This window comes from Camarhynchus parvulus, chromosome 8 (genome assembly GCF_901933205.1).
Source record: "Camarhynchus parvulus chromosome 8, STF_HiC, whole genome shotgun sequence".
Classification (NCBI taxonomy): Eukaryota; Metazoa; Chordata; class Aves; order Passeriformes; family Thraupidae; genus Camarhynchus; species Camarhynchus parvulus.
Window position 1 is genome coordinate 1 of NC_044578.1, and position 113,761 is coordinate 113,761.

Consider the following 113,761-nt stretch of genomic DNA (forward strand, 5'->3'; position numbering starts at 1 on the left):
GGATGGTACTAGAGGTGTGAGGGGGGTTATATATATATATATATGTATATATATAAACTTGGGAGAAGGAATAGATGTTTTTAAGGCTGGTTCTTGATCCTTTGAGGTGTTAGGAAATGTACAGCTTTACAGCCCTCTTCCACCTGAGGCACTCTTTTACTGCAGAACTACAAGAATGATATAATGACACACCCTTAAGAATAGAAAAAGCTCAGCCGTTCACCTGACTGCTGTGACTTAAGGCACTCTCTCCAGCCAAACTGGACTTTGGGCTGCTTTGCTGTACTCAAGATAAAGCCTTTGCTTCTGAAGTGCTAAAAAAGGCACTAAAAAGTGCAAAAAGGCACTTTTGTTACTGTGTCTGAACTTGGTTCAAAAGCTGCTCATGGCTAGAATAGTCTTTACTGTTATCAAATTAATTCCCAATATTGTAGCCTAAGGCAATATTTTCTATTCAGTGAGTTTGGGCCAAATCTTGGGTGGCTATCTCTGCTCAGTGAAGTACAGGTGAAACAACTTTAGGCCTTACTTAAACATAAGTATAGAGATTATCAGAAGACTTCCTCCCCTTCCCAATTACCTTTTACTGTATATTACAAGTGGAATATCATTCAGCTAGGATGTGTGGAATGTAAATTAAGAGGTAATTTTAGCACTTCTATGAAGACAAAGAGGATTTCACCCTTCACAGAACAAGTATTTTCCACAGCTAATTTTATTTCCAACTACACCAAAATCAAGTGTTGACAATAAGTGTCTTAAAAGCTACAAAATCAGGATTTCAACCCAGCAAGAGATTTAGCATCAACTCTATGTTCGATTACAAGTCACCATCCAACAGGGACCTTCTCTAGAATGTTTAATGTTAGCAAGTTTCACTCTACATACTCAAGATGTGCTGTATCTCAGGTATCAGTGGAATTTTGTCTAAGGGACTCATCAATAAATGAAGACATTTGTATATTTAAAAGAACCATAATTATGGTATTACTGGTATCAATTACTGTGAGAAGAAGCAGCTGTTTCTCAGTATAGAAAAGTGATGGCAAATGTGAACAGGAATAATTAAATATGTAAGTGTGGTATTAAGTGCAGGCCTCAGGTAGGATTTTATTGGTTTGTTTGGTTTGGGGTTTTTTTTTGTTTGTTTTTTTACAGTGCTTAGCATGATCCACCATCAAAAGAGGCCTGTATGAAGACCAGTACTAGCATGGTTGATATTACAGGAATAGAAAAGTTAAGCGTTCACACAGTCAAGCTCTGATTTGAAAATTATATTAAAAATAAAAAAAGCCAAGGTCCATACATTTAGATACAGAATTGAAATGTTTCTACACATCTTAGAATACAACAAAACAACATGTTACACTCAGATTAAGAGAACCAGCCTGTTCTGAAACAATTTATAAAGTTGTCACTTTATGAATAGCCACAGCAAAGCTATTGCTTTACTTCCATAATGTAAACACATCTGAAAGAAGAATATGCTGACAGTTTCACAGATGAGATTATAAATCAGTAAAACCAAAAAGCAATTGGTTGTACAAAGCTTTTGTCTTTTACAAGGCTTAGCTCACAAGCTCAGGCTGTACGTTTATTCTTCGAAGGACGTCTTCTGGCATACAAAAGACAGGATTGACAGCCTTAATTTGTTCTTCTCCTAATAAAGATAGTCCAGCAATACCAAATAAGGTGTGAAATGGATCCACCTGGAAGAAAAAAGAAAGCTTGTGTCTGTTTCCAAAAGTCAACTGGTTTTTCACTTGTATGGAATGAAATTTTCATTTGCCAGCAAGAGAACAGAAAATCTCCATGGCTTCTCTGGGGAAGACAGTACAACTGAATAAATTTTCATTTGTGCTAACATGTGTTGACAGGCAAGAAATTTCCATAGCAGGCATTCACAGTACTATGATTTACTCAGGCATGCTTGTCAATTATCTGCTGCTAAGACGATTTTCAACTCCAAGTTAGACAGAAAGCACTCACATTTGTCTATTAGCATGCAATATCACAGGGTGGTAGAAGCAAAGATAATTAACATTTTAAAAGTAAACTGGATCATCTACAGGTACTACTTCCACAAATTCCCCATTTGTTCTTCAGAAACATCATAATGCTCTTTATTGGCCTCCAAATACAGAGCTGAGGTGTAAAACCTTGAGAGGGAAGCAGCAACCTATTTTGCTAGAAAACCTCCCAGAAGTATAAATAAAAGCAATCCCCCCAAACCTCTACTCCTAAACCACAGGACCACCACTCCCTCTCCCCCCTACAAAACAAACAAATGAAAAAACAACCCAAACACAAAATACCCTAAAACAACAAGGTCTGTTAGGACTGAGTTTCTACAAGAATCAAGCAAAAACCTGGGAGCCAACATTTCTACAGGAGTAGAAATTTCTACACTTCAGCAATCAAAGTCAGGTAAAAATAATATTAAATGACTGCTAATGTAACATAGAAAAGCTGTCCCAAAGGTGCCCTCCTTAGTTATAGAGAAAAGGCTCTTCAGAGATGCTCTTCCAAGAAGATACAAATATTTCATTATTCAAAGATAGAAAAGCATTTAGACTTCAAATTCTGGGCTTTTCTTCAAGAATTCTGAAAACAAAAAAAGTCTTCCTGTAAGCTCTTTAGAAATACAAAACTCTTCCTATTTTAAGAAGACAAAAACACTTTCCAAATGACAGGTCGGAGTTAACAGATTTCTCCCCCAACTGGGAATAAAGTAGCTGCTTGCAAAAAAATAAAAAGTTACTTTATTTTTTAATGCATTTGTGGAGAAGGGAGCAGACATGGACAGCTGCAATAAAAACAGCCAATACCTTTCCAGACCATTAACAAATAAGCCAAGTGTTCAAAAGGAATGAAGTCTCACAATACTTTTTATTTTATCTGTCCAGCACTCTTGAAAGATAAAAACTTTATTTGCCATTTCACTGGGACAGTATCAGTTACTTCCACTTGAAACGAAAGAGAACAGACTGGCTAAACTGTAACTGCTTTCTCAACAAGCAAAAAATCGATAGCACCAGCCTCTTGATGTTATCACAAAAGCTTCTTCCTCCCTCAGCTAGACAAATGTCAGATACAAGATTTATTCAGTGGCTGGGCTAGCAAATAATGAAAGTTAGTGTATAGGGATTGCTAATGAAAACTCTTGATTTAATGAGATCAGACAAAACCACCAAGAGAGTTGAAGACTATTTAACCTACACCAAACTTTAGCTTGCAGACCATTTCACAAAACAAAATAATAAACCCAAAGAACCCACACATGCACAGGAAAACCCACCACCAAACAGAGCGTTTTTACACACATCTTCCAAATGGTCTTGTGAGAAATGGTTTGTGTTGTGTGTGTTGTGGGGGACCAAACCAGATTTTGTAAGGAATGGCAACTGACTTCACTGGGGGATATGTGTGCGTTATAAAGAATGCGCTCCCCGAGTACACCTTCAATGGCAATTCTACACTATTCTTCCTTCAGAGTAAACTGCAGCCTCTGCAAAACCCACCTAGACCATGAGTTGAGTTACACTCAAACAAAAATTTATATTTCCAGTTGAAATTTTCATGTGTATTTTATTTAGAAAAAACAACACTTACCATATCTCCTGGTCTGTCAGCAAATCCTCCAGACTCCTCATCCTGGCACGCCAAAATAAAGCAGCGCAGTTTCTCTCTGTCAATCCACTGTATCCTGCCAATCATCTTCAAAGAAGCTAGCACCCACCATGAATAACATACATCAGGTAACTGGCAAGCAGAGAGGCAGATAAAACATTTGCCTGGGTTTTAAACATAATGTTGCAAACTTTACTGGTAATTCTGCACATTATCAGGTGTGCTATCATAATACTCTCACAGAGACACAACACTTAAGATTGTCTTTGGAGTAAAAGAATTTCTTGACAGAGTCTCTTTTCAACAGACTTCTGTTTTCAGGAAAGGAAACTATCTTTTTCAAACTTCTTCAAGAAACAAGACCACAAGAATGTGATTTTTAAAGACTTCACCTTCTGTGAGAGAGGCTGAAAAACCACAGCACTTCTTTGAAGAGGAAATACAGAGAAGTTCATGTCAACTATTTGTATTTTCGAGGCAAGGGGGGAAGCAGGGGAATCTGTTGGTTGATTATCTATTTGCCAGAGATTATTCTAGGTTACACAAATCGCTAGTGTCATGTGGAACACTATGACACTCAGGATTTACATCCAGTAGAACAGCAATTTTTATACAAATCCTATAGAAAGATCATTCCCCAAGTCAGAAAATATTAGAGACCCAGTTTAACAGGATAATAGTTCAAGTGGTCAGCAAGACATCCTTCAGCATGTGTGCTTTGCTATACTGAGGACTGAAATGAAGCATAGCTAAGGACTGCATAACAGGTGTTAGTAACAAAAGAAAGAATCAGGATGAAGGCCTGACTTCTTCGAAAAGTTTACTAAATGTTTTATAGAAGTCATAACATTTTGCAGTAGTTCAGCTTCAGAAAAAGCAATCTCTATTGTGGTTTGAACAAAGAAAAGAAGCCCCGAAATACCTTCTCTGGTCGTCCATTGAGACCTCCAGAAGGTAACTGACGTTCACAAAGCCACCAACCCAGCAAGTCAACATTTACTTGATGCAACTGGTCCGTTATAGCCAGAAATCCTGTGCAACAATAGATCTAAAATTACAGACATAAATTTTTTGTGTATTTAATAACTAAATATAGTTTAGCAGACTAAATGCAGGAAGATCTCAAAGCAACAATACAGTCATATAAACAATGCAAAATAAGCTCACACACATTTCAACTTTTAGATTCAAAGACTTTTCCTTTAGAAAACCATGTTATTGTTATAGTTCCTTTTGTAAAAAGGTACCAGTAGCACAATTTGTAATATTTCACTAATATAAGACAGTAACGCAAGGTTTGGAACATAATCGTAGGAGATCTGAGCGAGCCATATAATTTTATTTTAAAAACACAGACTCTCAAGCCAGAGTAGTCAAACCGACTTCTGCAGGCTGGATATGGCCTTTATAAAAATTTTGCATCCAGTCTATGGCTTGTTCCTGTATCTGCCTTTTACCCTAACACTTGCAAACGGCAAACAAAAGACCAAATGAACTCCCTAACAGAAACAGGCTAACTCAGATCATTAACTATCTTGGCAATATTTTCCCTATGTGTTCAGTCATGCTTACTTTCAAAGTGTCATGTAATATATCTGCATTAGTTAATCCCCTTTTAATTTTATTAATCCCCTAAATAAATTAGTTAATAGAATTAATTGATAAAATTAATTGTATTAATTTTAATTTAATCCCCTTTTAATAATAATTTTAAAATTAATAGCTTTTTCCTTGGAGATACATTTATGATGCAACAGCATACTTTGGTCACATTTTATGCAGTCAATAAGAAAGCAGCAAAGCACAAAAAGCCAAGAATCATGGAATCATTAAGGCTGGAAAAGGCCTCTAAAATCATCAAGTCCAACCTTTAACTGAATACCACCAAATAACACTACACTATATCAGGAAGTGCCACATCTACTCATTTTTGAACGCTTCCAGAGATGGAGACTCCACCACTTTCCTAGGGAGTCTGCTCCAATGCTTAACCACTCCTTCAGTGAAGAAATTCTTCCTAATATGCAACCTGAATCTCCTGCAGTGCAACTTGAGGTCATTTTCCCTTGTCCTGTAACTAAATGACTGTGAGAAAAGGCTGACCCCCACCTTGCCACAACATCTTTTCAGGTAGTTTCTCCTGAACCTTCTTTTCTCAGGACTAAACACTCCAGTACCCTCAGCTGCTCCTCACAGGCCTTATGTTCCAGACCCTTCTCCAGCTCTATTACCCTTCTCTAGACATGCTCCAGCACCATAATGTCCTTTTGGAAGTGATGGGCTCAAAACTGCCTACAGGATTGGAGGCGCCCCAGCAGTGCCGCCACAAGGGACACCAACAGCCCTGGTCCAGTGACCACACTGTGGCTGGTTCAGGTGCCAACGGCCTTCTTGCCCACCTGCGCACACCTGGACTGATATACAGCTAGCTCCTGTCGACCAGCACCCCTACGTCCTTTCCTGCTGGGCAGCCTTCCAGCCACTCTTGCCCAAACCTGGAGCATTCCACAGGGCTGTTGTAACACAAGCGCAGGACCCGGCACTTGGCCTTGTTGGACATCACACAGTTGGCCTTGGCCCATGGATCCAGGCTGTGCAGAGCCTTCTGCCCATGAATCAAAACTCCCACACAAACTGGTCCTTCCTGTGACTTACTGAGGATGCACTTGATTCCTTTGTCCAGACCACATGATGAGGATATCAAAAAGGACTGGCCCCAAAACTGAGCCCTGGAGAATCCCATTTGTGACCCTTCACTAACTGGATTTAACATCATTCCCCACTACTCTCTGGGTCTGGCCATGCAGCCAAGACTGCACCCTGTCCAAGCCATGGGCTGCAGCCTCTCCAGAATTCTGTGGGAAAGCATGTCAAAAGCTTTACTCAAGTCTGGGTAGACATCCACTGCCTTTCTCTCACCTACTAGGCAGGTCACCCGCTTATAAAAGGAGATCAGGTTTGGCAATATTCCCAGAAAAATACTGAACTTTCATGGAGATGAAAGAGAGAGCTTTTTAAGGAGTATGTGAATAAGCACAATAGATCTAATCCTCACAGAAAATGCCAGCTGCAAACAGAGTGGGTTCAGCTATGGAACTGACTTCCTCAAACACTAGAACATGGTCCAGCCATTTAGACTATATGGGCAATGCTACCGTACATTAAAACTATAAGGTAATGACACGTAACAGATTTAACTTTTTTCCTGATTTTAAACTAAGAAGGGGCAGGAAACCCAACACTTGTCAACAAAATGCCTTTAATATTTTCATGTGATGAGGTGAATCCTAGCTATGGCATTACTCACCCTAATTATGCAAAATTAACAGGTAACTGCAACAGCATTAAAAGTTGATTTTTTTCACATATTCGGGTTAAGTGCACTAAACTTTTCCATGAAAAGAAAAAAAATAGGAAAGGTAAATTTAAATTTAAAATTATTTCCATTATGTAAATTTCCTGTTGAAAGAAGTTACTTAGATTGTCTTCCTTGTGAGATCCCTTAATTTTTTCTAATTATACTACTGCATTTTCTTCTCAAGTACGTTTTATTGAGCTATTTTCAGAATTCTCTGTCACCAGTAACAGTGCGTAACACTAGTGATTCTAGCTGAGAAATATGCCCATTACTAAGTTAGGTATGTAATCTAAAAACTGACTTTCCTTAAAAAATTAAGTAATTCTTGACAGGATTCATGTCTGGTTTTTATTTGGGTTCATTGGCTGATAAATCTCAAACAGACTATACAATTAACGTTTATGTCTCATTATGACTTCTGTCAGAAACAAGTGATAAATCTTGTTCACCGTCTCCATTGATACCCATTTCAAATTCTCTAAAAATCCTCATGCTAGCAATTTCAAAATCACTATGTGAAGATTCAAATACAGTCCTAAAAGCTGTTCTATTACTGTCTTTTTTCCTACCTAAACTCTCAACTCACCTTCCCAGATTAGGTTACTTATCTGTTCATTTATTTTAACTAAGATATGAGAATCAGGCATTTGGGAAACAAGAGGTACATCCATTGTCATCACTGATACATGCTGCAAAGAAACATTTACAGGCAGTATGTGATGCTTGCTAATTTAAAGTATTTCCATATGAAGAGAAACTCACCTGTCCTGCATGTGATTCGGAACCTGGTCTACAACCAAATCCTCCATCGAAGTTCATACAGGACAAAACGAATTCAACTGCTTTTCCCACATCAATAGCATCCAGCTTTCCCTGCAAGTCAGAAAATAATTAATGCATTTGATATCCTATCAAGCTGATCTTCTGCAGAAACTTCAGCAGTACCAAAGAGCAGTACCAACTGATTCTCTACTTATGCAAGTGGTGGTTTAGGACTTACCAGAAGTGCAAGAGTTGCTGCAGCACAGAAAGAGAACCTTGTATCTATTTCTCCTATAATGTGTGGGATAAGGAATGAAATCAATTATTTTTTCAACATACATTTAAATCACTACTGAAAATACAGAACAAAATGCTAAAATCCTAGGTTCTACATCAAAAAACAAAAATCAGCTAAAAAAAATCCCCCCATACAATTTAATTTTCCAGCTTACCAATTATCTCCCCAGTAATTTAGAAAATATACATTACCATTTAAGTGATCTGTATGTTTTACTGCGCATAAAAGTCAACAACTCATTTAGAGCTGGACAGCTATATATCCAAATCAATTCAGCTAGGGGTAATTTACAAACAACTGTTTAATTTTAGAGCTTTCTGTAGTGCTCTATAGATAGTTGCAGAGCAATGGAAATAATGCAAAAATAATCGGACAGCTCTTGCTTTGCCTTAAATCCAGCCGGAAGTAGAAGCCATTTCTTGTTTTAGGGGAAATCTAATTAAAGTTACAAGGCTTCTTTTGCATATTTGTACCTGGAAGAAAAACCGAAGCTCCTACACCTATATCAGAATGATTGCTTGTCAAGTCCAATATAACTCTTTTAGCACAAATTCTAGTCAATTGATACGTGAAGTCACAATTTAAAATTTAACTGAGCTGCAAACATTCCATTTCTTGGTCAAACTTTTACAAGACTTCATTCACAAGCTGAAACACAAAAACCAAATATCTGCTGCTCCATCCTACATCAGGGATCACACTCCCTCAGCTGCGCCTCTCGGAATACTTCAACAAAAAGGACGCAGCAAACTATGAACCAATTTAGCACACAGCATACTGTCTACCTTTACAGTAGCATACATATACTGCTAACATCTCAGTTGCTGAATTTTACCTGAACAAGAATGATATGCAGTAGATTTTCTTACTACTTCAGTAGAAGTAGTAGGTCTTCCGTGGTGATAAATACCTTGAGAGTGACTAAATATTTATGCTACAGCTTAAAAATGCTGTATTTGTTCATAAAGAATTTATATGCAGAAACAAAATCAGTATTAAGAGAAGTTAATGAGTACAAACCTAGTTTTTCTCACTCCCACAAAGTGAAAAATCCTTTCATATTTGACATGGATATAGTTCATTACTAACTACCATCAAATAGCAAGTATAAAACATTCCTTTATGAAAGAGCGTATCTAGTATTTCAAAGTACTGTTAAGTTAAAAATGCCCGAAAGTTTTCTTCATCAAGACACTTTATTCTTAATACAAGAATGGAACTGAAGTTGAGAATATTTATGAAAGGAATGAAACATAATTCTGTCCTTCACAAACTCTTCTTTTTCATGACTCAGATAATAAGTGTTCCCATATAATACATATGCAAAAAGACCATCCAAGGAAATTTAAGTTTACAGACTTACACAAGTCAACCTAGACACTACATTTAAAAGATCTAAAAATTACCCCATTCGTCTCCAGCAAACGATCCATCTTCTTTCTGCAAGCTCTGTATATATTCAACAATTTTATTTACATCAACTACATGGAGACTATCATATAAAATAAGAATCTGGGAGGGGAAAAAAAGGACACAGTAATAATCAAAGACGAGCAAAAATTTTAAAAATTTATTTCTTAACAAAAAAAAATCATGGATTTATAAAAGACATTATTTAATTAACTCTGAATACTATTTGGTAAGGTTTATTAAACGTTTTTCCCACTTTAGTAGTTAATCTCTGCACTGTAGATTATCTTTGTCTAAAACCTTTAGGACATTCTCAAAGGGAGATACAAACAATTCCCACTGAACTCTATCATGCTTTGTTACGTTCCAGTGTTGAGGTCTCCTTTCAAAATCACAACCAGGTTTATTTATTTTATGTTAGCAATATGTAGAACAGATATTTGATTATGGTCAATATTGTAATGGGACAATGACACCTTAGATGTACCAATTTGTAGTTTTGCACTGTGACTACTTGGATATGTGTATGTGAAGTTACTAACTCCACTTACAGTGCAAACTTATCAACAATAACTTGTTTCAAATTATTAGATTTTTATTTAAATTAAAATTTTAAATGTAACAAATAGAACCAAAATGCAATAATTTAAGTATGAACAATATGATTATACATCAACTGTACAGTGAATATATTCTGGAAGAAAAATGAAGGTTATAGTAGGGAATACAATTTTCCAAACCAATTTCCAATTTCCACCACCGATTTAAACCAGCAAATCTGTATGACACAATATCACCTGAAAACAACAGTACTGTTCCTGAGCCCTATCTGACTTCATGTTTTTACTCATACCTTGCAAATCAGTAAAGACAGTAAATAAGAATTTATTATACAGCACAAAATGGAAAAAAACCCAGCTGAAACAAAGCAATATTATAGTACCAATCTGAAAAACACTGGACACTATGACTTTAAATCTAGTTAGCTGGAATCTTTCAATTGTTAGATAAAATTGAAGTCAAATAAAATATAAGTCTTATGGAAAATTCTAAAAAAAAGAACCTACAACTCCAACAGAAAATATGTAATCACAACATGCACCCTAATTGCAAACCTGAACAAATTACTATTAAGTGAGATCACAACAACATAAGATGTGACCCTTTAAACATCCTGGATACGTAGACAGCACTAAACGGTGTTTGTTCACTAAGACCATGCATACTCATTAAGATACGCTGGTTACATTTACCACAAAAACTTTACATCAGCATTTGTGAACACTTTTCCAGTTTGGACAGCTACAGCTCAGTTTAGTTAACATGAAAATATCTCCTACTAACATCAAGTACATATCTAAGAACTAACATATCTAATAGGTAAGGTAACAACCTCAAATTGTACCCCCCTTATACTGAATTGGAATTTGTGAAAGGAGCTGGATTGGACAGTTTGGAAAAGTTCAGACATCACAGCCTGGAAAAACTTTAGTGTCCTGGTTCTCACAGTGTATTCAGAGTAATTCTAGTGCTAAAGTGGTAATAATGATCAACCTTAGAGCATCCTGTCCTACCTAAGGGGTTCAAAACCAATATCTTAAATCCAGCATAGTTTCTGCCTAGAAAAGAATGCCATTTTGGTTTTTTTTTGTAATGCCATTAAAATACTTCATCCATAAGACTGAATGAGAGACACATCCTTCAAGCAATCAAGCTAATTGTTCAGAAGTGTTTGAGCCTTTTCAGTACTTTTTCACAAAATGGTTTGCATCAGCAGAGCAAACAAAAACAAAAAACAAAACAAAGGCATGAGCAATAGTGAGAAAACAAGTCTATAAGGGAGATAGCTGCAGTGAAAAAATAAGATTGAGAGTTACTTCTTATCAGGGGGAGCATATGCACCAAATAAATTAAATGTTCAAGACACTAGTACAATTTTTAAATTACACACCCCCAAAAAACTCATATAAAAATAAAAAAATTTGCTCTTGTTCTGGTCATACTTATCTGTCACCTCAACGTACACTAAGAAGAATTTACAAAATCAAAAATTATCTATAAATTGCTCCAGTAAAACCTGTAGCTAAGGAGTATTCCAAGATAACTTACTAAACTGGCAACAATGCAGTAACCATTGATTGACCATTAAAACATTCCCAAATATGTCAATTTTTAGACAGTAATACATCTAAATCCTACAGTTTTGTCCACTAGATTGTTTTCTTATTAAGATACCGAAATCATTTTTGTCATGGGCCTCCAACAGTAACTGGTTCATAAATCTGCAATCATCAAAATCTTAATCACAAACATTTTTTTTGTAAAATTACCCTCCTACATTTACCTGGACAGCACTGAGGGTATACAGAAGATGAGGATCATGACCTATGCTGGCACTTATTCCACCACACTCATGTTGACACGATTTGATGAATGACAGAATTTCTTCTTTGTTCATTCGATGCAGCTGCCCCATGAGATCCATTGCTGTCAGTCCCCAGTATACACCACTCATCCTCAAATACTCCGACATACAGTATTCCTAAACAGTGCATTATTTTAGTTCTTGATCAGATAAGCACACCATCAACGTACGGTAATGAAAATACGTTAGTTAACTTTCACAAATAGCTTCTAGTTAGTCAACCATTTTCCAACCGCAACTACACATCAGCCACTCACAGATACTCTGTACATCATGCACATGTATATACACATACATACGGGAAAATGCACATGTAGATACCAACATGTACTACACTCTCTCCCCCCCCACCTGTATTTTTCTAGTTCAAACTGTCAAGCTCAATGTCAAATTAGCCACAAATAGTTGCGCACCAGTTCACTTCAGATCACTTATTATCGCGACATTCAAAGAAGCCCTCAAATTGCCACCCCAACTAGTCTCAAAAAATAACAACCCTTTTTCCAAGTGCCAAAACTCTCACAATTTAAAGTCGCACTAGGGAGTGAAATTTCATATTGAATTCTCTTACACTGATTACATCACCTGCACTACATAAACTTTTTCACATGCACTACTATTGAAAGCAACAGTGCTTGGCATGCTCTTGTGAACAGTAAAGGAAACCGCAACTTTTCTTCACGTACGCAGTTATTGACAATTTTTACCTGCTGGAAGTGGAATCCCATTGTTGTGGACTACATCCAACCACTTATGACTGTAAAATTGACGCATGTTGTCCCATCAAAACAGTAACATGCAAATACAACTACTTGTGCATTCTAGTGAATGAAGAAGCTAGTAGCTTGTTTCTCAGGTCTCAGAGCAATTATAGAGCTAAAATGATAATCTTCAAATTTAAAGTCAGATAATACATGCCAAAACTCATCACAGACCTAGATAGAGACCACCTAGCAAGGCCACCTTTATTTTATACTTTGTATTGCAGGATAAAAAACAATTAGCTTTTTAACATGCATCTAACCCTCAGCTCTGAGCCAATAAATAAAGGTTATTACTGTTAACAAAACCACAGCTGTACTGTAACAAACTGATACCTACATAATCATCTTTCTTTGTTCCATATGAAGCTATATAGTCCGCATGTTTTTCTGAAAGTAATGTGCTTGGGGCATCGGGTTTTATTATAACATCCTTTTGCGGTGTCCCCTGTAAAAAACACCAGTAAGTCAGTTGCAATGTCAGGTCAAAACGTTTTAGCAACTTGGTATAAAATAGCTAACACCGGTGACTGTGACTCTGGGAAAAAACATCTCTCTAGCTATTTTGAGCCTAGGTCAGGTTGCGCATCTCACGCCATCACAGTTCAGCCTGGCTAAACCCTTCTCCAGGAAAGGCTACGAACCGAACCTTGCAATAAAGCTAAGAAATAACACCAACTCGCCAAGAATAGCCTGAAATGCGAGACGCAGGAGCCCTTCCCCGAGCCCAGCCGCGCCGCCCCGCGCCCCCACGGCCCCGGCCCAGCCCGCGTGCTCCCGCGTGCCCCGGGAAAGGCGAGCGCCACTCCCGTTTCCCCGAGCGGACCCAGTGCGATTCGCGTCTCTCCAAGGCCGATACAGCCGCGCGCTGGAAAACAAAGCGTTCCCGCAGGCCAGACGACCGCAACACCGACCCCCCTACCCACCATATTCTCCGCACGCACAGGAAGAGGCGAAGAGGCAAAGCGGAAGGCGGAGGCCGGCGGGGCCTCGCTGCGCCCGCCCGGCCTCGCTCGGGCCCCGCCCGCTGGTGGCTGCGCAGAACCGAGCGGCGCTGCGCACCGCGGCTCCGCGGGACTGCGCTGTGCCCTTCAGGCGCCCGGCGGCGGCTATGGTCTTCTGGTTTAGCGCAGATTAAGTCTAGTCTGAAACAGCTAGTTTAAAGTACACTAACTCCAGCTGTGCACTTTCTTGCATCGCATCAAATAAGACAGCGTTTAGAAATAACTTCGGTTTCCTTCCTCAGCTCTATGAAAAAGCAAATCCAAGAATTTAGTCGCAGATAAAATGGGTAAAGATAACTGTCCTTTTGCTCAAAACCGTCTTTCTTGCTTCCTAATTAAAACTGCCTTGGGTGATTCTGTTTATGATTACCAACTCTTGATTCCCCCTGAACTATACCAGGCAGGAACATCAAAGAACTTGTAGAATGTATAATGTTGCATAGGACAGTCAAAAATAAGGTCTTACATATGTCAAATACTTACCAAAGATGTTGCATGATGACTCTTCCTGGAGGAAAGTCATTAATTTATAGAGACTAAATGCTTTCTTTAAAGAACTAATTTTCCAGCTAGCTTACCCAAGAAATAAGGATTGCAGAGCTTATACCTGATGATAGTACCATCCAGTAAATTCAGATGAGACATGAAAGATACCAGACACAGGCAAGGACATTTTGGAGTGAAATTGGAAATTACTTAATAGATTAATTGAGGTTTGAAGATACCTCTTGAAATCATGGAGCACAACCCACCTACACCAAGTAGGCTTAGCTAGAGCAGGTTATTCGACTCACTACCTGTTGAGTTTTGAGTGTCAAATGGAGACTCCACCACCTCTGCCAGCATATGACATCCCTCACAGTAAAAAAATAAGTTTTGTTCCAGTGGAATGTCATGTATTTTAATTTGTCCCCATTGCTTCTTGTCTTGTTAATGGGTACTATGAGGCTGGCTCCCTCCTCTTCATTACATCCTATCAAGTATTAATGCACATAGATAGAACTACCCGAGCTTTCTCTTGTCCAGGCTAAAAAGTTAGCCTCTTCTCACATGACAGATGCTTCAGGTCCTTAATATTTTTGTGGCCATGTGCTAGACTCCCTCCTTTAAGTCCCCATCTTATACAAGGGAGCCTAGAACTGGGTGCAGTATAGCCTCACATACCCCGTAATTTGTCTAAGAACTCCAGGGAATGTCTATTCTGCCAGCATTGCCAAGAAAGTCTATCCAAGATTAAAAAAAAAAATCTCCTAATTTCTTCTTCTTGGCTGTTCTTGCTGCAAGCATAGTTAAGTATATGCATTGATGGAAAGGAATAATAGGTTTATATATACAAGAAAGACATTAAGTTATTAGATAGCATCCTAAGGAGGGCAGTGAAGATGGTGAATGGCCTTGTGGGGAAGCTGCATGAGGAGCAGCAGAGGTCACTTGGTCTGTTCAACCTGAAGAAGAGTTGGAGGGGAGATTAATCACTGTCTACAACTTCCTTGTGAGGGGAAGAGGGACAGACACTGATCTCATCTCTCTGGTGCTCAGTAACAGAACCTGAAGGAATGGTTGGAGCTGAGTCAGGAGGTTTAGGTTTGGTATTATGGGAAGGTTTTTCCCCCAGAGGATGGTCAGGCACTGAACAGGATCACCAGGGCAGTGGTCCCAGCTCCAAGGCTGCGAGAACTCAAGCAGCATTTGGACTATGCTTTTGGGCACAGAGTGGGATTTTTGTGCAGGTCCAGGAGCTGGATTTGATGGTCCTTGCAGGTCCCTCCCAACACTGCATACTCTCTGATTCTGTGTTTAAATATATGGGATTTAAAATAAAAAACATATTGTAAGTCATTGTTAAGGGAAAGCTACACATTCTCACTTGAAGTGATTCATCCTCACTTAATATGTACATGCTTCAGAGTGTAAAGGTCAGAATCTGACTAGTATATAAATCCCTAGCACAGACACACGCAGACAATAGCAATGCAGGCTTTCCTGCTGCTCAACTGGAATGGCTGTTCAGCTGCTTGGGGCAAGAGCATAGAGAAACTGAAATACAGCTATTAATGTACTTCAGAAATAGTATTTTGGGTTAGTTGTCCAGTGAAAGTGATATGACAAGCAAAATTAATACAAACCAACCACACTTCTTTTAAAAATATTTTATTGAAATGCAGCATTGACTGTCAAAAATTACACTCTGATTATCTTATTTTATACTGAGAACAGAATCAGTGCTTAATAATGAATGGAATAAAAATCTTATGAAGGAATTTTATCTCTTTTTAATTCTATTGAGAAACACACTAAAATCTTCTTCCATAAGAACACAGAACACTACAGCAGCACCAGACGCACTTTATACATTTCTCTAGGCCTTAAATTTGCCAACATGTTCACGAGCTATGATCATCCTTTGAATCTGAGCAGTTCCCTCATAAATCTGAAAAGAAGAATTGCAATAATGTTACTGGGTGATTTTTAAAAAGGTTTTAACAGGTATACATTTGTAAACCTCCATGGCACTAATACAGTGTGGATTAGGATGTGCAGGAAGACAGAAGAGAACAAAGGAAATTCCAGTGTGCCGGAGTAATTACAGTGGGCTAAATTAAATGTAAATCATACAAGATACTGAGAAAGTCTTGTTCTCTCAGGTGCTCCTATCTAAAGCCAGTAGGGCTCTCGTAAAAATAGGTGACAACATTCTTCTTATTTAAGGAAGAAAATACATTATTTAGATTTTTCGAAGTAGGATCTGAAATCATGGGTAGAAGGGAAGAGATGACTTGTCCTTAAGTGTTTTCTTTAACTAGCCTTTCAAGGTCTGTGGTCTTTGATCCATTTATTTCCATTGCTTCTTGTTAACTAGTACTCTCTCCCACACAGTTTTGTTTGTGGTTTTCTTTATTCTTACATTTTCTTCTAGAAACAGCCTGCATCATCCCTCTCTTCTGTTTATTTGCTGGCAGCAAAGTCAAAAATAGACAAAAAAGCACCTATGAAGTTTTAATGCCAAAGGAGGACATATGCTCCACAGGCATACTGCAATGTAATGCAAGGGCTGAGGCAACATAGTCTAGAGATTTTACTGTTTCAGCTCCCAGTTCTGCCAGAACTTGGTTTGGCAAAATGCTGGAAATCATGCAAATTCACTTCTAGGAATAACCTTTCCAGGAACCTTAAAGAGCATTTTAAAAATAAGAATGCTATCACCTGTGTTCACATTAGTGTTCTGGTTCAGAACAAGCTGTTGATTCCCAAGGTGAACTCTCTGCTGCTGCTTACCCTGTGTTGATCCAGTCCACAGAACAGACTGTGTTTTGTGAGCACTAGGTGCCTTCTGAAACCAACTGAAATAGAAGCTCTGCTTTCTCTCTATACTAAACATTCACCAATCCCTAGAAAAGCCATAATGGTACAAGCCTACACCTGGACCCTAACAGCTGGATGCCTGTCAGGGACATACATTCCAAGGGACGTAACAGGCTTGCTGTGAACTCAGCCTGCTCAAACTGCTCAGAGTGTAGCTGTCAGAGTCTCAGCAGCTGTTCCTGCAGTCTACCAAACTGCTCCTATTGCACTAAATTTGCACTTGCTGATGAACACAGCCATGGAAATCAATCAAAGATACCACAACTCACAATCTCATTAAGTAATTACAGGAAAGATTTTGGTTTGTAAGCTGATGGAAATAGTTTCAAGACTCTCTGACAATTAAAGAAAGGAAGTTTTCCAAATTTAAGAGTTTCCAAACCTAAGAGTTTCTACCAAAGTAGCCAAGATTTCTAGCCGGACAAAACTAGGGCACAGTAAGGACATGTAAAAATGTTATCAGTAAACACAATAAAAGGATTGTGTAATACCAAAAAAAGATCAAACATATGAAAGATAATTTGAATAATCAAGTTCTTCTGCATGCAATGTATGGCCAAAAGTATATATCATCTGGAATTGAGCAGTAACACAGCAAAGCACAGCGAAGTGTAAGATATAATCAAGAGACATGGACAAAATCATTGCAAGACAAAACCCTTCCCTGAATTCTTTTGAGGATGAAATGGAACTGACAGTCATCAAAAATTTAATACTAAATCTGATTAATTACAAAAACAAGCCTACTTAGCCATGCATTTGGATCACTGTAATTAAAAACTACGTAATAATGGAATTTTGTCAAATCAATCTCAATCAATCTCAGTTTCAACCCTTGCACCATCATTCTCTAAAAAAACATGCAATTTGACAGGAAAAAAATCCCAATCATAAATTTCAATTAGTCATTCATTTCCTCACTCACACAAGTGAAGCTAGTTATAGGGACCTTTAGATACCAACATAGCAGTTGTCTTTCCTTAAACGGAGAAAAATAAATTCTTGGCTAGTGGCAATATTAGTTTGCATTTTGAAGTCAGCTGTAAGACAAATATTAACTGCCTAGAATCTTGGACTGACAGCTGTTATAGCTAACAATCATTAGAGGTCATGGTCTATGTGCATTTCTTGAAATCATCTACTTTGGTATGTTTTATCTAGTCACGATTAGTGTCAGTGTTAGATGTCAATGAAGATTACTGGTTTTGCTGAATGAAATTAAAATATTCTTGCTGAATTAAGAACTGCAGCATAGTGTATGCCAAAATACTAGTTACAACATCACATAGAATAATTTCTTGACAGTAACACTGTAGTAAAAAACCTGGGGATTACAGTGAACTATGGGCTAAATATGAGTACAAAATGGTCTTGTTAAAAAAGTGGATAATCACTCTAGTTTGTGTCACACTTCTGTTGATACAACACATGCAAGCTAATCATTTTACATGTCATGGTACCAGCTAGAATAGGGTTAATAGTTTTTCTAGTAGCTGGTCCAGTGCTGTGTTTTGTGAAAATAGTGTTGGTAACACATTCATGTTTCAGTTCTTGCTCTGTAGTGATTACTGCAAATCCAGGACTTTCCGTTTCCTGTGATCTGCCAGTGAGGAGGTGCACAAAAAGCTGGAAGGGAGCATGGCCAGGAGTGCTGACCTGGAATGGCCAAAGGGGCATTTCATGCCATAGAGAGTCACACCCAGTACATAAATGTAGGGGGAGTTGACCAGGAGGGTGCTGATTGCTGTGGGTGGATGGGGTGGGCATTGGTCACCAGGTGGTGAACAACTTTATTGTGCATCACTTGTTCTTCCTGGGTTCTATTCCTATCTGCCTCTCTCTTTTATTATAATAAGTTACTTTATTTCAATTATTAAACATATTATTATTAAATTTATTTCAATTATTCTCAGTGCATGAGATTTACCTTTTTTTTTCAAATTCTCCCCACCATCCCTCAGGAGCAGGGAGGAAGAAGGGAGTGTGCAGCTTCCTTGTGTGGCAACTTTGTTGCCAGCTGGGTTTAAACTACAACACCATGATACTCAATACTGTTGATACATCAGCCCCAGCATTCTACACAGCTTATAATACCAAAGTTTCAAATGGAAAGCTTAATGGAAAAGTAAAACAAAAACCCTAACCAAACAAAAACACCTCTTCCCTCATAAGTCGTTGGGGTAAGAAATTGCTTCAGTGTTCAGGCTAAGAAGACAGCTGAACTATAAAAAGACATCAGTTCAGGATACAGACAGATGGTCAGAAGTTTTGCATCTCTGGAGATTTTCAAGAATGGTATGATATGTAAACCACTTCTACTTACAGAATCCCAAAGCAAGCATTGGTATTTTGATCAAGATTTTTTCCCTAAGAGTTCAAAGACTTCAAAATTGACAATCCAAGAATTGCAACGAGTTACCACATTAGGGAGGAAAAAAACCCAAAACCCACACAATATAATCTATTTCTCTTAAGCAGTTTCAGTTTTCATCAAGTGCAATGACTTTAGTAGGAAGTAATTTCCTGATTTGAATCATTGTTTCTTTAAATGGAAGGAATACTGCTTTAATTCTCAAATTATTTCTTTAATATGTGCACATCATGATTTGAAGTAAGTAGCCATTACTTTATTCTGTATAAAATCTATGCATTATCACTTTCTCTTTTACTTACCTGGTAGATTTTAGCATCTCTCATTAGTTTTTCTACAGGATATTCAGTATTAAATCCATTTCCTCCAAAAATCTGTACTGCATCTGTAGCTACTTGGTTTGCAATGTCACCAGCAAATGCCTTTGCAATGGAAGCATAGTAGGTATTCCTGCGACCGGCATCAACTTCCCATGCAGCTCTCTGGTAAGCCATCCTAGCGAGTTCAACTTTCATTGCCATTTCAGCAAGCAAGAAAGACACTGCTTGGTGCTATGATGAAATAAACTAGGTTAATATTGCCTGCTTAAAATTCTATGACATGCAGGAAAGATAAAATCTTCTTAATGCAGTGATCTTTCTCAAAAACTCAGTAAGTTGTACGAGAGAAGTTATACAGAACATGCATCACGCTCTCATATAGGTATGTTGAATTATACTCTTAAGTTTTCGTTTTCCAAATCCATTTAGTCATAGGGATTAAATACCAATGAAACAACAGTTGAAGTTGTTCTTTCCTATTTGTTGGTATTTATCTTGTTTATTCATTCATATTTTTTCAGAACTGGTAAGCAGCATGATGGGCAATGTATTCTATTGGTATTCTAATGTATTCTAATACTATATATCTTGTTCCACATACCTCAGATGTTTTCTTCTTTCCTGAAAATCCCTCTTTATTAATGCTGAAGAACTTAAGTATGCCCAGTTGGTATGTAAGTTCTGAGCTTTGGGGCAGAGTTTTCTTTCTGCTTTTCCTACTATCATTGATAAATTACCAAAAACTCTTGAAGTTACCACATAGCTAAGTTTACTTATAGTGCAACCTATATACTTGGAAACCACAAAATGGCTGAGGTATAATATAAAAACTAAGGAAATATAAATATTAAGGAATAACCTTGAAAAATCAGTAGTAATACATCTAGTGTGAAAACATAAGCTTTTATTGCATTTTCTGCCCCCACACTTACTTCAACAATTGGTTTCCCAAAGGTTTTTCTCTCCAAAGCGTATCTAGTAGCTTCATCAAGGGCTCTTTTTGCTAATCCAACAGCACCAGCTGCTACCTAAATTTAATACAGGCCAGAATAAAAAATCAGAAATTCCTGCTATATTTTATAACCTATTTCTTTCCTGATACTTACGGGTGGTCTGGTCTTATCAAAAGCTCCCATTGCGATTTTAAAGCCAGCTCCTTCAGCTATCAATACATTTTCTTTTGGGACTCTCACATCTTCAAAGACAATGCCTCTTGTATCTGAGCAGCGCTGACCCATATTCATTTCCTGAAGTGGGAAATTTACAGATGTGCTACTAATTTGGATTATTCAAAGGTACATTATGTTTTCTTTTTTTTTGTTGACTCAAAGCATAGTTTTTCTTCCCCAAAACACCTAATCTAAAAATTACCACATGCAAGACAAATACTAGTTTTGTATTTGCAGACCAGCATGCCCTTAACTTGTCTAAGCTGGGCAGCTTACTTTCTCCTTATATGAAATTAGTTCTGTCACTGTAATCAGTGTTCTTGTGTTCTTCTAGCTCAACAATCTTTTAGATGCAAGTGGAAAAAGGAAAGGATCTAATATGCAGGAAGTACAAGTATATGACAAGTGAATAAATAAATGAGCTTTTCAAGTTTTCAGATTTCTTGACTAATGTTCCACATTCAGTTTTACCTACTATTAAAACCAGTAATTTTTGTAAAGAGAGAAGTAGCACCAGTATCTCTAAGGCCTCTTCTTTGACCAGCACTAGCTAAAATTAAAATTCACTAGGTATGTGTTTGCAGTCAAAATTGTCCAGCTCGCTTATTTTTTCAACTCTTCAATTTTTTCAACTACTTCTCATTTATTGGCACTTGCCAATATAGTCATTCTCAAAGACTCTTTGCAGAAGTTCAAAGTAGTCATCTTACTTTAGACCATTCTGAATAATTCCTTTTCTGAATTAATGCATAGTTCCTCTATGTTTTGAAAATTGAAAGATAAGCATACATAAGCATATAAGCATACATAAGTACATAAGCATATGAGACTGTTCAGTTGTGTAACAGTCTCTTTTCTTTAGTGGTACATTTGTTTTATTGTTGGTTTAGAACTGAACAACAGTTCCTGGCTTGTCGAACAAGAAATACAGTCTTCACCTTTCTTCCAATTTGTATCCCTGGGCTATCTGCTTCCACAATGAATCCAGTAAAGGCTTTGCTTGCAGGAGCTTTTGGATCTGGATTTGTACGTGCTAGCAAAAAATACCTAGTGTAAAACAAAGTAGATGGATGCAGTTTATCTTCACAATTAACAAGATATATTTATCGAGCACTTTAAACATTTTTATGTGCATTTCTACCATATAATAAATTTTGTCTGTGAGTTAATAGCCTTTCTTTCTTGCCCATCCTGAAAATAAAATAAGAGGGAGCAAGAGAGTAGAAGTTTTAAAGATTCAATATTTCATAAAGTTACTCAGATCAGCACACAAATATTCCCTACCTTTTCACGTATTGCAAGTCTTTATGATATTAACAGCTTCCCATATAGTACAAAAGAAACCTATTCATAGCATGTACAAAAAAATTAATGCTTAGAACATAATTTCTTAGATGTAAAAGTTATAATCTGATTTCAAAGATCTTGATTTTATTTTTCTAAGTGTAAGTTGTAAATAAGTATTTATCTTAAAAATTAAACAGCTGTAAATCACTTCTATGGTATTCAGTAAGGTCAAAAGAAATCTGATAGATTGTCTTTAGTGAGTCTGCCTGCAACAAGAAAATAACTAGAAAATTCCATTTTTAGGTAAATGTATAAAGTTTCTTCCACTTGAATTCAGGGAAATTTCTCTGTTGTGAATCAGCATGATATAAGACATGATTTAAGAGGTTTACACTGTAAAAGCACACTCCAGACAACACAAGCCATATCTGCAATCTTTGACAGATGGAAAATGTTTTCTTTTCAGAAAATAAAAAGTAACACTACGATCTAACAGCATTTCTAGCTTCACTAGGAGTCAGAGGTGTTTCTAGTAGAATCACATTTAATTTTGATAGCTGAAAGATTCAAGAGGCTATTATTGAGTGTGGAGTCATAATGTCATCACTCATCTTTCTTTTTAGGCTTTGCATAGCAGTCAAGACTGCATTTGTATATGCTATCCTGATAGCTATCCTCATAAACTGGGCAGAGATTAAAATGTAGTCTGCTGAAACACAGAGAACATTCAGATTTGTGTCTGAAGGATAGGTTTTTTAAGGATTGGTCTTTAAAGAATTTAACTGAGGTTGGAGGGGTGGGGTAAAGACACGGCATAGAACTATGACACCAGTTAACATACCAGTTTGCTTTCCCCCCATTTGTGATCCACATCTTCTGACCATTAATAACATATTCATCTCCTTTCTTCTCAGCCTTTGTTTTTATACCAGCCACATCAGAGCCTGCTCCAGGCTCTGTTACACAGTAAGCCTAAAAGAAATTAAGATGCAAATTCTTGTGGAATAAAAGTTCTATCTTTAGTCCACTACAAATTCATGCAGATTATGTGCATCAAACTAACTGTTGAAGGTTTAAGTGAACTGCATGGTAATATCCAAACACCAAATAAGCAAAACTCCCCAGTAAAACCCCAAAACAACCCTACACATGGCCCCCTCCCCCCTGCAAACAGCTGGCTGTGTAAGGGTTAATTTTCTTTATAAATCCATAATAATACATAAAATTGGCTTTTAAACAAACAGAAACATTCTGTAATCCTTAAATTACTACTTCCAGGATTCAAAAATTCTGATGTGAAAGCTGAGGATCTTTAAAGTCTGAAAACAGGAGCACTGAGTCGTTCAGTTTAGGAGGCTTAGTTGTAAATTTATATACATTGCACACGAATCTTTACTTCTTTCTACGTAACAAGTACTATTTATGTGATATTTGAGATCACAAATCGAGTGTTATTCCCATCCAAGTTGAGGGTCTCCTTACATAAATCTTGTATTTTTCTTAAACATCTACAACCCTTCTTGAAAGGGAAAAAAACCCTATTATTTTTGGTAAGTGATTTACTATGAGGATAATTTAATATCTTCTGTTTACTTACTGGATGTATCTCATTAGGTATTCACTACCTTTCAGTAAATGTCACTGTTTACATATAAATCAAACAGAGCTAAGTTGTGAGTACATATAAGTGTTCAGGGGAAAAAAATCGCAAAAAAAGGAATTTAAAAAAAAGGAGTAATACAATTAATGTGGTTTAGAAACATTCTGCAGTATAGCACTTATACTTACACACATCAATGGTTCTTCTGTCATTCTTCCTAAGTATTTTTTCTGCTGATGCTCATTTCCCGCAATGATAACTGGCATTTGCTGAAAAAAAAAATATTTAGACCATTAATCCGGCTCTTTCAAGGGCAGAGATTATAGTTTAAGGGAGGTAAGAAAAAACAGAACTTACCCCTAGGGAGTTTGCTTCAATGGCGGTTTGAACCCCTGTACATCCGTAAGCTAACTCTTCTGTAATAAGGCATGCTTCAAAACTGCCAAGGCCAAGGCCACCTATGGTTAAAGTATTTAAGTTATTACTCAAGGGGATTTAAATTATAATGTATTCATATTAATGATTTACACAACATACTTATGGAAGTGTATTATTCCATATACATTTGATTGTGTACTGTGTTTGGTTAGGCATTCTCACACAAGCTTTTAAAATAAATCTCCATCAGAAGAGTAACAGGCGATTTGAAAATTACATGTCATGTATCCAGAGTTATTGTTTGATTAATGTGGGACAACTTGCACAAAGTGGCAAGAATGTACCACTCACATTTTTTTACTACTGTACATTCAAGAATTAAGAGTTCCTAGGAAGCAGAGAAAGGGCCCCTGAGCCAAAAGCATTTGGGAACAAAAAAGTGCCCATATTACTAGACAACCAACACAGTAATCTGTTTCTGACAAAAGCCAACACTATGGGAAGCTGGCCAACACTACATACAAGTACAATAACAACTACCTCAAAAATATTTTCCTGAACTTTCAGGTGACTTCCTCGGTCAAAGAAATAATTCTCTTTGGTATCTTTGTTATGCCAACCCCTGACAGACATCTGTTATATGAATTTATCCAGTGTCTTTTTGAATCTATGTCAAATTTTAGCACCTATATCCTACAGGGGCAATAAGTTGCAAATTAACTCCACACTGCATGCAGAACCATCTCCTTTTACTTGTTTTTAATCTAGCATCTGCTGACATAATTTGATGCCTTCTAGTTATATTGAAAAGGACACTGAACCATCAATCCCTTTTCACACTCTCCCATGACACTAACATTTTAGTAATTTCTCCTATAGAGTTTACATCTCACACAGAAGACAAAACTTCTATATTCATTGTCATCCTTTTAGAAACCTTCTCCATTTACCTAATACTCTCTTGAGATGGAAGGATCTGACTATATAATGAGTTAAAGAAGCAAGTGCAATTTGCACTCAGGAGGCAGCATAATTATGCCTTCTTCTTTTTAATTCGTTCCCTTAAGAGTCCCTCTTGACCTTAGATTTTACAGTTTTGACCACTTCTGAGCACTATGCTCATGTGCACAGGATCCAAACATGTCTTCTGAGAGGCAGTATCGAGTGCACAACATACCTTTCCTCTGTGAAGTTCAGATTGAGTCTTTCCCTTCACATGTGCATCACTTTTTCTTTTTGGAATCACATTGCCATTTTAACTCTCATTCTCTTCTGTGAACTTTTCCTGCAGCTGTCTGAACCAGATCATCTTTTCTATGCCAAATAACTAAGTATTATCAGCAAACTCTATCACCTTTGCATTTATGCCCTTCTCTGTTTATTTATAGACATCCCAAATAGCACAAGACCTAGCAAGGCTGTGCTGCTAATTTTGCCAGTATGAAACCTGATGATCTTTAAAACTTATTTTGGAAGTTCAAGCATTCTCTATCCCCTGCTCACACATTTATTAGCTACTTCAGAGAACTTCAATGATTTTATGAGGCATGAGTTCCTTTCACTAACACCCTTCTCTAGCATATCATGTTTGTCTGTGTCACTCATACATCTTATGAGTCAGGACTCTGCTGTTCTGCACTTAATCTAAACTGAAAAACTGTCCTTCTGGAATAAACTCTTAAATTGCTCCAGCCTGTGTCAGAGACTAGAGCAAAACATGACCTTCTAATTTCTCTGCCTAATCAGCTGACACTGCACCAGGGGAACATTAAGCAGCTGTAATCACGGTAGAAAAATCTGGTCATAAATTACTAAACCATAATCTGCCTAATTTGTCTCCTGATTACACCCACACCTAGTAATACACTTGTATGTGTCAACCTGCCTACTGATTAAATTTAGATTATTCAAGTATGCAACTATTAATGCGACAGTACAGAATCCATAATTACACATAGGAATCTCATCTAATGTCTTTTTGTTGTTTCATTTTACAGATAAAAAAAATGTTTACTTACCACAGCTTTCTGGTATGTGTGAATTCATAAGACCAAGCTCCCAAGCTCGCTTTATAAGTGGAACAGGATACTGAAACAGACATGGTAAAATCACCTTCCAATTCATCACAACCAAAACTTTAAATTTTATGCAGGTTAAGATAAAAGTCTGTTTTTCCCCAATTTTTCCCTTACACTATGGTAGAATTTACCTCTCCAGTTTTGTCATATTGCGCAGCAACAGGAATAATTTCCTCCACAGCAAATTTACGAGCAGTAGCTTGAAACTCTTTCTGTTCATCAGTAAGTTCTATTTTAAAAAAGAGAAAAAGATCATAAATCCTCTGCTGTCTTTTATTTTGCCAATTGTCAAGACTATGATAAAAAAGGAAACACGAGCATCCTTCCAGGATAACCCAAGCCACCACTATTTGGGGCTCTCCAGGAAGCAAAAATGTTAAGGTTCCTCTTCTTCCTGGGAGAAATCTTCTATTGTTCTCTGATCAACCCCTACATGCAATTACTTATGTCTGATGAAATTATCCACAAAATATTGAAAATGAAGCAGAGAGGACTGTGTAACATAAAATGTATTACCAAAAGAAATAAGAAGAATGCTGTGCTAATTAAAAGCATTAAAATACAGAGGTTGCCCAAAGATCCTGACTCTTCAATTTCAAACATCTAGCTCCGATCCTCTAAATTTGCTTGTATATATATATTATATATAATATGCCAAGATGAAGATAAATTTCTTTTTTTACATTTCTTGGTAACCAAGTTCAACTATGACTACATTTAGGTAGCGTAACATTGAAAAGTGCAATATGAGGTAAGTATTCAAAGCTAAAACACTCTGGCAATAAAAAAAAAACTTATCATAGACATGAGTTAAAAAAAGAAGAAAATCTTAAGAACACTACAAACATATCTGCCTTGCCTCAGTTAAGGATAAAGTTACTTTGTTTTTCAAACTATTTTTTTTACTATAAATATATTTAGAATAAACACCTTCATTTTAAAATCATGGTGAACTACAATACAGGATATGCTTTCTTTTTAACTCTGCAATTTGCCCGTTATTGTTACATTTCTTTCAAAAATGGTACTACTTACCAAAGCTAAAGCCAGCTCCAGGTTTGCCTACATGAAGGTTTTGAGCAGGTTTACTAGAATAGGACCTCCATCCATGCCCTGTGATGGTTTGAAGCATTTGCTAGAGAGAAAAGAACATGAGGTGTAAGATCTTTACAGCTCAAGCCTCCTAAAGCTACTAACCTATCTGTAGCCCAACTTTAGACTCCCTCTCTAGAAACTGTGTCACATCAAGTAAAATACAATTACTATAGTGATAAAAGAATTACTGGCTACATTGTGTTTTCCTCCTGTGGCAAGCAGCACTTACATTAACTGACACCTCTAGCAAGAATCTCAGGCTTTAACAGGACGAAGGATGAATGAACTGCTGCATGCACTTTTAAGCATTGTGCAATTGAGTATTTAAAAATTATTAAGTATAATTTAAATTTATGTTCACAGAGACACAACAATATATATTTCTTTCATTTATACACACACTCATCAAACTTCATTTTCTAGTGAATATCCTATTACTCAATGCTTACCTACATTCAGATTTAGCAAGGTTTTAAAGACAACCTACCTATTAGCCATTATATCAGAATATTTTTGATAATATCCTACACTAATCTCTGCTTTCTTTTAATAAGCTGCTGCCACTGACACTTGGTGATTATTATTGTCCTCCAACAGCAGAGAGAGCTGACTATCTGAAGTTTATTTCTCCTCCTAATACTTACCACAAATTCATTCTTTTTCATTGTAAATACTTTCTCTGCTTTTTCAAGTTTAGAGCCCCAAATATTGTTGCTATGGGTATTTTCATAATGTCTTAATACTGTGCAAAAACATGTCTGAATTTGTTTTAAGAGGACGGTTTACTCTCTTCAAGAGCTATGAATCTCTGAAATGTTTGAAAATTAGTGAAAAATATGAAATTGGATAATTTTTTAGGATGACCCAAATCAATATTGCAAAACCAAATCTGCCTGAACACTAAGGAAAGGCTTCTTCTTGATTTTCTTCTGTGAAAATGTAGACTTCTTTTTTTTAATTGTGATCAGAGCAGTCACTTACTTTCTAGCATTAAAAAAAAATAATTATTGATAGTAACGCAAAAAATATCACAGAAATTTTACTGGGAACTCTAGAAGACAAGGATATTGCAGAAAGTTACACAGCTGGGGAGGCAACAAGTACCTTCAAAAAATTTATAGTAGATAAACTGGGCTCTTAATAATAATGCTATATGATAGATGGTTATAACACAGCACAAGAAGCATGATGAATACTGCCAATAATAGGTATCAATACAGTGAAAAAAGTATTTCCAGAGGATACTGAAAACATCTATAAAGTTCAAAGGTGAAGAAATACAGAAGGAACACTTCTAGGCAGGGAAGAAGGAGAGGCTATGACATATTTGCATACTGTGCTGGTAATGTCAATTTATTAATAATTCAGGACTGCATTTTGCTGTAGGTAATATATGATTAATTTCAAGTTTTTAGAAACAATAGACATTGCAAAAGAGTATCTTGCTAAGTTTTCTGTTACTGCTACCTCTCATATTAAAAGCCAAAACAATACCACAAAAATCTAGATAGATCTTGATTCTTCAGAATTATTTATGCCTTATTTTATCTGGAAAAAAGACAAGATGAGGTTGAAAAAAAGTCAGATGATTGAATTTTTTTTTCTTTTCTTTTTTTAAGGAGCAGCTCTTTATAGACTAATGCATAGCTTTGCCACCAAAAGGTTTTGCCTACACTTGGAAAAGTGGATTCAAACTAATGCTGAAAGTGAGAGCCTATATGAAAGAAGCTGTAAAATTTAAACCAGTGAAATTATGTCTATTGTGGTATAGTATGCAAGGTAACACTGGTAACACTGAAGATTACTCTGGAAAAACTCAACAATACCCTCACAAAGAAATATGGACAGATGGGACTGATACCTGGAAGCTGCATGACTGATCAGATGACAAAGGATGAGAGTTTGCTACATGTAAAAATTTGGATGACCATCTGTCTGCTTGTCAACTTTCCTGCTGCTTAACTCTGAAGAACAGTTGGATTCAGTGACAAACTACTGCTAGTGATGTTCAGATACAACTCCTACTGCATTTCCTTGCACTACTGTATGAACTCTGTCACAATTACAAATACGATCATCAGTGTAGCGAGACTAACACTGGAAGAATGTGCTGCCAGGAAAAGGGTATGACAAGGCTACTCACAAAAGTGATGCAATCTCTTCATTACCTTGATGACAAAAGAACTATAGAACCTGTTTGAAAAGATGCACATCACAGAAAACAGTGGGACAACAATAAGCTAAGGGTCGCTAACCTTGATTCTGCCTCATGTATCCCAGGGCAAAAAGGAAAAGAATTATCAAGAGCAGTTTGTTGCGGGGGTAACGTGTCAGGAGGCTGAACTTGAAATAATAATTTCTTCCCTATGGGCTTCCTTTGCCTAAAGCATTACTTTTGAGCCACAATATACCAACTTCAGATGGAGACTTCCTCCCTCAATGACTTCCCTCACTCTCACAGCAACACTTAGGACCTGCAGCCAAGCTGCATCAATTTGGGGCAAACTAACACTGCTACTAGGAGGCTTAGTGAAGGGCCTTTTAAGTAATTCAGACTCATGAACACCTCTGGAAATGGGGAATCCAGAAAAAGGCATGTGCAATGCTAAATGAGTTTTGAATAGTTTTAATTTTCTAGTTTGAAGCTGTGAGGTTATTGGTGGTTCAATACAGTAGAAAGTTTGTACTTTAGAAAAACAACTATTATATTTCACACGTATTTTTTAAAAATTAACATGTGTAGTACAGCTACGTATGCTAAAGGAAATGCATTGGATAAAATACCCTGAACTCTAATCCCGGTGTTTTGAAGCCGTCTCCACAGTTAAATGGAGAGGTGCCAGACACACTTGGCACGACGCGGCTCTTGCCACATGAGGAACCCCAGGGCTGTGCAGTATCGCCACTGAAGAACATCAAATGGCAATACCCATTCGAACCGTGAGGATTACGGCCATAAACTCGGGTAATACTGTGAGGCAGGAAAAGCAGCACGGCGGGTGGATCCCAGCCCCGCCAGCTCTCCCCACTGGGGCAGCCCCTACGCCTGCAGCCGTCCCGACAGTCACGGCGGCCGGAACGCGAGCTGGCCCTGCCTCTTCCGCCCTTCGCCCTCTGCGACCCCACCGCCCTTCCCCGCCGCCCGGGCTCCCCTGGCCGCTAGCACCGGCAGCGCCTCGGTTCGGTCCGGTGCGGTCTGCTCTGGTCCGTCCCGTCCCGTCCCGTGCCTCTCCCTGGGTCTTGTGTCCCCCGAGCGTCCACCCGCCCTGGCCGCTCACCCGCGTCGCCCTCAGCGCAGCCATCTCGGCGGGAGAGCCCGGCAGCTTCGGCGGGTGGTGCTCGGGCGGCCGGGGCGGTGCCACGCGGGCCCGCCCGTTGCCACGAGGCGCTGGGGAAGCCCTGGACTCGACCGCCCGCCCTCGCCTTGCTCTGCTCCAGCGAGGAGAGCCTCCGGCGCGTTCCTGTCCCTCCGCTCGCTCGTGGGAGGAGCGCCGTGCCCCGTGACCGACCCGGCCCGGCCCGTTGGCCCGAGCACGGGCAATGTCTGTGCCCCGGGTTGGGCTGCTTCGCTGCCTGTTTGCTGAGTGTCCTAGGCTGGTTCCAATCGCCTACATCATTCACCTGTTAGCAGAAAAGCCCGTATAAGCAGTTTTACTGTAATTTGTGCCTCAGGGAATCATGAACTCATGTTTCGGAGGTGTGCCAGGAACTGGAGAGTGACTGGGCCTGGCGCACGGGAGTTTTAACTATCAACTGTGTTGATAGTTACATAAAATGTGCTTCTAAATGCTCTTAATTCCAGTTGTATTTTAAAGGAAAAGCAATGCTTTTGGAAATTATCTGTAGTGAATAAAATATATGGTCTTGAATAGTACTGTTTCACTGTTTCACAGCAGTGTTACTTAGGGGTTTATTAAAACAAGGATACCAAGAAAAATGGCAGCCATTGATTTCTCTGTGAATTCCTTATTTGGTGTGAAATTTCAACAAAATTAACAAAATAAAGTATTTTTCTGGAAGCTGGATTTTTAATAACATTTTCTTTTGCATAATAATATAAAATAGTATGCAACAAATATTTATTGCTTGCATCTTTACATGAATCAAATCATGTAATGAGACTGGTGCTGAGAATAAACAGCTCAAGACACATTCCTAGCAAGCCCGTCCTGTTTGTGTCTGTATATAAATTGCCAGGGTACAAACAAATATTTTTGTGTCATTGTTGCTTGTTTTGTTTCTGACAGTTGACAATATTGATTTTGTGGTTAATACAAAAGAAACAGTTTGATTGAAAACTAGCCGTATAAAAGTTATTTACAGACATATTTATCAGTTGTCTGAAAGGAGATGATTGTAATTTTTTATAGACTTCATACTTTTGTGATTTCAGGTGATTACCTAAGGGAGGCAAGTGGACAGCTTTGATTCAGTGTACAGGCTACTGCTTTTTCACTCTAATATCAGGAGATTCTTTTTCCCCCTGTAATTAAGGGCAATGGAGTAAAAGACATAAGCATAATTTAAAACTCTGTGTTGTTTAAGTATTTTTGAAGATTCTATATTTTCCTGTTTCAAGTACACCATACCTTTGGAATGTAAAGCTGCAGTGGGGCTTTAAAATACCAGCACTCAAAGTCTGCATTTTGTGTTCCATTTTATGTAGGGTTCTCTTCCATAGATTTCATTACCGAGCAGTCCATTTTCCACCTATATATTATTTAACTATTTGTGTGGTTTGTGTGTACAAAATACCTTTGTATTCTTCAGTTTATTTCTCATCGCAACACTATGTTGTGATCGTATATAAGGAAATATGCTAATCTCATTTGAAAGCTTTGAAGTTTTAATTTTTGAATTCTGGCTTGGATTATACTGTGCATATTCTAAGATGGCACACATCAAAATCTAAAGATGCATAGATGGGTTCAGAGTATGTATAAAAAGCTGATGTTGTATGTAATACATCCTGTCATATGTAACAAGAAACTTCACCTGACTGATCATGATTAAACACCTGTAAGAATGCTATATACTAAACATAGTTGCTAGCTGCAGGAAGTGCTTCAAATCCTACAGTGATCAGAAATGAAACATTATTTCTAGATCCTTTTGAGATTTAGAGATTTTTGAGGTGCTTTAGGATCCATAGACCTTCAGAAGTGAATAAGGTCTTTTTTGAGGTGAAGAGACAGCTTTGAATGGGGTTGAGGACATCCCTAAGGCAGGGAGATTGAATACGTCAGTACACTGAGGGAATGTTGACATCAGGAAGTAATGCAAAACACTGCTATTTGGTTTATGCAGTGAAATCTTTTATTCAAGACCTTAAGAACATTTTGGAGTGTTTTTAATTCCAGCTTGACTGAGTGTTCCCTAGTAAAGGGTTGGAACACTTTGGGTGCACTCCTAGACCATGTCTTTGAGTAAATTTCATCCAAAAATCAGTCCATGTGCTTTGAGATCTCTCTGTGAATCAAGTAAGACACCGTAAGTAGGGGCAATTTGGAAACTCCATTCAAAACTACACTCCTCACCTGATCTGAACTGCTCATGTAGACAGAGACTGAGAAGGTTGTTGTCTGAAACTGTCAAATTGAAGAAATTAAGTCAGGAATACACAATAACATTTGATGTTGTCCTGGTTTGCCTTACAGTAGAAGCATCTTTGCATGTGAAATTTGCTACTTGCTTCTGAAGACAGATGTCCTGGAAGCAAGCTTCTGCAGTAAAAAGCTGCTAACCATCTGTGATCTCCTGCAGGGTTGCAGACGTTAAAGAAAAGAAATTGTTCCAGAAAAAGGAAGGAAAGAGTGCATAGAGCCAAGACAAAGGTATTCCAGGACATTTCCACTAAATGATAGGAACAAGTAGGTTTAGGTTCTAAAACCAGATGCTCACTATGCAGCTTTCACTGATAAAGCTATACCCTTGCTTACCTTCCTTCTCTCCTTCAAATTGTTTTTTTTGCTACCTCTCTTCACATCTCCTTGGGTAAACAAATGAATTCTTTTGGCAATATGTTGTCAACATAGTTTTCCCAAGGCCAATCTGGAGGAGAAAATTCAAGACCCAGATGGTCCATTTCTACTAAGTGCTTGGGATTAGAGGGGTATGAAGGATGGCAAGGTTATTGTCAAAGCCTGAACTAGTAGAACTTTGAGATTCAAACTTATTTACATAAGGAGTGAGAATAGATAAAAATTTCCACAAGATGTAGTTAGGTTTTTTTGCCTGTCTCTCTGAAGCAGGAAATACAGCATCTGCCTTTCATTTTTCAAATGCTTAATACTGTGTCATATTTCTTAATTAATATTCCTCTGATAACTTTTACTGCAGTAAGAATTATATACTGCCCAGTATGTTGCTTTATTAACCTAGAATGCTCTCTTATATATTAACCAGCAGAATGCATGATGTTTATTGCTGAAATGCATAACTTAGCATTTCAGTAAGTAAATGTAAACACAGTGTTTACAGTAAACACAGTAAGATTATTACATTATAAACTACTGCTCATTGTCATGGTTTAGCAATGGTATTCCCCAATATATTGCTGATTGCTGAGAGTCTTCAAACTATGCTCGCTCATTCATTCTTCCCCTCCTCCTGTGGCAGGCTGAAAAGAAGAATATAGCATCTGTTTCTTGGAAGGGTATTCAGGGCAATAAATCCAATGATAAAACATGGAGGGAGACACATTCTTACAGGAGCAAGCTAAATTGATTATGTGTACAAGATTTGACGCTGCTTATTCATAATCTGAGTTTGTGCAGTCAGTTAATAACCTGATCTCTGAATTCCATTTCTGCAAATTACATATTTTTCCATGCTCCTCCACTAAACATATAAAAGTATAAATTGTATAATGTAATGTTAGATATAGGGTTGCTTTGTAATGTTGTAGTTTAGGAATGGTACTCCCTGATTTAGAGCTCCCTCTGTGACTCTTCATATCACTCTCACTCCCACTATGGCAGGCTGGAGAGGAGAACTGGAGACACATGAGGTCATGAGTTAAGACCAATTTACTGGAAACAGCAATGAGATAAGAAAAAATACCAGTAACTGTAACAATAATAATAAAACTATGCAAAAGAGACAGAGGGCTTCATATGCAAAATGCTCATTAATCCTAACTACTCCAGCCAGAAGCAGCCCCGTCCTCCCACCCCAACAATGGTGAGGTGGTAAAGAATAACCTCTGGGTCCTGGCCATGTGCCTCCTGGCCACTGCAAAAATTAACCTGGTCCTGACCAGAACCAGGATGCTTATCCCTTAAAGTTAGCAACTGTATTCTAGGCTGAAGTGTTATTTTTTATTAATTAGTAATTATTACTAATTAGTAATAATTAAGTGTTAGTAATTACTAATTACTAATTTTAAGTGTTTTACCAGTTTGGAGTTTTAAATTGTTAACAACAAAGAGGATTTTACCATTTGTTAATGAACTTTTGTTTTAGAAATGGAAAGCAAATGAAATTTTCTGCAGTGATTTATATATTAAGAGTTAATGAAGTTACTACACAAAACAAACATAGTAAAATTTTGCTTGTAGATCCTGAATTCATGATCTCTAAAGCAGAATAATTTTTGATGTAGTGCAATGTAACAAGCATGGCAACTTCTTCTTCATAGAATTATGACCTGTTTTGCTTTTCTTTGATCCCTGATACAATAGTAACTTAAAACATCTTAAACCAAACATTTTTTTCTAAATTTCTGTTGCAAGCTCTTGTGATTATTTTAGTTTGTCTTGAGTTGTCTTGGGATTTAGTTGAGGAGCTCAGGGTGGGTGGTTAGGGTTTTTTCCCTAGATTTTTCGTGGTTTTTAAAACAATAAATTTATTGGGGAAAAATAAAATAAAGGAAAGCATTTCTGTGGAAAACTCTGAATGATCTAAAATCAAGATAATGTGATACTTGAATTGAAATATTTTGAAGTATATTTTAGATTGTTTTATTTCTGGGTATCACAAACAGTGCTTAATGTCAAATTTTCAATCTCATTTAATAACAAAGTCATAGCTGCTCTAAGTCTTGAAAGTTTTTTATTTAACTACTATTTGTAAACACACCAAATGTTTTTCCTTAATGTCATCAAACCACACTGGGTTACACTTATGTGACTATCAAACATGAACCATAAGTAAAGAGAAGGGACAGATGTACAGAGCTTGAGAAAAAATAAAAACCAATCAGTGGCATCCTGTAATAATTTTGCTCTCTATTGACTTTCCGAAGAAAAAGAAAGTCAGTAGAAACCTGAGAAGATCATTTTTGAACCATGCCTTAATGTAAAAATCACCTGTCCTAATTTTTTTTTAAAGTATGGTGAGACTTTTTCAGGACTAACTGCTTTAAGAAACAAGTGCTTAGTTAGACAAGCATGGCTTTTGCTCGCATGAAATATGAAAACTAGTTGATCATTAAAAAAGAGAGGTAGGCCTAGCCATGTGTAAAGGAAGTAACTAGGAGATTTTTGCACTAAATGTGCTGTAGCTGGCACTTTAGTAGCCTAAAAATCTTTAAGATACATTGCTTGGTACATTTCTCCTTGTAGAATCAGATATTAATAAAAGTCCAGTTGTAGTGAACATACTTCTCGCAAATGAATTTAACACTTACTTGTAGGTTAGAACCCAGAACAGTGAAGTTACAGCTCTGCCAGCCCAAGCTGACTAAAGGTGAGGTACCACATAAGCGCCACTGTGACACTATGGTGGGTGGGATTTTAATAAACATTTATATTGTAAAACTCCATTTGTGGCTCTGCAAGACTATACGAATGCTAATATTTAATAGTATACAAGAACCTAACAATGTAAATGTGTACTGATACAATGTAGACACTAATTTTATGGTAAGACATGTATACTTATTTTCAGTAAGTGCAGCAAATGACAAAACACTAAGCAAAACATGCCTTAAATCACAAGAGTTCAGTTTCTATAACAGCTGACAGAACTTATGCCTGCGTAATAAAGACAGAATTCAATAATGATTATAGCTGTTGCTTGTTGTTGAATTGTATAAGGTAGAGTTTAGAAACACTAGCTGAGGTATAGCCCTATTCAGGCACATGCAGTGCAAAACAAAAGAATGGGAGACATCTTGGGTTGGAGATTCTGGAAGAAGAATACTGGGATTGAGAATACGAGCACAAGAAGGTGGCAATTGAGATTTTCATCTGACATTCATGTGACAAACAATGAGGCTCTTTACAACATGAATAGCTGAAGCTCATTTTCCCATGGAAGTAACAAGACTTGTACTAGGTCAGACCAGAGATCCATTTGACATAATATCCAGTTTATGGCAGTGCAACAAAGAATAGTCAGGAAATGGTTCCAGGTCATTTACCAATAACGTAGTGACTTTATAAATTTTTTTTCTAAATTTTTTCTACCCTCCAAAAATTTTTTAATTTATAAGTTTCCTGAGCTGGAGGTGATGCCTTTGTGTTTAATAATGCTTCATAGATGTCTCTTCCATTAACTTCACTGGTTGCTTTTTGAATGTGTTGGGAACCACAGCTTAGTTTCTACAGTATGAAGAACTACTTCAGGTTGCTTCTTTTTAATCAGACATCTGATAATTTCATTTGTGGTCCCTACTAGTTGAATTCAAATGGGCAGATTGAAACATAACATCTCTGAGGCAATCATCTTCTTTGGGTTTAAGATTTGATTTTAAAAAAGTGTTGATATCCAAATAGCAATTTCTTTTCCAAGCTGAATAATCATCTTTGAGTACTTTCTGCAATGTCTTAGCTTTGTGTCAAAGAATCAGAATCATAAAGTCACTCGTGTCCTTGCAAAAAGATAAGAGTATAACTTCTATGGTTTTTTTGTGTGATTTTCTGTTACCCTTTTTTTAATTTCCTCTGAACACCAAAGTGAAAATTTTTGTGTATTATCTATGATAACAGGATGTGGGATGTAATGGTCAACTCAAAGCTCATCTTTGTATGTACTTATTCCTCTGCACCCCTTGTCTGTGCCATTTTACATTTAATTTTCCTGAGCTTCTCTGAAATTCTTTCAGCCCCATAACTATTGGCACCAAATTTTCCATCTTCAGTATTCCTCTCCTTTTTAAAATCTTTGATAAGTATCTGGAACAAGAGTCCCAACATACAAGCCTTTGAGAATCTATGGGTGACCCCGCCAATTAAAAAACATTTTCATAGGGTTATGTGGAAGGCAAATGTGTGCTTCTTTAAGGATATCTGGTCATGAACCTTTTCAGTGCAGAAATGGAGGAAGCCATAAACAAGAACATGAAAGACCTGACTGACAAATGGTAAGGGAGTCAGGGATGACACACAAATCAGTCGTACTAACTGCTGAGGAATGTTTTTTTCAGTACGATTATCTGATGAAAGGTCTTGTCAAGTGAGATAACAAGAAAAGGTGGAAAGCCATAAACAAAATATGGAGACACACACTTGACTGTCAAAGATAACAGTGATAAAGACAAGAAACAAACTGTGTCTCAATAACCTGCAGGCAAACTGGGACTTTGCACCTGATAAGATGCAAATGTGAGGGTCCATAATGTTGGAAATGGACCTGTGAAGCTATTCAAACTAATGAAGGAATGTGCAGGGGAAGTACATTTGGAGGAACAGAGGAGAAAATAAAGAATGGACCATTAAATGGACCAGTCAATGTTAAAAAGGGCAGTAGGTACACTTGTCTGACTGAGCCCAATCTCACTCTCCCATGTGTATGTGTGTTGTAAGGATAAAGTGGCAACTACTGAGCATCATCTATGAGTGGATTTGGTACCAAGGTTACATTTGGGAATGTAAAGTGCCCACTGGTGCTGCTGGTGTTGGGGAGGTCTCATTATCTGCTACTGGAGTGGTTGGAGGTCTTAGCTGCCAGCTGCTGAGGTGGGCACAGTGAGTGCGTGTCCTGAAAATCTTCTACTGGGAGGGGCTGCTGTTGGTGAGGTGAGTGAGGGGTTCAGCATCAGTAGCTGGAGCGTGACCACATGTCACAGCTTGTGTGTGTGGTGCTGGATGCTGAGGGTGCCATTATCTTCTCCATAGTGGGTGTGCGTTTCTCATTTCCTGGCAAACTTCAAGCTGGACTTGCCAATGAGTAGGAGACATCAGGTCATCAGACAGGCAGGGTTCCATTCTGTCATCCATGGCAGCCTGTGAGTGTGGAGTTCCTGTGGGCTATGTGAGTGCAATATGTTTGCAGCAAGCATGAAGCTGAACCAGCCTGGAAATAGGCACTCCTGAGGCAGGTAAGGAGGCTGGGATCTGGCCAGGAGTACTGGGTGAATGTGCTTGGGCATGTCCTTGGGCATCCAGGGAGTCTTGTGCGTGCCTGCACTAGTGACCTTTTGTCTCTGCCAGCCCAGGAGGAGGAGAGGACATGGCTGCCTGTGCTCTATGCTGGAGCTGAGGGTGAGTCCTGCATGTAGGTGCTGTTGAAGACTGTGCACAACAAACAGGAAGGCAGCAGCAGCCACGTCACTCTGCCTGGCAGGGACCCTGCATCCCCAGGCACCGGCAGGGGCTCCAATGGCAGGGCAGGACAGGAAGGGTCCTGGTGCTGCAAGGAATGATAGACCATTCTAACACCCTTTAACAATTTTCAGCCACAAAATAATTTTTCCCTCTATGGTAGCTTATTTTATTTAAAACTTTTATCATGAGGAGCCTTGTGGAATGTTTTCAGAAATCCAAATAACTTGAAAATCAGGTGTATGCCCTCATTTTCACGTCTTCTGGCTCCTTGGGAAGTCTTCAGTAGTTCTCTGAGCCTTGACTTCTCTTTACAAAAATTATACTTTTCCAATATATCACAAAAATCTGTCTGCATTAAATCTGTCTGCATTATTGTAGTTTTCAGTATTTGCAACATTCAGAGGCAAGGTCAGCAGTTTTATGGATTTTCATCGGAAGTATTTTCAAAAAATTGTGAAAATGCTTATCACCTTCAAGTCTATATGTGCATAGAAGACTTAAGGAAAATATCCTATTAACTCTACATATTCTTTTCCTCCTCTTGGCCTTTAGACAAAAGATTCTTTTTGGCATCCTTTTTTGCAATTAATGGTCAAACTCTTTTTTGGCCTGCCTTACTGTTCTTTCACACTTAACACGCCAAATTTTGTGATCCTTTATAATTTACTCACTTGAACACAATTGTTCCCTATTTTGGTAGGTTATAGGAATATAGGTATATTACTCCTTGTTTGTAGCTACTGCCCTTTTCTTTCTATCTAGTCCTGGTGACTTCCTTCTGCCATATCTCAGGCCCTTCAGAGAAACATGAATATACAAAGATGATCTGCTCTGTCTCAATGTGGTCTCCTTACATAGCCTTCTATCTATCTGAATAGCTGTCTAGTATTTGTTAGCACTATTCTAACATTTTGAATGCTTTTTAGCAAGTTTTCTCTTTTATTTTAGAGTATTTTTATGTTGTTCCTTGGTTCTGGTAGTCAGAACCAAGTAAAAAGTTACTTCTACTGGAGGATATAAATACTATATTATATAAACTGTATAGTATAGACACAATATAGATATTGTATAAGCTCTGTATTTTATATATATATATATATATATGTGATACTTATGTATCTTAGATATTTATTTGTAGAACAGACTATACTACCTGTATTACCTATGTTTTTTGTTGTTGAGATTCCAATATTCATTCTGGAAGGTAGGCTGTTGTTGTGGTTTGACCCTGGCCCAATGCCAGGCACCCTATAGATACATTCCCCTGCACAAGGGGTACAGAAGAACACTGAAGAATAACTGAAGCTTCCTCAAGCATGCTACTTAAGCTCTGATGAGCAAATCCAGTCATGCCTTGCTACCTTTAGGTTGCCATGCCTCATCAGAATGAGCCAGAAGACATTAATACACTTCCTTCCTTCTTACAAAGCTGTCCTACGCCGCATTTCTCATGTTTGATTCAGTCTTTGACACAAGAAGATCTTTCTTCTGCAGGTGAGATTGTCTGAATTGTTTTCCTAGTCAACATCACTGAGATTAAATAAGAAATTCTTCTTAGCAAAGTACATCAACCCTTTTCCACATCAGGCATTTACTTGAGGTATATTTCCTGGAACACAAACAGGCATCTCGGGTAGCTAGGCTAGGTAAGTGGCTTAGTGGTTAGGGAGACAAGGTTAAGAAGGAGCTCTCATTAAATTCGTAGACTATGAGCAGTGCACAGAATCATAGACCTCTGCCCAAGTTTATGATCATAAATCAGAATCATAAACCTCTGTCCACTCTGATAAAGTGGAATGAAAGGAAGGAAGCAAGTACTCATTTGAAAATATAATACTTAAAAGTATAAATTCTAACAATTCTATTGGGGGGAGGAGGAGTGATTCCCCCCAGTCTTTCCACTACTACTAGACTAAACTACATCAAACAAAACTACATACGTGAAATTCGGTAATTATTGGATTGATTGGCCTGAACTGAGACCGCTAGGAGGATGTATAAGGTTGTAAATATGCCTGATTTTCTTGAAACTAGCCAAGGCAGCTACCTCTACAAGACCTGATGATGCACACACCATGTATGTAAGAGGCACGTACCCTCACTAATGCAGATGATTGGTTTACATTTCCATACAAGCAGACCAACAACTTCCATGATCTGTGGACATTAATTTACTCATCAATAAATGATCCATATGCTTTTGAGGTCTTAAGCCAATTTTTGGAAGGATACCTTTATTTGCAAGCCTTGGAAAGTAACTTTTCCTCCAAAGCTCATGTCTGAAAATACAAGTAATAGCTGATAGGTGCACTTCTGTCATTTCAAAATGTTTTGTCTTATAAAATACTCTGTTGTCTTGGACTTAGTGACAACAGATAGTAACATCATGACATCTGCATATAGTGGCCTTTTGCTGTAGTGATGATTTGTGCTGTTACGACTGTAAAAGAATCTCAGCAATTGGACTAATTGCTCCTAAGTGGCCTTTGTCCCATTCAGATAAAACACATGGAGGAGGATGGCAACCGCAGGAGAGTTTATGACCAGAAATGCGTATTTCTCAGTATTGAGGGTGTTTTTTGACTGAATCATGAAAATACCCCAACCCAGGACCAAGACACTTCCCCCGTCGGGGACAGACGGACGGCTGTCGGTGAGCACGTAAGAACGCTTCACCCTTCTCCAGCCCCGGGAGCTCGTGCCGGCTGCTAGGCAGGAGACTGCTGCCCGAGGGCGGCCCGGCCGGCCCGGCGCTCAGCACGGGCCGCACGGACAGCTCCGCCAAGGGAGGCACTTCCCGGCGGGGCCCGAGTGACTCGCGGGCGGCGAGCGACTCCAGGGCCGGCCGGCCGCTTCCCACCAGCGGCAACACCTCCGGGCTCTGCGCAGGGCACGGGCACAGATACCCGGCTGCGGTCAGCAGTGGTTGGTGCGGGAGGATGGAAGCCGCCCTGCCAGGTACGGCTCGCCGGGTCCGGCCTCGCTCGCTCTCCCCAGATGCCGAAGTTGACGCTGGGCCCACGCGAAGTCGGCGACGCGCGACCCGTCCCGGCACCCCTCGCCGGCCCTCAGGGCGGCCGCTCCGCCCGCACCCCCCCCCTCGCGACCCGGGCACCGGCACCGCCCCCGCGGGTCGGCGCAGGCGTCGCCGCGAAGCCGGCGGGACGGGAGGGTGGGCGTGGGGTGCGGGTGGTGCTGCGGCCGGCCGCGGCTGAGCGGAGCGGGAGGCTGCCCGGCCGCCGCCGCCTCTCATGCCTTCGCGGCAACAAAGAACGCGCTGAGCAGCGGGGGAAGGCGCCGGGCCCCTGGCTGTGCCCCGGCAGTGCCGGCGTGGAGGGCATCGAGAGACGATGGCGAAGAAGGGCGAAGCCTCCGCACATCTCTACGGTGAGCGCGGGGCACGGCGGGGCGAGCGCCGGTGCTGGGGCGGGGGCGGTCGGCGCCTGTACTGCCCTCCGGCCTGTTTACAGCGTAGATCCGCCCGGCCGAACAGCGGCGGCCAGAGGCAGACGGAGTTTGTGCCCCTTGGCGAATGTGGGGGCGCGGTGGCCGCGGGGTCCCCCGTGTTGGCGGTAGACCCCGGGACGCCGGAGCGCCTGGCTCGGCCTGGAGCAAAGCAGGACGATCGGTTCAGGGAAAGAGCCGGTGGGCGCAGAGATGGGGGCGGGCAGACCTGGAGCTTCCGCCGCCGCCCTCGCCGCGGGAGCAGGTGCGTTGTGGCCGCTTTGTCCGCGTTCTGGGGCAGAGAGGGGCCGGGCGGCAGGTGCACACGCCGGGCCGGGCCGAGCTGAGCCGACTCGAGTGTGGGATGCCTGAAGCGTTGTGCGGGGCCGGGGGCCGTGAGGTGCCCGGAGCGGTGTGCGGGGGCGGAGCCCGTTGAGCGGTGCTACCTGTGGGCTGCCGGTGTTCGCGGCGCGTGCAGCGGGAGCTTCCCGCTGGTCCTGCAGACCGGCGCCGCGGGAAGGTCACCGCGGGCAGAGCTGGGTGTTTGGGCTCTGCTTTAATTGCTCCTTGGAAGGCCATGTATTTGCGATGAGGGGCACGGGGTTTGCAAAGCTGCTTAGTTTGTTTGAAGGTGTTGCTACAAAGCTGATTTCCTCTTCCAATGTGCGTGATATTTCCGTGGCAAAACAAACGTGCAGAATGAGCAAACCCCCTTAGGACTGGTCTGCTGCTCCAGGAGCCCCGAAGGCCTCCAGCGATGAGCCGAGTTGCGCAAAAGCATAAACGTGGCTTGGTAAAGCAGCCTTTGCCTCGGTACCATAGGCATGCTGGTTTACACCTTGGAAAAATCTGTTTTTTAATTCACTGACATGGTGTGAACCTTGATCTGACTAAACGAAAATCCATGGCTTGCCTTCCTTCGGAAAGGGAAATAGGGGAAAAAAAGCCTTTAGGGAGGGAAGACAAGCCACAAAGCTGAGGTGAAATAAAAATTGGTGAGTCTAAAATAATTTAACTTCTGAGGGAATCTTTTTCTACTCCTATGGAATTAAAATGGTTTTGCAGATTACTGCAGTGAGAGTGTAGGCCTCAGATCATAGATACTCAGCACTGATGGCAGAAAGAGTGGAAGTATTATTCTGGAAGAAGAGCAGGAACACAGTATTCAGAAAGGGAAAAATAGCTTTCGAATAGAGTTCAGTAAGTACTATGTATGCTTCCTCATTTGCTGTTTGTAAGCAAAAACCCTCTAATAAAGTCATGACGAGTGATACCAAGTGTTTTACTGTCATTATACAGTAATCTTTTAAACTTCATTTTGAAAGCATATTACATGGGTAAGAAAGGGTGAGTCTTTTTAATCACCTTTAGGGAGGAAGGCAGCATTCTGAAGAATTGTAGAATTTTGTCTATTTGAGCTGTTTCTTCAGTGGGTTTACTTTCTTTTAGTTCATTTACATGTATGGGTATTAATAGTGGTAATGTTTATTGTGTTACTACATTTGCAGAAATCCTGAGCAATTACTCTGCCCTTGTGTTGGGAAGCAAGGTTCTTTCCCTTATTAGATCCCATAATGTTGAGGACTTATAAAATGGAAAGTGGACCATTTTCAAATTGAGCATATGTAATATAGTTTTCCTTTTAAATTAGATTGCTGTAATAGTTATTCTCTTGACTTTGTTGTCTTTGTCTGCAGCTGGTTATTTATTAGCCTGCAGGTATATTTTTTAGAGGAATAGATGTCCTAAACTTCTTTCCTTGGAATCTCAAGGATTCCTCACAGCATTTATAAATGACAAAGGCAAATACTTCTCAAAGTTTTTTAACTTGTGTCATCAGTCTGATTCTTTAGAAGAGATTAGTCAAGTGCATGGTTTACGAGTGGGGTTTTGTTTTTTAAGGGAAGCAGTACTTTTCTTTAATGTGACTGCGGTATTAAATGCTGTCATGTGACTGTTGAAATGAATGTTGAAATTATTTTTTACTTCATTGTAGAATCAGTGATTGTCCCATAAACAATTTCCTGTAGCAGTGAACTGCAATTCAGTTTTACCTTACAAATGGACACTGAAGGCCAAAGGGATGATGACATCTTTAAAAAAAACTTTTATCACTATTTTAAGAAACATTGAGAAGGCCCAATTTATTATTTCCAGCTCAAATTCATCTAGCTTTTTTATATCTGTGTTTTTAGATCTTCTCTAGGAAGAGCTACTTACGCATGATTTTTTTTTGCCAGTAATGAAAAAAAAAACCAGTTATGTTAGGTTTCTCCTAAGAAGAATTCTATTTTTTATGTTTCTGAGCTAGGGAAGTTCTGTTTCACTTGGGACAGCTTTTGAGGAACTGTGACACTATCAAGATGTCATTTTTGTCACTTGGCCTGCATTTACCATTCTTAATTTCCTCCAGTTATGTATGTGTACCACCCAGGAAGGGCATCCTCAAACTGAAGAAAATGGGCTATTTAGCCACAGCAGTGTCGTACTATATGGAAGCTATTGGCTGTGACACTACTGCAGATAAAACTTCCCTAGCTACTGCTGGTAAATCCTTGTGCATGTGTATGTAATTAATTTTGCCTTCCGAGGTTCAAATTTTGTACCAGTGGGGTGAGTTCATATCAAAAATGAAACTCAATTTAACACTTTATTAATATTTTAATATACTCAGAAGTGTTGGAAGTAGTGAAATGCAGATTCAGATGACTTATACCTTTCTTTGACATAAGTTTGGTCCACTTCACTTAGGCTTTGTTGTGCACGTTTTAGGTGGGATAAATCATTTACTCTTTGAGTAGATCTGCTAAACCTAGTTACAGAGCTTCAGCCATACCTGATTTTGCCAGCATCCTAGTTTTACATAAAATGATTCACTGTGGAATAAACTTGGGAGGCTGGGCAGAATTTTAAGAATTTTAAACCCTTTGTAATATGTTCCCTGTTTTTTTTTACTGCAGACAGGTCTTTCTGAGTGAAAACTTTCTCTCTCAGCATGCTGCTTCATTTTTTGTCTGGTTCTGTCGTAATGTCCTCCACACCATCCTTGTCCCAAGAGTTACAGTCACTAGTTCAGTATCCATGTGAGAACCAGTAATGAGTGATGTTCGTATTGAAACCAGTGCTATTCAGTATGTACATCAACAAAATAAATGAGGTCAAGTGCACCCTCAGCACAGGCTGCAAACGACACTAAGGTGAGTGGTTCAGTTGATACACTAAAGGAAGGGATGCCATTTGGGGTGGGGGGTGGGGGGCATGACAAGCTTGAGGATCTGCAAGCTGCTTGAAGTCAAGCAAGGCCAAGTGCAAGGTCCTACACCTGGATCAGGTGATCCCCATTATCAACACAAGCTGGAGGATGAATGATTTGAGAGCAATGCTGCAGAAGAAGGACTTGGGATACTGGTGGATTAAAAATTGGCTGTGGACTGTCAATGTGCACCTGCAACCCAGAAAGCCAGTTGTGTCCTGGGCTGCATGAAAAGAAGTGGTACACCAGGTTGAGGGAGGTAATTCTGCCCCTCTGCTCCACTCTGGTGAGACCCCATCTTCAGACCCTGAAGGTACTGCATCTGTCTCCAGCATTCCCAACACAAGCAAGGCAGGGATCTTGGAGCAGGTCCATAGGAGGGCCACAAAGATGGTTAACACGCTGGAGCACCTCTCCTATGAGGAAAGGTCAAAAGAGTTGAGATTGTTCAGCTTTTTGATATGTATAATGGGGGTTTGTGAGAAAGATGGAGAAAGATTTTATTATATATTTTTTTAACCCCTCTTTTTTTGGTTGGTTTTTTTTTCCTTTTTGTTTCCCCCACGATTTCTATTGACAGGACAAGGGGCAATGGTTTTTAACTGAAAGAGGATTTTGGTTGGATGTAAGGAAGAAATTTTTTATTTCAAGGGTGATTAGGTACTGAAACAGGTTGCCTAGAGAAGCTGTGGCTGCACCATCACCAGAAGTGTCTAAGGCCAGGTTGAAAGGGACTCTGAGTAACCTAGTTGAGTGGAAGGTGTCCATTCCCATGACGTAGGGTTGGAATGAGATGAGCTTCAAGGTGTCTTCCAACCCAAAGCATTTTGTGATTCTGTGAAAATATGAAAAGTACTCCATACCAGAGATGGTTTAGTCAGTGAGTGAATAGGCAATAAAACTGGTAGGATTTAGGTAATACAAATTTTCCTCACCTAGTGGTCTAGCACTTTTTTGTATTTCTTGAGTCAAATTAGTTACTGCATTTTCAAGTCCAATTAAGATTCTAGAGTGTCTGAAAGTATCCAGGTTCTACATTTGCTATCCTTTAGCACTTGAGTGTTGTGCATCTTTTAGCTTATTGACTTAAGCTGAGCCATTCTTGGTAGTAAGGTATTGGCTCAGCCATGAACAAGGACGATACAATCAGAACACATGTAATCAAGGAGATTAATGGAACTGTTATGCATAGTTATACTTTATTGAGTGGGTTATGTATAAGAGTCACTGGACATTATCTAGAAAGAGTTTAATAAGCTAGGCTTCTTGTTGACTCATTAAACTTAGTTATATTTTTTAACAAGCAGGATACTAATACATAGTTGAGGGGAAATTCTCTCTACTACCATCCCAAGCCTGTATAATGTGTTATCATCCAGTCTTGCATCTCTGCTTCTCAAAGTCTCTTCTGTTCTACTAGGCCTGTATTTCTCTACACTGTATCCTTATATTACAGTCGTAAATACCTCATTCTGCACAGGTTAGGTAGTTGTTACTGTTATGTAATAAGCAAAAATAAAATAAATTGGCCATAATCATCTGGTCAGAAGAAAAAATGCTGTTAGAGTTAAACACACAGAAATACGGAGATGATTTAGTAAATTCAGTAACTGATCTTCACTTGGATATGAGAAAATCTGTTTGTTCTGCATTCACTGCTGAAGTGTAAAGGCACGTCCTATTCACAGTTGCTTAACTGTATTTATTTGAGTTTTCTGTTGCTAGTATCCAACTCAGAGGCAGTCAGATTTACAAAATCTGCTAATGTGGTTCCTTAGCATCTGGATATTATGTCAGGGAGTCTGACATAACATTACTGTCTAATAATCTAATAAAATAATACAGAAGCATCTAGGAATAGTGTAAATTACGTTAATTTAGGACTATGTCAGGGAGTCTGACATAATATTATTGTCTAATAATCTAATAAAACAATACAAAAGCATCTAGGAATAGTGTAAATTACGTTAACTTAGGACTATTAAAGCACATAAACGTAAGAGCTTTCCTGTGAGGTTAGGAACGAGGTGTGTTTTATGGAATAATACTCTGATTTGTTTAATATAGGGAAGATAAATACCCAAATTTGTTAACAACCTTACTTTGTTACAGTGAAGGTAAGGAAAATGTGATGACTGTGCACTGTACAACATATAAGTGAACCTGGATGTTTAGATTTCCATATGTGGAACTTGCACTGAATCATTTGGGACTTTGAAGAAGGTGTTTCAGTCAGAGGTTGAGGAAACAGTGAAGAAGTACTCAAGAAATCCTGGAAGGAGACTAACACAAGAGCCTTTCAAAGTTCTTTTCAACTTTATTTTCTGTGAGCACTTACTTGGAAGGTGGTGTGATACACAGGACTCAAAGTCCATGAAGATGGTGTGGGAAAGTGGTGACAAGTCTAATAAGTAACTGTGGGGGAAAAAGAGTTTATTATAAACCTGTGTTTCATTTTTGCTAGGATGACAGGAAACAAATGCCTGCCTGTTAGAGTTAAGTGAATGTCTTTGATATCTAAGTATTCTTAGGCAACAGATCCCAACAGTGACTGAGTAATTTTGGATAAAAGACTTGTGCAACTTAAACTTTATGTGAATGCTTCTGCTTTTTTTTTCCTTTTCATATTGTCAGTCTAAATTTGTTGGTACCAAGCTCTTATGGTACTGGAATTCTAGTCTCTGGAATTCACTTCTCTCCAGGTATAGATATAAATAGCTTCATACCTGCCATTCCAAATAATAGAACTGCAATCCATATGAAGCATCAAAAGTTTTTATCACATTAATCTGCTGCGGCACTTTGCAGCATCTGGGATGCTAGAAGCACCCAGAAATAAAATTAGCCAGGAGGGAATCTCTCTCTCTTGTGCGATAATCCCACAGAGTCTACTGCCGATGTGCTGTCCACATGCCAATACAAATTATAGGCAACTTTTCATGGGCAGAGATGGGATACATCTGACTGTTCCTTCTAACTAAGGGATATTTGCATTTTTCCAGTCTCATTACGCATAAATGAAATCATCCTTTCCCTCCTAGATTGTGCTGAAGAGAGCTGTACAAGTGACTGTACTCTTTGAAGGTACTGTGTTGAGCAGTCACTTTGAAGTCAAAGGTCTTCTGTTTTACTAAAACCTGGAATGATGCCTTTGATTGACCTCTGACACCTGCCAAGAAAAAGAAGTTTTGCCTAGAATGATCCTCTCCATAAAGAGGACCACTTATTAAGGTTCCCAAAAGATGTTTGGTGGGTTACTTCTTCACAGGAAGTCCCATGCTTGTACCTCCTTTAAACCAATAGATATCTGTTAAAATAGATGATTTAGTGTGTACTTCTGATGTGCTAAGAGTGGGAACCCATTTGTACTTTAGGAGTATGTTTCACCAGAAAGAGGAGCTCTAACATGAGTGGGCTAGGATACCACATAATTATCTCTTCTGTACAGCTGATTGTATATGGAAGAAAGTGAGTATCTAGTGCATGCAGATCATCTAGACTTGTACAAGCTGATGTGCTTGAAATTTGGTAGCTGAGTAAGTGTCCTTTATAATCAGTCTACTTTGAAATAAATGAATATGTGGAATAATAACTCTGGTATTTATTAGATAAGATTATTTTAGTGGATATTACATTAAAATTAACTGTTTTTTCCGTCATTGATATTTTTCTATAAGAGTCATAACTTCCTGGATATGATCAGGTTGCTAAAAACTAGCTAAGTGTAGCAAAATACAATATTTATTTTTAGATTTCACCCACCCCCCCGGCAGAATGATAAATAATTCCAATGCTATGTTGCTTTATTCTATCAGACAAAAGGCAGTAAGCTGTATCTGTGAATGCGCCTTTTTCTTGGTTTCAGTACAATGCAATATCTGTGCTAGCATCTAAGCAACTGCTATAAACAGGGAAGTGATGTGCCCTGTGACCAATACTCTTGAACTCCTATAATATTTACCCCCATAAGTAATTTAAAGGTTTGTGTAGGATTTGTGAGATAATACAGTTCTTTCACATGTATATATGTGTGTGTGTGTATTTAAGTAAATATGTATATAATATGTACATATATATTGCTAACAGATTTATTATAACTAGAAATGCATCATTTCATTTGGAAAGCAAGTAACATAATGTTATATTATATTGTATTTGTAGTTATGCAGTTCATGCAGAGCAGATCCTTTCTGGTTTATGCTGATAGGCATTTCACAAATGACTAAGTGTTGTGGCAAGAGCCATGTAACAACAGTCCACAAACTTGTGGTTAGCCACCATTTTGGGCTCCAGTCTGAGGGAAAACAACCATCTTGGCAGCTGTCTGGAACCTTATTTTGGAATTGTAGAGAGGATAATAAAGAGAGCTCAACTACTGGGAACTTGGCTTTTTCTTCCAATCCTTTTATAATGAAAGGTTTTCCTTTCAGCTGAGGGAATCAAAAATCTATAGGTAGTGAATGAGTAGTTTAGGATACTGACAAGCAGAATAGGAAGAGAAATCAGTGAAAGTTTCTTAACAAAGTGAAAGTAACCCCAAATCAAGTGAATCTGTAAGTGGAGATGGAAAACAAATTAACAAGTGCACTAGAATTCTGAACCAATGACAATTGATGAAGTTGTATAGTATACCTGGAAATGTGGCTCTGCAAGCAGAAAAAAATAAATCCCCCAACTGCCAAGAGCTTTTTTCCAAGACTCTTCCCTGTTATGTACACTGTAACCACTGCCAGAATAAGATATATGAGAAATCCTAAAAATGTTGTTTATTTATGTTCTTCTCCCTCAAAAGTATAAGAAAAATATAGTAAGAAAGGATGGCATGGTAAAGGAACAGTGTGGGGAAGTGTTTCTTTTTTTTTCCCCGCAGAGTGACACTTGGGGCATGTGGATGGTCAATTAATGTGTATTTGGTCACCTGTTTTTTGACTTGTTTTAAGCTGTTGGGTCAGTTCAGTTAGTGGGATCAGTTAATGATAATATTGCATTCAACATGGGAATTAAAGTTTGTTAGATTTGACTAGTCCTTATGGGCCTGTGCTAAAATGTGTCATCTCTAGCCATTTTCTGTCATACTTTAAGGCAAAGTATCATACTTTTATGTCTGTACCAAAGATTATCCTTAAAAGGCATCCTGCAGTGAATTTGCTTTAACGTATTGAATTTGCCTGTATTGATTTTGCCTTTAAAATAATAAGTTGTAGTTGCGCAACCAGACTAGGGCAACTGAATGACAGTGGTCCTTAATACAGACTGCTCTGCATTTGGAAAGATTCTCTTGTTTATGGGTAACATTCTGCTTGTAGACTGCATAGTAAATGAAACTGAAAGAGGAAGTAGCTTCTGTTCTCACTGTGTGACCCCAAGAGCCTTTCTGGAGCATTTGTGGAAGGGTAGGACTGTAGTCTGTATAGCTGTGCTTTTTTTGACCTTTCAAACAAGCTTGCACTGTCTTGGCCTGTCTGCTCATCCTCTCACCCAGATCTGATGAGCACTTGCAAACTGTTGGGATAGCTGGGCACTATCTTAAAACATGTTTTCCTGATGTTAGGGCATTTTAACTTTGATATCAGTCATGCTTAGTGTAATAAAGGAGAAAGCCGTATGTGTTTGCTTTCCCTTGCTATGGTCTTGTACATGATTTCCACTTACAGGGAAGTGGAGTAAGCTGGGATTGGTTTACTTTTCACCCATGTCCTTACCTTTTCTTTTTCAAAGATAGATGAAAGCTGAATATTTGATTAGAAGATTAAATTATGTGCTTATGTTTTTGTAGGCTATGTTTATATTTGATGACAGGTACGTATTATGTTGTCTTTCTCTGCTGCTTTAGCTGCACTACAGAAGCTGTGGTAAGTTATGTTGTGGTTACTCACAGCTTCCTCCTGACCATTTGACACAATCCCTCAACCAAATGCCGCTAATGTTACTAATGTAGATGCTTCTAAATAATTGTGAGGTTGCGTCCCTCCAAGGGTAAAGAAAGTTTATGCAAATTATTAGTATAGATGTCCAGTTCTTGTACTATAGCTGTTGTCATTACAGGCATCAATTTTGACATTATCTATGCATCTGGCACCTGGAATATCTGCTTTGTGTTTCATTATTGTCTGTCTTTCTCTCTGTTCTATCAATCTGTCTTCTTGTTACAAAATGCAGTTTTAGTTTATCGCATGCTTCTTCATGGTTGTCCTCTGTTTTAGAGGAATTTTATGGTTTTCCTATTCTCACTCCGTTGGTTTCAATTCTACATCAAAATTAATATGAGCAAAAAGCAAGGAATGTGAAGCTTTTTGTGTTATATTTGCAGTGTATTTCACCATTGAAACTTTTTTTTTTAAAGATAATTGCAGATTGCCAAAATATAATCTTATTTAGAACACAAGATTTCTCTCAGGAGGAGTTTGTACTTGACTTGCAGCCGTGAGTCCTCTGTAATGCATGATGGACCCCTGAAGGAAACCTGCCATTTTCTTTGGTGACACCTCAGTAGTGATAAACATTGATCAAGAAGTTGTTGGAGGTGATTTTGTTCATTTGTTTTGCAGCTTTCATAGAACTAGGTAGAAAGTAGTTTGCAGCAGATTTTCTATACAGCTGAAAGTTGTTTGGAAGTCTTTTCCAAATCTTCTGCTGAGTTAATGTGCTGAATCTGTAATAAAAGAAATATTCTGAGCATAAGAAAATCTTCCATGGGAACTACTGAGTAAGAAGAATGTTGCCGTGTACTGTCACATTACAAAAGATGAGGAAATGTTTATTTGGTAAAGGAAGCCTCTTATTTGTTTGGTTTTAATGCTTGTGTGTTGCTCAAGATGGGAGACTTGCAGAATGTGTGAGAAGTTGTTCATGCTTCAGGACCATTTCCCAGTAGCACTCAAAGCAATTGAAAATGTAATTTGTATTGATATTGTGACAAAGTGTCAGAATATCCCAGAAATAATAGGTCTTAATACCTAATGCAAGCTCTGGTTGGCTTGATGTATTTATTCCTGGTGATGCACTGTGCCAAACAATTGAAACACTTCTATTCTGGGAATACCAGTAGGATGGAATGTGCACTGTGGAATAGTTTTTTTGTTTGAATTCTCTAGTGGGTGGGAAGTATTTGAAGAGTGGGGGGCCAATCCACTGCCATCTTTTTTTTTTTTCCTTAAGTCTGAATGATGGCTTTTATATGTTCTGTGAAGACACTTAGCTGCTTCAGTGTTCCAGCACAAGTTGCTTAACAAATAGGGCTTAGCAGGATCCAAATCACAGTGAGGGAAACGAGGATTTTTTTATGTCTTGGCATAAAATAATCAGGAAATACATAGTTAAAAGTGTTTTGCAAGACTATCGAGTCACTGGCAAACTGATTTAATTTTCAGATTTTTAAGACAGTAATCCACAAGTCAAGCATTTTTTTACTTCTTTTCCTAGCCTGTAGTGAAGCAGGAAGAGAGACTGGGGATAATTATTGGTATGTCAAAAGAAGCCTGGGATTGAAAAGCATTGGCTTCCATCCTTAGAATAGAATAGCAATTTGGAACAGCCTTCTGGCATGTGAGACTAGAAAGTCAGTCTTCTGTGTCCTAGTATTCCCAACTTGTCCCATTTAATCTATATTAATCCTTTCAGGTTTTATAGAAGCTTTGATTAGGTTTAGCGATTGAGATCTCTCACAAAAGGTACTCCAAGAAGAAAACCATATGTTAACCTTCATTTTGTCCATTAATAATAGGAAAATACATAACTGTGTTTCAGGTAATTTTCTTTCAGTCAAGTTCCTTATTGCATTTCTTAAAACATTCAGGATATATATCTACTGTCATCTCACTCTGCATTTTACCAGTACATGCTCATTATCTTTAGGGTTCTGTCTTTGTTGTTAGCATTCAGGAATAATTTCATTAGTGTATTATCCAGAAATCAAGATCAAGTAATAACTTATTGTCACTATCAAATTCTCATTTATGCACAGTTTACTACATAGTTTACAGTTATCGTTTGACTTAAATGGATTCAGTAGATGGGAGTGTACTGTTAACTAGAAAATGTTTAGGTGTATTAAAAGAAATTATTGCTGATGGTTAAGATTCAAGAAACTACTCTTTGTATGTCATAATATTAATTGTATCTTGAAAACATTGCTAGGATTTGAACTTTCAGTTCACACTTCTTAATTACAAAATTGCTGTGCTTTGGATTCAAAATTTTGATTCAGAAATTGACTTTTTGAATAGTTTATTCAATTTTGCAGCTGTCAAGATAACCAAAGTCCCATTTTAACTCAATGCTTTTAGATTGACTACTGAATACAACTTGTGGTGGACCTGTCTTCAGTGAAGGACATATGGATAATTTGCTGCTGTTCCTGGATACCTGATCAGTCTTATAAACTCTCCTGCAGTCTCTCAATGCTACAGATTGTTCTTCAATTTACCCTTCTGCATCATCTTGTTCCTGTTTCCCTGCTTACCTGGTTGTTTCCATTTCCACTTGCTTTCTATTTTCTATTTTTTTATATTACTTCATTTTTTCCCCTCCAGAGGATTTTTTATACTTAATCATTAATCAAGCCCCGTTATTCGCAGTTTAGATGGACATCTGGTATTGTGCCTTTTAATACCCAACCAACCAAAAAGCCAGCACCAAACAAAAAACCCCCACAATCCTGCCATCCTGGAAGTAGCACTCATTAAAAAAAAAAAAAAAAAACACTGCTATTGCTCAGACCACATATTTTCTTAGCAATAGCATGTCTTGTTTAGGTGATTGGGAAGTCTGAATGGGCAAACATTAGAAGAGCTCTACTGTAAAAATCTCAACAGAGTGGTTCCTGTATGAGGATGCTCTGGCTAAGAGGCCAAGGAAAATCCTGAATAAGTCGGTTTTGGATTTTTTGGTTTTGTTGTTTGGGTTTTTGTGTGTTTTTTTGTTTATTTGTTTGTTTTGATTTGTTTTTTTCTGAGAGCTCTTTAACATAAAATTAGTACTCTGAGATTGGAAACCAAGCTTCTCCCACCAGGCTAGTGTATCTGTCAATCAATCCTATTTTCCCCTTGGCTTACTGACAGTGATCTTAACTTTTAAATACCATCTGTGTGGTTTGCTTGTAACAGGATCCCATATATCTGCTTATTTTCATTTTTTTTATGCCCCTAGTTCAGTTTATAGATCACTCTCTTCATCTTAGGCAAGCCCAAACTGGGTTACCAGAGTAAAGAAAACCTTCCAGAAAATACTAAAAAGGCAGTCAAAAAACTTCTGATACTTTGGCATCAGTTTCTCTGGCATGAGGTCTGCTGCTTAAAGCATGAGAAAGTCCAAATTTCTTTCTATTTTTAATACATATGTTTACAGCTTTTCTTGGAATTCTGTAGTAATTGCCACACAAATTTAGGTTGCTCTTTAAGAACCCCATCTGTCTTAAAAAAAAAAAAAAAAAAAAAGAGAAGATACAATACAGAAGCAGTAGAGAAAGATGGAGTTTCTGAACCATTATTTCAGACTAGTTCAAGTCTCATTCAACTTACAGGAAAGACTTAACCCACGCCCTTTCCTGTGGAACCCATACGGATACCTGTCTTTAATTAAGCAAGTCAAAAAAGATCTGCAAGATTTAGAATCTCAACTTTCAAATTCATAATGCTGAATTATACACAGGAAAGGAACGTATATTGAGTATTTTTCTTCTTGTAACATAAAGTCTTTTTTTGGACATTTCCTTTTATTAATCTCTCTGTCAACACAGAGTTCTTTCTACAAAACATCTCTCTTTTTTCAAATTAGTTTCTAGTTACCTTATAATTTACAATATTTTGGAATGTTGATGTCACTCTTCACAGTTATTTTCTGTGACGGGCTTCCAAACAGATTGATTCTTGGCTGGGAAAATGTTTTTTAGGAGACATGAAGAGCTGATTTTGTTTTAATGGGTGATGGTGCAGTGTAAATGACACAATTTCAGAGGAGACTAGATAAATGCTGCTGCTCACTGAGATATTTAATTAGTGCTATTCAGGTATAGAAAGTATACCTGAATATATATATATATACCTGGTATAGTATTCAGGTATAGAAAGTAGATTTAGTATGCAGCAGTCCCTTTATTTGATTGGTCTTTATGTACCTTCTTACGTGGCCTTTTGATTTTGGACCAGCTCTTCACATTAAAAATGTATAAAACATTTTTATCTCTAAGGGTGAACAGAATGGAAATGTTATTCAGGAGCAGTCTTGTTTCATAAGTGGCAGCAGAATGGTAATAAAAATGCGGTTAGGAAAAGAAGGGAGAATAATTTGGGATTCAGGGTGGAGAACTACTTAAGAAGGTAAACTAGGAAATGAGGGTTGAAGGACATTGACAGAACAGAAGGAAACAGATTACAGGACCTGGAACCTTGGAGGTTACAGATAATGGAAATAGCACTTATGAATCCTTGAACATGTTCTACTTATTTTTTAGCCAGAAGAATTCCATGAAGATGTCCCTAGAACGAAGGGATTGCTCTCTTAGCAGAACGGTCACTTCCGCTCAACTGGAAAGAATGTATGTAGCCTGCTAGCTAAATATAGGTGACAAAAAGTGTTATTTTGCAATAACATGTGGACATGTGTCACCTTGAGGGTTAAAACCTTGCATTTTAGAGTCACAGTGAAAAAAATCCTTCCAATTAAAATTTAAAATCTATGTGTGTGTATGCTTACAGACCACACATGGAAATAAAAAGTAGGTAAAATAAAATTGTTGCAAAATTGTTAGTTAATAGTTTGGGGTGTTTTAGCTTCTCCAGAGATCTGGAATATTTAGTGAGTGCTGATAATAAATTCACATATTTCACATTTATATATAATATAGTACAGCTATAATGTCTTTCTCCTCACTTTCCATTTTTTAAAGAGATGGGTGGATTAATGGGACGTAGGAAAATGTAGGGTACAAGCATGCACTGTGAAATCTTCCCTCTACACACGGAGGTTTTGCAATACCTTTTGTTTGCATCAACCAGAGGTTCATCAGAATGAATACTGTGGTGTGATGTCTCATTGGAGAAGGCAAATTCAGATTGCAGACCATAACATTTCTGTTGATGTACAATTCCTTCAAGGTCTCAAGAGATGAGATTAGGTGTGCTGTGGTAATGCCTTCTTAGGCATTACCTACAGAGTTTAGGCACAGTATCTGAAGGTACACGTGTCCTGAGGGCATTTGCTTAGAATACCATTGGGAAAGACAGAGTAGAATTCTTCATGGCACCAAGAGCAGAATTACTAGCCACAGAAACCTTACTGCTATAAATTCCATGTAGCAAAGCATGTTAGGAGCACCTTTATAGCTGAATGTTAAGCTTACCTGTATTCAGTCCACCTCTTTGATATCTGTGTACTAGCAACTGGCTTCATACATTGCACAGAAAAGTGTAAGTAACTTGGGTGTTAATGTGTACCACTTCAAAAATTGCAGTTTTAATGGGGACATGTAACAACAACAGCAATAATAACAATGTATTAAGTTGTTTATTAGTAGTATACTATTTCATGACTGTTCTTTTCAGTGGCAGATGACCCTAAGAAAAAAGCACTGTAGTTGATCCAGCAATAAAACTGTAATGCTAAAAGCTCAAATTTCAAAACTTATTTTGCTTCCAGTTCCTAGGATTTCACAGTTTTCACAGGATATTACAACCTTATCACATATAAGAGCAGAAACTCATTTCCAGCTATTATTTACATGATTATTAATATTTACCAAATATAAGACATCAATTTCTAGGAATGAGTGGGAGATTAAACCAGAGATTAACTTCTAGGCATCTGGGCCTAATATTAAGCATTCTTAGCTAAGAAAATAGTACCAGAACTTCCAGTCAGCAAGTTCTTACATCATTATGATTTTATTGCTTACTTATTCTCAAGATGTTAAGATACATCTGCAGTGCATAAAGCTGAGTCTAGGACTGTAAAATGCTTGGGTTTTGTAAGACTTTGTAACTTTTTGTAAGGAGGTGAGACTTGTTCTACTTCTGAGACTGGGAAGGAATTTTCTGATCTTTCATCAGAGTAAACCAAATTCTTATTCCTATGGCTTCCATCTTCTTATATTTTTTCACAACTCTCTTAAAAGCTTTTTTGGTGTTGCTAAGATTAATACATATTCTGAGAATCTCCCCTAATCCCCCAAATCTTATTTTGCCTCCTATTTTGGTCTGATTTTGATTTGTCTGAGATGTTTCTTCTACACAAGTTACTTGTCAGTCTGTTAAATATTCATATGTTAAACATTCACATTAAATGTTCGTATCTACAGTGGGCTGCGATTCTCTCCTTCCTTCCTTCCTTCCTTCCTGCCTTCCTTCCTTCCTGCCTTCCTTCCTGCCTCCCTCCCTCCCTCCCTCCCTTCCTTCCCCTCCCTCCAGCACCTGGAATACACTTTTCATGTCATTTATGTATAACGAGTGTGTTGTATTCTGGAGCTGCTGCAAAATCTGTAAGAATATCTCCTCCCTCTTACAAAATAGTGAGGGTCTGATTCAGCATCTGTATTTAACCAAATGTCCAGTTTTTGGATCCTGAACTCTTGTTAAGATGCAAGGAAGGCTCATGGCCCATTCCTATAATGAAGCAGATACTGGGCTGGGTTATCACTGAGTACCCTTTCTTTTGAACAATAAGAAGCGTTCCCAGAAGATTTTATGTTTTGTGGTCACATCTTCATTAATTCTACATACAGCTGATACACATCTAATGATTCACATATAAATGGGCTTTAGTCCTATAATAATTTCAGTCTAGATGTGGATTTACATCTAGGATTATACTTTTCAGTTGTTTTGTTCTAAATTGATTCACCAACAGCAATAGAAGACAAGTTCCAAATTAGGTTTAGGTTACCCGTCACAAAATGGAAAATCTTCAAATGAGTTATAATAAACCTACTCTTATACAATGGGCATATCATGTATTTTTCTGTTGAAATGGAGGGGGAATCTGAGCCAGTTCTGTGCTTTAGACACTAACTTGACACCTTCTGCAAGAAATGGGTCGTTTCCTAGAAAGACTTTTCTCATCATGCACAGTGCTTGGTATAGTAGCATTGCAAGTCAGTCTGTGTACAGGTTTAGGAGTCACTGTGTATAAGGTTTTACAGATATCTAGCTAATTTGAAATTTTCCAGACTTAGTCCTCTTACATCCAAAATTATTCAAACAGTTTTCAGATCACCATTCAATTAATAATTTTGTTGTTATAACACCTAATAATGAAATGTATGGAGACATTGTTTTCTGCATTAGTATGCAACAATCTCTCATTAATTGTGTATGTTGGAAATGCCAAGAAGTTCTTTGAGGAATAAAAACCTGTAACTAATAGTGGATTATTTATTTGCTAACAGTCCTAGGAATCGAACCTGACTCAAAGGATGCACACCAGCTTAGCATAATATGCTGTTCCTTTAGAAGCCTATAGAAAACAGAAAACATCCGTAGTCACAGTCCTCTTCTTTTGTCTAAGGACACAGTAGGCTTTGTGTAAAGTCAAGCTTTTGATTCCAGAGTATTTTCTTTTATGAAGACAAAATAGAGAATACAGTAGAAGTCTGTTTTTATTAATAAGTGAAAAAACTTGGAATAAAGGGTGACTTCTGACCCTTTCTAAGCAACTGTATTTGCTCAAATATATTATTAAATTGAATCTGCCTGTATTATAATTTAGAGAGTATATTCACTGTTCCAGACACAGAGCCACTGTTAACACTGCTAAGACTACAGGGCACATCCTACAGTAAATGGCAGAAGTTTCAGAAATGAAGGCAAAATAAATGAAAATGTGCCTGCCTGTTAAAATACTGCATCTAGTTAACATAGCCTTACAAACTCTTAATTGTCACTGCATATCTAATGGTTCAGAAACAGCCAGGAACTGGTGCTTTGTTCATTATACCAGACAGTATGCTGTACAGAGACTGTACAGAAAGACAGGCATTCATAATAATAATGCATTTTATGTACAATGTTAAATAAACATAAATACTTGTGACTCACCAAATCCCCATCTGAACGGTTTTATTTCTGTATTCTAATAGCATAGTGCGTACTAGTAACCATGTGCAAAAGTTGGTCACGCATTTGGGCAGTGGGACTTTCAGTGAAACTGTGGGTGCTTCTTCGAAGAACGCCCTTTTTAAAGGCAAAATAAGACATTTTTGAGCTTTGGAAGTGCCTTGAACTATCAACATATCATATGTTAAATTGTGCAGCTTTATGTAGGGTAATTTACCAGACACTGCTCTACAGACATGATCTGTTGGTATTCAGTAATGTTTGAGTGAAACAACCCTTCAGCTGTTGTGGAGAATATTCTTTTGAGGGAAAAAGTTTTACTAATGTTAAATATGCTTGGACTTCTGTTACATTGTTCTTTAAAAAAAATTAATTAGTCACTCTCTATGTAACCATCCTGCTGCCAGATCAAGGTTTGCCTTGGGAGCTGGGCTGCCAGTGCTGGGCCTATTGTACGGCGCTCAGCAATGCCAGCAGGTCCGAGCGAGCCCGGGGCTGCTCCAGCCGGCGGCCGGCCCGCAGAGCTGACGCTGGGCCGGTGCTGCGGGCGGAGCAGTCAGGCCGCGTGGGCTGAGTAGGGTCGGACGGCTCCGTGGCATCGGGCAGGAGCGCGAAGCTGCCTGGGCTGTGCGTGGCGAGGGCGCGGCCGAGCTGCGGCTCGGGGATCAGCCCTGGCTGAGGCCTCCTCGCGGCGCTGCTCCGGAGCTTCTCCAGAGACGGCTGACGGAGGACGTCCCGTGGCTGTGCTGAACCCAGGCCTGGGGCAGAACAGAGAGCTCATAGGGCTTGGCATTAGCGCTTCTCTCACTCAGATGTGCACCAAACGGGCATGCCTGAGGCGTAGACCTGAACTAGGGCAGAAAATGTCTTGCTCTGCTTCCAGTTTTTCAATCTCTCTAAGCAAAAGAATGGTTTTATTTCAGAGATGGAATGCAAGGAGAATGGTGGCGACACCCACAGAAAATGTGTTGCAACAGCTGATCATACAATAATGGCATCCAGGGACTTGTTAAAGAAACAGATTAAAATTTTACTAATTCTCCAAGCTATATAGGGATATTTTCTGGGTGGTTTTCTGTTGACGGTTGTGAAGGGGTGAAGGAAGAGACGAGATGGGCTCCATGATCAGAAGGCTTGATTTATTACGTTATGATATAAACATCTATTAAAACTATACTAAAAGAAAAGGAAAGGGAGAGTTTCCAGAAGCTGCTAGCTACCTAAGAAAAGTAAAGAATGAATAACAAACCAGCTCTCTCGGACTGTGTCTGAGAGATCTCAGTTCTGGATTGGTCACCAACTCCAAACATCCAAACTGGGCCAATCCAGGCAGACCTGTTACATTCCACAGCGGCAGATAACCTATTGTTTATGTCTGGTTGCTGAACTTCTCAGCTTCAGCAGGAAAAATCCTAAGAGGATTTTTCATAAAAGAAATGTCTGTGGCAGTTTTCTGTCTTCTCTAGTAATCAGCCATCGTAGTTGAGTGCAGCTCCCATGCCAGATTCTCATAGACCATAGGGCTAAGAGTTCCTGAAAACTGTGCATTTAATTGTAGAGACAATTTTCCCAGAGACTTTGAGCTACTTTGTAAGACCATACTTCATAAATTTGTGGCCCCCTTTCCCTCAGAATAAACGACTGTGGGAGTGGACATTTGTATATTCTATTGAAAAACAAAGGGTGAGAGGCAGCAGTTTGTCTTGAGTGAATCAGTATGTTTGGCTTACAATTTAAAAAAAAGAAATGGTAATTTCTTAATGTTATATTTAAAAGCAGAACTTTGTGTATATACTTCTTTTACAGAATACTCTCGTTTAATTTTTCTGGTTTTGAACTGGCCTAAGCTACAAAGCTCTTATTCATATGCTTCTACTTCAATAGAAGGGAAAACATAATTTGTAATGCCACTTCCAGTATTCTGTTTGCATCAAAAAGAAATCTTAAATTTGCAACATAAGTTTTAAATGGAAAGTTCTAAATAGCTCTAAATAGGTTTTCAGTAAATATTTCTTAGTATAAAAATCAATAGGAAGTAAAAGACAATTTAAAATTGTTATTTGTTTTTAGTTCTTAATGAAAAATAGTGACAAATCTGTGAATTGTCTGCATTTTGGAGTAATTAATTGTGTAGGACCAAGAGTTCATCTTACAGAAAATGATAATAATTATCAAAGGTCAGAGTCCACAAGATGTAAACTTTTTGTGGAATTTGAACCTTGTGCTAAAGGTTTAGTGGTATAAATTTTGTTAGTCCCAAAAATGAATTGTGAAAGGCTATTAATAGTCTGCTTTATCCTTAACAATAGGTCATAACTTGTTCTGGAGCAAAAGGTTATCTTATTTATTTTACACCTTCCATTTGATTTCGGTACCAGACTCATTCAATTTTGTAATAGTAGTGTTGGGGGTTTTGTTGTTGCTTAATGAAAAACCAGAAGACAAGCTAGAGGACTGGGCAATCACCAACCATATGAAGTTTGACAAGGGCAAATGCCAGATTCTACACCTGGAATTGGCAACCCTGGATGTAGAGACAGACTGGAGCATGAGATGCTGGAAAGCAGTGCTGTGGAAAACATCCTGGGATGCTGGTTGACAGAAAGTTGAAGTATGAGTCAGCTCTGGAGCCAGGGGAGCTGACTGTGCCTGGGGTGCATCAGGCCCAGCTCCACCCGCTGAGCAAGGGAAGGATTGTGCCACTCTGCTCCGCACCTGGTCGACTTCACCTTGAGTATTGTGTGTTTTGGTTACCACAATATGAGAAAGATATTAAGCTCTTAGAGAGCATCCAAAGAAGGGCATCAGAAATGGTGAAGGGCCTTGAGGGGAAGCTGTATGAAGGGCCTCTGAGGTCACTTGGTCTGTTCAGCCTTGAAAAGAGGAGAGTGAGGGGAGATTTCATGGCAGTCTACAAGTTCCTCATGCTGGGAGGAGAAGGGGCAGACACTGATCTCTTCTCTCTGGTACCCAGTGACAGGACCTGAAGGAATGGCCTGAAGTCATTTTAGGGGAGGTTTAGCGTGGCTATTGGGAAAAGGTTCACAGCACCAAGCCTGACACAGTTCAGAAACATTTGGACAATACTCTTGGGCACGTGATATGACTCTTGGGGATGGTGCTATGTGGGGTGTTGGACTTGATGATCCTTGAGGGTCCCTTCCAACTCAATACATTCTGTAATTGTGTAAAAATTATGTTCAAATTCCTATGTTTACCTGCAGGAATACAGTTCCTCTTAAAAGTGGGGTCCTAATTGTAAAAGTGAATTTGCCAGTTTCTGAATGTGCTCAGCAGGCACTTCCTGCTGAAGTGGAAGTGTCATACATCCGTACTACATCAGTAACAGGATAGTGCATACCAGGCAGAGAGTCCCCGAGACATGAAGAACCATAAGGGGAAATAAAACAGAGGTAATTGTCTTTAAAATTTGGACTCCTGACAATTCATTGTCTTCAAGACACAAGCTGCATTTTTAAATGTTTAAAAAGGCTGTGCAGGAAGGAGGGGAGAGAAAGGATAGAACCTTATCTTAGCATTCTGAGAATTGTGTCCGTAATACTGACTGACAAATTTTGGAATTATGGAACAACTTGAGACATGTGATAGCTATGTTTATTTTATACTGGACATTTCACTAACATGTTGCATTAGGATTTTGATATCTAGCTTTAAAAAAAAAAGCCAACTCATTAAACAAATACAGGCAACCATTGACCATTCTTGGTTTAATATGCAGCTATTAGAAAAGGCCTTGGTATGCAGAGAAAGACGCATCTTCACAATTATGCATTGCGGACAAGGCTCTGATTACTGCAGTTTCAACGTGGCTTTTGTGAATTAGACACTAGTTTATTCATAAGGTTGTGAGTCTGACTGTTCTCATGCTTCCAAAGTAATTAATGCATTTGTACAAATAAAATAGTGGCATATAGATGGTGTACACAAAGTCCAGAATAATCCAGCTCTTGTTTCATCCACCTGGCATCTTTATATGTAAAAAAAACATGTATAGTTGCACTTCTTTTCCCAGCAGCAACAGTGCTGTGTTATGATTATAAATGGTAGATGCTGAAGTTAACACCCTCCCTCTGAGATTATAAAAGCGATATTTTAATGATTTATTGAAAAGGTCTTGGTACGGTATCTGCATGCAGCATTTTACTGCATAAGAATAACTAGAAAAAGTTACCATGATATGTTATGGTATAAACCATTTGGGGTTAGAGACTCTGCTAGGAGAAAATATTGTTAACTGCTGTTCTGGATCAGCTGGAGTAAAGCAAACTAGAAACAGAAAACTGGCATTTTCTGATCCTTGGTAGAAAGCATCTGATTATTTCAAAATACTCCTTTTTCTGGATAAAGCATTGTCAAGGTTGTATTTTAGGTGCTGTTTTTTCTAAAGCATGAGAGTGTGTTCCAAGATCACGAGCCCTTCCTAACTGCATTAATACATCAAAGCATGGGGAAAAGGAAATATTTTACAAAACAGTTGCATCAAACATAACTAACAGACAGAACTTGCTTTGTTCTAGAGTTCACCCAGTCTCCTGGGCCCAACCTCACTTTGAAAAAAATGTCTTGCAGAATAGTTGAGTTTGCAGAGAAGTACTCTTCCCACACATCACACCATTTCAGAAGTATCTTGGTAGCTGTGTCTTTGCTTGGATATTCTGTGAAACTTGTTGCTGCATTAGCCGCAGAACAAGAATAAGAAATGGAAGCTGGGGAAAAAAAGAACAGACAATTTCAGCTCCAAAGAAGAATTTGAGGGAACAGCTAATAAGTGCATTCAAATGGAAACTGTAATGAAGAGCTGTATGTGACCCAAACTGCTGAGAATATTTTTTGTTGTTCAGAGAACTGTAAAAGTTCCACTAGCTATTAATGTTTTTGATTGCATGGTAGAATAGCAGTTCATTGATAATTTGCTTGTAATACATTAACGGTATACATTTTCAGTCCCCTTTCTGAGGGTAATTGTTTGACAACTGGTATGTTTCAATACCAGCCTAATAGCCTGTACTGTCACTAATATTAGGAGAATGTTAGATGTGGACCTTTGACATCATGCTGGTCATGTTTTTTCTAATGTTAAGTGAACATGGACAGCATGTTAATTGTACAGTCACCTTCAGGAAAAAATATTGCACAATCTTTGGACTGATAGTCATCTGGGAGTACGACATGTTGTCGTTCACTTTGTCTTGTGCCTATGACATAATACTTTTTCAGCTACATGGCTAATTAGGAGACTGCAATGATAATAATTGTATTTTTAGAGTTTGAATTAGTGCTTGGTTTTTGACCCACAGTAGAAAAACGGTCAGCTTTCTCCACTGAACGATCACTGACCTCAGGATTCCTGGCCAATTCTCTTTATGTTGTGCATATGCCCTGGACTTCTTGGGAAACAAAGGAATCTGCATGATGGGTAAAACTAAATAGTTCATAGTAGTTTGGTCTGCTTGAAACCGTAAACCCTTGCCTTTCACTGTGTTTTTTACCCCCTCTTCCTTTATTCTGTCCTTTGATAAGACTTGCAGCAGTGGCACTTGGTTTGTGAGCAGTGCTGAATGCTCTCAGCTTCACTGTAAGTCAGCAACAGTCACTTTTGAAATTTGGACTGTGGGTGGAAACTGACTTGCACGTTGAGATCTCTGTCTTTGCAGCTTTGTAAAGAAAAGGACAGCTAAGTGACGAGGTGACTTGTTTATCTCATCTACCATTCCTCTTCACCCTTCCATTTTTTGCAAGTCATTAGTCAGTATCCGTAGTATAATGGCAGCCCAGAAACTTATACTGGTGCATAAAAGATATTTCAAAGGCAGCTACCATTTAGTATGATATATTACACAGGAGAGGAATCATAAGTGTGTTTTTGTTATAGTTGCAATTTATGTGTGCATGATTGTATGAAGCAAAGCGATGCAGGGTCCCCAGGCAGGTGCAAAGGAGAGTCTCGTAATTGCAAAAAGCAGGCCTTTTTAAGCAGTTAACTCATTATCGGTTACATAGTTTTCAAATGTAACAAACGTAATCCAACCAACCACCATAAACTATGATGTGAACATGTAATGGTTATATAAATTGTTTTTCTACCTCCAATTCAGCTGAGTCACTTTCCCATAGTCCTTTTTTTCTTAGCCAAAGTAGCAGGCCTGAGCCATGATTTTACAAAGGTAACAAGGCCCTTATTTTATAAGGTTTTTCCTATATGCAACAAATGATATAAGAAATGTTATACCTGAATCTTTCAAAGAGGAAAAAAGCCCCAGCATGCCAGTAAACCAAGTACAAGACTTACTGAAAGAGATGTTTTTGTATTAATGTCAACCTTTTGACTTATTAGACTGCTTCAACACATGTGTCTTACAGTAATAACGTATTATTTTACATCATTAGGATTATTAGGCTGTGTCTGCATAAGGAATATCGCATGGGGCTTAAAATGTACCTTAAGTTTGCCTTAAAAAATCTTCTAAGTATAATTAAATTGACTACCACTAAACAATACATTTCAAATATTTATTTGGATTCTTTGCAAAATTAAGACTGTAAACTTTGAAAATTTTAGGCTTTTATATAAGTTCAAGAAGTTTCTGCTTCTGAAAGGGATAGATCAGTTTTGCAGGAACTTGTGTTGGGATTTGTTTATTATCCTACTGAGAACAGATCAAAAGAATCAAAATCTTAATGTGATTTTTTTTTAGAGAAACTTAACTGGGATGAACCTCTTTCAATCCTACTACACCCTGTGCATTTGTTAGCAGCCTAATTTGTTGTCTTGTGCACTTGCATCTTTGAGCATTCAATTAGCAGCTTGAGTACGCGGAGGCCTTACTATTGCTGAGGCCTTTTCTAGCAATATTTTGAATTACTTGAACTGACTGATGTTCTCCAGTAGAGGGGAGCAGTGCCTACATGCAGATCCAATGGCTTGGTAATAAAAACACTATTTTCTTAAAAAGCTGTACCTGTTCTAGTCACTGGCATGTGTAATTGTTGACCAAGCACCAGGGAAGAAACCTGAAGAAATGAATAGTTATCAAACCAGAAATAGCATTTTATTGGAGTTGAGTAATATATTGCTGACCAGATGCATGTTAGTTAGTGTGCATTTTTGCTTAGCACTGTCTGTTCAGTGCCTTCTGTTCCTTTACTATATTGAGATTTCGTGAAGCAGCCTTTCACAGAGGTGCAAACTTGAATGGGGGCACAGTAAAATCAGTCATTTGGCCTCACGCATTTCTTTTTTTTTTTTCCTGTATGCCTAAGAATGACAGGAAGTCTTGGGAGGTAGTTAAGCACCAGGGTTCAGTCAACAGTTAATATTTTGCAGGAGATCAGTCTACATCTTCAATGTTTGGTTGCCTGATACTGGTTATACTAAATATCTGATTTGGTAAGTAAACATTAGAACATTGCTGCTAAGTTCTCTAATAACAAAATGGGCTTTGACTTCATATCACAGGCATCATTGGTTAAACATCATATGAGATTATTCTTCTTTGTCATTGCGTACTATGCAGTGACAGGGCTGACTTAAAAGTGTTGTTTTTGTCGTTCCAGCTTGTAGTTCAGCCGTGTCTTGTACAGTATCACAGGAGTGCATATGCAAGTGTACACATTTTTCATTGCAAAATTCTACAATTGGCTCTTTAGTCATATTCCACAGAGAATGGAAATTTCATTCTGGTTAGGATCACCACATATAGATTCTGTTCCTTTGTGGCTTCAAAGGAGAGATTGCCTCAGGCTTTCAGATTCACATACTGAGTATAATGCCTTGTACTTCGTTTCACTATAAAAACATTACAGTATCAATGTAACAATGCTGAGACCTTCTAGCGTTACCTCTTCTGTTCTGCACTTTCGTGCTGTGCAGAAATACAAAAAGTACATACTAGTAAGAAATAATTTAGTAAATTATGACTACTTCTACAGATAGATTTCCACTTGACAAGATTGGAAATGCAGTATACAACAGACAGTTTACATTTTAGACTTATATGACTTGAACTTTGGGGTGCTAGTCATATGTCTAGAGGAGGAAAGATGTGGCCATCTGTTGCATGTAAAGACTATTTACTGTCACAGTAGCACAGGCTACAGAAATGTAGCCAAGAATGTTTTACCTTATTTTCAGTTAGCAAATCATCAGGATTTTTTTGGGGTTATATTCTCTCATATGCGGGAAGGTGCAGCTGTTTCCCTTTTTGCATGTGCAGTGTAGGTGAGTACAAGCTGATAAGAGTCATTCCTCTTTGTACAGACTGGCTTGGGTAGGTGGACAAGGCACTGAGTGATAACTCTCTATTCAGAGAAAGGCCTGCCTACTTTGTGAATTTCTGTTCTAGTTGGAGAAGTCCTTGACAATCAGCTTTATTTTTAAATCTATTTAAATAGTATTTTTGTGTATCTCTGCTTGCTGGGGTAAGTGTGCTAGCTAGCAACACAGAAGTACGCAGATGGTATCTCACACAGACAGCTTACACAACTGATCCAGGTACAGTAACATGGATAGAGATGAAGAAAACTACTATGGAAAACATGGTAATTTACTTGCTTTCTTAGAACAATTCAAAACACCTGATCTAAATCTGACATATTTCAACTATGTAATTTCAATGGACTTAAATGGGCTTGAATGCAGGCTCAAATGGTTTCCTGTAACTTCTTCAGTTATTAGCAATATTGTAATTTTTTCCTGCATGTCATTTGCAAGTTTATTTAAATTGCACATCAAAGGTAAGTTTACGTGTGTATATTGTCGATTTTTACTTTAGGTGAGTAATTTAGAGTTGCTCTTTAAAATTATTACAGTGATAATACACTGATAATTACAGTGATAAAGTGTAACAATTAACTTAATATGCTATTTGGAGTCAGAATTTGTAAATACCTTGTCAGTTATTTCTGGTAATGATATTTTACTTCAAGATACACAAGTTTTGTATTATAAGGCAGCCTGTAAAATAGATCTGTCTCATCTGCAAAGAAAAAATATAATCCCAGTTTTTAATCTTAGCGAAAGGTGTAAGTCCCCCCTCACCATTGCTTTCCTCCTTATGCCTACCAGACTCCTAAAGCTTGGAATTTGCTTTCTAAATATATTTGGGCTTTTATACCTGGGGAAGTGGTTTGCTTTTACCAGGAGCAATGTAGATACTAGAAACATAAATAATTCCCACCTCACCCCCCCAAAACATCTTCTGAATTTTTAAAGAATAGTAGTAATAAAGTAAAGAATTTGAATTTAATTTAGAATTAAGCTAGAAAAATTAGATTAAACAAATGGCATTTTTCTTTTTTTTCTGTTCCATGAAACTGATCACAGTTGTGATCAGCTGTAACAAGTGTTCCAGGGATCCAGACTAACTCTGACAGTGAATACAAGTGTATTTTGAACTTAGAATGTTGTTACTGTTTCTTACCATATTCTGTAATGAATTTATACCAAGAGCTCAGTAACAGAGGGGGTAGTTTGAGCCATGTTGCCCTACACTGTGCCACCATAAGCATACAGACTGCTGGTGTGAGGAACAGTTCTTGGCAGGAACTTGCAGTACTGCAATAATTTTACAGCTGTTAGTAGCTGTTACTTCTATTTCTCAGCATCTGTCTTCTGGCTTGTTGTAGATGAGAGTCTCCATTTGAATTAGATCTCCCTTCCTGTAGTGCTTTGTTTTTATCCTCTTATTTATTAGATCCATTCGGTTCTCTGTGTGCTGAGATGTTACATTTTCCTGTCCTCAAGTGATATTTGTATAATCCTTTCTTAAAAACTTAGTGTGATGAAAATTCCAGCGTGTGTTTCAGTATATGATTGTGTCCTGAAAGATTTCCTAATGCCTAATCTAAATCATCCTTGCTGCAACTGAGGTTAGGTTATCTAACTGGTAGAGGAGACAGAACTACTGATCATTGTAAATTTTGCATGGTGATTGAAGACTGTTATTTTGTGCTCCTTTGCTTAATCACAGGCATTGAAGTTGCATTCATTTACTGCTTTCTGTAAACCTACTAGTATCTTCTTTCTAATAAGTCCCACTACTCTTTCTAATTTGTTTGTATCTTCTGAAATTCTAGTGCCATGATCTAGAAATAGTTATTCATTTGAGGCCTCACATGTCCCCAAGCACAAGGAATAGTGACTTTTTCAATCATGCTTGTACATCTTGAAAGAGTGGTTCTTTTTTTGCAGACATTGCTCGACTGACTCATTCTCTCTTTGTAGTGTGCTGTAATCCTTTAGGATTCTTCTCAACAGTGTTTTTGAAATCAGTTGTTCTTTATGGATTCCTGAATAGAGTTTGTCTTTACAACTTCTGTTACTTTACAAAATTCACTTTGAAGTGTTGTTTATAAAAATCCTTTTTGATAAATACCTCTGTCTCCAGAGGTATTTTAATACTTGTTACCTGCACAGTTTCAAAATGTTCATTCTACTTAATTGTTCTAATTTTTAAGGAGAACATTGAATAACTTTGGAGACTAGACTCCTCCAGTAGTGGGATTGAGCTAACTACTAAAATTCAAGAGTGAGAACTTGGAGTCTTAATGGGTGACACAATCAAAATGTTTGCCCATAAAAGCAAGAAGACTGTTAGAATTATTAGAAATGGACTGAAGTCAGATAGAAGGAGTCATTATGGGATTATATAAATCACATCCAATGTTCGTGGTGAATATCCTGTGCCATTCTGGCCCCTCCTTTTCTAGTGATCTGTAGTAGCACTGTAAAGGGTAAGAAAAGGAATATAAGCATGACCAAAACTATGAAATGGCTTATGTACAAGAAACGTTTGAGGAGACCAGGACATTTGAGTATAATAATTTGTAACACTTTTGTTAGCAGAACATGCTGTGGTGTTACACACTACAGTTATAAACGGATTGATTGCAAGCTTAAAACAGATAAAAGGAGGTAGTACTTCAATGTTTGATTACTTGTAGTACTCTGTGATGTAGAGCATTGCAGATTGCTAAAGTATATGCAAGGTAAATAGAGATTCCTTGAATCTCAATTTTTCAATGAATGAAAAAGAAATTCACTCAGAGCTATTAAATGCAAAGTCAGTACTTTTAACTTTTAACTTTTAACTTTTAGTTAAGAAAAATGCAGTTGGAAGTCTCTGTAATATCAGTGTTGGGGAAATACTATAGTGTTTGCCTTGGTGTTGCATTCCTCCTCAGATATGGCTCCTTATAGCATTCAGGGTGTGGATTCGGTGGATTTTTTTGTGTGATCTGGTGTGGCTGTTCTTTTGTGCTCAACAGGTCCTGTAAGAGAAAAGAACAAAAGTTCAGCTTCAGTGTGCCTTAAAGCCAGAACTTGTCTATGGGGTGTGATGTTACATATGGTTTTGTTCTGGTGGTGAATTATTTTGTAGTAGAAATATTTGTTTTGTAGGAATTTCTGTTCAAAATTGTTCATTCAATATACAGGTGTTGGCCCAGCATTAGGTATTGTGTGTGGTACATTTGCTTTCCTGACCATGCATGACAGCATAGCTTATTCCACTCCCCAGCATTGCTGTCATACATCACTTCTCTAAAGTTTTAATTTTTTGGTCTCTTCTGTATTAAGATATTTTTGTTGCAGGAGCTTGCTAAGGTGGATCTGAGTACCTCAGATGAAGGGCAAATAGGATTTTATTAACTGCTGTGTTTATTGTACTGGTGTGTGTGTGTTTTGATAAGGTTTTCCTGATACAAACCAAGAACAAAGTCTGGCATGTAGTTAATAAGCAAATTCTGCTTTTGCGAAGTTGCTGACTTGTTCTCTAATTGAGAAAAATAAATATTTTTCTTTGGGGCCCAGGGGAGGAAATTTAGGCTGGTAGCACCATGTAATACCAGGGATATTCAGAGGAGGAAATCCTTAAGAAAGCAGTGAAAAAGCACTCTGAAGCAGTAATTTGTGTTGTAGCTTTGACATTTGAATGAAGGAGTAATTTTCATTGCACAGAGTTTTGTTCAGTAAATCTTCACAATCACTGAACTTTGTAAGGAAAAAGTCCCCTAAAGCTGAATAGCTAGCTTCAAAAGGAAAAATCCAAATTCTGGTCTGCTGAATGAAAAGCTGCTTGTTTCTCTTCATACAGTAGCCCAATCTTGAAAATTTTGATTTGACTGTAATTTTTTATTACTCTTTACCAAGTGAGATCGTACTTTAATTTCTCTTATTCAGGTCCCCATGGGAAGCACCGGTTGGTGGGTTAGTATTTGGTGGGTTTTTAATATGGGGTTTTTTTATGTGTTGAGTGAATCAGTTGGAACTGTGCTAACCAGGATAGCCGCATGAAAGACAGATTGCCCAGGACACTGTGGATGCCCCAACCCTTGCAGTGTTCAAGGGCAGGTTGGATGGGGCTCTGAACAACCCGGTCTAGGAAGAGGTGTCCCTGCCCATGGCAGGAGGTGTTGGGACTAGATTATATTTAAGGTCCCTTGTAACCCTTTAACATTCTATGATTCTGGAGAAAAATCAGAAGCTCTTAGCCTGTAACTGCAGAGAGGTGGGTTCATTTACTCACTGTCAGACACACTTGGCATGTGACTGGGAGGCATAATCCTTGTCTCTCAAATACATTGTGAGCCTGTGCATAGGCATAGGGATAGGATGTACATTAAAGGTAACTTATTACGTGGTAAATATGAGGCCCTCAATATTTTTAAGTTGGAAGAAAAAAAGCTTTAATCTCATATACAAAACCTAGGTAATTTTATTGGTGAATTACTGGTATTGCCCATATGAAATGATTTTAAGAAAAATGATTAAATATTAATATATGGAAGATGCTCTTCAAAGGCTGGTGTTAACATCCCCCTCTGGACAGATTTTATTTTACATAATGACATGCTTTTATACTGTTTTATTTTAAATGCAGGTGAACCAAGGAAATTTGACCCGAAGTTCAGAGGACCTATTCATAACAGGTAAATATCATAGCTCACTCTGTAAAATTCTTTTGGTGAACAGAAGTTAAAAATTTTTTCAGCAAAACTTGTGAATTTGATTCTGCAAGTCTTCTAAATCCAGACCACCATCTTTACTACCCTTGGGGATGGATGATTACTAGGGAGTATTAAGCTGTGTTCTCTTAAGTCCTTTTAGTTTGAATGCCAAGTCTGTGTGCCTTGCACTGGCTAGTATCTGCCGTCTAACATGTGTAGTAGTTCTGATACACCTCTTTGTGACACAGCCACCTAACAGAACAATCTGACTTGACTTCCCTTAGTTTTATGAAATGTACATGAAAGCATGTTACCACTTAGAAGATTCATTAGTTTACAAGCAGAGTGAAATTGCTCAGAAAGCATCTAAGGAAATCACAGAATCATTAAGGTTGAAAAATACCTCCAAGATCATCAAGTCCAACTTTTAATCATGGGCAATTTTTCAGTGTTTTTCCAGATGTAGAAAGCTAAGTTCTAAACTAGCATTTAGTGCTGTTACTGAGAAGAACAAATTAGAGAACCACAAGTTACTTCAGTTTTACCATTCTCAGGAGAAAATTTATGACAGAGAAGCACACTACAGACTTGTCATACTATCATCTGAACACAAACACACTATCCTTGTCTATGCAGGATGTAGTTCTTCCTCTCTGAAAGCTAATAATTTTAGAAATAAATAGAAATACTTGTTTAGGGAGTTCGTCCTAATTTGTGGAGTATCTTTATGTTATTGCCAGTGTATCAAGCCAAGCTTGAGTGGTGTCAGAACTGCTTGTGAATGGAGGATGGGGAAATGAGAAGCATTGTTTTAGCATTGCTTCTTCAATTTTGAGCGGTTGTCCTATCTTAGGTTACTATCATATTGACCCTGGATCCTGTGCCACCTCGACCTCACCAAAAGTTTATTTCAGTGAGATGATAAAGCTGTTCCTCTCTAAAGAAGTGTCCACACTTGGAAACATATTTCAAGTTCTCCAGTTGTTTAAAAAATCTGTTCCCTTTATCTCTTTTATGTTAAAAATGTTTCTCTGTAAGAGGAAACATGGATTGGAAAATAGAAAGAATGGCAGATTCTAAAAATGAATTCTGAGGCAGATGTCCTGTAGTATGTCTTGCCACTTATATCATCACTTGTATGGTAAGTGATCTCATGGGTTCAGTGTTGTAAGGTATTACTTGTTTCAACAGTATTTAAATCTGTTCTTCAATATGTTCCGTTGTCTACAGCGAAAAAAGCATACACATTTATTTGCTGGTCTTACTGCAAAAACAGGACCTTACACCTCAAACGTGAGTTTGTGACTAAAATTTCTGCAAAGTGCTCATGCAGATATCTTACTCAGATGTTAAAATACCATATGACAATCAGTGGTTTTGAAGGGTCATATGAAAGACCTTATTTTTAAAAAGTGTTTCTTGCCCCTAGGCACTGCACAGATATTATTTGCTGTGTGATCTTCATAGTTATCATTCTGGGTTACATTGCATTAGGAGTTGTGGGTAAGTAAATAGAGGTATAGTAATGCCTTTTCATGTAGATGGGAAGCAGCTTTGTGAATGTTGGAATTTTTTATTGAGATGTCCCTTTTGCTAATATTAGTGCAAAGCTTTCCAATCAATAAGTGATGCCTTTCACAGAAGCAAGTAATGAATTAACATTCAGTATCTATTGTAATTCACAGAAACACAGACTGGGTGAGGCTGTAAGGGATCGCAGTGGGTCATCTGGTCTAACATCCTTGCTCAGAAGGGTCATCTCAGAGCATATGGCACAGGATTGTGTCCAGATGATTCTGGAATATCCCCTGTGAAGGAGGCTGTTTGGGCAATCTGTTCAAGTGCACAATCACTGCGCAGGGAAGAAGTTCTTCCTCATGTTCAGATGGAACTTCCTGGGCTCAGTCCCTGCCCATTTCTCTGTTGCCATTGCTGGGCCCCAGAGCAGTGCCTGGTTCATGCTTTGCCCCCTCCCTGCAGATGGTGACAGACAGGACTGAGGGCCCCTCTCAGCTGGGGCTCCTCTCTAGGCTGAACAGCCCCAGAGCCCTCAGCCTTTCCTGGGCGCGGAGATGCTCCAGGCCCTTCCTCAGCTCTGCAGCCTCTGCTGACCCCGCTCCAGGGGCTCCATGTTCCTCTTGTCCCGATGAGCCCAGAGCAAGCACTCCAGAGGTGCTTCACAGGACTAAGCAGAGGGGCAAGATCCCTCCCTGACCTGCTGGAAATGCTCTTCCTGAAGCACCGCAGGATCCCATCAGCCTCTTGGCCCTGAGCATAAACTGCTGGCTCAGAGAAAGCTTGTTGTCCCCCAGGGCCCCAAGGTCTTTCTCTGAAGAGCTGCTTTTCTGCAGGTAATTAGGGAGAAGTTCAAAGCCATGTGTTTACTGATAAAAAAAACCCTCAAAATTAGGTGTGTTTTAAAAAAATGACATGGTTTGGAAAGTTTGCAATCATAAAGTAACTGTGATGGAAAATTTCAGGTAGCAGAAGCTAGAGAAAAACAATTTGGGTTGAGAGGAGCCCTGAGGAGAAGGAATTGGCAATGCGGATTGATAAGGTTTGGGCGTGAGCCAGCCACGTACACTTGCAGCCCAGAAAGCCAAATGTATCCTGGGCTGTGTTGAAAGAAGTGCGGTCAGCAGGTCAATGGAGGGGATTCTGCCGCTCTTGTCAGACCCCATCTGCACTCCTGCATCTGGCTCTGGGGCCCCCAGCACCAGAAGGACATTGACATAGTGGAGACAGTTCAGAGGAGGAGTGCTCTGAGGACTGGAGCACCTCTGCTATGGAGGCAAGCTGACAAGTTGGGGTTGTTCAGTGTGGAGAAGGGAAGGCTCTGAGAGACCTTAGAGCTCCTTCCAGGGCCTAAATGGTCTCCAAGAGAGCTGGAGAGGAACTTTGCACAAGAACAGGAGTGACAGGGCACAGAGAAACGGCTTGTAAACTAACAGAAGGCAGAGTTAGGCTAGAGATCAGGAAGAAATTTTTCCCTGTGAGGGTGGTGAGGTCCTGGCCCTGGTTGCCCAGAGAAGCTGTGGCTGCCCCATCCCTGGAAGTGTTCAAGGTCAGACTGGAAGGGACTTGGAGCATTGGATTGCTTTCTTACAGTTTAATCTTGATAGAACTTAGTGTGCTTTGCATTTTAATATTTCATTAGGAAATCTGCTAATCAGTACTCTTCAGTGTTGATCTATAAAGTATAAAATGGTACTTTAGAAGTGATACATTTTCATACTAGCTAATTTTAATCATTAACTATGAACAGTTGACTAGTATCTTAAGAGGTATTGTGTATTTTGCAGCTTGGGTGCATGGGGACCCCAGGAAAGTGATTTATCCAACTGACAGCTATGGGCAGTTCTGTGGTCAGAGAGATACCCTCAATGAGTGAGTACTAAATCCATTCACATACCTTTATTAGTCGTGCACTATGAATAAGATGTGAGGTTTCAAATCTCTGTCAAAGAGACAGTGACACTCTTTCTGTATTTATTCCAAATAAAGCTCAGAAATGTATTCGTTTCCCGGTGCAAATCCAGATCCAAATTATTACTGTAAGGCAGTTGTTTGTGTCATTTAGAAAATATTTTTTGTAAGGTATCAATGTAACTTAAAGATTGTGTCAGCAGTTGCATAGAAGGTGACTAGCTGGCACAGCTTCTAACTGCCAAAGTTTGGGTAATTCATAACCTGTTGCGTAATTCTTCATCCACCTTGGGATAAGAGAAGTCTTAAGGCATTTTAGCCTGGTCTATAGTTTTTGTCAATATGCACCGAATAACATAAAAGTCTGTAGTGAAAGGCTCTTGTGTTTTTTTCCTGTGCCAGTAGAAAGGAGACTGAGTAGTCTGGGAGATGAGCAGCCGTAACTACATTCTTCTTGGAAAACAGGAGGAAAATAGAGCTAAATGACTCTATTTACTTGTCTCTGTTTTTGTAATTTTAGATTTTGAATTGTAAGAGTTAAATTAGTTAGTTGATACCAACAGAGCAATTACACATGAAAATAGTTGCTCAGGGAAGAAAGATGTTGCATCTATGTTTTCTTTGAAAATCTAAATGGTTTATGAAACAGAATTTTGAAAAGGTTTGCTTTTTCACCCACCGTCTTCCTTTCAAAAGGTAAGTTTTAGGCATGCTTTATGCCCTTGTCTCTGTCAAGAAGCTGGATGCTATGCTAGTGTTTGATAGCAACTCTTTGCTGCTTCTTTCTTTCTCCATTTAGTTTTCTGTGGAAAAAAATTAGAAAGCCACTGTCCAAAGGGCAGTTCAGAAGGGGAGGAGCAGGAAATAGAGACTGGAACAGAAGTAGAGCTAGGGCTATATATCCTCTCAAGTTTTTTTTACAGGGGAAACAGGCCAGTGGAAGAAAACCTGCTCCACACTCAAGACTATTCTTCATAGCAATTGTTGGAGAGTCAAACTTCCTGAAGAGTAAAAGCAAGGAGGAAAAAGTTGTAGTGGTGTGTGTGTTCCCCTGACTGCAACACTTTTCTGCTCCCTACCATGCTGCCAATTTGTCCTTGTCCCCTCTGTTGCCAGTAGGAAGTAGCGGACAAATGACTTTGGGAGTCTCAGACACACAACTTCAATATCCTGTGTGATGTGGAGCCAGGTGTTTCTCTCTGATTCTTACCATTCACTCCCATTCCATCTTTTTGTTTGTTATTTGAGTCTTCCCTTTAGTTATTTCTTACACTGTGATTTTCGGTTTGTATTTACAAATGACCCTCCCTATATAGGATTGCTGGAAAATAATACAGCTACTGAGACTGCATTTTGGCATTTATTTGGTACATTGAGGAGATTCTTATAAAAATATAAGTCAGAAGACACATAATACAACCTACCAGAAAAGCAAGAGTGTTTATGGCAGAAGGCCAGGATACTTCTCTGAAAGAGTCCCTCTAGTTCCCGGAATGGGGCTGAGGATGTGATTGTGAGGCTTTTGTCAATACCACTGTTTTTCAGATCCCCTGAAAGTAAGCAGTGTGAAAGACTAACCCAGAGCTGTGGTATTCTGAAGTCTCCAAGGGTGTAGTCTGAGACATTTTTCTTGGAAAATAATCACAATCTTTGTGTTTTGAATCTTGTCCTTGTAACAAGTGTTTTCAGTAATCTCACTGAGGAGTAGAAAAGGCAAGTTAGAAACAAAGCCAACATTCACAGCTTGTGCAAAAACACGTTTGAACTCCAGTGAATGCCATGCAGTCAAATAAATTATTTTTGTATCATCATGAAAGTCTCTGTTAGTCCTCTTCATGTCTTCCTGTAATCTATCCATTAGTTGATGTGTAGTCTCTGAACTTGTTCTGCATTCTACAGAGCATAATGTACTACTGGAATACAACACAGTTTCATTATACGGAATACAGATCTAATTCTCACTGTGTGTTTTCATGTGTTATGTATATATTTAAACTTTCTTTTCTGTTGTAAATACCAGCAAGTGGGCTAAGAAAAAAAAGAGAAGAATTCATTTATGGTTTTGAGCAGCTCACAGATCATAAATACCATCAAGAAACTATTGAAGAATGACGACATTTCAGTCTAAAATTGTATTCTACTAATGTAAAGAAAGAGCAACTAGTGGTGGTGAATTAGTTTTGACAGAATGTGTCTTTTCTTAAATAGTGCATAGCAGAATGAATATACCTCAGTGGAAACAAGTTAACCTTGTAAAAAATGTCAGGCAGTTGAGTTAATCCCAGTCTTAAATGGAGTTTGAATGTGCAGTGGTGCTAAATAGTGTCTTTGATGGTATAGCCCTATTTAGCAATTGGTGGGAGTCACATGCTGGTGGGAAAACAGAGGGTATGTCCCAGACTGGGGGATACGATGAGATGTAGAAGCAAGACTGATGTTGAACCAGGACAGATAGAAGAGGGGCAGCCTTGTGAGCCCAAGCACCCTTCATTGTTAATATTGCCATCCTGCTCACAAGACAGAGCTCCCACTGTGCTGCAATGCCATGGTGAAGGTCAGTGGGGGCTCAAACACTGCTTTGTGGAGTCTCTTGCGCATCACAGAAGCATAGAATAGCCTGAGTTGGAAGGGACTTCAAAGCTCATCACATTCCAACCCTCATTCCATGGCCAGGGACACCTTCCACTAGACCAGGTTGCCCTGTTCAGCCTGTCCTTGAAGACTTCCGGGGATGGGGCAGCCACAGCTGCTCTGGGCAACCTGTGTCACAGCCTCACCACCCTCACAGCCAAGAATTTCTTCCCAATATTCTATATGAACCTACTCTCTGTCAGTGGGAAGCATCCCCTGTTGCCCTATCTCTCCAGGCCCTTGTAAGTAGCAACTCCATATTTTTTGTAGGCTCCCTTCAGGTTAAATGTTTTGTAGGCTCCCTTCAGGGAAAGCCGCAGTTAGGACACCCCTGAAGCCTTCTCTTCTCCTGGCTGAACAATCCCAATTCTCTCAGCCATTCCTCATGGAAGAAGTGCTCCATCTCTCTGATCAACTTGGTGGCCCTTCATAGTCCATAGGGGAGTATATGCACCATTTCTTGGGGTGCATATGCAGGGGCACTGCACAACCCTGACTAACTGGCTTTGAAGTTTTGTTTAAAAAGGGCAGGTTTACTGCCATGTTGTCTTCACTAGAGCTATCTGATAATTTTCTGACGTAGCGAAGTCTAACATGACATTTTGCAGTCTTCAAAACCCAAGTCTTAAAATCAAGAGATCTTGGTGTCCTAAGTTTCCAACAAATCCAGACTTAAGTGACAGCTGCCACAAGGCTCCAAGTTCCAGTAGATGTCAAATATGCGGGACTGACAGACTGACCCTTATTTATATCAAGGGGGATCTTGTCAGTGTTATTAGTAGATGATATTATATTCTGTTTTCTGGACAACTGCTTTTGGTTTCCAACCATAAAAAGCTTCTGATTGATTTTGGTGCCACCTTCTGATCAACAAAAATTAGACAGCTTTTACAGTGAAGCATTTGCTGATGGTGAGTTTGCATGCACTTCACACACAGGATGTTGGTGGTGCAGAGACTATGATGTTTTTGCAGGGTTATTCTACAAACCTCACCCTCTCAAGACAGGACTACAGCTACACAGATTGTTTCAGCTTAAAATCATGCTGCAGATAAAAACGTGTCAAAATTATCATTCTTTAGGGCAAATACTTCTGGTTTCATAGATGTCTTGATGTGAAACATTCAAGGTCTACTAGGGATTTTTTTTGTCTTGTATTTGCAATATGGATGTTCACAGTAATAGAACTTAAATATCAATGTATACTACAAATTTTGGAGTGGTAGGATGTATAAACACTTATATTTATGATGATTATTATCTTATATCCATTTCCATAGGAACAAGACCATTTTGTTTTACTTCAACATTCTGAAATGTGCCAGCCCCGTAGTATTAATAAACCTGCAGTGCCCTACAACACAGGTGAGTGAAAATGTAGAGATAAAATATTTTCCCTGCATCTTAGTCATGGTGCTTAAAAATGAGACATGTATTTGTTTGGATTTAAAAATTGCTGTTCATTTCTTTCAAAATAGAACATGGTTGTTTTATAAATTACTTGTAGCAAGCACACTCTCTGTAGTGTGTGACAGTCAGAAAAATGAAGTGGAAATGGACAAGATTGTATATTTTGGATAAGAGTAGACAAAAAAGTCCACTGACTTGAACACAACAATTTTTTATTTATGAATTCATCGCAGGCAGCTATCCAGTAGTATTCAGTGCATGCAGAAAATATTGATTTATACCTAAGGTTTTCAGAGCTGAACCTGTTCAAGAAACTGTGCATATTGTCATTGACAGGATTATCTGGGTGTGATTAGAGCCTATGGCTCTTTCAAAAGTGAAGATTTTGAAAGCTTATTCTTGCCTTATGTCACAATTTGTACTCTGTTTGTTGTGCTGTGGCTCCTCGTGAAGTTGTGAAATAAACCTAGTCACTGCATTTGTGTGGGTTAAGATTAATCTCCTGATCTTTCTTGCAAGACAATTTTCCTGATCATAAAACATGAAAATCTCCAACAAGAAAGAGCAAGAACCCTCTTAACACTGGCTAGTTGCTGTCAGAATGAAAACTTGCTCCATCAGCTGCAGATTTGCTTCACGAATCTCCATCTGTCCACATGCAGACATTGACACTGTTGCCCTGCAGTCTTAAGACTCTTTTACTAGAACAGTTCAGTCTGTTCAGAAATATGAGGTCATTATGTGGGATTTGACTGGTGGTGTGGTCAGGTTGGCAATGGCCATGAATCAAATTGGGTGAAATACTTGTTAAAGGAGAGTTTTTGGGAGCAGAGTAGTTACTTTGTTCATTTTCAAATATGCAACATCTCCAAAACTAAGAATGCTGTTTTTGAATGCTGTTTGTTACTGCAGATGGTTAAATGACGGGTCGTTTCGAAAAATGCTGAAGAAATTTTTTTTTATCATTCCTCTTTTGAACTGCAAACAAGGTCCTTCATTCCTGACCTATACATATAAATATCAGGAGGAAGAACCCCCAAGAACTAACATGAGAGGAGCTTCAGTTCTTGAATAAGGCTGGATTTGAAAACAGTTAATACAGTCCATTGGATCCATAGACAGGACATTTCACTGCCTGTTTCATAGATAGCAAACAGGCAGTGTTTAGTAAATAGTTTATAGTAAAGTGTGTACTTGTTAGTCACCTGTTGTCCCAGCAAGGACAAAACTCTTCTTTCTTTGTTCCTTGGCCTGTGGGTAGTCCATAGGGCTGAAATACTCCTATAGAAAGACCCTCTTGCAGTATCTGCTGCGTTCTAAGGATTAGTACAAGACCTCTTCCCAAAATTCTTTTTGGTGAATTACTTGTGACAGAATGCCCTTTACATGAAAGACAGTTTTGGTGCATGATCTCTCTCTAGTACTTGGACAGCAGAGCTTTGCAAAGGGTGTTTGGATAACACAGCTTTGGAAACAACCTGCCTTCTAGAAAAGGCTGAAACTTTCTTTAAAGATGGAATTCAAACCACCTCACAGTCTTAACGCTGAGGAGCCAGAATGTCTGTCCTTAGTGTGATCCCAGGGACCAGCAGAACCTTCAGAGTCTGTTCATTGGGGCAGCCACTTCTCCATATCCTAAATCTAAATCACAACTTCTCAATGGATGCATTCAATAATCCCCAGTCCTCACCTGATTTCTCACATTAATCCAGTTTATAATGGCTATACCTTGAGTCATGTGAGCATCATTCTTGTCATAGGCATCCCCTGGCTTTGTAAGTCCTTTCTTAGTCTACAGTTAAAAGTCACTTTTGGGTGATTTACACCTAACTTGACAATATTTATATAGATGTAATTGACTGAAGAGGTTGTGTAAAATGATGGAATAACAGTACCCGAGACTTTGAATTTTAGTGAGACTTTCTTTAAATAAAGTTCTCCTTATACATGTAGTAGGAAAAAATTGTATGTATCCTGTGGAAGCAGCTGTCACACCACCTTGCTCTTATATACAGCTGATGATAGATATAGAGGAAGACTTGAGAGGTTTTTTCTTGCTGCCCAGAAAAATAATACTCTTTTCAACAGACTGAAAACTCTTCTTGCCTATCAGAATGTGTAGAACCGAAGAAGATACAGAGAGGGGCTTGATATGCCAGATATGAGGAGAACACACTTTGAAAGTGTTTTCTATCGAAGAATTCTAGAAGTATTCATTTAGGGAATCAAAAGGAGAACATATCTTTTCTAAATCTGGCAGTAAACATTAATGAAGGCAGTGGCATTTTTCTTGCTTTTTCATTACACCGACTTTCCTTACCCTTCTCTACCCAGAGTGTGTCTTTACTTATTTTTTTCTTTTCTTGCAGCTTTGTGTCTCAAAGTGCCCAGACAGGTTTGCAACCTACATTGATGTTCAGGCTTCCTACAGATATAGACCAGATCAGTGGAATTACTTCAGACAGTTCTGCAAACCTGGTTTTAACAATCCTCGCAAGGTGTGTATGTATCTGTAGATGATAAAGTACATTTTTTCTTCAAGCAGTATTTAATATGCATGATTTTATTGAGCTGCATCAAAGATTTGAATTATTCTGATTTCAACATATGAGGAGATGTCCCATTTATGTGATTTGACAGTTGTTTAATCCAGGCTGAAGGTCTTGAATGCACACTAGACCTCCACTCTTCAAATGATTGCTGTTAGCTTAAAAGACTACCTGCAGCTACTCATTCAGTTGCAGTACTGTGGCAAGCAGTATCCTTTAGCACTTAAGTACCCCACAGCAGTAGAGTGTCTCAAACCAATTCTTAAGGCTCCTAAGTCATCTATAGCTACTTGGAAAGTTAGCTAAGAAAATTAATCTATCCTTCATATAACTGATTTTGTACTCAAATGTACTGCGTTACTTTTCCCATCTTTAAAATGTCTTGCAATTCAGCTATATTAATTGGATTAAAATCTTACTTTTCTTTAAGAGAAAAGATAAAGGATAGGCAAGGAACAATTGTCCAGTCAGTTCTGGCTTAGATGCTGATCCAAAAGTCTTTTTATGTCACTAGAAAAGAAAAGAACAGTCTTTTCCCAAATCACAATGACAGTTTGGATTCTCACTTAGATATAAATGTATCTTGCAGCTCCACCAGTGAAATTTGGGGAGGAGGCTACAAAGCCCAGTTTGGGGCATTCCTTCAGACTGTGTGAAAAACAAACATACTGTTATACTGTTATTCAGCATTCCTATTTTTTCCCTTTTTAGTCTATTGCTCAAGTCCTACGTGATGAAGATTGTCCTTCGATGATCATTCCAAGCAGGCCTTGTGAGTGATTCTACTTCTTATACGCATCTTAGCAGATTGTGAGCATTCATATTAAAGCACAGCTCCAGTCTGAAATGTGTTTTGCGGCAACATCACTAGGAGCTGTTTGTTATCTGACATTCACATTCATTCAGTTTTAAAGCATAAATAAATTCAATTTGATAATACAAATATTTATTAATATTAATATTAATGTTAATGTTAATATTAATATTTGTATTTGTATTTGTATTTGTATTTGTATTTGTATTTGTATTTATTAATATTTTTCTAACAGTTGTCTGGGAATATTCAGCATGAGATCAGGTCAAGCTGAGCTCTTGAATCATCACTGATAGCAAAAGCTCTTCAACTGAAATTGTGCCTTCCAAACAAGAGCAAGCGATGCCATTGGCATACAAATGTTGGAAGGATCATATGGCCAGGAGTTGAAGTTCAAACAATACTTCAGCCCAGTTACAATGCAGCTCTCTTTTCAGTGCAATGCTGGCTATGCAGGACATATGGAGGAATTCTGGAGCAAAAAATATCACTATGGTCAGCAAGTGTTTCTGAGTAGATAACCACTGATCTCACAGCTCATCTCAGCTGCACAAGTGTAGTATTGACCCAAAATCTTACAGAAGGAGAAATTGCTGTTTATTTTTGCCATACTTCAAAATAGGGATCATGTAAACCAGGAACATGTCATTAAAAGGAGAAGATATGGATTAAATTTCTAAAACATAGTCTGAATTTGTATGAAAACTGAAGTACTGACCCAAAAGACATAAAATAATTTGCAAAGAAGCTCTTATATTCTTTTAGACTACATCAATGAGCAAAGATTACAGCGGGAGGAAAAGATATGTTAAGATATGTTGCTTAATCATTTATTCAGAATAATTGCTGGGGGAGATAGATCAGACTGAATATTGAGCCCTGGCATCAGTATTTGTTGGAATCTGGTAAGGAAAGCACTGAATGGTTATGTGAAGTACACCTCTGAAGGAGGACTCACCTACTCTTCTCTTTGAAATGAAACCAAGGATGTTCTGCAGCAAAGAACAGAGTAATGAACAGAAAAGAAATGAGTATGCAAACACTTCCTTTTCTCGCTTTTTTTATAATCTCCTCTTCCCTCTCTCTAACCAGTTGTTTCTGTCTTTTTTCCATTGCTTCATCTCCAAGAATATCTAGTGATAGTGGCTGGTACTGGAGCTCATCTGGCATATAAGGAAAACAACACTTGCTGTTATATATTGGTTTGGGGCTAATATGATTCATGATCAGTCAAGTTGAATCTGTCCTTGGGGGCTGGTCTGATTATTACCATAAAATGGCGTATTTGAGAAGCTGCAGTTTTTATAAGCTGCCCAGATACTGACAGAGAGTAAGTTCCACATTTATTACAAATTCTTAAACTCCTATGTATAGTGCTGTTGTTATTTTGTAGGACCTAGAGTCTCCAGTTGAAATCTATGATCCGACCCTGCCTGAGCTTAGACAAAAAGCTTCTGAGCATAAAAATCATAATCTTGAATGCAATGGCTCTTCCAAGATTTGTCAAAGTCAACATATTGCTATATAATCAGTTGAAAAACAATTGCCTGTGAATCGGAAATTATTTAAATATGTTGCAAAACACACATGATAAAAGCAGAGCTTGACATGAGATGTAATATGCAGGCTTTGTTTTGGTATTTTGAATAGTTCTGAAGAGATGCTTCCCAGACTTCTCCACGAAGAATGGTGTGTTGACCGTGGCAAATCAGACTACATTCAAAGATGGAAGAGGGAAAACAAGAAATGTAACTGATCTCAGGGAAGCTGCAAAGTAGGTTTTACCCTTTTTCAGTGTTTGTTGGATTCTGAGATTGCACAATAATTTAGTAATTTTAAAAAATCAGAATCTGTTGTAGCAAATGACTGGGGGTACCCAAGCTAGACTCAGTAGCAAATGGTTTCTCTGTGCCTGAGCACTTCCAAAGTTCTATTAAGGAAATCCAGTACTGTGGTGTGCAGAAAGGAGCAAAAAGTGCAAAAAGCCTAAATCTGATGGTCTCAGTCATTTTTTGAAATAATTCTTGCTTTTTCTAGCAAAAATAAGTTTTGCAAGGAAAGTTACATGAGGTTTAAAATGCAATCCTCCTGCTGCAGGACTCAGGCCAGCCAGGAGTGACCTTGGCTATGCTGTTCTGTAATGACCTTTCCATTGCCATGGGCTGGTCTAGTACTTTGGGCATCTCACCTCATCTGAATGCTCCTGCTTCTGGTAAAAAATAATGTATTGGGCTATTCTTCAGAAAACTATTATATGGGCAAGCATTCTGCAGAATAGAAAAACAGTTCCATGAAGTTGCTTCACTGACCTGTTTTCTGGTTCTATGCTATTAGCAGTTCTAGAGTCACTACTGTTTGTCCCTTGGTACATTGCAGATATTGATAGTATACACTTGCCTTGTGACATAATAAGCAATTCTGACAATAAAGCCTTTTTAATTAATTTTTTCAGGACTTGTAGAGACATTCTTATGTAGATTTTTCTTTGCTGTAACTGCGATTGATGTTGGTTTGATGACAGAACTGGAGTATAGCTGTAAAAAAATTGTAGTATACTCTTATCACTACCAAAGATATTTCAAATTCTTTCACTGATCATATTTGTTGTTTAAATAAATTCTCCTTTTCTACCTGAAGCAAGCTTTTGTTTGATTTTTCTTTTCTCAGTGGCATCAATAATGTCCTGGATGCAAGATCAGTTGGAATGAAAATTTTTGAAGACTATGCCATTTCTTGGTATTGGATTTTAATGTAAGGGGTCTTTTGGTACTTTTAGTGTTTCCAAACTCATTTTGGAATGTGTAGGAAATAAAAATATAGATTGTGTATGTATTTGGTACATATTCTACTTTAAAACTCAAGGAGAAATTGTAATTTCCTTTTATCACACATGATAATAAGATAGTTACAGTTCTGTGGATGAAGTAAGGATATTACAGCATACATACATAGAGTGTTAGTTGATCTGGAATAGCTTTTTAATGTCTTGCCAGTCAGAAAATCAGGAGGAGCAGGGTTCTGTTGCAGCACCCATGTGTCTAGCAATTCCAAAACTGAAAAATCTTAATAAAGTAACTTTCAAGCCAGTTGCACTTGCCAAGTATCGCTAGTACATATATAAAACAGATAGTTTCTAAATTTGTGCAAGCAATATTCAGTTAAACCCATTATAATCCCTAAGTTCAATATGAATCCATAAATCCAATACAGCAGGCAAAGCAACATCAAGAACAAAAATTATTGAACAGTATTAACTTTATCTTGCAATTAATATTAATTAATCACCAATTAATTAAAATGCAGCACAAAAACAAGAGAAATAGCTTCTTTGTTGAAGCAAATATGTAAGTATTTGTGAACTCCGAGCCCATTAATATTGGTTTTGATGGACCAATGTGTTGATCTATTTAAACAGGAACAGAATTTGTCGCCAGGTGAGAACCTTTAACATGCATGTTAAGCATACATTAGTCAATGCTGAATGGAAATCCACAGCATTTAATACATACTTTAGATAATAATTTAGTCAGTGGAGATTTAGTCAGTTCAGAAACACAGGTTGTCAGCTTTTAAAGGTGTTCAGACACTGGTGGAAAGACAGCTTTCTCATAGTCTGATACTCAGCTCACAATATTTGGTAGCAGGAAACTCATGGATATTCAGCAAGCTTGGGTCTCTCTATCTCTTACTGAAATCAGGCTTGTGGTACAGAGTCTTTCAAAGGAGATACCACTGAACACACTGGACAGAGAACTGACCATTGTTTTGAACAGAAATTCTAAATATTGAAGCAAGTTTCCGCATATCAAATATGGTATTTTTTTGTAAGGAAGTGTTACCATTTCAAAGTAGTTGGATATAATTTTCTTCACACTTTTCACCCAATGATAGCATAGATCAAATGATTTCTGGACAAATATATTTAAGTGCCAGAGGTTGGGTGAAGTTTTTAACAGTGAAGTCTTGACACTGAAGGGAGGCTGGATTAGAATTTAAATATGGAATTGCTGTAGTCTTTTTAGCATACCCCAAAAGAACTACTGCTTCAAGCCTCAGTTTAAGGGAACTAGTCTGTTGAAGACAGTTGCTACTGTGTACTGAATTTTGGTGTTACTAGGACTCATGTATAGCTAAAGATAACTTTAGATAAAGGTAATTTACTGCTTTCAAGATGGAGCTCCAAAACTACAACTTTTCTTGAGGAATACATTCTGAATTATTCAGAATGGAAATCATTCAGAAAGGGAAAATACATCAGGCTAGGAAGCCATTAAAGACATAGGACTTAAGGCAAACTTAGAAAATTTTAACTAAATACGCTGATGTGATTTTTTATGATCAGGCTGCTCCATTTTTCAGCATTGGTTATTGGCTAAATAAGCTGGGAACATTCAGAAGAAAAGTTACTGAACACAGGCGAGAAGAGGGTTTAAATTTTTTTGAGTCTGTACTAATACAAAATTTGCATGTAGCACCTACTAAAAATAATGAGACATGAAACGTTCTTTAAAGCATCTGAGCTGGATATTTGTTCAATGGGATTAATATTCACATTGCTTTCTTCATAATTGTTTAGAAAGCCATGCGGAGTGAAAAATCCTTTTGCAATAATTTTTTCCTTTCTGTCTTGCTTTCTAGGAGTGAAATGAAAACAAATATTACATTACATAATATTACATTACATTACATTAATTATTGTCTTGATGAAGAAAAGGCACTGTAAATATCTTTCCTAGGGACTTCATAGAAAGGCTCTTAGCAGTTTCTTTCTATGCATCATAGTGCCCTGATGATTTCCTCTTCTGATTAGTAGAAGCAGTGATGAGTAGAAATTATGTCCTTCTAGCCACCTGATGGTTTTACTCCTAAATGTAATTCTTTTTTTTTTTCCTAGGAAGCTTCTAGAATGTTGTTTACTAACATTTTTTCTTTGCAAGCAGGGATTTTCTGTGGAGGACATAAACCAGCAACTTCCCCACACATAGGTATCCCTCCAATTTAACTTTCTGTGCTGTAGATTAGACTGTGGCCTGAAAAAGGCAGTGAGTTTTTCAGCTGGTGTAAGTGACAAAAAAGGCATTCTATTAATCCCATTCAACCAGCCTGAGAACCTAGTACCCATAAACATTTCAAGCTCTGCCCTGTGAGATCATCATATATAAGCTGTTTGTTTGTAATGGCAGATAACAGCCATGAGAATGTATTTCATAATGAAGATTTTTAAATACTTTTTTACAAATCATGCTATTATGTGAGATGAAGGGACCCTCATTTGAAGTAAGAGGAATGCAAGAAAGTGAATAGATTCTTACACTCATTTTCCCTGTGTTTCTGTTCCTTCACTTTCTAGTGGACTGTTCATTGCAATGATGTTGAGTCTGCTGTTCCTTGTGTTATTGAGGTTCACAGCTGGGGTTCTCTTCTGGATTTTCATCTTTGGTGTGATTGGAATTATTGGTTATGGTAGGTGTAATTTTCTAGCCTCTGAGACTATTTTTTTCTTACTGCTTAAGTCTGGAAAATCAGTAGTTACTTCAATTAAATGGTACAATTGGGTGAATTAATGCCTAGTTTTAGACACAATTAATTGAGAAGGATGTAAATGGCAGCACAATGCAGTAAGAATCCAGCTGTGCTGATACTTATCAGCAGATGTAGTAACGTGCATTACCTATGCACAGTATGCTTAGTCTGTAATCACTTGTACTGATATTTCTTTCCCATATATATGATATCATAATTGGCTAGTCTCACAGTGATGCATTTTTGGGCTTTGCTTACCTGACAGGCTTATACAAAAGCAAAACATTTGTCTTGTAAGATTTTTGTTTAATTTGTCTTTGCACTCTTCATACACACTCCTATTTTATTGATTGTTTTTTAAAAGGTATCTGGCATTGTTACTGGGAGTATGATCATCTTAAAGGAATACCTGGATCTGACCTCACTGTTTATGATATTGGATTCCAGACAGACTTCAAAGTGTACCTGCAACTGAGGCAAACATGGTTAGCATTTAGTAAGTGCCCTTTTACATTTGGTATCTGTAAATGGATATTCAGGAAAATCAGTCAGTGTCTTAATACACTTTCTGCCTTGTTAAATCTCCTCCTCTACACATGTTGCTCAGAGGAGAAAGCAGAATTCCCTTTCTCTGTATTGTGTAAAAATATGCTTTTTTAAAAGAGACTAGTATATTTGTAAGGGGAGATAATGCAATCACACTAGTGATAAGAGTGAAAAAATCTTTTGTTAGGAGCATTCTACTTCCTGTGTGTTCAGTCTTCACCATGGGGAAAGCAGAAGACAGTAATTAAGTTCATCATGATGAAATTGTGCAAGGAAGTGTACTTTTCTCTCTCAGATTATTTTTTCTCCCTCTTTGAGAGCCCCAGAAATGAGATTAATAAGTCACATTAATAACTACACTTGTTTTGTGTCTTGGAATCATAAAATATGCCAAGTTGGAAGGGGCCCATCAGTATGATCAAGTCCAGCTCCTGGCCCTGCACAGGACTCTCCAACAATCCCACCCTGTGCCTGAGAGAGTATTGTCCAAATGTTCCTTGAGCTCTGGCAGCCTTGGGGCCATGACCATTCCCTGGGCAGTCTGTTCAATGCCTGACTCTTGGGGAAGAACCTTTTCCTGATCTCCCACCTAAATCCCCCGACCCAGCTCCAGCTGTTCCCTAGAGTCCTGTCACTGGTCATGAGAATGAAGAGGTTGGTACCTGCCCTTCTAGTTGCCCTTGTGAGGATGTTGAAGACCAGAATGAAGTCTCCTGTCAGTTTACACTTAGGTCACTGAATTTTCTTGTCGTCTGATCTAAGACTGTAAAATGAACCATTTTAAACAAAGTCCTACTGGAACATGACAACCTGCATACACGTTGACCCCCACCAAGAAAGGAGGAGCAGAAGAGGGAAGAAATAACGGTCGAATATTACTTGCACTCCTATTAATGCTCTGTTAGAAGACACACAGACTTTTAACTGATGATGAATGGATCATAACAAAAAAACTGCCTCTCCCTATTGGTAGTTAAATTAATAGAACAGTAGCTTACTGCTTAAATCTCCTGTCTCTTCTTTATGTCTTCATTTACTTCTGTGTTGGATCATTGAGCTTATGAGACATCTTCTATATATATTGTTGAGGCAAAGCTTTTTAGTGTGCTCTCCCTGGAGAATATTAGGACTTTATTATGCATTTTTTCCCCTGTAACACTTCAGGCTCTTCCCCTGCCTGATTCTTAGCAGCCAATGTGTAGTTTACCTAGAGTTTAGTGGCACTTTCACAAGAGTAAATTATAGTACTCAGGAATTAAATATAGTACTCAGCTTTTCCAAAATCACCCAGCAAAGTAAATAGTCCTTAAAGAAATAATCCTTGAAGAAAACGTAGTTGGAATCCTAGTCTAGAACTCATCATGTACTGACATTGCTTGCCTTTTTCACAATGCTTTGGGCAAGTACATTAATCTAACAGAGACAAACTGGAATGAGACCAACTTCAAAGAAACCTGTTTTTATATTCCTTCATGGGGAAATGGCACCTGCAGTTCTGTTGCCAGGGGTAATACTTGGGATTGCAATTCAACATCATCTGTGACTATTGGGTCTCATATTCTGAGACTATGTCTAAGCTGTGGGACCTAAAGCCAAATCTCATCTTCCTTTGCAAACCTTCATATAAGTTTTTGGATACTTAAGGGTGCTGTCCCTTCTGTCTTCCTCTCCCTCCACAGAACTTCTTGGTTTCAGCTGGAGGACACAGGTCCTGCTGCATACAATAATCTGCCCCTACTGGGCTGGTTTAAGTGTTGTCTAATGATCTGAAGCACCAAAAATAAATGGACATGTCTTAGAGTCGGAGGATGTGTGCTTCAGGCATTAAAGACTCAGTCTTCTCTAGGTGAAGTTCCCAGATTTTTCTTACTTTCTACTGCAGAAGTAGGTTTTGAACCAACATGAATAGAAAGCAGACAGAAGTAGACTCTACTGAAATCAGAGTTATGATTCAAATGCTGCTTATAATTAAGAGCTCTCAGCTCTCTAATATCAGAGCATGATTCCAGCAACGCAACTGGAAGATGGAAGTAATTTGACCAGGATGGGCCTATCTTAGTCTCTTTTTTTTTAACTCAATTGAGGTGGAATGAGCTCATGCCAGGGTAATACTCAAAGAAACCTTTTGATTTTAGTATGTCTGCATTTTAGAACAATGTAGATCAGAAAAATGTGCTCTCCATGAAAAACTTGACTCTTCATCTACTATTTTTTATTATCTAAATACTACAAATGAGCAACAGTATAGCATGAACAAATGCTTATATTATGGGCAAATTTCTTGTCTATGGAAAGTACAATTTGTAAAGGATGAATTGTATCTAAGGCTAGATACTGTAGTCACATTGAAGTTAATATTTTTCTGAGAATTATGTGTTCCATTTTTCTGTTAAAAACATAAATATCAGAGTCATATACATTCTGACTAGCTCACTGCAAATAGAATTTTTTTCAATGGGACTTAAAAACCTGTGAAATGGGATTGAAGTTTGGCAGGTGCAGTTGGAGATAGAACTGCTCAGGCAGAGAATTTTACAGAGTTCATGAACAATAGTTCAAATTACAAGGAAAAAATTACAGAAGCAGCATATTGGTTTGGTTCTTGATAAATCTAATTTCCTTATTTGCTTGTTTACAGTGATAATACTTTGTGGTGTTGAGGTCATAATCATACTGATGCTGATCTTCCTAAGAAATCGGATTCAGATTGCTATTGCACTGTTGAAGGAAGGTAGTAGGTATGTTTGTCTGATTTTAATATACATTGAATTTTATTAAATGATCTCTAGAGTGCACTCTTCTTGAGCTCCATCTTGCATTACCAAGGGCAGAAAATTGGGGTTTAAAATACAACACTGCATTTGTTGCATGAAACAGGTTCAACAAGGAATTCACAGGAGGCATTCAAGGAATATCAGTTACCTTTTAATGAGGTTGTGCTTAATAGAGCTTTCTCTTTTAAAGTAAGGTATTTCTTATCTTTCTGCTTCTTGCCTTGAGAATTCATACACTGTTAATGTTACCACATATACTTAGTGCAAAGAAAGTATCTCAGCAGAAAATCTAAGTGTGGTATGCTGTTTATAGGAGCCTGGGACCTGTAAGTGCCAACTTTACTCTGTCAATGGATTGTTCCTTGAGTCTTATACTAGTGGTAGAGGATTAGTGTTGTTTTGGCTGTGGCTTCTCTTTAGGAAAGACTAGGAGATTCTACTGGGTCCAGTCGAACTTCTGTGTGGACAGGCATAAATCTGCAGAGAGAAAAAGAAACTTCTGTGACCAGACATTGTAAGAGGATGTGGTCTAAGATATGTCTTTTTAGTTCTGAGTAAAGAAGAAGGCAAACCAAGATATGGGAGTTCAGGGCTAAAGGGACCTCTTTGTTGTGTGTTTCCTGAAATCTGCATAGGCTTTGTTCACAGTGGTTCCTATTTTACACAGTTTTACACAGAACATTTAGTGAGCTTTTTTTGTTTTGTTTGGGGTTTTTGTTGGTTTTTTTTTTCCTTTGTTTGGTTTGCTTTGGTTTTTTTGTTTGTTTTTGGTTTGGTTAGGAGTTTGGATTTTTTTAATTGAGAGTATTATAAAGGGTAAATGGAATTAAAACTGACTGACTTAAAATGTCAGGCCCTTGGATTTCATTGCAAATAGGCTATGGTCTCATAGGTCCTGAAAGCGAGCCTGTGTTCTCAGAGCACATAGCGTTAGCTCTAAGTTTATCTATGAGCACTTGCTTATGGTTTTCTGCCATCTTTATTGCTGCTGTGGTTCCCAGGAATCATAATTTGGGATTTTTGTCGTGGGATTAAGAAATACTGAAGTTCTGCATTTAGCCAGGTATCTGTTTTCAGTCTTATGCTACTGTGCAATTAGAACATAGCAATTAATTTAGGCAGCACTAAATTATACTCTTTAATTCCCATTCATTAAAATCCAGGAACACTTTTAACATTCTTCAAAACCTTTGTTCACAACTTTGACAGGTGGAAGGATTTTAGAAAGTTCATAAACTTCTTGCTGATTAGTAATAACATTCTGTAGTTTTCCAGAAGCATGGAAAGGTCACTTGAAGGTGAACTTCTTGCTTTCATGCATAATGGATGAGATGAAACACTGTATGTAATTACTGTAAACCTAACAGACCAGGTCATGGATTTAGGAAGATAAAAAATAAGGTGCTAATGATTGGAAATCAAATTATGGTTTTCAATACCTTTTAGCTACATTTTCAAAAATATTAGTTATAATGCCAATAATTGACTTGAAATCCATAGTTAGAAACAAGAGCTGTTAATCAGTGTTTTGGAATAATAGGACTTGGTCTTAATGGTAACTAACTTAATGGTAACTAAGTTGCCCTGTTCTTCTAAGTTCTTCTAAGCCTTTTGATGTTTACATTTTTGTAATAGAGTTCTCACGCACTTTTATGTAAAGAATGATTGTTTTTGCATTCCTTTCTGGAGCAGGAGAAATTTGATGGACTGTTGATTTGACCAGTGTCATTGGAGAGGTGGCAATTTCATCCTCCAATCCAGGGTCCCTTTTCTAATTCTATATATATATCAAGGTCGAGAAATAAACTTCCCTTTTTTATACCTTGGAGGTTCCAGTGTGCATGTTGTTTTATTTCATGTCCTGTTGTGACACTAAGAGGCCTGCCAATAACTGCTGAACACAACCAATTTGTTGTGATTATTTCTCAAACAGCGTAAGTCTGTGTCCTCCTGTGTGACTTGTAATAGACTTTTTTGTCTCTGTGCTCAGACAGCAATTGATATTTGGCTCAAAACCTCTGGATTGGACATGACAGTTTCCTTGAATTCCCCCCAGTATTTACTACTTTACCTTTAGAAAACTGAGTAAATTTTTCTCCTTTTGCAGTCTGGAAACTGCATCCTATAAAACAAATAGCATCAGAGGTGCCCTAAGTCATAGAAGAAATACTGTAGGAAATAGTAGTAGACAAAAAGGCTTGTGATAAAGAGAGCCAGCCTGTAAGTTTGAGTAAACAAAGCACGTGCTTTCTGAATTTACATCCTGTGAGATACTCAGTTGGAGATGTTCACTTCTGGGATAGCAACAGGTTTACCAAGAGGGCTGGTATCAACTCCCACTTCCAGAGAGTGAGTCCCTGGCAGAGTGGGAACTAGCATGCTCAAGTTCCTGCCACTAGTCACATTCTAGCCACAGGAATTAGCAGAAGAATATCGAGTTACATATGCCTTGATATTAAAAGAAGCTGTCTAAGCTGTCAACAGGAAAAGGCAATTATTCATTTTGCCTTCCATTAGTCATAAGTGAGCACCACTTATGTACAGCATGTGCAAGGAAAGTCACGTAAGTGCAGGAAGGTGCAGTCTGTCCAGGCACTGCAGGCAAGTTGACTGTTTCTGCCCCTACATAGCTAGCGCTTAAAGCAGGAAAGTTGCTGGGAACAGAGTTGTCAAATACAAAATAGAATAAGGTAGTTTCAGGTCTGTAGGAGCAAAGGAAGAGCACAGGATGAGCAGAGTGGGAATTAGGACATAAAGGGTCTGCAGCAGCTGGCAAGAAGAAGTCATGGAAATCAGTTAATGGCCTTGGAAAGAGATAGGTCTCTGAAGCAATCATGAAGAAGGAGAAAGTAGAAGACAATCTGGAACATGGCAAATGGAAGAAATTCACTCTAGTACCATTGATAAAAGTGGAGTGGTAGAAATTACAAAGTCAAGGCTTGAATACATAAGAAAAAAAATTCCTGCAGTATTCTGAGATCCCAGTACTAGGTTATGCTATGAGTGTCAACAACGTTCTCAAAGTAAAATTGCTAGAAGAGGACTGATAAAAAGCTAGTTTCTGGAATTGTTACAGCTTATTGATATATTTTGTTTCTTTTATAGGGCAATTGGCTATATAATGTCTACACTGTTCTACCCAATCGTCACCTTCTTACTCATTGCAATTTGTATTTCCTACTGGGCTGTGACAGCTGTGTATCCTTCTGTCTGTGTACCTATCTGGAGCAAGTTTTCTGGTCTGCAAGACTAGATAATTTTCTGCTATTTCACGTTAATTAAACCAATATTAAGAGGACTATTTGGTCACTTAGCACTTACTCTTCTGATGCACTCTTCTGCACTGCACATCTACATGTGATGCACAAACCAGACAGTGCTTTTATTAGAATTAAAAAAAAAACTGGACTAAAAGTCAGGCCAAGGCAGGGGGATCATACAAAGCCTTGTGTACTGCATAAGGTTGACTCTTGGGGGTGAAATGGGCCCTCAGTGAAGAGTGAATATGGTCTTTAATGTGCTGTGTGCTCCATAGGCCTGGTGTTAATAGTTTCTTAGTTAACTGGAGGTGGAATGGGTTATGTATGTGTTTTGTTCAGAAAAATATGAGAAAGGAGCGAGTGAACATACAGTGCACTATCTCCTCTGAATTGCCTAACAGCAATCACTGTTTGTTCCTCAACAACAAGGGCTTGGTAAGGATTAAAAAAGGGGGAAACTGCTGATTAACAAGCAGCTGTTATTTGATATGCAAAGAGTGTCAGTTGTTGCTGATCAGGGCAGTGTTAATTCATCCTTATGCTCTGTATCTACTTCTGACAAAATACAAGAACTACTGTATAATCTGCTTTGTCAAAGATAGATGTGGAGGAGAGATGGGGATGGTTTTCAATGTTATGCACCCTGCCCATTCTGGTCAGGGGTTATTACAGCTCCAGATATGAGTTTGCAGTAGTCCTTTAAGTAATGAGACTACTTGGTCTTGTCTGTCAACCCTTCAGCTATATCTCTGCAGAGCAAGAGCAGTTTTTCTGTTATATATACAAGTTCTTTAGAGCTAGTGGTTGCCCACTGCAGAATCCTAAGTTGCTCAAAAACCACAGTTCTATGATTCCTCCTTAAAATATTTCATTCAGTTTTCTGGCCACATCAGGAGAACCTGTGTATAAAGTAATGGCTAATCAAACACTGTGCAAGTATGCAAACCTGACATGTAACCCAGAGGTAAGTGTAACAAATATTTACCTATAGGGAAAGCTATACTGGCTGCATTTCTTAATCACTATTAAATGCACTTCTAGCAAAAAATCTGCATGTTTTAAGTAATGAGTCCCCATGTTAAATCTGAAAATATTACCTGATGTTCAGGTAACACTTCTTTGTTTTGCAGACATAAACTAGTTTTTCTGCTAAACTGTCTTGTAAATGTTAGCATTCTAACTTACAGAGTGAGAAAGGAAGAGACAAAAATAAGATGTTCTTGAATTTGTGAGGTCTTCTGAAGGCAGTGGTAAACGTTGAAAGCTGCACCTCAAAGTTGCTCAGGGACTAGCCATGATTTGAAGCAGAAGCTTAGTTTCTTCTGGTACAGTAATTACCTTTATGAAGCTCCAAAAATATTTGGTTTTTTGGGTTTTTTTTAATTCTGCCTTCAAATTAAATTTTTCAAAATAAATTTGCCTTCAAAGTCAATTTTTTTTTACTTGGCTGTGGGTTTGAATTTAAGGATTCTTTAAAAACTAGATATATTTATCAAATGTTGTGCACCAGGGGAAGAATAACCCTGTATACCAGCACAGGCTGCAGGTGACCTGCTGGAGGGCAGCTCTGTGGAGAAGGATCTGGGGATCTTGGGGGGCAACAAGCTGTCCCTGAGCCAGCAGTTTGTCCTGGGGGCCAAGAGGTGCTTCAGGAAGAGCATTTTCAGCAGGTCAGGGGTGATCCTGCCCCTGTGCCCAGCTCTGTCCCTCAGCACAGCAGGGACAGGAGCTCCTGGAGCTGAGAAGGGCCTGGAGCATCTCGGTGCCCAGGCAAGGCTGAGGGAGCTGGGGCTGCTCAGCCTGGAGAGGAGCCCCAGAGAGAGGGGCCTCAGCCCAGGGTATCCCTGTGTACAGGGAGGGGCAGAGCATGAACCAGGCTCTGCTCTGGGGACCAATCAGCAGTGGGACAAGAGGCAATGAGCATTAAATTTCATTGTATTGCAGTGGTGATGCACACCCTGCTGATGGCTAAACACTACAAAATAAAGGAATTAGAATTGATCTGGTTTCATTTTGTGTCCAAACCAAGCAAATACATGAAATGAACACTAGAAATAGGGAAAAGTAATTAAATGTTTAGATTACTCCTTTTTTTAATGGTCTGAGATACATAAACTAAGTTGTGACCACATCCACAGTTTCCATTAAATTGTATAGCTCCATTTTTCATTTCAACCACAGTGATTTACCTGAACATACAATTTGGCATCTAGTTTTCAAGTAATTCTATTTTTGTTTTAATTGAGCAGATTTTCTTTAACAAAGCATTCATATATCTTAAAAGTAGATTCCTGAAATTCAAATTTCATTTATTCAAATTTCAGGGATGTAGTAAACAACCCTGTTTGCCAGTACCTAGTTTGAAGTTAAGTCTTTGCAGAAGACTGCATAAATCCTTGATATGAATCCTTAAATATGTAAACGGGTTATGTAGTGTTGCAGTTTTGAATGACGTAATGAAAAACATCAAGCAGAGTTATGTTATTTGTATTAACCTGCTAAACTTCAGATGCTATGTATATAGAATTCATTACTTACGATTGTTTGTTTTTCTTTCTATTTAGACTTTTAACACAACCAATGTGACTAAATTGTGCCCAGGTGCTCAGTGTACTTTTGCTTTTTATGGAGGAGAAAGCCTGTACCATAAGTACATCTTCATCTTCCAGTTAGCCAATGCCTTTGTCTTTCTCTGGCTGGTGAACTTTGCAATTGCACTGGGTCAGTGTACCCTTGCTGGTGCCTTTGCCTCTTATTACTGGGCTTATAGAAAACCAGCTGATATTCCACTGTGGCCACTCTTCTCTTCATTTGGACGAGCAATACGGTAAGACTGTGGAGCTGGAAGCGAGCCTTGTCATGTGTCTGACAAATGCTCTTTTTCCATCTATGGAAGCCAATCTTAGACTATCATAAGAAAATGATTAGTCAGCATTGGGGTTTAATCTCAGTGGCAGTCAAGCCCCCCACAGCTGCCTGCTTGTTCCCCCACAGTGGGATGGGGGAGAGAATCTGAAGGGTGAAAATGCGAAAGCATGTGGGTTGAGATGAAGACAGTTTAATAGGTAAAAGAAAGCTGCATGCACAAGCAAAGCAAAGCGAGGAATTCATTCCCCATTTCCCACAGGCAGGCATGTCCCCAGTACATCAGGGCTTCTTCATGTGTGGCAATGTCTTGGAACAACAAACTCCGTAACTTCAAAAGCTCCCCTCTTACCCCTCCTTCCACCAGCTGTTACTGCCTAGCACAGCTCAGTATGGTGTGAAGTATCCCTGGGGTCATTTGGCATCTGCTGTCCTGGCCATGTTCCCTCCTAGCCCCTCATGCACTCCCAACATGCTTATCAGTGGGGCAGGGTGAGGAGCAGAGCAGTTCTTGGTGCTGTGCAAGTGCTGCTCAACAATGGCTAAAACATGGGTGTGTTATCATAATTGTTCTGGTCAGAACTCCAAAACATAGCATAGCACAAGCTACTATGAAAAAAACTAACTCTAGTCCATCCAACCAGCACAATTGGGAAGATGTAGTTATTAGGTGAAGGCTGTATCCTGTAGCCCTACAGCACCAAGGCTGCTGCAGCTCCCTGCCCCTAGATCCAACCAATTGTAATGCTGAGCAGGTACTCCCAGTAGCCACACACACGAAATACATGTACACAACATGTGTACACAGATTGAGAGACAAACACTTACAAACACCAACAGCACCAGTGGCTCATCTTGTTCCTCTGTGGTGGATCGGGATAGGTCCATTCGTTTTGTGTAATTCCCACTAAAGGACCTTCCTTCACTTCTGATTTTATTTGTATATACATGCATATATGCATACATATATCCATGTACATAGGCACATGTGTGACATAACAGTCAAATATTTTGTTTTTAGATACCATACAGGTTCGCTGGCATTTGGAGCCTTAATTCTTGCAATTGTCCAGCTTATTAGAGTAATACTGGAATACCTGGATCACAAACTGAAAGGTGAGATTTATTAATCTGCCCTAGGTTGTTAAGACCTTCCTTGCTCTATTGCTTCCTTACTTTCCCAAGCTGTTTTTTAGCAAGGTAAAGAGACTAATTCCACATTATCCACTGTAGTTTCGTTGGAAGCCAGTAAATTTGTGTTCATTTACTCAAGCTGAGTCTATGTTCTTGGGAACATAATGCAAAGTTCAGATGGGATATGAGTCTGAGCTAATTGAAAGCTAGTGAGTTAAATTTGGTTGACAGAGAGAGTTCATACCTACAAATAAAAAAATAATGTCACAATTTAAGGTCTTCTTTTGAATAGCTTTCTACATTCTGAAGACTATTAATGAGTTCTATGTATGATGTACTCTCTCCTGCTCTTTTCAGGTACTCAGAACTCCTTCACTAGATTCCTACTCTGCTGCCTCAAGTGCTGTTTCTGGTGTTTGGAAAAATTCTTAAAATTTATAAACAGAAATGCCTACATCATGGTATGTCCCGTGTCTGCATGTTGTCTCCCCTATCTAGAACATTAAAATATCCTAGACACTACTAGTTCATCAAAAGCCAGCAGTACTTGAATCTGCTGATAATGGGATTTATGGGAGTTTTCAGTACATGCGTGTGGTTCTACTATGAAAAGTAAGATTTTTTTTTCCTTCTGATTTCAACCTCTTTTTTTCCCTTTGTCCATCACCCTCCCCCCCAGAATAAGTGGGAAGGGGTGGAATAACTGGTTAACTGCCCCTGTAATTCAATAATTGATACCCTGATTTCAACAGGAATATTAGCTTATTTCATAATGCGTGTTGATGACATTTCTGTTTGGAGGTGGTAGTTGAATAAGGAGGTCAGAAGGCATGTGATGATTGTATTTCCACCTCGAAGTTAGAAGCACAAATTCTACTAGCAGAAGCAGTGATATTTCTCTCAAATAAGCCTTCTTAGCTTCCAGATAAGAGAAGTTTGAAATCGTCACATAAATTAACATACACAGATTTCAGCCTAGGATGTTCTGGCTGGAACATCCGAGGCTGAAATCTGTGTATGTTAATTTATGTGAAGATGTCCTTTTTCCAATTGGAAGCAATATTGGTGATTGAATGGTACAGTCACAGACATCTCGTCTCAGAGGAGGTGGCTGTAGTGGGTCCATTACAACCTGTGTTGATGCAATTGATGTCCATTACAACCTGTGTTGATGCAATTGATTTTTGCCATCTTGAAGAGGAAGTGTTTTTGACAATCTTCTTTACAGTTCATAAACTGTCTGAGCTGAGAGCTGTTCTGGTATATCTTACCGTGGTGAACACTATTCCAGGAAGAAGTAGTTTTGTTCCTGAATAACTTTTGCTGCTTTATTTTATGCAGATTTCTTCTTCAGGGAAAGCAGCATCAGGTCCAAGGAGATAACTACAGGGGTCAGCTGACTTCAGCTCTCCAAGTGCCTATTCTTTTCCACTGACTATAAATCTAGTTTAAGTAACTAGCAAAGGGAGAAGAACCCCTTGACTGTGACCGTGGTCACAAGGGGTCTTGGGTGAAGGAAGAGACGAGATGGTTGACTCCATGATCAGAAGGCTTGATTTATTATTATGTTGTATATATACTACATTATACTATACTACAAAGGAAAATCAGGAGAGCTTTTCAGAAGCTGCTGCTCTGCTAGGAATAGAAAAGTAAAGAATGATAACAAACTCCGCTCTCTCAGACACAGTCCGAGAGAGCTCTCAGTTCTGGATTGGCTATTATTTCTAAACATCCAAGATGGGCCAATCCAGACTGACTTGTTGCATTCCACAGCAGCAGATAACCTATTGTTTATGTCTATCACTGAGGCCACAGATTCTCAGAAGGAAAAATCCTAAGGAAAAGATTTTTCACAAAGAGAATGTCTGCGACACTTGACAAGTACCTTTTTTGGTCTGCTTAGCAAACTAAGTACTTAGTCTACTACCTGTGAGATCACAAGGGGTGGCATGCTCATTGCCAGGGGATTTGAAGGGGAAAGATGGATAATATTCTGTCCCAGCCTGATGGGAAACATTGAGAAGTAGCAGGTGACTGAGGAAAGTGTTTTATGTTCATCTGAGTTTCAAGGCCACAAATTAGGGAGAACTATGGATTACATGCAGATGGATCCTGGCATATGAGAAGGTACCCTAATTATTTACATTACTTAACAGCCACTGTTATTTTACAGATTGCCATATATGGTAAAAACTTCTGCACCTCGGCAAAGGAAGCATTCTTTTTGCTCATGCGGAATGTGGTGAGGTAAGAGACTATCTCCTTCCCTTCTTGGAAATGTCAGGAGTTCCTACTATTGCACTCTGTGGGCACACTTCTTTCCTCTCCCATATCTTCTCCAAATACTGAGTGCCACTTCTGTCCTCAAATGTGGCCCTCACTTCTTACACTCAGTGTATAACAGCGGGCTGGCCCGTATAGTAACCTATGCAGAGTTGATGGAATCTCATTGTTTTGTTGTGATTGGTCCTTTAAATTCCTAAGTACCCAGTACATTGTAATAATGCCTCCAAGAAACAAGTGGACCCCCTGAGAGGAGATCTGCAGATAGATGGGAATGGGGTGCTCATCATCTGTCATATGTTTGTTTTTTGAGCTTTGGTCCACTTGGTCTGAGAAAGGGAAAGAAGAAAAACCTAAGTCTTCTGATTCATTCAGAAATGTTATGAGGTGTTGGAGAGTGGAAGTAAAGAAGACAGAATACTTTCCTTTCAAAAAGATTGTCTTTAACATAACCAGATGTCCTCTGATGCTTGGAAATTTCCTGGCCCTTTTTTCCACTACTGAGCATGTTGCCAAACTCCCTGTTCTCATCAGTACTTTCCTTCTTTGCTCCTGGCTCCTCCTTTGCTACTGGAAGATCAAAACATAATGGGAGAATAACTTAGGAGCAGGCCATATTGATGCAATACAACGCAATCTAATTATCAAGCAAGAGACTCAGTAAAACTGGTTAGGTGGTTTAAAAGCATTAAGTGAAGGACTAGAGGAGAAGGGAAATGGAGGCAAGGGCTGAAAGACGAAAGTGGAAATGGCACTAAAGAAAGAAGAGAAAAGGACTGGAGCTGGGAGATGGAATATCTTCACTGTGTTACCCTGTACTAATATCAGGACAGTGATCTCCATACTGAGTAATGCCTGTGCAATAGGAGAGAATCTGCCTTCATTTCCTTACAGAATATCACCTCTCTGCCCTTTATGATTTTGCTCTTAATCTGTAAGAGCAATAGTTAAGAGCTAGACATATAATTATGTTGTTTCAAATAAAGATGTTTTTATCTTGTGCATTTTGCTAAATCTGAATTCTGACAGGTTAATGATGATTTGTCTCTTTAGTAGTTCTTAACATTTATTTTTCACAGTAGTCAGTACTGTGTATTACCACATCCACAGTGGTAATATGGCCCTTTGTGCTGTCAAGAGGTTGAAAATACAAAGTTAATTTTTCATCCCATTATTTATCTGCAGTTTATGGTAAGATAGGCTGGCAGAACACTGAGCAGAAACTCCCTGCTGTGCTTCACTGAGACCTGCAGATTTATTATCAGCTTTTCTGTCTGCCTTTGTTCATCTGTGATTATCTTCCCGCTCTGAAGTTTCCTGCCTTCTATGTTGTACCATGATATCTTAGAATAGTAAATTTGGCATATTATGACATCATGAAAGATGGCCAGATAGGACTAAGTGAAAAGGAGGCCTACCAGCAATCTACATAAATATGGCTTTTTGTTTTGATGTGTACTTCTCCTATTCTGGCCTGGCTTATCCGTGCCCCTAGAAGTAAGGCTGAAATAAAAATATTTTGAAGTTTTGGGTTGGTTGATTTTTTTTAAACCAACTTGAGGAATAGTCTCCATGTCAGTCCTGTAGCAGCATTGCTACATTAAGGCCTTGCCCAACAAAGGCTCAGTGCTTTTTTGCCTCCTGAGATGATGCTGTAGCAGCACCCATCTCAGCACTGCCTGTCTGTGGTGCTGTGTTGTCAGCCTGTAAAACCAGCAGAAGACAGCTTCTGGTCATGTTTTGCAATTATCCATAGATTTAAGGAGAAAGAATACAAATGTCTGGTTGTGACAATTATGTCTCATTTGTCCTTTGCTAAACAGGGTTGCAGTTCTGGACAAAGTTACAGACTTCCTTCTATTTCTGGGGAAAATCCTTGTTGCTGGTGGTGTAGGTGAGCTGCTTGTTTGTTTTCTAAATGGTATGCTTTATTTTCTGGTACCCACAAGCATGCCTGCCATGTTCATATGTGCTTAGCTAGCAGCTGGAGGTTCTCATTTGTCTAACTATTTGGAAATCTGTTTCTGTGTTTCTAGGATTTGCTAGATTGATCTAAAACCATTTTTTCCCTTTCTCCCCTCTGCTCAGCACTTGGTTTGCCTTGACAGTGTCTTTTCCATAATTGCTTTTACAGCTTTTGAATGTGTGGCTGGTGCAAGGACTTCTGCAGCTGCATCATTGTAGTTGAATCAAACCAAATTCACATCCAATAAGTCAGCCACAGTCAGTTCTCCTTTTATAAGAACTGAACAAAATTGCAAATGAGATTCACCTGGTAACAGACAATTGCGTATAGATGTGGTGGTACAGGTCTGCAGGACCTGAAGCTTTGCTGTATTTGAGCCCCTTATATCTATAAGCTATAGGAAAAGAAATAGGGTATTTCTAGCATCCTTATAGGATTTTCTTTGTTATCTGTAGATGTCAAATAGATTATTCAGTAGAGTAGTTATCAAGTAGACTATTCATGGTTTTTTGTGACAGAAAAGTGGTTTTCTATCTTTTAAATGAAGCACTTTCAGAAATTCAGGTTTGGCAGTGTTCTGTTGTGGTTTTTCCAAATTGTCACAGCAGTTTCAAAAACCTATTTTACAAATAGCCATATTTTGCATTCTGTATACTTTCAAAGTTAACTAATTAATTATATTTTAATCAAAAGTAAAACTAGTACCAAAAGCTGATATAAAGTGTTTTGTCATCACTGTAGAATTACAGTATTTATTAATTTTGCTGTTAAATTCAGTAGAATAGTGAAACAAAATAACTCATTAAAGTCTTTCTGGGCCTATTAATATCTTCATGGTAATTGATTAATTTATATATCTCTTCTGTTAGATAATTAGTATTGAAGAATGTATTGTTTACAAACTTTTATTGAAACCAGCCTTGGATCTGTTTTCTGTCTTATCCATTCTTTAGATCCTGGGAAATTAGAGCTAGCATGGAAATAACTAATTGCCTGTTCTTCTTGCAGGTGTTCTTGCATTCTTTTTCTTCACACAGAGAATACCAGTCTTTGGACAGGAAGTGCCAATGCTAAATTACTACTGGGTACCATTGTTGGTAAGGCAACGATTTAATTTCTTGAATGCTTGGGGCAGTTTGAGGTGCATGGTCTGGTAACAGCTTCTTTGGTCAGCGTCTCAGTGGCATAGTATCCACTCAAGTGAGGACTGAGCTGCTGCACTCCAATCCTTGGGATCCTTCAGGCAGAAGTGGCACTGCAGTGGCTCTGAATCTTCAGAAAAATTAGGTTTCACATTTCCTCAGATTTCCCAGGCAGCAAGACACTGATGACAGTGTGGCTTCTAATGGAAGGGACTTGCAATGCATCTCTCTCTCCTTTTGTAAGCCCCCCCTTAAATTTCAGAACATCTCTAGGCTGAGTGATTCTTGAAGGAGTTTGGAATATTCTTGGCATATATTCTCCTCAGAGGTTGAAATAATTTCAGTTTGGAGCTATTTCCAGCTCGAAAACTAGAAGCTGCTACATGTTAGGATGCAGTGTCTTGAACCTGTGATCCCTGTCCACAGCATTAGTAACCTTTGGTAGAAATACAGAGCTGAGATTAAATTCTTCTAAATTTGCATAGCAGACTAGACTTCTGACTTGTGTTAATACTACCACAGTGGTGCTGAAAGAAATTTGGGGGTTTATTGTGGTTTGTTTTTTGTAGACGGTCATCATTGGCTCCTACTTAGTTGCACACGGGTTCTTCAGCGTCTATGCAATGTGCGTCGACACGCTTTTCCTCTGCTTTTGTAAGTACTACATTTTCTTTCAGTAATACCTGCAAGTCATGGAGAGAGGAGTAAAAAATCATCTTATCCATCCTTCCAGACACAGAAGTCTGGTGGCATACTAGCAAACTGTATGAAAAATTAGCAGCTTCTTCTTTTCATATTGGCTCTGTGATACGGTCTTCCATGCTTTAGTGTCCAAATTGAATTACTTGAAGAAGTGTAAGGTAACTTTATGGTTTATGGAAATATCTGGCTTTTGTTTTTCAGATGTTCCTTAAATGTCATTAAGTTTGCTTCTGGGTGCTTTGTGAAGAGCCCTGTACAGTATTGATTTGCTTAAGCGTCTTGACAGTAACAAATATATTCTTTGGTATATAGATGGTACTTTGTTTTCAGTTTAATAACCCTGAGCAAAGTATTATGCTGAATTACCTCAAAGATTCTGTGAAATACCACTTGAAGCTAACTGTCTCTTGGACTCCCAATGGCAAACAATCAAAGGGACTGCTGTTCAGGCTGCCCAGATAGAGAATACTAAAATCACAAAAGAAATCTGCTGTTCTTGAATTAGGATAGAATTATCAGAAGCAGGTGTCCTTAGCATGTAGTACCTTCCATGTGCTGTATTTTTCTATAATGAAAGCCATTCTGGTAGGTCTAAGTGTGTTGCCATGTGGCAGGACACAAGTAGAAGTTAGTTACATGGTAGTGGTTGTTCTTGCAATTTGCAAATTATTTGATAATACTAAGGGAAATAGTCATAGGCTTCATCTTTCATAAATATACACTATGGATTACTGAAGTGAGGCAGACATAGTAATACTGATTCTTTAAACACTCACTTTAACCTCACTTCCATAGAAACTAAGGTTAGCAAGGATTCTGAAAAACTGGGTTGCCAAAGAATCCCAGGAACAAGATCAGTTAGAAAACTCAAAATTGGTATTTAGTTGAGAGCTACATCCTATTTATCTCATTTTATGGGCTTTGGTTCTAAGCAAACATGATTACAGGCAGACATAGCACTAATAACACTCAGCTTCTACTTTTCTATAGGGAAAAAGGTAATGTCTGCCTTGTTGATTCATATTCTGTTCTACTTCCCATGCTCCCATTAAGTAATAAACAATAGATCAGATAGAATATTATTAATTCACGCAATAGGTTCTCAAATAAACTTTATCTTAGGCAGTGAAAAATGGTCCGGTTTTAGAAAGTGCTTAACTCCATGGCTGTCTTTGTGACACATTTTCTGGCAAGAGATTTCCAAAATAGCAGGGTTCAGTGAAGGAATGAGAGTTTCTGAAAATTTCTACCTATACTGCCAAACCAAAGATCTGCAGAATAAAAGGGATATATTGCTATCATTAAAAAATGACAAGATGTTTGTGTCTCTGCATCATGTAAAACCTCTTGTGGTCTAAGAAAATAGAAATTTTATAATGTCATTCATCAACTTTATAATAAAGCTAAATTACCTTGATTTAATTTCTTTTAATGTTGGGTCTACTGCTGTCTCCTTTTTTCAATTCTTTTTGTGTCTCTGTGTGTGTGGTTGTACTGTGTTTCCTTTTTTGACTGGTCTTGCTGTGTAAATTCAGGTGAAGACCTGGAAAGAAATGATGGATCTACAGCAAAACCCTACTTCATGTCAGCTAGCCTCCACCGAATTCTAGGGAAGAAGAAACTAAGCCCTAAGAAGGCAGCGGGATAATGAACGCTAAACCTCAACATCAAAAAGTGTCACTTTTAAGCAAAACGTGTATAAAGTAGGCAAAAGTAAAAACTGTAAATGATGCTTCTGGTTAATGGGTGATTCTTTTTTCCTTTTGCTGATATAAAAAAAAAGAGCAACATTGGTAACATTTAACTAGTTTAAATGCTTAAACTAACAGCTGTGAAAACAAGGCCACGTTTTAGTTTATAGAGTGCCTATGAAAAGGAAAATGTAAATTTGAAACTTTTATAAGTGTATAATGATGTTTTAATAACTTTTGTAATACAAGTTGCTGCCTTAGATGACAGCAGTTTTGATAATGTTTCTTATAAGTGTATATTTGTAAAAGAAATTCAGGCAATTTTTTGGAAGCACTAACGTATAACCTAATTAGCCATAAAAAAAGATAGTTTGAGACTCCAGTTAATGAGGAGATGGTACTAAATTTGTAAATATGGTGCTATGATTGTATTTTTTTGTACAAGCTGGTTTGCAGCTATTTAAACTGTGATTATACATGCATTAATGATTTCCTACACTGAAAAATGTAGTGATATTTTAATCACATCCACAACTGCATCTTTTAAGACATGATGGTACCCTACAGATCCCAAAGAAGGTAGTCAGAAAATACTTAAGTTGATACTGCTTAAAGTGAAGTTTTATGGGAGTTGTGCTTAAAAGATTATATAACTGAGAGAAGGTCCCACTGCAGCTGAAGTGATTTGTGGTTTACACAAATGAGGTTTCATCTGGTACAAGATGGTGAATGTATAGTTTTTAGCTGATGTCTAAGAGAGATGCACATGTGTTAATATCCCCCTAACCCTGACAAGTCTCTGATTGCATTCTGTGTTACAGGGAAGTTGAGCTTCACTGAAAGGAAAACTAAATGCAGTCCTTTTTTCGTTGAATGAAAGTCTTCGCTCTGTGTGTGTGCACAAGGAGTTCATTGCCTCTGCCTAGCTTAGAAGGGCTCCAAGCCATTGGAATGACTCTGCAGGTGCAGAGGGCTGGGGCTGCACTTCCTGCACGTTTCCGTGCTCCCAGTGGCTCACACAGCAAGGTACTAGGACGTTGAACTCAAATCTTCTCATAGTACAGAATTAATTATTCAACTACTGAAAGATGCTCTGAAAGATTTAGTTTGCTTTTTGATTGTTAAATTTTCCCAGTCATTAGTACAAAGTCATTAATACACCTGTTGGTAGAAAGCACATTAACGTTCAGTGGGGTTTATGACCCTCCCAGTAGTGGAATTGTCACTGCCATTAAGTAACAGCTCCGCTGATGGAAAAAGTCTTAACACTGGAGAGTTTATCAAGTCTGTTACTACCAAGACGGAGCTAAAAATACTTTAATTTATTAGTCTCCTGGGGGAGCCAAGGACCCAGCTATACTGAGGCCTGCCCCTATTTTTCATGAATTCCAGTGGATTGAAAAAGTTATTCCAGCACTTTCCAGGAGTGCCATGTGCCATACATTTGCCAGTTCTGTGACAGGAGTTCAGCACCTGGAAATACTTGTCTAACCCTAGATGTCCATTGGTGTCACAAAAAGAAGTGTAAATTCTTTTCCAGATGATTTGAAGGCAGGTTTCTGGGGAAAGTTTACTGACCATCTACATCCCAATGGGATTTTGCTCTCTAACTTACAGCTCTGATTTGTGATGTCTGTGATCACTGCAAAGGCAGTAATACTGTCCTTCATGCCATGGGTCTGGGGTCATATTGCTGCACAAGCGACCACCATCCACACCCTTGCAGTCATGGGCATGGTAAAATCTTGAAATTCAGTGACCTGAGGTGCAGGTGGGAGTATCCTTATTAGCTTTCTCTTTGGTCCAATGTATGCTGGAGCCTTTTCCCTGAAGCAAAAATGAGGAGTTCAGTTTAGGACTCCAATAATGTAAAATAAAGGCATATGGTTTCAAATATAGCTGCTGATTATAGGCACCTTTAGATTTTGGTAACCCCCTCCTGAGATACCCTAGAGGAAACTTGACTTTTAGAAAGGACTGGGAATCCCACCTTTGGGAAAAAAAAGGACTCCTGAGAGATTAAGTTTTTCATCATCATCATCATCATCATCATCATTCCTTTCTCATTATGTGCATGGTATGGATTACACACACACACCCGACCCACCCCCGTGATTCTAATATTTTTTGAGAATGAAGTCAGTAACTTTTGGGGGTATGTGTAACCATTCTGTGATTAAAGAAGCTGTTGGTCTTGTTACAATCCATGTTTTAAAGCTTTTTTTTTAATACTACTGATTAATTTTCAGCTAAAGAAACTGCATTACATGATCTATATTTCTACTCGAGTGTCTTATTGGGAGCTCAATTGAAAAAGCGTTTTTCTGAATATAGCTTGCTTTTTTATCATATGAATGTAACCACAGAGTTTACTAGGAATAAAACATAATAGGAAATAGTATACAGTTATTTGATTAGAAAACTTTTGTAACAAACCTATGCATTTACTAAAGGAATTTCTAAAAGTGAAAGTTTTAAATTGTATTATTATTTATATATGGTAAAAATTATATATATGTATAAGTTTGCTCCTCTCACTATTTTGTGAAAGTATTTAGAATGTAACTGATCATCATTTTTGAGAAGAAAATTTAAAAGCCATTTTCTTACGATGTAATTATGAGAACTGTGAAAATACAAAGCAATACCATGTAGATTTTGTAATCAATAAATTCAGTAAGTTGTAAGTATTTAATATTAAAATTGGCTTTTTAGAAATAAATTGCAAATAATTAGTCAAAATAATACAGATATTTACTCGGGAAAGGTTCACCTAAGATATTTGAGGACTATCTTATTATAATGGTTCCTAATTAATCCTGTGGGCCGGAGTCTGCAGATGCACACCACAGAGGAGGTACTAATATTGATATTTTTGGATTTGGACTTTTACTTTGTTGCTTGCTTTAGTATGAAATTAAAAATTCCTTTTTTTACTGTAGAGAGTGGAACACAGTAACATATGCCATGTGCTTTGCTGCTCAGCCCGCCAGGGCTGGTGACGCAGTGCCCACAGTGCACTGGGTCAGTGCTTGCGGTGCTAATGGATGCAGGCGTAGGAGACCCCAGAACCAGCAGGCTCCTGAGCTGCCCAGGGCATGCCAGGGTCAGGGGCGTGACTCAGGGTCATGCCAGGCACCTTCTCCCTGGGAGGAGCTGTGGAAAAGCAGGTGGATCTGAACAAAGACCCTTTTACATGAGTAGAAAAATAAACATTCTCAAAATCACAAAGAAGCAGAATGTAGAAACCAAGACATAAAATACCTGCTATCACATCCATGTGATCACATTTGTTTAGTTTGGTTTGGATTCATTGTATCTCACTAAAGCATATTAGTGAATGGCTTTCATTTACATGTTTTATGCCAAAGTTTTAATGTCAAGCCTTCAAATTTTGTAAGAACAAAAAAAAAACCACCAAAAAAAAAAAACCCAACAAAAAAACCCCCACAAAACCACCAACAACAAAAAAACACCACACACACACTCACACAAAACCATCAAAACAAAACAAATGAAAAAACCCCATGGAAACAACACACAGAAACAAGAAGATAGGATCATTTCTTCTGATGAGGATTTTTTTTCCAAACAGTATTCAGCAGATGATTCTTAGGTGATCCAAGGATGCTGAATATTCCTTTAAATGTTAGTATTCTATGAAATATTTCACTATTGCATGTTCTGCTATAGAACAGGAAAAATATTTTGGTGGATGCAATGTCAGGCTGATTCTTCAATTGTCAGTAAGTGTTCTTCCACAAGTGGGCTGTCAGAGAAGTGGTTATGAAGAATAAACTGACTGGTTTTGGGCAACCCAGAATGTCTCCCTTTCACCAGTTGCTCAGCCTGGACAGCTGTATCCTTGCAGACAAAGTGCCTTACTGGCTGTTACTTTACCTGGCTTACATTTTGAAATTCATCTATACCGTGTAGACTACGAAACAGAAAAGGCTAGAGAGGAAAACCAACACTTTATTTCAAATTGACTAATAAAAAATCAACTGTAGTAAGGATGTCAGGTGTGTTTGCGCTGTGTGATGCAGCGCACTGTTGCTGTCGAGAGATTATGAAAATTGATGGTGTGGTCCGGGAGAAAACGTAACAATAGTGTTGCAAATAAATGAAAACAATGCAAGACTGTTCCATTTTTATACAGTAGATTTTTAAAATAGCTTTAATTTGTGATATAGTGGACTTCTGAGTGGGGCCTATTCTGCTTTCTGTTTACAATGATCACGTGTATTGTACCTGTGTAACTGCGGGTAGAACTGGGCTCTTGCTACTTACAACACAAGGAATAAAGCTAAAAATTACGTATATATTACTGTAATACATCTATTTGTGTGTTTATAAGCATAAGGTTCCTTCTCCATTTCAAGACTGATAATTTCCTATTCTGGAACCATTTTATAAATTGTTCTAAATTTTTAAACTTTTGATACAGGCAATGATTTTTGGGGTAATTTGTAATTTGTACTGCACTGTAAACAATTGAAAATGAGTGTTTCTTCATGTTCAAGTAATACTACTGCTATTAGTATTAAAATTGTCTGTTACCCTATGCTACAAAATGTCCACATGCATTTGTCCCAAATAATGAGTTTTAAAGCCATAAAAATGGCTCTTTGAGGTTTAAGAAATGAAAGGTAGGTTTCATTAATATGATTCTTAAGATCGTATTGTTTTGTCAAAACCGAATTAACACGAGCATGATGATTTGAGCTCTAAATCCTGTTGCTTCTGCTATGCAGAAATAGAATCCTTTTGTTTAAATGTCTTTGATACCGGAAGTGCTTAATTCTGTTTCACAGTTCTTGGGGATTGTTCTAATAAAGATTTCGATACGAGCCGGAGTGCGTCTGCACCGCGCCGGGCTGTACGCGGGGCTGTGCGGGGCGGGCCGGGGGCTCTGCCGAGCGGAGCGGGGACGGGGCGGCTCCGGCTGCGCTGGGGCGGAGCGGGACGCGGGGCGCGCTTGGTGCCGCCGGGGCGCGGGGTGCGAGGCGCTTTCGGTGCCGAGGGCATGCGGGGCAACCGCTGCCGCGGAGGAGCAGAGCAGAGGAGGCCCCAGGAGGGGCCGCTGCTCCTGGTTGAAGGGGAATTCTGGGCTTTATTTATAAAGGACGGAGGATTGTTTGTTACATTTTTTCATTTAAATTTAGATTTTTTAAAACAATGTAATAATAAACTATACTGGGTTTTGTCTGAATCTGAATTGAGATCTTATATGAAGCAAGGTGTATGGCTGAAATGATACCATAGAACTCAGTAGAAATCTTTTTTGAGGTTTAGGAGGCTCGCAGTCATATTTTCCCGTCTTTGTGAGAAGTGAAGAAACCTTTACTGTATGCCATGAGTTGGCTGAGCATCACAGGCAGATGACCTGTGGCAGATGACTCCCAATCTGGCCAGTTTGTGTATGTTTTTCTGGAGGACAGAAAAAGGCCACCACCAAGCCCCATGCAAAAGCTTTTCGGGGATGGGGATGGAATTCAGCAGACATAGCAGTGCAGCACTTATTTCAAGTGGGGAAAAAGGAAGAATTTGGACTCAAGGTTAAAGTATGCCTTGTAAGTCATTCCACTCCATGTGGGGAGCCTTGTCTGAAGTTGCTTCTGGCATTCAGCATTCCCTGCAATGAGACCTTGAATTAGCAAAGCAAGTTTTTGAGTTAGCAAAGAAAGCTGGTATAGCTGTGTGTTTGGGATTCCGTGGCTGAATAGTGAATACATGCAGACGTAGACTCTGTGTACGCATAGTTGCAGCATATATAATTTAAGGGAAAACGAGTGTGTATGAGGCTTATACTGTATGATGCTATTTTTTGCAAGGGTTAAATGCTATCAGCTTTGGTGGGGAGACTGGTTGATTTGTGCTGTCCAGTCACTGGCCATGAGTAGCAGTACTTGTTCGGCCCAGGTCTGTGCCACAAGGGGTGGTAGGCAGCTGCTGGAAAAGGGACTTTGTGACAAAGTTGTGGGTTTGATCCCTGTGTGGGCTCTTCACCTAAGAGCTGGATTTGATGATCTTTGAAGATCCCTTCCAACTCAGAACATTCTGTGATTCTGTGAAAGCAAATGCTTATAGAGAGGAGAATGACACAGGCTAGGAGGTTTAGATGTGGGCCAGATCAGTACAAATTAGACAGTGAAAGGTGAACAAGCAAAAATGATCTTTAGAGGAATATTGGTGTTCCCTGAGCCCAGGTTAGCAGCTAGACTGACTGAGACCATGCCACATGGGAAGAGGTACATTACAGTTGCTTGGAAGAGATAAAAGACACTACTGTTCTATGGTTAATCTCCATGAAAGTGTATTTACTTTTGTTTCCCTTTTATTTGTTTTGGGGTTTTTTTCTTTTTACCATTTAATCTGATGCAAATTTGGCAAACAAAACGTGAATACATTTTGTTCTATAAAGCATTGCTGTAAAGCTCAATTTTTTTTTCATTCCAGAAAGTAACAATAGCAGTAAAGCATTTTGTAGGTTAAAGAATATTGAGTTCAAGTGATCATGTATAGCCTTGAAGAAT

At 38.5% G+C, this 113,761-nt stretch overlaps 3 protein-coding genes and 1 non-coding gene across 5 annotated transcripts; 1 reads left to right on the plus strand and 3 right to left on the minus strand.

Moving 5' to 3' along the window:
- Window positions 1-708: 708 nt before the first annotated feature.
- RABGGTB (Rab geranylgeranyltransferase subunit beta) lies at window positions 709-13,652 on the minus strand. The gene is made up of 9 exons (XM_030953661.1): window positions 13,571-13,652; window positions 12,985-13,092; window positions 11,803-12,000; window positions 9,455-9,560; window positions 7,989-8,041; window positions 7,751-7,861; window positions 4,553-4,678; window positions 3,613-3,762; window positions 709-1,709 (listed from the first exon to the last, which is right to left on the minus strand). Exons 1-9 carry the CDS (start codon window positions 13,571-13,573, stop codon window positions 1,569-1,571), a joined length of 996 nt encoding a protein of 331 aa, XP_030809521.1. The 5' UTR covers window positions 13,574-13,652; the 3' UTR covers window positions 709-1,568.
- Window positions 12,737-12,819, minus strand: LOC115906649. Its single transcript, XR_004060933.1, has one exon. It is a non-coding gene; the product is annotated as a small nucleolar RNA SNORD45 (small nucleolar RNA).
- Window positions 13,653-15,783: 2,131 nt separating the features above from the next.
- On the minus strand, window positions 15,784-30,797 carry ACADM (acyl-CoA dehydrogenase medium chain). The gene is made up of 12 exons (XM_030953297.1): window positions 30,588-30,797; window positions 27,250-27,349; window positions 26,346-26,443; window positions 26,155-26,224; window positions 24,116-24,216; window positions 23,947-24,027; window positions 23,000-23,130; window positions 21,810-21,918; window positions 20,809-20,949; window positions 20,635-20,730; window positions 19,685-19,933; window positions 15,784-16,079 (listed from the first exon to the last, which is right to left on the minus strand). Exons 1-12 carry the CDS (start codon window positions 30,609-30,611, stop codon window positions 16,008-16,010), a joined length of 1,272 nt encoding a protein of 423 aa, XP_030809157.1. The 5' UTR covers window positions 30,612-30,797; the 3' UTR covers window positions 15,784-16,007.
- An 11,187-nt stretch (window positions 30,798-41,984) lies between these two features.
- SLC44A5 (solute carrier family 44 member 5) lies at window positions 41,985-109,928 on the plus strand. 2 transcript variants are annotated; one of them, XM_030953250.1, is made up of 22 exons: window positions 41,985-42,185; window positions 72,440-72,488; window positions 73,936-74,009; window positions 75,809-75,893; window positions 79,844-79,928; window positions 82,343-82,471; window positions 83,234-83,294; window positions 84,987-85,110; window positions 86,004-86,087; window positions 88,687-88,799; window positions 89,224-89,355; window positions 92,044-92,143; window positions 95,285-95,377; window positions 96,316-96,403; window positions 98,004-98,266; window positions 99,326-99,420; window positions 99,796-99,899; window positions 101,615-101,688; window positions 103,548-103,618; window positions 104,699-104,787; window positions 105,402-105,486; window positions 107,070-109,928. In XM_030953250.1, exons 1-22 carry the CDS (start codon window positions 42,149-42,151, stop codon window positions 107,180-107,182), a joined length of 2,148 nt encoding a protein of 715 aa, XP_030809110.1. In that variant the 5' UTR covers window positions 41,985-42,148; the 3' UTR covers window positions 107,183-109,928. The 2 variants fall into 2 exon arrangements, with proteins under 2 accessions (XP_030809110.1, XP_030809111.1); XM_030953251.1 differs by lacking the exons at window positions 73,936-74,009; window positions 75,809-75,893.
- The last annotated feature ends 3,833 nt before the right edge of the window (window positions 109,929-113,761 follow it).

Bases quoted from the DNA above. Each gene is read 5' to 3' on its own strand.
- RABGGTB (XM_030953661.1), bottom strand. The intron at 9,561-11,802 runs GTAAATGTAGGA...TTCCCCTCCCAG, and splicing joins ATACCCTCAGTGCTGTCCAG to ATTCTTATTTTATATGATAG. The intron at 7,862-7,988 runs GTAAGTCCTAAA...TCTGACTTGCAG, and splicing joins CAGCAACTCTTGCACTTCTG to GGAAAGCTGGATGCTATTGA.
- ACADM (XM_030953297.1), bottom strand. From the start codon at position 30,611: ATGGCTGCGCTGAGGGCGACGCGG. The intron at 24,217-26,154 runs GTAAGTAAACAT...CTTTAACCATAG, and splicing joins ACACATACCAGAAAGCTGTG to GTGGCCTTGGCCTTGGCAGT. The intron at 21,919-22,999 runs GTATGTTAACTG...GTTTTACACTAG, and splicing joins AATGGGGGGAAAGCAAACTG to GTATTTTTTGCTAGCACGTA.
- SLC44A5 (XM_030953250.1), top strand. From the start codon at position 42,149: ATGGCGAAGAAGGGCGAAGCCTCCGCACATCTCTACG. The intron at 72,489-73,935 runs GTAAATATCATA...TCTTGCCCCTAG, and splicing joins AGAGGACCTATTCATAACAG to GCACTGCACAGATATTATTT. The intron at 75,894-79,843 runs GTGAGTACTAAA...CCATTTCCATAG, and splicing joins CAGAGAGATACCCTCAATGA to GAACAAGACCATTTTGTTTT.